The 140510-nt window shown below is 27.1% G+C and overlaps 2 protein-coding genes across 6 annotated transcripts; both read left to right on the top strand.

Moving 5' to 3' along the window:
* The first annotated feature begins 9444 nt into the window (after positions 1-9444).
* LOC129988989 (keratin, type II cytoskeletal 2 epidermal-like) lies at positions 9445-58037 on the top strand. 5 transcript variants are annotated; one of them, XM_056097285.1, is made up of 23 exons: positions 9445-9516; positions 13458-13478; positions 15809-15829; positions 18078-18098; positions 20659-20679; positions 23917-23937; positions 26621-26641; positions 28397-28417; positions 32739-32759; positions 34726-34746; positions 35419-35439; positions 35602-35622; positions 39361-39375; positions 56243-56266; positions 56380-56403; positions 56630-56653; positions 56866-56889; positions 57142-57165; positions 57295-57318; positions 57442-57465; positions 57725-57748; positions 57846-57869; positions 57991-58037. In XM_056097285.1, exons 1-23 carry the CDS (start codon positions 9450-9452, stop codon positions 58020-58022), a joined length of 561 nt encoding a protein of 186 aa, XP_055953260.1. In that variant the 5' UTR covers positions 9445-9449; the 3' UTR covers positions 58023-58037. The 5 variants fall into 5 exon arrangements, with proteins under 5 accessions (XP_055953260.1, XP_055953261.1, XP_055953263.1 ...); XM_056097286.1 differs by lacking the exon at positions 56243-56266; XM_056097288.1 differs by lacking the exon at positions 56630-56653.
* A 16308-nt stretch (positions 58038-74345) lies between these two features.
* On the top strand, positions 74346-135744 carry LOC129987697 (loricrin-like). The gene is made up of 70 exons (XM_056095647.1): positions 74346-74925; positions 75321-75344; positions 75493-75546; positions 79834-79842; positions 81331-81339; positions 84743-84757; positions 84897-84911; positions 85096-85110; positions 85240-85254; positions 86607-86621; positions 86892-86906; positions 87025-87039; positions 88486-88500; positions 88621-88635; positions 88908-88922; positions 89234-89248; positions 92616-92630; positions 93586-93600; positions 94425-94439; positions 94646-94660; positions 94787-94801; positions 98966-98980; positions 99100-99114; positions 99816-99830; positions 100191-100205; positions 100338-100352; positions 102462-102476; positions 103037-103051; positions 103157-103171; positions 103358-103372; positions 103487-103501; positions 103774-103788; positions 103916-103930; positions 105048-105062; positions 105334-105348; positions 105676-105690; positions 107354-107368; positions 107647-107661; positions 107784-107798; positions 114970-114984; positions 115099-115113; positions 115239-115253; positions 115381-115395; positions 115519-115533; positions 115653-115667; positions 115802-115816; positions 116130-116144; positions 116682-116696; positions 117771-117785; positions 117936-117950; positions 118198-118212; positions 118765-118779; positions 119319-119333; positions 119465-119479; positions 119760-119774; positions 119892-119906; positions 120037-120051; positions 120184-120198; positions 120329-120343; positions 120470-120484; positions 121222-121236; positions 123130-123144; positions 124074-124088; positions 126008-126022; positions 127063-127089; positions 128375-128395; positions 130941-130958; positions 131090-131107; positions 134127-134190; positions 135555-135744. The coding sequence occupies exons 1-69, from the start codon at positions 74346-74348 to the stop codon at positions 134141-134143; spliced, it is 1662 nt and encodes a 553-aa protein (XP_055951622.1). The 3' UTR covers positions 134144-134190; positions 135555-135744.
* Positions 135745-140510: the final 4766 nt, after the last annotated feature.

The raw sequence follows: 140510 nt of genomic DNA, 5'->3' as shown, positions 1-140510 counted from the left end.
GTTTAGGAACGTTCTGCCAATTTCTTTTCTAGTAAATTGTGTTCAACCTTTATTTTGACTGCGGCCGTTTTAAGAACATTCTTAAGCTGGACAGCCGACGCTCGATGGGTTAATGTTAGAAAATATGTTGGAATACGTGGCAAACCGTTAGACCTAAAATGATCAAATTTTGTAAAAGTAAACTTTGGAAGGTGCGAATGTGCATATATATGAAAATTTAATTGCAATTTTATTTTACAAAAAATAAAGCACGATTTTAATTTCTCTTCAATATTGTTACGGACCTGTAATTTTGCTTCCCAGCACGAATAGTGATATCGTAAGAAAGACCGTTTTAACGATCAGCCCTGTGGGTACTTATCGGGTGACGCGTCAGTGATCTCAGAACTTGGAGAACATTTGACAACTTGGCGATGAATTTGGCTGCAAAATGGATAATGCTGGAAACTTCGAGAATTTTCACTATCCATCTAATAAAAATCTATCTGAGATACGCCCTGATTGGTCCAGAAGGTTCTTGGGCCGCTTCCCGGAACTACAAAAATGCTACAATCAAAAACTGCAGGTGGTCGTGAATTGAATTATAGTCGGAGTCGCCGACAAGTAACGAGTCTTCGAGAGGATAGCGAAGCAACGGCGGAGTGTCAGCGTTGTGTGGAGCTATTGCTGAACTGAGCTGTGAGCATCGAGTCCTGTTGTCTACCATGGAAGCAGTGTCGTATCTCTTGTGTAGTAGTCAGTTGTTAGAAGTAGTGAGTCGACAGCTAAACACTTGTCTGGAAAGACCATAAAGAGAAGCTCCGAGGATCCCCTCTCCTGCTGGATTCTGTGTGCTTTGTGTGCTGTGGTCGATTACTACTTGTGGGCTACTGTTTACTGCTGTGTGCTGTCCTGTCTTTGTCTCGGCTGTAGATATTTGTCGTCTGTGTACTCGTGTTCTTCGTGTAAATAAACGTCATTGTTTTCTACTGAGGTCTGCTGATTGTGTTCTCTTAACCATACACCCACTATCAATTGAATCCGGCGGTGAAATCAGTCACAATATCATCTGAAAATTGAATTGCACATAAATGCTTTTTACATCTCAAACAATACAATAACTCAAAAGCGCAATGGTTTAAATCAATAAAATTTAGTATGCGATTTTTTTATTACAATTGTATTTCTATATCAAATTTTAATCATACTAAAATAGAACTAATTTAGTTCTATGTCAAATTTTTACTTAGTAGGAAAGAAAAAAAAACTCCTCCCAAAATATTAATTTGATATGTCTTAACTTTCAACACAGATAGGAAATCATGTTATTTAGTATATATTTAAACAATAAAACCTGTATGAATTTCATTGCAGTAATGAAAGATAATAATAAGATTATATAAAATAATCTTATTATTATTAAGTGTCTGAATAAGATATTCAGACACTTTTCTATTAATCGGATGCTACGGATTAAACAGGGAAAAAAATAGATCGCCAAAGATTTCTCGATAAATCCAATAAAATACTAGATTCTTCTATATATCGTAATTTCATAACTTTTGTTCGTCAACATCGTGATAGGCATTCACGGCCGAGCAAAGCTGCATAATTTTATGGGGGGAGGGAATTGAATAACACATTATTAGAGAAAAATTTCTTAATTCTTAAAAATGTGTGTTCGAGGCCTAAAACGCAAAGATTCGTAAAATTCCCGTGCTTCAATTTTTTTGTCGATTACTATACTGGGTATACGAGAAAGTACAAAAAAAGTAATAAACTATACTAACCCTTTATCTAATTGATAATAGAATTTTTTTAATTCTAACTGTTAAATAAAGTTTTATATTGATTGGTATTAGAAGTGCTGATTTCTAATTGAAGCCTTCTTAACCTCCCATAATGAGATCAACGTTCAGTAATGAAGAGAATGGGCTCAATCAAACTTCCATCGAAGCATCGTGTGGAGCAAATTATCTTGATAATGCCTCATGTCAATATTCATGTTTTCGTGACTATATTCTTATCTCGAAACCCAAGCAATGTGAAGGACCCCGAAGGTCAGATAATACCTTATACTAATGTCCGTGACATTGAGGAAGAAGGAACTGAATAACTGATTTCGAGCCAAGGGTTTTATCATTAACATTAGTCACTGAAATGCAAAAACGAAAAAATTTTGTATTTTTACCGTAAAGTAATTACTCATCGAATATACTTGTTGGAACAAAATAAAACGATTTTTTTGTTGGTTTCTGGTATTTTGTAACTGAAATTTTATTATGTCTTCATACAAAAGATAAGAAAATTTGAACATAGCTAGTTGCCATCATTCTATGTGAGCACTACATTCCGGGATTCAGTGTAGCTAATTATGAAATATTTAAAACTCTAAATAGCAAGTTATTCCTCGAATAGATTAATCACTTGGGAAGAAAAAAAATAGTATCTGTTCTTATCATACATTTGGTAATACAAGTGCAAATAGGTTACCAATTGGTATTTGATAATCTACGTCTACTTAAAATTGGTTAATTTCCACTTCCGTGAGTAAGAAGATAAGAGATACACGGCATCTTCTTGTGTTTGTAAATAGACAGAGCCAAAGAATTTCAATTAATAAGAAGGGAATGATTCATCAAAAGATAATTTTTGATGATGAGGAAGATTCCATTTGTGAATTCTTAATGAGGCGAGATATTCATCTACATATAAAATAAGGTCTGGCACCGTTGTAATCATCACTGTATAAAAGGATTTCCTGGAATCATTTCATTATAATAAGCTTTACAGCTACCTTGTAGCATACATATGCCATCAAATTCTGGATTAAATGCAGAAAAATTTAAAGCTAGAATTTTTATAGTTCTCCAAACAGATAACACATAAAGGATTCCCATTTCATTGATTTTTGTTGATGAAATTCGGTAAAAGAAATGAATCTTCTTCACCTTCTTCAGAAAATTTTTGAACAAACATAAGATTGAAAATTATACAGAATTTGTTAACAATTTAAGATTTAACTATAATATAAATATAATGTTTCATTACTTGCGCAGCAATAGTTCGTAACGATAGTTTTTCTGAAATCTTGTTAACAATAGTGAAGAAATTATGAACGATTTCACCAGGATATTAAGATAATGGATCAGGATTTAAGAGCAAAACCAGAACAGCTAGGATACTGATGACAGAATATTGCTGGTCTCTCCAAAAAGATTGTTTTAATGTTTTTTTTAAGAATTCCAGATAAAAACTGTTTCCGGTACGAAACAAAATAACTTTTTTTTTTTAATTTTTTCCATTTTTGAGTAAGATATTGTAGATTAACGGGAATTTTGTTGTCTTTTTCCTATTAATTAAAATATTGTACAATTTTTCCTAGGAAATTGTTCTTTAATCTAACGTTTATACACTAAGTCGAACCTAATGTTGCAATTTTAAATAATGTTGTTGTTATTCAAACAAGAGTTTATGTAATGACAAACATCATGCGTTAGTTTTTAATGCATAAAATGTGTGTAAAATTAGTTAAAAAATTGCTGGAATTTAGGAATGTGCTGAGAAGAATATTTCTGGCCACGAAAGTTAGTTAAAGCCAAGTTTTTTTATGTATGTATTTATGGTTTAAGATTCAAATATGACTATGTTGTCCAAGCATCCAAATAACATTCAATATAAATAAAATTGTAAGTGGAATTCGAAACCATTTCCAGCTTGATTGAAGAGATGTTTTAGTAACATGAACCAATAACAAAGTACAATCAGTAAGAAGGTTAAAAGTGAATTTAGTACAAATGAAGTGCAAGAAGAAGTTTCAGAGGTCCAAACATGTATCTATATATTTAAATTAACGAGTAAAGTAATTAAACCAATTGTTCAGCTTCAAATACTGGTCCAATTTTACAAACTTTTCCTGTTTATGAAAGATTACGACTCTAAATAGGCCGTAAAAGGTCAACTTCTCGCTTTCATCCTCCAGTTTTGAAAGAAATCAAGAAAACACTGTTTCATTTTTGATTATCTTTGCGGAAGACTGTCAGATTCATTAACCAAAACTACTAGTGCTTATGAAATTGAATGTCTGCACGTTTGTTTGTTTTAACAAACAAATAAATATGCAAATAAACAGACATTCAATATGTAGCTTATAGAAATTCACATTCTTTGACAGTTTCAAAAAAAATTTAGAACATATGTTTCACAATATCTGGAAGGATTAACTCTGTTATTAAATTTCTATGCCCGTTTTAAAGAATTAAAAAAAATGTTGAAGATGTTCCCACACTATAACTTCATATCATATATAGAAAAATATTTTTTACATTATTTTAAAATTCTAAAATTTAAATTTTACTGATGTCAATTTCATTTCGATACATTTCCTGTTTGATTCTTAATTACTTTTTAAACCTTAATTCGAATAAAATTTGATCAATTTCAATTTCTTTTTCGAAATGTCAAATTTATTTAATTGTTTGATTTAATTTTCGCCTCCTATTTTAATTCTTTTAAAAAGTGGTAACAAGAGATGATATGCCATATGGCATATCATCTCTTTTTCAAATACTTTTTTAGCGTGAGTTTACTTAAATCGCAATCTGAGACTAACCACAATTCAGAAAGACAGAAATTGTTTGTTTTCAGAGTAGTGCTGAAGTAATTGGGTAAAAAATTTTGCAGACGTTGCCTTATTTTTTACAATTTAAATTTACATCACGAAATGTAGTAAACGTTTCTATGAATTAATAACCACGCGCTACAAGGCTCATTAAGCAATGTATTTTTTCCAAAATAATTTATTAATTAGCCAATTTTTTCTACAGAAATGTCATGTCCATTATTCCTGAGGATGCAAAAGATAATTGAAAGTAGTTATTCAGGCATTTGATCAAAGTTATAAATCGATTTCAACAGAATATATATGAACTAATGACAAATAACTGTGCAACATTTCCTTCAAATAATGATTCATGTCAATTTTCATTGCTGAAAAGTATTTTTCGAAAACTTTGTAAGATTTATCGAAAAGGCTTGTGTGATGTGTATTTTTTTGTAAGATGTTTTTTATGGTAGAATGTTTTTTTTATTTTTAATATTACTGTATCAAGAATTTTTCGAATATAATTAATAGGGAAAGAAATTATTTAAAAGTTTAGACATTTTTTTTTCGCAGTGACTAAATTGCATAACATCAAATATGCATCAAATTTAGTAAAACGATATAAAATATAAAAACAATTTTCCAGTTGGAAATAAATGCCCAATATGACCATTTTTAATGATTCAGAAACTAGTTATTAGTCTATAATGATAGTGTACACCATATATATGTTTGGCAAATTTGGTTGAGCATAAATTGATTTTTTTTTATGTGGGGAGAGTTAGACAAATATGAAAAAGGGTGAAGAAGTAACAAAGAATAAGATGATTCAAATACTTGCATTGGCTCTATCCAAGAATAATATGTTCAGAGATCCTTTTCGGAACGTTCATCAATCTTAGTTCTCAATTTTTTTTTTAAAAAAAGTGATCTAATCTTTCTATTCCTAATGGTGGTCAGTTTCTTAATAAATTTCCACAGAACTGATAGGCTGTTTCTATAAGGCCATGTTGCATCCCTGTCTTTCAGACCACATTTAAGACTGCACCACCTGCTCAACTGAAATATAAATCAAAAGTATAATCCAAGGCATCCATTTCTCGGCTCACATGGGTGTAGATTTGATGCAGCCGTCTATGAAGTGCCATAAATTTATGCGACAACTTCTGAAGTATAGACACTAGCTTTCATTGAAAGAATTCAAAGGCAACGCTGCATCATTGTCTTTTAGAGAGTACATTAACACCATATTTAACAATACACCATTTGCCAATTTGAAACAGAGATCAAAAGCATAATCCGAGGCATCCATTTCTCGGCTCACATGGGTGTAGATTTGATGCAGCCGTCTATGAAGTGCCATAAATTTATGCGACAACTTCTGAAGTATAGACACTAGCTTTCATTGAAAGAATTCAAAGGCAACGCTGCATCATTGTCTTTTAGAGAGTACATTAACACCATATTTAACAATACACCATTTGCCAATTTGAAACAGAGATCAAAAGCATAATCCGAGACATCTATTTCTCGACTCATATGGGTATAGGTTTGATGCAGCCATCTATGAAGCGCCAAATTTTATGCGACAACTTCTGAAGTATAGACACTAGCTTTCATTGAAAGAATTCAAAGGCAACGCTGCATCATTGTCTTTTAGAGAGTACATTAACACCATATTTAACAATACACCATTTGCCAATTTGAAACAGAGATCAAAAGCATAATCCGAGGCATCCATTTCTCGGCTCACATGGGTGTAGATTTGATGCAGCCGTCTATGAAGTGCCATAAATTTATGCGACAACTTCTGAAGTATAGACACTAGCTTTCATTGAAAGAATTCAAAGGCAACGCTGCATCATTGTCTTTTAGAGAGTACATTAACACCATATTTAACAATACACCATTTGCCAATTTGAAACAGAGATCAAAAGCATAATCCGAGACATCTATTTCTCGACTCATATGGGTATAGGTTTGATGCAGCCATCTATGAAGCGCCAAATTTTATGCGACAACTTCTGAAGTATAGACACTAGCTTTCATTGAAAGAATTCAAAGGCAACGCTGCATCATTGTCTTTTAGAGAGTACATTAACACCATATTTAACAATACACCATTTGCCAATTTGAAACAGAGATCAAAAGCATAATCCGAGGCATCCATTTCTCGGCTCACATGGCTGTAGATTTGATGCAGCCGTCTATGAAGTGCCATAAATTTATGCGACAACTTCTGAAGTATAGACACTAGCTTTCATTGAAAGAATTCAAAGGCAACGCTGCATCATTGTCTTTTAGAGAGTACATTAACACCATATTTAACAATACACCATTTGCCAATTTGAAACAGAGATCAAAAGCATAATCCGAGACATCTATTTCTCGACTCATATGGGTATAGGTTTGATGCAGCCATCTATGAAGCGCCAAATTTTATGCGACAACTTCTGAAGTATAGACACTAGCTTTCGTTGAAAGAATTCAAAGGCAACGCTGCATCCTTGTCATTTAGAGAACATCCATTTCTCGACTCATATGGATATAGGCTTAATGCAGTCATCTATAAAGAGCCAAAAATTTATGCGACCACTTCTGAAGTATAAAAACTAGCTTTCATTGAAAGAATTCAAAGGTAATGCTGCATCATTGTCTTTTAAAGAGTATATTGATACCATATTTAACAATACGCCATTTGCCAATTTGAAACAGAGAATCAAAAATATAATCCAAAACATACATTTCTCGACTCACATGGCTGTACGTTTGATACAGCTGTCTATGAAACGCCAAAAATTTATGCGGCAGCTTCCGAAGCACAGACATTGTACAGACATTAATTTTCATACGAAGAAGGAAAAAAAGAAGCCAAATATAGATCAGAAACAGGAAAATTAATGTAAAAGAATATTATATATTGGAATAATATATTAACAGAATAAGCACCAAGTATTTTAGCGGAGTTTATTACTTATTATGTGGTGTAATTTGGATTGGATTTTGTCGTATAGTAAACAGAAAGGAGTGTGCATTTATTTTTTGAAAAATATCTCTTTACTTTGACAGGTCTTCCCAAATTTGATATTTGTTCACATTTTTGTCCTAAACTTCTAACCCTTTCTAATCAATATAATTTTATACGCAACACACAAACGGACTAAGATACACACGGATTCAAGCATATTTTCCGTTAGTGGATATTGTAAAAACTTTTCTTAGATTTTGGTATAAAGACAATATATCGATTACGAATTATCGCTTTTGCAGATAATTAGGCTGATATAATTAAGTTTTTTTCGAACTCGCTGTAGTGTGAAACTTTGACAAAAACCAAAGTTTTAATTTTTTGACATTTCTAATACTTTCTTTAAATAAATTTCGTAAGTGAGAAAATGTTTAAATTATAATGACTAGTGTTAAATATACATAATTTATCTTCTTAATTAATAATTTTTATTATTTTTTTTTGCCAATAAACTGCCTTTATATTCATCTCATTATAGTACTTTCAATTTTTCTTCTACGTTTCCAGGATAAAGTTAGGAAAAAAAAAGTATCATACTGAGTCTAACTTTACCTTTTAATAATCTGAAGAATATTTAAAAATATAAGTATTAAAGCAATAATTAGTTTTTTTATATGTGTGTTTGTGTGCGAGTAGTTGGCTGTGGTTTCCTTAACCTAATATGAATCAAAAGTAATCCACATGAATTTCGATGCCATAATAGTGAGTAAGTTTTGTAAGCACATTTGTATGAGAGTAAATTGATTGTGGAGTTTTTAACCTAATAGGAATTAAAGTAATTAACATGATTTTCGATGTTATAATAGTGAGTAAATTTTGTATGCACGTTTCTATGCGAGTGAGTTGATTAAGATTTTCTTGATCTAATATAAATATCAACTTCAATAATATACCAGCGTTTCAAACCTAGACATTTCTAGACATTACTTTTTTAAAATGGAGTGTTAGATATCGCATTTGAAAAAAATATTATTCTTGAAAAATGTATTTTGAAAAAAAAAAAAAAAAAAGACGATTAATCTTATTTAAATCAATTTCGTATTCACCAACAAGATTTCAACGTCATCTTTGCGATGCAATTACAAGAGAAATATAATGGGTTCAAGTTACAGTGTTGTAAATTTTTCATAAAAAATGAGTTTAAAATTAGGATTATTACATAAAATCAATTCATTTCAATTCAATCTCTGATAAATGATTCTGATTCAATGATTCCATCTCTGATCTTGATTTAAGTGATACCACAGAAATGACATTAGGATAAAAAAATCATTTCCTTGAGATTATTATATTACACTTTACTTACGTTTGCTTAAGAAAGTATATTTCATCGCTTTAACCCAATTAATGAAGAAAAAAAAAAGGATATTATACAATCACTGAATATTTTCTAAGCTGAATTTCATGTGATTAATTATATGGGTTATCTACGACATTATTATTTTTATGTAAAGCAAATATGCTGCCACGTAACCGGTATTAAACGTGCTTCTTTTTTTCAAAAACCGTCCATAAAATATATCATACCATCGAATACCCATAAATGTTATTGAAACCATCTAAATTGTATTATTTATTCAGTGATTGTTCTTCGGTTTCTTTCTGAAGCAGATGATTGTTAGGAACTCAAAATTATTCCCGCTTTTTAGATAAGACCGATCCACCTGCGTTATAAATGCAAATTAAGGTGGTATTTGAAAGGAGAGAGCTGGGGCAATAAATGCAATCGACGATTTTGTGCAGGTGTTAAAATAGAATTAATCATTAGAATGGGGTATAAAAACTCCTCCAAAGGAGTTTTTTTAGATCTCTTTGCATGAACAATTTTGCAAAATGTTCATGCTGAATCGTGTCTCCTTTCTTGCGCTGCTACTTACGGTGAGCTACTCAGTAGCTCAGAATGGAGGTAATGAGAATTTTTCATTAAATTCCATAAAAATTTAATTTTTTAATTAAAATAGACGAGACACTATTAAAAGTAAGAAACTCATAATTAAAAAACACTTTCTATGGAGATTATATTAATTTCTAAATAGCCGGACCGTTTTCTAAGAATATCTATTTTATAATATTGAAAAATAAAATTATTTTTCAAATGATTATGATAATTTTAATTATTTTAAAGAAGGATCATTTAAATTTTTAAAATGAATTAGAAGGAAATTGAACATTATGATATATATTAAAAAAAGGGTATTAAACATGCTAACGAGTTCGATGTCTATTTTATATTTGAACAATGAAAAGAATATTTTTTATTTAAATACTTGTAGAAAGTTTGATAACATTCATATGAAAGTAAAATTTTAAAACGTATCTGAAAGAAAGTAATTATTTCTAAATAATAAGATATCCCCATAAAATATAAAATAAGATATATATAATATAAGTATAATATTTGAGATATACTTTATATAGATATACTTTAGATATATATAATATTTGAGATATACTTTATTAAAAACTGTTACTTATCTTATATTAAAATTTTACTTACAAATTTCTTACTTATTATTACTTATAAAACATCAAAACTTAATATTTTATTCTAAAATTATTATATAAAACTTAATATATAATAATTTATTTCAAATACTTATTGTTTATTTTATTTCAATTTCCAGGTGGCTGCAGTAAGTTATATTTGAATATATTAAAATTGCTTTTACCTTTTTATTTATTAATTTTTCAAAATATTTCAAGAAGCTGATAAACTTAATTCAATAATAATGCCGTTCCTAATCAAATTTTTTGATTTTATACACGATTGTCAGATTTATTTTTTATGATATCAAAAGACAGATATATAATAAATTATTTAAGATCAGCTAATCATACACTACAAAAAAGATACTAGGAAATACTATAACATTTTTCATTGAATGCTTTAATTTAAGAAATAATTATTATCCATTTATTTATTAAAAATATATAAATACCCTATAAATACTCCTCCATTTACTGATAACCTTAAAAAATTAACAGTGAACATACACACATATGTAAAACTATAAATAAAGAATTAGCAAACTTATATGTAATGGCAAAAAAACTTCATGAAATATATTAGTTAATAAATATATGCGATTAATCTAAAGCTATAAAAACGCATTAAAAATTAAAAAATTGTGAAGTCGGAACTGAAAAAGCGTTAAAAAAGCAGAAGGCTTTAAAAATCCAGCAACTTTAATGTAAAAAACAAACACTATAGGCACATAATGAATTTAATGTTTTAATGTAATCAATCATTGAAACATTAAAATTTCGATAAATAAATGATAAAAAATTTAAAAAACATCAGAAATTCAAGAGCAGAATGCATTTCAAAATTCTTTTGAAGTTTAAAAGTTGTAGCCATTTGATTTCAAAAACACCAAACGAGAAATTAAAAATATCGAGTTTTACACCAATCTCATTGAATATTTAACAATGAAAATTATTTTTAATTTAAGTGCTTGTGGAAAGTTTGATTACTTTCATATGAAAATAAAATTTTGAAATATATATGGAAGAAAATAATTGTTTCTAAATAATAAGATAACATCGTGAAATGTAAAATAAGTCATATATATGTATGTTGAGATGTATTTTTTTTAAAAAAAATAATTAAATAATAAAAATTTGTTCAAATAAAATAATTTTATCAATACGTTCTCAAATAAATTCTTGACTTTAAGCGTTCTTTGCTAAGGAAGAATTAATAGAACTTTATATGTCACCACGATCCATTATATTGTCGATAAATTTTGACATTAATGTTGTACATAAAAAAATAAGATGCTTTATTATAAGGTTTGTAATAATTGATAGAATTATAAAAATTAAGTCATGAATTAGAAAAGATTTAGTAGAATTATAATACTTGAAAGAAACACAATACTCTAATTTTGTGCATTTCAAGTTATTCATTATTATTTAATAATTAAATCATTACTAAGTAGCATTGATTATAAAGTTAATGATTAATTTATGTAATTATAAAATTTATAATGCTTACTGATTATAAGGTTAATAATTAGTTAAAATAGCTTGTAAAGTTAATCATAAGATCAATTTGGACTTGAAAACTCATCAATATTTTCAAACTTTGGTGTTTGGGAGCTATGCATTTTCTCTAAGAATTATACTAAATTAAAATACTAATTAACAACTAAATTTCTGAAAGATGCATTATTTATTAAAAATTGGAAAAATGAAACTTTTCCGAGTTTCTTTTTGTTACATCTATATCACAATAAATTGAATCATTGCCTTTTTAAAATTTAATATACTGTAAAACCTAATAAAAAATGAAAATAAAAGTCTTATGGTTGTCAAAACAAAATGCGGAGATAAGATCTCACTAGGTCTTTCTCTTTCCACAATTTCAACTTAAAATATGATTTCTCAAATATCACTTGGAAAAAATTATCTGTTATAATGAATTGCAAACATAAGAAATACGGTTTGTAATGTAACTAATAAATGAATTTAAAACTACATATACATGTAAACTAAAATAAAACTAAATAATAAACAAAATGGTATATTTGAGAACAGTTTTTTAAAATGTTGATAAAGTTTCCCAATTTTTTTCTCAAATTATTTTCTTTAATATTAAAAAAAATTATGCAAAATATTAATTTGAAAAAAAAATTACGGGCCGTAATTTTTCAGAAAAAAAAATATAAATGCTACATGACAAAAAAAGTATTTACGAAAATTTTTCAAAGTATCTAAATGCGTTATATATGCGAGAAAGCTAAAATATAACTGTTCAATCCTCTTTATAAAAACCCTTCAAAAAAATTCTAATAGTGTCTAATTCGCATGTTATTCTAAATAATTCAAACGTTTATAAAATTGTCAGATCTTATACCTTCCCAAAGAAATTATCTTTTGGGAAATTACACTAATTTTTATGTTAGTAGTTACATACATTTTAATGCTATTTTACATCTTTAAATGCTATTTTCACACATTCTAATCTTTGATAGAATTTTATTACAAAAACCCTCATAAATTAAAATCTACTACATATTCTTTTAAATTCAAATTTAATGTAATGATTTCTCAAAATTTTTTTAGTTACAGAATAGAGAATATGTAATATAGAATTACATTATCTAGAAGAATCATTTAAAAAAAATTTATAGCAGTTTTAGTGTTTCACAATGTAAAAAAAAAATGAGAAATTTCGTGTTATTTATCAATCGAATCCGAATATTTAAAGAATGGATTGAAATATATCTTAAGTTTTAGTTCAGGAGTTAGATAATATATTTCTTGATATCAGTAAAACTTTTAAACAAATCAAACTCTAAACTAGAAGAGTTTTGAGCTTGATTTTAACACTTCACTTCACTTCATTTTTGAGCTTGATTTTAACACTTCACTTCACTTCATTTTTGAGCTTGATTTTAACACTTCACTTCACTTCATTTTTGAGCTTGATTTTAACACTTTGCACTTCATTTTAACATCAAAAAGCCTTTTTCTTCAATAAAAAACTTTTCCACTTAACTGGCTTATTTTGATTTCATAGATTTTTTTTTTTTCAAAACTGTTTTGAAAATGTTCAAAAATAAAACTATTTTCGAACGTTTTTCAAAAAAATTCAGTCCGAACAAAGTCAAATAATTTAAACTGAATCACTGAGAATAGACTTTTTAAATAAATATATTGACCAATTTATGGCGGCATACAAAGTGATGCAGAACTTTTTTTAGATTTCTTTGTCAAAACTAATTTCACTGATACTTTTATAATAATGGAGAATCAGAGAACAAAATTTGCATTAATTATTATGATAAATACATTGATTTGCTTGAATTGGATTAATTTTGTTATTTTATTATTTTCCTATAGATATGTATGGAAATATTAATGGTGAGTAATTTAATGATTTTTTTGGTCACTACTTTAAACAGTGAATTACATTATTCTGTTATAAATATACATTATAATTTATGTTGAGTTACAAAATTTATTTTCACATTTATTCTTAAATTACACTAAAAATTATTCAGATTATTAATGCTGGGATTTTTTTTTTTTTTTTTGAAAATATATGACTATTCATTGTGAAATTTCTTAATTGCAACGAAATGATATTTTATTTAGAATTTTAATCACGTGATGCAATTTTGCTTATTTTATAATTTCGTATTTGGCATCGACTCAAATGATTTGAATCATACTTTCTTTAACGCAATTTTATCTCCAACTAACTCAAATATGGGCGTATTTTTTTTTTCTTTTGAGACAGGTTTCTGCACTAAATAAGCCATCTCTGAAACAGGATTTTGTAGCTTAGTCGAAAGGATATGACAATTTTTGTTTGAAGTTCTGTTAACGGAAAAAAAAAACGATTTGATATTCAAAAATATGTTTTGGAATTTTACAGAAATGTATAATATTTAGTAGAATCTAATTTTAATTTGAATTTATAATATGTTGTCGAAGTGTCATGATTTTTGGATTTCAAAGCTGAAATTATCATGGTGTCTTATCATCATTTTGGACACAACAATATGCCATTAAATGTTGGATCATATCTGTTCTCAGTATAAGGGCTAAAAAAATTGTCTAATTTTGTATAAATAGCTTTCTATCAAAATAGAAATTTTTTCGTAGTAGCAAACAAATACTTGAACAACACAGAAAATCAGAAATAAGAAACCGTTTTAATAACTTCCATAAAAACTATTGAGTATATAAAATTAGAATTTGAAATATTAGAGATTGATTTCTTATCAGTATCCCAAAGAAGATGAGTTTTGAGTAACCAATAACTGAAGCTAAGTTTCTTTATAGTTAGTAGCACTTTCAAAGTGAAAACTTAAAGGTTACCTAATTTATAGTATTAAAAAAGAGAAAAATAAACTTTTCAAAATCATCTTGAACATAGCATTTTCCTATTTTCTTATGAAATTTCTTATTATTTCTCTAAAAGTTGGTATTTTTAATGTTTAAAAAGACGACAATTTTTGGAGAAAAAGCTTTATAATTCAACTATAGAAAAATCAATAAAAAAGAGGGGAAAACCTGATTCGTTTAATATGTAGGACTATGTTAAATAGTTCATTTTTAAAAATATAAGCGGGGTTTGAATCCTTTTCCAAAACAACTTAGCATAATAAGGACTTATCCAATTCATCTACATTGATAATATTTTAAATATAATTAAAAGTACGATAAAGATATATCAGAAAGTTTGTAATATTACTGCAAATGGCATGTTTGTGTATGGATAGCAACAACAGTGAGAAATATTTTTACGAGTGTTTTAAATTATACAAAAAATGTTTGAAAAGAAAATTAGTACAAGTTAAGAGCTTTTTCTAAATCTAAAGTGATATAAGCATAAAATTTGTTTTAATAATAAGTTCCAAATTTATCGAGGAAAATGTTGAGAATCTATTTTTGAGTAAACATCTATCTAAGAAGTAACTACGTGTGGAAGTTGGTTAATTTAGGCCCAGTCTTAATCTTTCCTTATTATTGTACAGCATGTGTAATAGTTTTTGCTTCACGAATGTAGGTTTGCATAGTTATAAATAATGCCTAACTTTTTAAAAAAAATTATAAAATCTCATAAGAAAATTAAATTAGTACAAGAAATTTCCCGGAGCCCACATAAGTGAGGATATGGTACGCGAAAAACATATTTGACATTGTGAAGTAAAGCATATGCACTCTCGAAGAAGGTGGATGATAGCGATAGAATAATTGTACATGTTATCCAGGGATGTAGAATTTCAGATCTTACCATGGACATTCTGTGAGAATGTAGAAAACGGAACAATTACACTTTATAAGAAAAGGTCTAGAGATTCCATTCTCAGAATGAATACTCCATAGAATGTAGAAAACAAAAATTGGAACATTTTGCATAATATGCTAAAGTGCACAGTCCCATATCATAGCAAGAAAATTCCGCAAAAAAAGCAGAATGCAAACATGGAATAACTCCGCATAATATATAAAGGTACAAACTCTTCGGTTACAGTATGGGTGTTGCAAGAATGTAGCAAGAAGATATATAATAATTGAGTGGGTACACAAAAGGGCAAATCTCCAATCAGATATGACTATTTTTGCTTTTAAATGATTGAAGCTTATTGCTAATCTCGTGTATTAAAGAAACGAGATTTTGTTTAATCTTTGAAAAAGAAGAATTTTCTTAACTTCATGTAAATTTTGTTTTTTGTTCACAGGCATTATGAATAACCTACTGGGTAAGCATTTAAAGTCTTTCATATATTCTTTTTCTATATCGTATTTAAAAAAAAATGCATTCGCAGTCAAATGTTAACATGAAATTTCATATATGTATGTGGGTAAGAAATGTTTCTATTGTGTTTCTATTCTAATGTTTCTAAATGTTTCTTTTATTTTAAATATTTCTATTTAATATAAAATTGTAATCAAAAATTATTTCTAAAGATGTTGTAAAATATTGATTTCTAAAATATTTAAAATAACAAATAATATTCATTTCGTCAGAATATTAAAATGAATCCGATTTATAATTATATTATTATTAAGAAAATTAAATTACCCGATCAGTAAGATAAAATTCACAAATTTCAGTTTTGATAGTGAAATTAAAAATATTGAAATTATAATATTACTTTCAGAAATTTTAAATATATGCAAATTTTTTTTTTCAAAACAACTTTTGATTTCATAAATTGAAAACTATGACTAATTGCAAAAATGTTATAAAAGTCTCTCAAACAAAACATTATCTGCTGTCAGTTGTAGGTTAAAATTATTTTAAAAGTGAAACACGCAAACATCTTACCCTAAATCTAATTGATTTAGGGAAATTAATATGTTAAATAAGAAATGAAAATTAAGAGTAAGAGTAAGCATTTAGAAAAAAAAAACAATCCTTCTTTCTTTTAAAAATCTAAGTACATTTTCTCAAAATTATGAAACTACTTTAAAATATTAAATTCGCATCCATTATTTCTTAAATATATATATATATATATATACAAATTTTTTTTGTTCCTTAGCTAGAAAAATACTAAATTTTTGGAGCATGGTTTTATTTTCTTGATTTTTATTTTCCGTTAAAAAAATGTTAATAACTTTATTTTTATAATAATACTTGTAAAAGAATATGACAGTGCCACATAGAACACTCATGCACTCTTTTCATTTTCTTTCAAATATTTCCGCTCAAGATTAAAAAAAATATATCGTTTTAATTTTTTAAATCGACATTGCGTTTCATTCGCGCTTCAAAAAATAAACTAATATATTTTTGAATCAAAAATACTTTTAATAATAGCAAAATATTGCAATCACAAATTTTAAATTATTTGAAATATCAAATTACAATTGGATTCAAAGAAAAGCTTATATATATATAGAAAGTGCTGATTTATATGTAGTAGTTTGACCTGAACTATAGTAATTTAATATTCTGGGTAATATTCTTCCAAATAATATTTTTCAAATGCTACATAAAGATAATTTTAAGTGAGGGTTTTGTTATAATTAATTAAATGATTGATTTATTAATTATTAAAAACCATATTTCTATGTAGATTATTTTATTTTTAGTATTACCTTTCTTATTGAATAAAAATATTATATATAAAACATTGTATTCTATATACATTGTTAAGAAGCTATTTGAAATGCTTAGTTAAATTATGCATCAACCTTCAAAACTATTAATAATTAACAGATTTTTGGTGAACTTTTGTTGATTAAACTGTTGACTAATTACTTAAAAACTGATTGTCGAAAGTTATATATTTTCGAAAAGTTACACAGTTTAGTTATTGATGCGACTTGTAAATGAAAAAAAAAAATTAATTTTAAAAAAAATAAGCATGGGAGTATTTTTATTCCGTGGAAAACCAAGTTTATCAGAAACTATAAAATATATTTATGTGTTAAATATTTTATTAATTTTATTGTTACAATTAAAATAAATGATAGATGCACAGAAGAGTTGTAATGAATGCGACAGAAAATTGTTGTTCCAGGAAATTTAATAACTGAAGCTATAATGCTTACGGTAATTTAAAAAATTTCAAAATGACAATTTAATTAGTTAAACTGAAATAACATATTTCTAGCATATTACCAAATTCAAAATTTTAAATCAAGTATGTTAGACAATTTATTGTAATTAACTAAATAAATTAGGAATTCCTCAATTAATTAACTATTAAATCCATTAATTCATTAAAAATTAAAATAAATTTTAATATTATGAACTATCAATATTAGTTTTCAAAATTGCTTTGAATGTACTATGAGGCTGAGGTTGGCTCATGCGACAAAAGATCTTAAATACATAGTCCTTATACATCCAGTCGAAGGCTAATATATTAATCCTTAATTTTCTCCTTGCTTTTTCTATAATAAAGGCATTTGATTTAATAAATTTGATTAGCAAGATTTTTTAGGAAGATAATTTTTATACTAAAAACTCTTTATTTAAATTATTTTCTTTTCTAGCTAACCTGGCTAGGAGAATCGGTAAGTTATAAAAATTTTAAATAAGAGATTTTGATCAAAAATTTATTTTGATCTTATTTGTATTTAATTTTGCAGAATAAAAAAAGAAACATAACTCAGCATTTAAAAATATATTTACAAAACATTTTAGATTTATATTCAAGTTTGTAAGCAGCGTCAGAACTAACATTGAAACTAAAGGAGCATTAGAGCTTACGATTTATTTTCAGGCGCAATTCTTTTTGTTTACGGTTATGTTTTTTTAAAGAATGTGCATTCTTTATATATAAGGAACAATCCATACAGCTATATGAATTCATCCATCCTAGTGATATTTTGAATTCTTCTGACTATATGCTTATTTTCAATGTGATTTTTTAATATTTATCAGTAATAAAGAAGCAATTTTCTCTTCCGTCGATAATTCATTCACATATGATTTTTTTCTAATTTTTTTTTTTAAGTAAACGAATTGAGCTTGATTATTGGGGTAATTAGTTAAAGTACTACTATCACACATTATATAACTTCTTCGCGTTCGAAAATTTGTGGGTAATTATCAAATCAAAAACAAAACTAATTGAAAAATATTGAAAAAATGTCAATTTTGTGCATCAATCGATTTCGAATGTAAATAAATTATTAGATATTCATTCAAAATTTTAGTTTTCACGTATTTTTGAAATTTGAATTCCGAAAATTTCCTATGTTTATTGAAATATAAAATTGCATTAAAGGAATAATAAGGATTCTACAATCCTATATAATTCAATTTCGAATTTAAAAAAGGCCTATGATTATCAGTTTGCAAAAATTGGATTAATAACACTGTTAGGATGTTAAATGATAATATAATTTGAAATTGAATTTGGAAAGAGTTACTTCAGTTGCTGCGATAATGAGAATTTATTTATAAATAGCATGTTTGTCACAAAGATTCTGTTTTGTAATTGTAAAAAATTTATGTGACTTTAAAGTTGATAAACACGACATTTAAAGTTTTCAAGAATGGAAGAATGTTATATAAAAATATTAAATTATATTTTAGTGAACAATTTGCATATGATTTTAAGTTAACTGTATATGATTGTAAATGCTGAAACTATATTATAACTGTAAATATTGCAATAATTGATATTTCAGAATAAAATCGGTGAAATAATATTTATTATACAATTTACAGATGATTCTGGTAAACTAATTACAAAATTTTTTGTTATATATTTTTTTTTTAAAATTTTTATTTATTTTTATTACTTTCTATATTATTATTATTTTATTTTATATTTTTTATGACATTTTTTATTTATAATAAAGCATTAAAACAAGTTTTAAAACTTAACATTTATCCATAAATATTTCTAATAAATTATCTATCTATTTTTAAAAATTCAATATTTATGCTTCATAATCTTTCAATAGATAATTGCAATGTTTGTAAGACTTGATTCATAATAAAATTCGTCCATTTATTTAAAGTATGAACAGTTGAATTCTATTAATATATTTCAAATCTATGACAGTCTAATCTATGGCAAAAGATGCTTTTTTTTCTTTTCTTAGAATTTAAAAGAAATATCTTCTGCATTAGTTGAAATCTTTTCTGAAATAAATTATCAATTAATTATAAATGAGACAAATTATAAAGGAATTAATAAATACTGAAAGAATGACTGAATAAATAAATTTGCTGTTGAATCAGAAAAGTTTCACGATATTCGATGAATCATTAACCTATGCTTCGTTTCAAAAATGCTTTTTAAAATTTTTTTAATAATTAGAAATTAATGCTTATTTTCTGTATATATTAAAAATTAAAAAAAGTGTACATATGTATAAAAGAATTAGAACGAATTATATGAATTTAAAGTAAATGCTTTGAATTTGGAATGTTAAACGTTAGAAAAGGTGTTTGCAGAATTTTTTTGGAATGAATTATGTTAATTTAAAATAAATGCTTTGAATTTGAAATGTTAAACGCTAGAAAAGGTGTTTGCAGAATTTTTTGGTTTAAAAACCATTTTTTTTTAAGATGTCATATACATATTTTCGAAATATAAAATAAAATTACTTACCAAAATATTTATTTATTTTCTTTTTTTTTTTTAATTATTAGAATTTTTTTTCTATTTCTTAAGTATTTATTTAGTATAAAAAAGAAATGAAAACATGAACTTTAAACTGTCTAGTCTTTACATTTTATCATGCTCAGTTTATTTATATAGTCTATTACGTTTTGGTTTTATAAAAATTGTCCACAATATGTTTGTAATTTTAAAAATATTCACAATGAAAAATATTGTAATTTGTATTTTAATAAATGAAATAGTATACTTAATTATTCATTTCTTAAATAGTTATTATAGAGATAAAATGAAATGTTTTATGAATCATTTAATGTTTTTTTATTTTAATGCAAAACTGCATGTTATATTATTTTATAAAACATTTACACTCTTGTATATTATATTAATTCAAAAATTATGTATATTGTATTAATTAAAAAATTCAGTATATTGTATTAATCCAAAAATTATGTTATTATATTAAAACATGTATATTGTATTTCTTTTTTGTGCAGATGTGTCGGATACAGTGAACAGTAAGTAACTATGTACAAATACTAATATTAACGTAAATCATTGATCAAATTATTTTTTATAACAAGTATAATTGTTTTTATAACACTAATTTCTCGTAAAAGAGCTAATAAAATAAAATTTTTTTATTTATTCTTAAATGGTATTTAAACCTTATTTTAAAATGCAATGATTTGATGTTATTTGTTGCATTTAAAACACTTTTTGGACTTTCAAACTGCTGAATTTTCAACCACTGTTTAGATGCAAGGTTTGAAAAAAAAATGAATTGCTATTATATGCTATTTGACAACAACATGATTTAAATGATATTTTAAAAGAAAAAAAAATTAGTTCGAAAAAATCGCGGGGTACATAATAAAAAAAATCTCCAAACCGTAGAAACTGCTTGGAAAGCAGTAGAAAAAAGGTATACGAAGGTATAGAATATAATATAATCTGAAATCTTCTCTTAGTATTTCACATCTTATGGAAAAGTCATGCTTAGAAGTTCAAAAGAAATGGAAAAAAGGATAGTCATATCACTGACACTCCGACATGCCCGAAGGCACACAGATAAATAATACTGAATGACCGGACCGCCGCAATAGCAACACTGGCAGGAACAGTGGTCCAGTCCTACGGGTCATCACCGAACACGGTACAACCCTTCTCTAAGGAAGTACGTTCGTCATCGATGGGGGGAGCCAGACACCCCACCTTTTCATGTGCACTCCAGGATGGCGAGACCAACCACTATGCCGAGCATCTCATCCTCATTTTCCTTTTCCAGCGAGGAAAAGGAAAAAGAATGGATTGCCGAAATCGTCATTTTAAAAAAAAAGAGAGAGACTGCTCTCTTTTAGACATGTTGGCGCATTTTCTTAAAATACAGGAATGCAAAATTAAAAATTGCTGTGAGGTAAACGACAATTTAATAAATTCCCATATAAGATAGATTTCGAGGTAAAAATTTTGAATAATGATATACTACAATATTTTTTTAAATGTTTAAGTGGATTCCCTAATAAAAATACTACATATTATAAAAATTTTCATGGTGCAGCTTAAGGAATGATTTTGTGCTGTTTTTGTAGTTCATTGACCTGAAGATAATAAGAATTATATCGACAGATTGTGATTGGTTCAAATCTAATCACGACTGATGGAAAATTTTTGATTGGATTAGAACTAGCGAATATGTAATATGAAGAATGAGAATCACACCATGGAATTTAGAGGATTCATTGCTATTCAGAAAAAGAGTAGAAATGCTAAAATTTTAAATTTTCTGTAATTTCCTTACGTTGGAAAATGATATATATATATATATGAAATTTATAATATATTGACTCCTCAGAATGAACAACTTTTATACTGAAAATTTTTAATAACTGGAATTTAAAAAAAAATTAGAATCTTAAAATTTATTTACAGTTTCCTCATTTCGAATACATTTCAACATAAGCTGCTGACTCCCTATATTAATATTCTCCATAGCATTCTTATATTCACATTGTTCCACACTTTATGAAAATAGAGTAAATAGTAGCATGAAAATGAACTTCTCATTTCTTTTTATACCCTTACGAAGGCAATATATTTCAGACTCGCCGAAAATACTTTTTTCTTTTCTTACAGTGCTACAATCATTTCTTGATGTTTTAAAATCTACATTACTAATAACTGCCAATTTATGACATTTTTTTTTCTTGTGTGTGTGTGTGTGTGTGTAGAGGAGTTTTTATTTCTGTATTTTAAACAAGATAAATTTTAAGAGTTTTGCTAACAAAGATACTTTGAATCTGGCCATTGCTGAATGTAGTACTGCAGCTTTTGAAATAAATGCAATATATATGATATATATCATGAAAAGTGGCCATTTGGAAATGAGTACATTAATTCGTAATTTGTACTTGTATATTCTAGAAAAAAGTTTTACAAATATATTCTAGTACTGGTATTCCAATATTATGAAAATTTGCGAAACTTTAAATGCTGATTCATTGAGATATCAAAAAAAAATGATTCGTTAACAAATGAAATTGAAGAGTTGCTGTTGCACAGAAAATATGAATGTACATTAGGATTTTTTTCGTATATCGAATCGAGGAGAAATTTCAGCTTAGGCTTCCAGATGGTAATTATTGTAGTGGCACATTTTCTAAAGACAAGAACTAATTGCCATAATTGCTTAAAAATATTCAAATTGATGTCTTTCTATGTTTGAGTCCATTAACAAACAAGGTATCCTGTTTTCAGTAGCGTAAAACATCATTTTCTCACACCAACAGCTCAAATCATCCATAGCATTAAGCAGAAATTATACTTACTGCTGTGAGAAAGTATTTTCAATTCACAGCTGCGTTTATTAATGAAATGCAACTTATGGAAAGTTTTCAAACTAATATTCTGCTCATTATCTCATTTTCTGTGCACATTTCACCAAAACTTACAGAACATTTTAAGAGTTAAAATTATTACCATAAATTAAAATTATTACCCTACTTTACTTAACTTAAATTCTGGTATCATGTCAAAAAATGAATAGAATTATTTTCAATCCTTTCTGTCTAACGACATTATTTAATGTTCGCAAATAAATGAATTCCGTAACTTTTAAAATTCCTTTGTTTTTGTAAAACTCTTTTTATCACCAAATATATTAATGAGTTTCTGAAATTGAATTTTTTTTAGTATATCAATGTATATCACTGTACATGGATAAATTTTGAAATTCGAATATGTTACCTTCGAAACAAAGTATACCAGTAATATGGATATGTAAATTTAGCATTGTTTGATTTGTCGTCAGTTTTTCCAAAATAATGAGATTTAAATTCCTCTGGACTTATAAATAAACATTTATATCAGTGAATTCTTGGATTCGACCATGATTTCTGAATATCCATGGGCAATACTTATATTATACAATACAAGAAAGCATTATTTTATGATCAGAATCATAAGAACCTGATCACAAAAAATCATCACACAATTTCCCTTTTTTCTACACAGCAATGCCACTTAGAATACAGATTTCTGAAGACGTCATATTTGAATTATGGAATATTCAGTTATGTGCTTTATTTTTCATATATTGGAGCTCAGAAATACCAAAAGCTCCTGAAATATTTTAATAAATCTGCTCATTTTTATCTAATGTTAATTTTATTTCACTAAAATAAAAGAAACAATGCAATTGATAAAATGTAAATAAAATGACAAAAATTACACATACGATTTTTTTTCTTTTTCAGGTATGCTGATGACAATAGAAAGTAAGTAAATATTCTTCAAAAAATGTATCTAAATAATAAAAGTTTTAAAATAAATTAAACGATATTAACAACATTATTTATCAATCGGATAAAGTAAAAAAAATCAATTATATAAAGCAGATTAATTGAACATTAATTATATGAAATATTGACTTAAACACAAGTGATGTATTGAAATTATATTATTTGCTTCATTACAAATCAGAATCTTTACTTTAATACTTCACAAATTATAATGTTAAAACATTTTAAAAATCTTTAATAATTGCTTGGAGTGAAATGTAAATATATTTTTATTAATGGTTAAATTTATTTCAATAATGCAAGCATTATTATGTTTAATAAAGTTTCTAGAATTTATTCATCATTATTTTACTTTCATAGAAAATTTCTAGAAATTTCTGAAAAACTGCTCAAAGAACTGTTACAGTCATCCAAAGAATCTAGATATTTTACATTACATTGAATTTTAGGAAGAGCAGAACATATGGTAATTTGAAGGTCTCAAATCAGAACTATATAGATAGGTCATTTCAGTCAGATATAGATATCGCAATCGAGCTTCAACAATTTTCATTGGATAGCCAAGCACAACTGATTTAGGGTTATCAGTGCTTCACGATTTCTAAATCTTGGCATTTCTGATCAATGAATAGAATCAAATTATCTAGTTGCCTACTCGATTTAATCGATTCATCGTTTTGTAAGGGGCTGCAGCTCTCAATGGGCAACGTTCTTCTAATTGCATCAGGAAACAGAATTCCTTTCTGAGAGTGGATATTGGATTTTGAGTTGATTTATGATGGCACATTCAAATAATTGCATGATAGTTTTCCCTCAGCATTTTTGTAGATAATCCCTTTGTCATCTTCCGTTAATAACCATTTCAAAAATCAAGATTTGTTCTTAAAAAATTTACCATTTAGAATTTTCTGTTAACTTGCAAGTTTGATGGAGTTAATTGGCAAAAGAACCATTTATGATTAAACTGTCCTAAACTTATTGTGGAAATTAATCTTATTTTAAAAGTGTGTTCCTCAATTGCGTCATTTTTCAAGACTTGTCATCCAGTAAAGTCTGCTAAAAGCAGTCATACTTTAAATTCAATCTAAAACTTTTTTAAGAATCAGATGAAAAAGTTAAAGCCAATCACTTCAAAAAAAGGTAAACTTAAGGTGAATATAGCACGGTGACTACCGCAGTCAAATTGCTTGCTTCAAATGCTTATAAATAGTTCACTTTAACACCACATGTCTGTATGCTGTTTGATTTGTGGAAATGAGCTGGAAAATTGAGATTAGCCTTTTTATCAAATTATCATTAACTGCAAATCATCGGAATTCAATTCGCCAGTTTAAATTTTATATAATAATTATACTATGTTTACTCACAATATTGCTTTTTTAAACTATGCATATATTCTTACTTTAGGAAGAAGCTTTAAATGAGAAAAATTCAATTTTATGCATGAAAAACTAACTGTGGCATTAAAAAAGCTTAATTAAACTTTTATTGACGGTCTCAAATATTGATGAAAACCTCACTTTTCAGAAAGTATCTAATTTCAGAAGTTTCTAATACCAATTCAGTGAGTCATTTGACTATGCTATCGTGAAATAGCAAAAACTTTCTGAACAGTAGAATATAACCTTTACGAAAAAAAAACATCATCTACATTGATAAGTGTATAAAGATAATAAATGGCCAAAATTTAAAAAAATAAATCTTATTCTCAATTTCGTTATGTGTGCCAAATTGTTAGAAGGTGAATATAAGCATTGATATAATGCTGTAATTTTTGAAAATAAAATTAACAAATAAAGGCAAAACTATTGACTCAATGAAAGTAATGTTTTGACTAATAAACTTAACAATTCAAAGATTGCAGATTATTCACGGCAAGCATTCAAGGGATGAGGGACCTTAAAAGAACATCTTAAGTGAAGTACTGTGAAACTTTCTACATCCAAAAGCATGCTTTGAAAAAAGTGATAAGAAATATTAAGGTTTATTATTAAAAATATTAATTTCTCTATTCATTTTTTTTCATGGATAATGGAACGTTTGTCCTTTGAAAGGCACTCTCCGAAGACATTCTGTTGATTCTCTAGTGTTTTGGAGGAAAATTGACAGTTTAATACTTCCTTAATCATTTTCTATTTTAGATACAGCAAATTTGCTGATCAAATGATAAGATAAATACTTTTATCGAGAGAAAAAAAAGTCTATGTGGATAGACAGAGAGTGTTTTTTTAAAAAAACGATAAACGATTATTTCTGAAAACCCTCTTCAGTCTGTAAAAATGTGATTGATTTCTCAGTTTTTATCTTTTTCTCTCACTGAAGAAAAAATTGCTAGTGTTTTTCAGATCATTTTGCAAATGAGTGACAATTCTTTTATAAATAAACTTTCTAATCCTCCCTCTAAAATGAAATTAGGCTTAGGGAATTCACCAAACCATATTCAAGGTGACAAAGATTAAATATGTGTATTGAAATAACTGTATTATTTTTTGGCTCAATATCACTTATATTTTGGTTAATTATAAAGCTATTTATGCAATTTCATATGTCCAAAAACATTTATATTGTATATAATAAATGTTTGTAATTCTTTAAAAATTTCGTATTGGTTTATTCTGTTAAGAAAGAAAGTTTAATTTTCATTTTCTTCTTTTTTCAGATTTGAATGAAGACTTAAGAAGTAAGCTGGCGATTTTTAAGCTTATAATTTACAAATCTAAACTGCAGAAATTTTAAAAATATCAATACAGTCTCCAGTTATACTTACGAATAAAATTGTATTAAATTTTTATAGAATAAAATTATTTTACTTTTTATATTTTATATTAAGTCACATTTAAAAGATAATAAATTCGATGAAATTACCTTTTTTTCTGAAATCTTCCAACAATTTTATCGTTTATCAAACTGTAAAATTGTCACAATTTTCTTACAACTCAAAGAACAATCAAGTTTATCAGAAATTGAATTCGTCATAAAGTATCAATTTATATTGTTTTTCTAAACTACTGAATTGAATTTCCTGCTTTTATTTTTAATGGTAAATGATTTTACTTAACGAATATTAGATGCAAAAATTTTTCTTTAAAATTAGGAATTTTATTCCTTTAAAAATTATTCATTGAGATGGTACAATGAAAATTACTTATTCGACAGTCGATTTATTTCATAATTTTTTTTCTTTTTATTCTTTGTAACTTTAATTCCCTTTGATTCTTTATGCTCCATTTTGCCCATTTTTTTGCTTCCGTTATTCATTCTTATAAAGACTCAATGGGAAGTCTAGAGCATTTAAAGGATTTTTCTTTTAAGAATAAAAAGATAAATTAGTAATTTAGTTTGTTCTTACGTACAAGTTACAGATTTCGCTCTTTCAATGACCTCCAGCATTATCGATATCCAAAATGTGATAATATGAAATATAACGTTCATTCAGAAAATATGCACAAAAAGTTTTTATTCCTAGTTATTAAAGTTTTTAAGTTAGTCATCAATATTCGTTTTCTTAAAATCAATTTATAAATTAATAAACAACAATAAAGAAAACTAATAGAAATATTTGAATGAAATAAATCACCATTTAATACAACAAAATCCTAAATCATTTTGTATATTATAAATTGAATAAAGGACAAGCATTCACCCAAAATAAGTAGCAAAACAACTATATATCTATATTTAGTAATAAATAGTAATAATAACTTGGGCACAAAGCAAATATTAGAAAAAAGGAGAACATAAAAATGTGGCCATCAATTCTAAAACATTAATGTTATATGCTTTTTTAGTATATCATACAAAATTAATTAATTTAAAGACAAGTACAAGACTAATTGAGATAATTTTGGATGAAGGCTATTACGAGAGTTCAGATTCTCAAGCATGAAATTTAATCATAGTAAAAGGAGAAATTCCGCGACATCCACTACACTCTTTGCTTTAAATCTACATATAAGTGAATAAAATATCAATATGACGGATTTAGCAATAAATAGAGGATATTAGAAATATAACCTACGCTGGTTATCTTTTGTCTTAAAATAATCGAATTAATGAAATATGTTTTCTAAAAAACTGAAAAATATTTTTAAAAAAAGTTCTGAAAATAATTATAATAATGTATATTTTGGATTGTAATAATAATCTGACATTGAAGGCATTCAACTAAATTTTCGTCCGACTTTTATCTAATCTTATTTCTTTGAAACAATAACTTTCCACATATTAAAATTCATCAAATTAAAAGAAATGTATGAAACGAATAAAATATATAAAAAATGTGAAATGGACTTTGTTTATGTAAAGTAAAAATTATTGAATGATATAAATATATTTTTTAAATGTTTGTATATTTTTGAAAATAAATATCTTTTCCGAAAAAAAATTCTTGTATTTATATAATTCTCATTTTTTTCATTTTGTATTTTTTATACAGTTTTGACGGCAAGCATAACAAGTAATTGTTTTATTTTTTCTTATATTTCTGCTACACATATTTGATTGTGACATGACTCTTTTGTTATTTTTTATTGAAATATGAATAATTTAATTTCTCTTCAATTATAAAATTTTATACACTAATTTTAATCATAAACAATTGTGATTAATGATTTGATAAATATAATTATTAAATCTATTTGATATATATATTTAGGCCAATTGGGTACATTGGTAGTTGTTTATTTTACTCAATGAACGCAGTTCAGAATATATTTTTTCGTTAAAGGAATTCCAATCGTTGTTAAGCTAAATTGCTGGCTTAATTTTACTTTGATGCCTACTTTTCATCACTAAGTAAGACTTAAAGAAGATCTGGCCATCATAGTTTGGAATTTGGTTAATGGAAAAGTTCCATCTAGAAAAGTTATCCTCGCATAATGTATCTGATGTAAATAACGCCATTAACAATAATTTTAATTATAACATTTTATCACTGATTTTTCTAAGCGACACTGATATGTATGTTGTATATATGTTAGTATGAAAGACTGATAATCGGACAAATGTCGATATTCTCCGATGAACTCAAGCATTCTTACAGTTCGCTGAATATCCTAAGCAATAATGTTATGTATATGTTATTGCGAAAAATAATCTAGGAAATGTGGAATTTTCCCTCAATGAATGTCAACTTTTTGACAGTTCACTAAATATTCCAAGTAATATTGATGTGTAGTGTGTGAATATATTATTGCAAAATATTGATATCTGAGAAATTTCAATATTCATCGGAGAATATTAGCATTCTCCTAGTCTCTTAGTGCGTGCCCGAAATTATTTGCAAAATATAATTACTTATTATTGACATCGGTAAGTTATAAGTAATGATAATCAGTAAATGACGACATTAATTTTTAATATTTAATAAAAACATATGTGTATATTTTGAAGACACAATTTCAAATTCCAATCATATTTTATTACTAAAACATATTATGATATAAATCAAAATAGAAGAACATTTAGATAACAACGCATATAAAATAAACAGTCTATAATATACAATCTAAAATATACAGTCTATTCTAAAGGAGATTAATAATAATATCATTAATAAAATTATAAGAAAATCATATGCGGTTAACCTTATAAAAACAAGTGTTACAGTAACTTAAATTATTATGCTGTCTCTACAGCTGTGCATTCTCGACTTTTCGTTTCCCCTCTCACCAGAACTTAAACGTGCTTGTTGATATACACAGGTGATGGTTTTACTCTATAACTAAACATTTCTCAATAGAACTTGTTTGTGCTAGCCGAAATACACATTCAGATATTAGAATATATCACTATCGACCATTCCGATCCGCCATGAGTAGGGATTGCAATACCGGACCAAAATTTCAATACTGGTATTCGGTATTTTATAGATCTTGATACCGGTTTTAATACCGGTATTAGAAATTTTAGAAAAAGAAAGAAAACAAGGTGTTTCTTTGTTTTATTTGACAGTTTTATAAAAGAGTGTAATATCACAAAAAATAATATGGAACTTATAAATTATAACAGTATATAAAGAATCACAAAAAAGTAAAGAAACAACTTATTTATTTAAGTCACAAAAAAAAATTGTAAATATCACTATTCAGTCTGTGGTACTAATACAAATTTTTGAAATATGATCTTAAAAAACATAATGCATCAGTTGTACTGTCATTAAAGCTGAAAAGTAATTTTGTGTAAAAATTACCAGCTGTCGTAAACGCTCTTTCGGCATCTACGTCTACGTTCTTCAGATAGTGATTTGTGCTGTTCTTTCATGATTGCAACATGAAATTTATTGTTGCATTAGCTGTTAATAAATTAAAATCTCTCCGACATAATGCCTCTATAGTCAGTTTTATTGGAAGTAGAACTGGTATAGTTCTGGATATTAAGACGAATTCACTGTCTGAAAAAATTAATTGGCAGGTTTAAGTTGATTATTGTATTTTGGATTGGATTTCTAAATTTCAAAAACCGTTCCATCATTAGGAGTAAACTGTTCCAAAGTGTCTTAGAATATATTATTGACATATATTCTGTTTTATTTTCAGTTAGTATATATATTTTTAATATGAAATTTTTTGTAGGGGAAAGTTTAAATATCTTAACAATTTTTCGAACTTTATAAATTATAGGAAGCAATTCTTGATGGGTTAATATTTCATCCTCATTAGCAATATCTTCTTCCACAATTACATTGTCATTATCTTCATTGTCAATATCACTCTCACTCTTACTCTCTTCAATGTCGGAATCCGAAGTTTCTATATCCACAATATTTGGATTCTTCTATTCTTTATTTTTTTGGTATATTTGGTATTTACTCCTAACTGAAATCCATGACCAAAGCACAATTGCTGATTTGCACCAATCAAATTTCCAAATTTTTTCATAACTGTTGCTCCATGAGTCGTTATAGATACAATCTCTTCTTTCAGGGATAATCCATGTTTCGCTCATTTAGATTTAAGCAATTAATTAAGCCATTAATTAGCTAATTAATTTCGCCAGTTAAGGAGACATAAAAACAAAAACGTATACTATTTTGCTATGTTGGCGATCCCTGTGGAGACAATTTAAAATATTTCTAGTAAATACCGAAAAACCGGTATTTAAACTTGCGAATACCTGCATTACGAAATTGTAAAAAGGCTCAAAATACCGGTATTCGGTATCCCGGTATACCGGTATTGCAATCCCTAGCCATGAGGCATACGTTTAATTCTGAATGATTGAGCGCTGCTACAGATAAGCTATAATTATGTTTGCCTTTTAATGGCACCTGCCACAGTGCAACCCCTCCCGAAGGAGGCATAACCCCACAGTCTGTAGCAGGTAGTCCACCTTACACCATTTTTATACCGTACAGGGCTTCTCATCTCTCTACCTGAATGTCTACAAGGGGCGGGGAACATTATAATATAAAATAGCATAATTAAATATCGTTCACTATAAATGATTTGTGCTTGCCTACATTTAAAGGCAATTATCCGAAGGCATAGGAACATAACGAAATATTATTTCAACGATGTAATTGGTATGTATTGACATTCATCGGTGGATATTGATATTGTCTAATCTTAATCTTTGACAATAACATATCAATATGTCCTTATAAACAAACATTATATGTGGATTGTTAACATCACGAAATGCATAATTTCGCTTGAATATCGTGTCTGAAAACGCAATCGTACTTAGAAATTAAAAATGAGATACATAAGCGTGTTAAACATGAAAATTAAATAATCAGCATGTTTTACTAAAAAATAGAATTATTTACAATGAAGAATCATCCTGGTGACATAGTAATGTATAATATGTAATTACATTATATATTGTAATGTATGTAATTCTGTTACATATAATGTAATGCATAATTAACTTGTAATGCCGAAATTCTTACCCTGCATTAATGAGGGCTGTAAAATGTTGAACATGAATGTTTTCAACATATACCACAACTTCAAAAATCATGAGAATTAGACAAATGATATGATTGTCTTATTAACATAATTTTCAAGACACCTCCCAAAATCTTCAAGAATTCCCAGGAAGAAATCCCAAGACATAGAAGATGTCAGAAATTTTTCTTTGGAGCATGCATATCACAATTAATTTATTGACTTCCAGTAAGTCAGTCAATCAGATGCAATTCAGGTTTCCAACAAACCAGAGAACAATGCATTCTAGTATTTGGGAATCAAACTTTTAATATAATTTTTTGGCTAAAATCCTTCAGTATAATTTGGGTTTAAATAGAATAAAATTTATGCACGGCTTTTGGGACTCCCTGTTATGCTATTTCTTATACAGATTTTACTTCTTTTTATTTTAAATATTGTCATTAAATATCGTATCATACAAAATTAATATCTACAAGTAAAGCATTATGCTAGTTATTTTCCTTAGCTAATACTTTATAAAAGAAGTAGAAATTCAATATCTTTTGGAATAGAAAAGGATCTAATCTTGAATATTTTTTGTATGTGATTCTTTTATTGTTTTGCAACGTTCTTTAATTAATTTTAACAATAATCACAATACAATAATGTTAAAATAGCTTGATTTTTTAATAATTCGTTAAAACATTTTACTGGAAAAGATTGTGAAAATTTTAAAAATATCTATTTATTACTTTTGCAAACAAATTAATATAATGTCATGAATTTAATTAATAAAATTATGACAATACTTGTTTTTTAACCTATCGTAATGGCAAAAAAATACGTCCATGTATTTCAAAATTTGCTTTATGAGCAAAACAACTCATTATTGATGTTTTCTTGCAGAATTGTCACAATCAGTACCAGGTATGTTTCAGTTTTTTTAATGTTAGCATTCTTGTAACTTTTTAAGAAATATTTTTTGTTATGAATACACTTATGCATTTATTAAAATTGTTTAAAAATGCAAAATAGTTCTATTTTATAAAGTATTCAGTTCAGGTTTAATGAAAAATGAATCCACAATAACACAGTTACAATAGCAAAAGTACTACATTTCGAGCACAGTATGACAGGTACAATATTAAGTAAGAGGCAATATCAATAAAAAGCTGTTAAGGTGTTAGTATTCAAAGATCTTGCTGCTCGAAATACCTTTCTGCATGCTGTTACTCATGCATTTCAGGTACCAGCTTTGTAATTCAATACAGTTTCACAGATACAAAGATAAGTAAGAAGCAACATAATTAATAAACTATTAGAATACTTAAAGAAAATGTTCACATGAATTGCCACCTGAAGTACCTTCCTTCATACTTTTATATATATTATTACTTTTCTTCATACTGTTATTCATGCATCTCAGCATCAGCACTGTAATCCAATACAATTTTACAAATATAAAGATTATTAAAAAGCAGGATCATTAATAAACTATTAGAAAACTTAAAGAAAATGTTCACATGACTTGCCACCCGAAATAACTTTCTGTATATTGTTATTTATTTAGCTGTGTTTTTGAAATTTTCTAAATGTTAAACTTTTTGGTTAACAGCTCTCAGTTAAGAGAAGAACTATTTTGTATATCAACTCAAAAAGAACCTAAACTGTAACTGCAGCTTTCGGGGAGAATGGGACATTTTTCTAGCCTTTAAAAATAATATCCGGCGCTTTCCTGAATTTAGCATTCTGAGATACCTGAATTAAAATTAGCTTAGGAATTAGAATGTTAAAATTCATAATCGGTTTCCCTTTCAATTTCTTCCTTAAGAACTGCGCTTCATCTTTAGAATGGGAATTACTCATCCCCCAAAACGTTATTTTTTCCACCAGGAAAGCTAGAAACGACTTACTCATTCGACAATCTCTCATAAACACACTCATGTGCCCTCTGGTTCATATGTTCATCAAGTGTTCACATTGAGCTTCATGGACCTACAAATTAGCTTTAGATATTGTCTTTTTAAACATGATCGATATATTATAATTAATATCATGTTCAGAGAGGAATTTATAAAATCACATATAAAATTTATGTGATATTCTTTTTGATGTCACTAAAACATCTGCCTCTACTTGTGTTATTCTCTTAGTATAATTCCTATTTACTGGAGAGAGAGATTTAGCACTCTAATTTGCAAGTATTTCAGTTGTAAAAATTTAGTAGTAAAAATATACGACTCTGAAAGTTCAAATATGTCGCATAATTACCAGATAGATCGCTTGATAGTGAAAAAATAGGTTGTGTTTTTTTATTCTCGGAATTTTTTAAGAATGATTCTATGTTTTTAAGAGACGGCATGACAATTGTGATAATTTGGCTCCTATGGATGTTGGGAAAGAGCTATTTGAAATTAACGTCTACTCTGCCATCATTAAATGTTGTTTTCTTGGCTTAACATTTCTATAAGAAAAGTTTAATGAGAAACCTTTCAGATGTTCTTGGAGGATGTTACCATAATTATGTTCTGGCAGAATTCACCACGTCAGTTTGTTGAAACAATTAATAAAGTGGTTGTATTTTGATTATTTGACCATTTGCTCCTATATAAAAGTAATTTGTCTGAGCAAACCTGATTTCTTTGGAAATTATTGGAGTAATTCTGAATTCTCCTGCACGCTTTTTTTAATAATATATTGTGATTATTCCCTTATCTTTAAAATAAGTACATTTTCTGTCACGGTATGTTAAAATATATTTTCAGAAACTAACCGGTCTTAAACAAGAAAAAAACAACCTTTTATACTTGTATTGTTAAGGGAATAAATTGAAATTTGACCTACAAATATGATCAATTATTAAATCTATTATATATATATATATATTTTTTAGGTTTTGGCCAAGACATTCTCTGTAAGTAACATTTTGAATTGTCTTACTTCTATTGCAAAACAAATGTTTAAATAAGAAAAATAAATGCCGATTTTAATTAAATTTACATTTTGTTGGAGGTAATTAAATTTTATGCAAAAAGAAAGAAATTTATTTATCTTTGAAAACGCATCGATGGCCGAACATAGTTTCATGCAGTAATAAAATGATTTTAGAAGTAATTTTCGCTTTTACTTTTTCTTCATTAAAAAATTAAATTTTATCTTTATTTATTTTATTTTAGGATCAAAGATAAAATAGTAATTATTGAAAAAAAATTCTGCAGTAAGCATTCTCTTTCAACCTAAATTTGGAGCTAAAACTGTATGCGAAATATCTATAACGTTTAATATGCTATCATTTATCTTTTACAGTAAGAGAATCTATTACAGTACTTCTTATCCTTAATGAATTTTTCAGAAAAATATCAAATTGGCATTATTTCTTACTGATATTTCTTTAGAGTCGTTAGACAATGAAGTTGACAATATTTTAATTTTTAAATATCTTTAAATAAAAAAAAAAAATCATAAAACATAATTTAGTGAATAAAGATGCTTCAATATTCATGATGTGATGACCTTTGTTTATAAAGAATTTGCTGATGAAACTTTTTAATTAGATTAATTTATACTTGCTATTAAAATGTTTCAGGGTTAGTCCGAAATTCTGCAGGTAAGTGCGCATATATTCAGATAAATTTTTTCCTTATTTTTAAATATAATTCTTTATAAATTGTAGTTTCTATAATTTAAAATAACTTACTTAAAACAATAATTTTTCTATACAAATATGCAGAAAATTAAAAGCATTAATTATAATTTTTGTCTTTATTAGATCAAATGAATGACGTCTACAGTAAGTAATTTACATTTAAAATGTTTACTGCATACTTCGTATTATTTACCTTCGTAATTACTAAATTAATTATGGGAATTGAATAGCGGATTAAAATTGATAAATCATATAATTTGGAAATACAGAGAGTAATTGGTGCATTACTTTTTGGGATTGGTAAGAAATCTGGTAAAGAACACTTTCGACAAAATAAAAAGATGTTTGTAAAACTATCATTTATTTACGCAATCCCCCAAAAATGTAAATTACGAAATTATTGAATGGAGAGCAATGATTTCGTAAGATGAATGAAGGAGAACGAAAATTAATAAATCGTAAATGCATTTTGAACTAATAATATTTTTTGTGAACTAATAATATCTTTAGACTAATGATATGCGTTTATATCCACAGTGATCTTGATGTAGCTTCTCCAAAATTTAGAGGTCGTTTTCCTAAAATTTTATTAAAAAAATTTATATGATTCTGAGATGTTAAGAGTTTTAACCAGGGCAGAAGCCAAGCAAGAGGTATGCAAATTGATTCAGTTGACTAGAGCACCTTGAAAAACAAATAATTCAATAATTTTCGAAGATAAAAGGAATGCCGTTTTCATTGAATCGATGAAAATAAAATCGGGCAATTTTTATGACGGAAACAAAATTTATTGTTAGCAAATTTAACAAATGCGTAAGAATTAATTTTGTTGTAGTTAAAATGATGCGTTTTATAAAATAGACACTGAATATCATAATAAAATTAGTGACTTTTGAATGACATTTGTATAGCTCTCAATTCTAGAATTCAGAAGTCAAAGACCTACACTAATCATACTACTAAAAATATTTTTGAATTGTATAAGGCAATGCCAACAACAATAATGTAACCATATGCAATGGAAAAAAATTTAATGCTAGATTGACAGTTATTATTTTTGAACGGTTAATTGCACAATGAAAATCCATAGGCTGTTACTCTTCCGTATTCGACGTATGGTCCAGCAATTTTAGAAATATGCTATAACTTGCAAATTCCTAAGACATTTAATTGCATGGTTAATGTCGTAATAGCAATTCAGAAAGGCTCAGTGTCTCATTCTTAATTCAAGAGCACAGTTGTGAGGTAAAGAACTACATTGATCGTTGCATCGAACATCCTGTTTGGTGATTTAAAAGAATATGGGCCACAGAAATGTTACCAGATGCAATGAAAATCTTCACTGCATTAGGAATATATATATTGTGAAAGATATATTCTCATAAGGAGTAAAAATACATTCTAGACTTGTAGGTTATACTTTTAAAGTGATTTCTTCATAAATCTCGTAAAAGTTAATTCATCTGATGGCTTAATGATATTCGTTAATGTAAATTGTTTTAGAACCATAGAAAAGGACACACATCAATCGCATTCTAATGGTATAAAAAAAGCGATAAGAAAAAGTTACCAAGAACTATGAAAAATGTATTGTTTATCTGACTACTATATTTCTGAAAAGACAACTACACACTGAAAAAAATATTTAATTCGCTGCTTTGATTATTTTCTTGCCCTAAGTAATGCTTAAGCCAAAAAATGCAGAAAAATTCAGTGGTTTAAATTGAAATAACCATCCTTTCTAATGGTATAAAAAACACAAAAAGAAATAGTTAACAAGAACAATGAAAAATGCATCGCTTATCTGACATCTATATTTCTCAATACACAGCTACACAGTGAAAATATTTAATTTGCTGCTTTTATTATTTCCTTGCCCCAAGTAACGCTAAAGCCAAGAAATGCAGAAAAAACTGGGGATTTAAATTGAACGCTCCAGCTAATAAATTTTAATTTCCTGGTAAAAATAATCAGCCTTCAAAGCATTATTTTTGAGCAAATAGCATATTTCAAACATCTTCCGTTTGCAAATCATTATTTATTGAAATTTCAGTCAAACTCTAGACATTGCATTTTTAAATTCTGTATTTTTTTTCTGTGTGTATAAATAGTCCTCGAAAGAAATTTATAATTGCTTATGTTTTCTAAACAATTTTTTGAATTTAAAAAGTATCTAGGTAAAAGTCTATATACAGTACTAAGCATCATCTTTAAAAATGATTATAGTAGTAAACAGATGAAAACCTTCCCAAAATATGGAAAGAATTTCTTTTTAATGAATTTGTGCTTCTTAATAAAGAATTAAACTTCATAAATCTAAATTCATGAGGGATATAGATAATAAATTTATATTTCATTATTTGGAGTCAAAAATTTACATAAATAGGTAGATAAACCATATATTCTAAAAAAAACTTTTGAACGTTATTTTTTTAACAAAAAAGTTAAAAGCTTATTGCTAAGAAATGAGAGTTTAAAACGACAAACTTCATCATGATGTTCAATGTGATTCGTAAAATAATAATTTGTTAAAAATAAAATTTTGAATCTCCCTATTTTTTGATGGCAGCTTAGTCAAGGCGGAATTAATTATGCCTAATTTTTTGCCTCAATTTTTTTTCTTTTTAATTTGCTTATTTATATTTATTATAATAATAATATAATGAATATTTAATCAATATATCGTCATTTTTAACTTTCCTAAAGGCTTTACATCCATAATTTTCTCAGGTTTTTCTTAATTATTTCATATTTATCATTTGCTTTAATCTTAAAGCTTTATAATGCAAAAACTACTCCACAGTTCAATAAATATATCTTCATTTTTAGTTTTTATTTATTGCTAATTTTTAGTATTTTCAGTTTCTTTAGTTTAAACTGTAACTTCTTAAAATAAACGTGAGATTTTGTTGCATTTCCAAGAACACTTTATGGTTATAAAATTCTCCCATATGTGGGAGAATTTTATCTCAATGGTTAGTAGTTTAATGAACTCAAGAGTAATTTATGAAACACCAGATATAAAGAAGAAACGGTAGAAATTCTGTATAAATTTTATTGTATAGATTTATTTACTAGAAAGTTTGCAACAATTACTGTTACTGTTGCCTGTATTATCTTAAAGCTTAACACTGTTCTTTCACTTTTTTTGAGAAAAGCTTTTGAAGTTATGAATGTGTTGCAACCTGAATATTAACATCCGTTTCAAAATTTCCACTTCATGAGCATTTCTATAATTTCAGGAAGAATAGAAATCGCATGATATGTGGTCTTACCTGTGTGATAATTCTAGATATTCATACTTAAAACTCAATTTCCTACAACAAAGGAAAAAATACTCCACGACTGCACATCTAATGGAGTTCAAAGAGGTTTTCATGCTTAATATTCTTTTCAAAAGTCTCGAATATATATGATGTGTGCATGAATTTTTTTTTACAATGTTATCTCTACAAACGGAATTAAATAAGATGATTGTATAACTGCTGTGTTCTATCAAATAGAATGGCTAAAAAAATTGAAATCCTTTGTCTGAAATTTAGAGACAAAATAAGAATCCATGATTTTGTCTTCGTATTACATTTTTCACAAGCATTTTTCTGTTCATTTCATGCCAGTTGCTGCTTTTGATATTGCATGAATTTAATGAATAAATTTTCTTTTAATTCTAAATTAACGGGGTTATTAAATCTTTTTAAATTATCAGAGCAAGGGAGTCGTGGAATTACGGAGTGATTCTTATGTTGCTATGTTAATTTAATTACAGACACATCAATTTTAAATTGATTCATATATAGAACATTTTAATTAAAGATTTATGCATAACAATGCATTAAACCTTTATATATATATTCATCTTTAAAATATTATCTATCTTTTTAGGTACCTGTTCTGGAGGTAAGTAATGATTTGAATTTTATGTATCACATTTAAAAAAAATTTGCTCAGTTGCAAAATTTTTATTTTCGAACTCATATAACGTAATTCCATTGAATCATATACAAGGTGATCTGCGGAGTCCTTTAAATTCAAAGCGGTGTCTTGTATAGCCAGGGAATTAAAGTATCCCTATAGTAAAAATGACTATGCTGAATTTCAGAGACGCCTTAAACGCTCCTAGGATGAAATACGGAAGTTACAAAAAATAATTCAAAAGTAAGGAATATCGACTTAAGTATTCCATATACAAATATACGCTACATCATAATAAAAGCATATGGAATTGAAAGAAAATTGGGAAAGATATTTGCGATTAAAATTAAGAATTTCCTTAAATTGAAAAAGAGATTGTCATAAGATTGAAAAATGTGTTCCACGGTATTATCATTTTTTACAAATTAAGTAACAGTGAAGTGAAATTTTAGCAATAAAGAAAATAAATAAAAACAATAGTTTAAAAAATCTGGAAAACACTCTTGAAGGAGGAAATACGGGAAACATATTTTATTTTAGAACGAACTCTCTTTCAAGTCACGAGAAATTTATTCAATCTCCCCAATTCTACAAATAACAATTCCACGAAAAATTTTCTTGTGTTTTTTTGTGATATAGCGTACATTTTTCTAACTCGACTTCATCCTCCTTTATATTTTGAATTATTTTTTGTAACTTCTTTATTTCCCCGCTAAGGTCGATGAAACCAGTATCGATAAATTCAGCGTAGTACTTACTATAGGTACACGTTACTTCCCTGGCAATACGTGGCTCCGTTTTGAATTTAAAGGACTTAAAAGGACTTTGCAATCACTCAGATTATGCAACAATGCTACGATATTTGTACGACAATGTAGGCTTTCAGAATATGAAAAGACGTTGATGATATATCGCGCAGTTTCTTGAACTAATAGGATAAATTCAAATGCCAGTTCTTCTGGAATGTGATTGATATTTTACAGGGTTTTGAAATCACAGGCATCCTGTATTTCATAAATAGAAATACGGGTTTTTTTATGTACGAATATAACAACTTAAGATAATTTTTTGGATGGGATGTGATTATGAGCTTATATAAACCAAAAAGTTGAATTGAAGGCATTCGTATTCAGAGCACTGAAATCAGTGGTAATAAGAATCTCAAATATTTTTTGTATGAAACCCCCAAACATTGAAAAATGAATGATGTAAAAATTATTCAAATATGAACAATAAAAGAATATGGGAAAATAATTTACAATATTGATATAATGCAATTATTATCACATAATAATTCAATCATATGCATTTTATGTAATTAATTATATATAATTAAATATGCATATATATATATATATATATATATATATATATATATATATATATATATATATATATATATATATATATATATATATATATATATATATATATATTTATATAACCAATCTAAAGTAAGAAAAAGTTTGAAAACGAAACTAAAATGAAAACGAAACAAAACAGTTTCGAAATCGCAACTAAAATTTATTACCTATTTAAACTAAAACCAAAAAGGAACTTCATAGTATTTAGAGAGCGCAATTGCAGCTACTTCTAAAACACAGATGAATTGATACAAAAGTATTAGAATCAAGTTAATAGGAAAAACAAAAATCAAAGAAAAATTAAACCAAAAAAATTATTAAAAAATATTAAAAAAGAATCCGGCCTGAAGACTTTTTCAAGGGTCACCCTCAGGCAGGGATTCAAATAAAGGGATTTTTTCTGTGAGGACATACAGACATTAAGTCCAATAATGATTCCTCGTGACCCGAAAATCCCCCGAAATTATGCTCAAGAGATATACCACTTTAACAGAAAGGAAATACCAAATAACAAATTAGAAAAAAAAAAAACACCACAAAGTAAAAATACAATAAAAACAATAACAATAAAAACAAAAACAGCATTAAAATTAAAATTAAAATTAAAAACGAAAAGCCAGAACATACCATCCAACAGTGAAGTAAACTTTAAACAATCGATTGTGATTTCCTGTTTTTGAAAGTTAACGGTAAATTATGTAAACAGAGGTAGGCACCCAGCGCCATTTATTGAGTGATCCAATATGCAAGTAAATTTCTATTTTTATTTAAGCCAAAAGATTAATCCCAAACCATACCTTGTTTAATTAAAAAATTGACATTACAGTAATTTCTAGGAAAATCATTTTTAATTAAATTTTTAAGGAGGTTATTTGATGCTTCAATATAAGAATTTTTATTATTGCAAACCCTTTTGATCCTGTTAACTTGTGAGAAAATTAGATTTTTGAAAATTTTAGAGTTTAGATTGGAATGGTAGTTACATATTTTTGTTATTTTAAAGTTGAAATCATCCCTTTTATCATATATACCAACTATTGTTTTATCATTAGCAATTTCAATTTTTAAATCCAGAAAGGTAGCCTCAAGTTGATTTATATTTGTATCTTTTAGAATTAAATCTTTTGGATAGCAATTAGTAATAATATTAGTATTGTCGAAGTTAATCAAAAGTAGGTCATCAATATATCTCCACCCATTTATTAAATTATATTTAATTATTTTTTTCTCATAGTAATGCAGGAAAATATTAGCTAAAGCACTTGAGAAAGCTGTCCCCATTGGAATGCCCTTGACTTGTTTATAAAAATTAATACCATTAAACACGTAATTTTCAGTAATATTAAAATTACATAACTCAAGCCAGTTATTTTTAGGAATGATATTTTCATTTAAATATTCGTCATATATAAAAGTGCAGACCTTTATTAATTTTTCATGAGGTAGATTAGTGTATAAATTTTCGAAATCAAAAGTATTAAGTTTATTAATGTTGTTATCTTTAAGAAAATCCAATACTTCTTTGTTACTAGAAATAATAAAGTTGTCTTCATTTTTTATTTTGTCCAGGATAATTTTTAAGTATTTAAAGAAATGTTTACCCGTATAGTAATTATAACTACCAGTGCTACAGGTTACGAATCTGAATTTTAATGGATTTTTATGAAATTTAACTGTTGGGAATAAATAAGGATAGTTAAGAGAGCAAGTCTTAGTTTTGGTTTTTTTTGCGAAAGCTAGCATTCTTTTATCTAATTCCTTTTTCCCGGTGTTCTTTAACATATAAGTTGCATTAGAGTTATATTCATTAATTAAAAGTTCTTTATAATAATATTTACAAATTAAACAGAAATTATTTGCTGATTTATCTATTACTGTAATAACAAATTTTTCTTTTAAATTTTTTATTTCATTTTTTAATGTTTTACTAAAATAAATCCCACGTTCTTTAGATCTGTCAAAATCAGTATTCAATTTTATTTTAATTTCCTTTAAAATTCTCACTTTCCATTCCCCGAAACCTTCCGCAGGCCAGTGGTATTTTCTAGATAATTTGGCAATAAAAACATCCAAATCATTACCAATAGAAATCAAAATTTTGTTATGGTTTATTTTTTCTCTTAATCTAAATTTTGTTCCTCTTCCCATCAAATCTCTTAAAGAGTTGGATTCAATAATTTTTAAATTACCTGTAATAATATGACCTTTATCAATATCTATAAAATCTTTATATTTTTCCTTGTTACAGTAACAATCTGTTTTATTTATTTTATTTAAATTTTTGCTATAGTAATTATAATTACAAATTTTTTTCTTTAAAGTTGAAGTGTAACTAAACGCTATTGATACATTAGTTTTATCTGCAAGAGGAAAATATATATTATTATTATGTATAATTTTGGGTAATTTTAGATATTCGAAGTAAATATACAAGAATTTAATCACACAGTATTCTTTGTAAACATTATTTTTGTTATTAAAAAGTAAATCGTTTTTTCCAATGTTAAGTTTACATTTAATAAGATCTAGAATAATACATTTAGTGTACGAATTTTTAAACTCTAATTCCCCGAATTTATTATTTAAAAACCATTTCATTTTATTATTTCTAAGACCAAAAATGTATTTCCTAATTCTGTGAATGTTTTCACTATTGTGTTCCAGATTACAGTAATTTTGAAATTCCTCAAATATAATTTGAAAATGGCCTCCTTTCCCTTTACCTCTTTTAAATCTTTTAGAAAAGTTATCTTTATTTAGAAAATTTTTAAAAATGTTAAATTTGTTATAAATGCAATTATTGTTTAAATCTGCATAACCTTCCCCATTTAATTTACTATTGAGACCATAAGGAAATAAAGTTTTCAGGTTGCAAATATAAATGTTTTCCAGATCTAATCTTTTGTTTAATACGTTAATATTGTCTTCTAGAATGTAGATATTAATATTGTTAAAGTTATGTTTTTGAAAATGCTCCAGTTCGAAGTCAGTGGTCCTATTTTTTATGAAGTTTTTTATATCGGATCTGTGATTGTTAATTCTTAAATTAAGCTCGGTGCTAGTTTGGCCAATATATTTTAAATTACATTCTGAACAATTAAGGAGATAAATCAAATTTTTGTTTTTACAGAATGTTTGTAATTTTGAGTTTTCATTTTTGATCTGTTCTTTATCTGCCAAAGGACATGTCCTACACTTTCCGTTTCCACAAATTTTATATTTTTTTGTATTTTTAAGATTTTTTAAACAAAACAATTGTGTCAGTAATTTTTTCTCCGTGAATGCTCCTGACACAAAGCTATCCACAGTGCCCCTTGGTAGAGCGCGCGACGGGCCATGCGCTATGATAAATTCGTTATTAACTTTTTGCATAGTTTAATTTATTTATTAAAATGAAAATATATCTCCTAAACGCCAAAAACAAGGAATTCTCGAAAAAGTAAAATCAGGAAAAATGATCTGAAAATTCTTAAATTTTTTAGGCAATACACCAAAAAACCTATTGAACCCCCCCCCCCCACCACCACCAAAAAAAACTATTAAAAATATTTTATTTAAAAATTTTGCAGTTCGTGGAACAGCGCACCTGCAGCTAAATTCCAACCAAATGCAAGAACGAGTAACCAATCTAAAGTAAGAAAAAGTTTGAAAACGAAACTAAAATGAAAACGAAACAAAACAGTTTCGAAATCGCAACTAAAATTTATTACCTATTTAAACTAAAACCAAAAAGGAACTTCATAGTATTTAGAGAGCGCAATTGCAGCTACTTCTAAAACACAGATGAATTGATACAAAAGTATTAGAATCAAGTTAATAGGAAAAACAAAAATCAAAGAAAAATTAAACCAAAAAAATTATTAAAAAAGAATCCGGCCTGAAGACTTTTTCAAGGGTCACCCTCAGGCAGGGATTCAAATAAAGGGATTTTTTCTGTGAGGACATACAGACATTAAGTCTAATAATGATTCCTCGTGACCCGAAAATCCCCCGAAATTATGCTCAAGAGATATACCATTTTAACAGAAAGGAAATACCAAATAACAAATTAGAAAAAAAAAAAAAACACCACAAAGTAAAAATACAATAAAAACAATAACAATAAAAACAAAAACAGCATTAAAATTAAAATTAAAATTAAAAACGAAAAGCCAGAACATACCATCCAACAGTGAAGTAAACTTTAAACAATCGATTGTGATTTCCTGTTTTTGAAAGTTAACGGTAAATTATGTAAACAGAGGTAGGCACCCAACGCCATCTATTGAGTGATCCAATATGCAAGTAAATTTCTATTTTTATTTAAGCCAAAAGATTAATCCCAAACCATACCTTGTTTAATTAAAAAATTGACATTACAGTAATTTCTAGGAAAATCATTTTTAATTAAATTTTTAAGGAGGTTATTTGATGCTTCAATATAAGAATTTTTATTATTGCAAACCCTTTTGATCCTGTTAACTTGTGAGAAAATTAGATTTTTGAAAATTTTAGAGTTTAGATTGGAATGGTAGTTACATAGTTTTGTTATTTTAAAGTTGAAATCATCCCTTTTATCGTATATACCAACTATTGTTTTATCATTAGCAATTTCGATTTTTAAATCCAGAAAGGTAGCCTCAAGTTGATTTATATTTGTATCTTTTAGAATTAAATCTTTTGGATAGCAGTTAGTAATAATATTAGTATTGTCGAAGTTAATCAAAAGTAGGTCATCAATATATCTCCACCCGTTTATTAAATTATATTTAATTATTTTTTTCTCATAGTAATGCAGGAAAATATTAGCTAAAGCACTTGAGAAAGCTGTCCCCATTGGAATGCCCTTGACTTGTTTATAAAAATTAATACCATTAAACACGTAATTTTCAGTAATATTAAAATTACATAACTCAAGCCAGTTATTTTTAGGAATGATATTTTCATTTAAATATTCGTCATATATAAAAGTGCAGACCTTTATTAATTTTTCATGAGGTAGATTAGTGTATAAATTTTCGAAATCAAAAGTATTAAGTTTATTAATGTTGTTATCTTTAAGAAAATCCAATACTTCTTTGTTACTAGAAATAATAAAGTTGTCTTCATTTTTTATTTTGTCCAGGATAATTTTTAAGTATTTAAAGAAATGTTTACCCGTATAGTAATTATAACTACCAGTGCTACAGGTTACGAATCTGAATTTTAATGGATTTTTATGAAATTTAACTGTTGGGAATAAATAAGGATAGTTAAGAGAGCAAGTCTTAGTTTTGGTTTTTTTTGCGAAAGCTAGCATTCTTTTATCTAATTCCTTTTTCCCGGTGTTCTTTAACATATAAGTTGCATTAGAGTTATATTCATTAATTAAAAGTTCTTTATAATAATATTTACAAATTAAACAGAAATTATTTGCTGATTTATCTATTACTGTAATAACAAATTTTTCTTTTAAATTTTTTATTTCATTTTTTAATGTTTTACTAAAATAAATCCCACGTTCTTTAGATCTGTCAAAATCAGTATTCAATTTTATTTTAATTTCCTTTAAAATTCTCACTTTCCATTCCCCGAAACCTTCCGCAGGCCAGTGGTATTTTCTAGATAATTTGGCAATAAAAACATCCAAATCATTACCAATAGAAATCAAAATTTTGTTATGGTTTATTTTTTCTCTTAATCTAAATTTTGTTCCTCTTCCCATCAAATCTCTTAAAGAGTTGGATTCAATAATTTTTAAATTACCTGTAATAATATGACCTTTATCAATATCTATAAAATCTTTATATTTTTCCTTGTTACAGTAACAATCTGTTTTATTTATTTTATTTAAATTTTTGCTATAGTAATTATAATTACAAATTTTTTTCTTTAAAGTTGAAGTGTAACTAAACGCTATTGATACATTAGTTTTATCTGCAAGAGGAAAATATATATTATTATTATGTATAATTTTGGGTAATTTTAGATATTCGAAGTAAATATACAAGAATTTAATCACACAGTATTCTTTGTAAACATTATTTTTGTTATTAAAAAGTAAATCGTTTTTTCCAATGTTAAGTTTACATTTAATAAGATCTAGAATAATACATTTAGTGTACGAATTTTTAAACTCTAATTCCCCGAATTTATTATTTAAAAACCATTTCATTTTATTATTTCTAAGACCAAAAATGTATTTCCTAATTCTGTGAATGTTTTCACTATTGTGTTCCAGATTACAGTAATTTTGAAATTCCTCAAATATAATTTGAAAATGGCCTCCTTTCCCTTTACCTCTTTTAAATCTTTTAGAAAAGTTATCTTTATTTAGAAAATTTTTAAAAATGTTAAATTTGTTATAAATGCAATTATTGTTTAAATCTGCATAACCTTCCCCATTTAATTTACTATTGAGACCATAAGGAAATAAAGTTTTCAGGTTGCAAATATAAATGTTTTCCAGATCTAATCTTTTGTTTAATACGTTAATATTGTCTTCTAGAATGTAGATATTAATATTGTTAAAGTTATGTTTTTGAAAATGCTCCAGTTCGAAGTCAGTGGTCCTATTTTTTATGAAGTTTTTTATATCGGATCTGTGATTGTTAATTCTTAAATTAAGCTCGGTGCTAGTTTGGCCAATATATTTTAAATTACATTCTGAACAATTAAGGAGATAAATCAAATTTTTGTTTTTACAGAATGTTTGTAATTTTGAGTTTTCATTTTTGATCTGTTCTTTATCTGCCAAAGGACATGTCCTACACTTTCCGTTTCCACAAATTTTATATTTTTTTGTATTTTTAAGATTTTTTAAACAAAACAATTGTGTCAGTAATTTTTTCTCCGTGAATGCTCCTGACACAAAGCTATCCACAGTGCCCCTTGGTAGAGCGCGCGACGGGCCATGCGCTATGATAAATTCGTTATTAACTTTTTGCATAGTTTAATTTATTTATTAAAATGAAAATATATCTCCTAAACGCCAAAAACAAGGAATTCTCGAAAAAGTAAAATCAGGAAAAATGATCTGAAAATTCTTAAATTTTTTAGGCAATACACCAAAAAACCTATTGAACCCCCCCCACCACCACCAAAAAAAACTATTAAAAATATTTTATTTAAAAATTTTGCAGTTCGTGGAACAGCGCACCTGCAGCTAAATTCCAACCAAATGCAAGAACGAGTAACCAATCTAAAGTAAGAAAAAGTTTGAAAACGAAACTAAAATGAAAACGAAACAAAACAGTTTCGAAATCGCAACTAAAATTTATTACCTATTTAAACTAAAACCAAAAAGGAACTTCATAGTATTTAGAGAGCGCAATTGCAGCTACTTCTAAAACACAGATGAATTGATACAAAAGTATTAGAATCAAGTTAATAGGAAAAACAAAAATCAAAGAAAAATTAAACCAAAAAAATTATTAAAAAAGAATCCGGCCTGAAGACTTTTTCAAGGGTCACCCTCAGGCAGGGATTCAAATAAAGGGTTTTTTTCTGTGAGGACATACAGACATTAAGTCTAATAATGATTCCTCGTGACCCGAAAATCCCCCGAAATTATGCTCAAGAGATATACCATTTTAACAGAAAGGAAATACCAAATAACAAATTAGAAAAAAAAAAAAACACCACAAAGTAAAAATACAATAAAAACAATAACAATAAAAACAAAAACAGCATTAAAATTAAAATTAAAATTAAAAACGAAAAGCCAGAACATACCATCCAACAGTGAAGTAAACTTTAAACAATCGATTGTGATTTCCTGTTTTTGAAAGTTAACGGTAAATTATGTAAACAGAGGTAGGCACCCAACGCCATCTATTGAGTGATCCAATATGCAAGTAAATTTCTATTTTTATTTAAGCCAAAAGATTAATCCCAAACCATACCTTGTTTAATTAAAAAATTGACATTACAGTAATTTCTAGGAAAATCATTTTTAATTAAATTTTTAAGGAGGTTATTTGATGCTTCAATATAAGAATTTTTATTATTGCAAACCCTTTTGATCCTGTTAACTTGTGAGAAAATTAGATTTTTGAAAATTTTAGAGTTTAGATTGGAATGGTAGTTACATAGTTTTGTTATTTTAAAGTTGAAATCATCCCTTTTATCGTATATACCAACTATTGTTTTATCATTAGCAATTTCGATTTTTAAATCCAGAAAGGTAGCCTCAAGTTGATTTATATTTGTATCTTTTAGAATTAAATCTTTTGGATAGCAGTTAGTAATAATATTAGTATTGTCGAAGTTAATCAAAAGTAGGTCATCAATATATCTCCACCCGTTTATTAAATTATATTTAATTATTTTTTTCTCATAGTAATGCAGGAAAATATTAGCTAAAGCACTTGAGAAAGCTGTCCCCATTGGAATGCCCTTGACTTGTTTATAAAAATTAATACCATTAAACACGTAATTTTCAGTAATATTAAAATTACATAACTCAAGCCAGTTATTTTTAGGAATGATATTTTCATTTAAATATTCGTCATATATAAAAGTGCAGACCTTTATTAATTTTTCATGAGGTAGATTAGTGTATAAATTTTCGAAATCAAAAGTATTAAGTTTATTAATGTTGTTATCTTTAAGAAAATCCAATACTTCTTTGTTACTAGAAATAATAAAGTTGTCTTCATTTTTTATTTTGTCCAGGATAATTTTTAAGTATTTAAAGAAATGTTTACCCGTATAGTAATTATAACTACCAGTGCTACAGGTTACGAATCTGAATTTTAATGGATTTTTATGAAATTTAACTGTTGGGAATAAATAAGGATAGTTAAGAGAGCAAGTCTTAGTTTTGGTTTTTTTTGCGAAAGCTAGCATTCTTTTATCTAATTCCTTTTTCCCGGTGTTCTTTAACATATAAGTTGCATTAGAGTTATATTCATTAATTAAAAGTTCTTTATAATAATATTTACAAATTAAACAGAAATTATTTGCTGATTTATCTATTACTGTAATAACAAATTTTTCTTTTAAATTTTTTATTTCATTTTTTAATGTTTTACTAAAATAAATCCCACGTTCTTTAGATCTGTCAAAATCAGTATTCAATTTTATTTTAATTTCCTTTAAAATTCTCACTTTCCATTCCCCGAAACCTTCCGCAGGCCAGTGGTATTTTCTAGATAATTTGGCAATAAAAACATCCAAATCATTACCAATAGAAATCAAAATTTTGTTATGGTTTATTTTTTCTCTTAATCTAAATTTTGTTCCTCTTCCCATCAAATCTCTTAAAGAGTTGGATTCAATAATTTTTAAATTACCTGTAATAATATGACCTTTATCAATATCTATAAAATCTTTATATTTTTCCTTGTTACAGTAACAATCTGTTTTATTTATTTTATTTAAATTTTTGCTATAGTAATTATAATTACAAATTTTTTTCTTTAAAGTTGAAGTGTAACTAAACGCTATTGATACATTAGTTTTATCTGCAAGAGGAAAATATATATTATTATTATGTATAATTTTGGGTAATTTTAGATATTCGAAGTAAATATACAAGAATTTAATCACACAGTATTCTTTGTAAACATTATTTTTGTTATTAAAAAGTAAATCGTTTTTTCCAATGTTAAGTTTACATTTAATAAGATCTAGAATAATACATTTAGTGTACGAATTTTTAAACTCTAATTCCCCGAATTTATTATTTAAAAACCATTTCATTTTATTATTTCTAAGACCAAAAATGTATTTCCTAATTCTGTGAATGTTTTCACTATTGTGTTCCAGATTACAGTAATTTTGAAATTCCTCAAATATAATTTGAAAATGGCCTCCTTTCCCTTTACCTCTTTTAAATCTTTTAGAAAAGTTATCTTTATTTAGAAAATTTTTAAAAATGTTAAATTTGTTATAAATGCAATTATTGTTTAAATCTGCATAACCTTCCCCATTTAATTTACTATTGAGACCATAAGGAAATAAAGTTTTCAGGTTGCAAATATAAATGTTTTCCAGATCTAATCTTTTGTTTAATACGTTAATATTGTCTTCTAGAATGTAGATATTAATATTGTTAAAGTTATGTTTTTGAAAATGCTCCAGTTCGAAGTCAGTGGTCCTATTTTTTATGAAGTTTTTTATATCGGATCTGTGATTGTTAATTCTTAAATTAAGCTCGGTGCTAGTTTGGCCAATATATTTTAAATTACATTCTGAACAATTAAGGAGATAAATCAAATTTTTGTTTTTACAGAATGTTTGTAATTTTGAGTTTTCATTTTTGATCTGTTCTTTATCTGCCAAAGGACATGTCCTACACTTTCCGTTTCCACAAATTTTATATTTTTTTGTATTTTTAAGATTTTTTAAACAAAACAATTGTGTCAGTAATTTTTTCTCCGTGAATGCTCCTGACACAAAGCTATCCACAGTGCCCCTTGGTAGAGCGCGCGACGGGCCATGCGCTATGATAAATTCGTTATTAACTTTTTGCATAGTTTAATTTATTTATTAAAATGAAAATATATCTCCTAAACGCCAAAAACAAGGAATTCTCGAAAAAGTAAAATCAGGAAAAATGATCTGAAAATTCTTAAATTTTTTAGGCAATACACCAAAAAACCTATTGAACCCCCCCCACCACCACCAAAAAAAACTATTAAAAATATTTTATTTAAAAATTTTGCAGTTCGTGGAACAGCGCACCTGCAGCTAAATTCCAACCAAATGCAAGAACGAGTAACCAATCTAAAGTAAGAAAAAGTTTGAAAACGAAACTAAAATGAAAACGAAACAAAACAGTTTCGAAATCGCAACTAAAATTTATTACCTATTTAAACTAAAACCAAAAAGGAACTTCATAGTATTTAGAGAGCGCAATTGCAGCTACTTCTAAAACACAGATGAATTGATACAAAAGTATTAGAATCAAGTTAATAGGAAAAACAAAAATCAAAGAAAAATTAAACCAAAAAAATTATTAAAAAAGAATCCGGCCTGAAGACTTTTTCAAGGGTCACCCTCAGGCAGGGATTCAAATAAAGGGTTTTTTTCTGTGAGGACATACAGACATTAAGTCTAATAATGATTCCTCGTGACCCGAAAATCCCCCGAAATTATGCTCAAGAGATATACCATTTTAACAGAAAGGAAATACCAAATAACAAATTAGAAAAAAAAAAAAAACACCACAAAGTAAAAATACAATAAAAACAATAACAATAAAAACAAAAACAGCATTAAAATTAAAATTAAAATTAAAAACGAAAAGCCAGAACATACCATCCAACAGTGAAGTAAACTTTAAACAATCGATTGTGATTTCCTGTTTTTGAAAGTTAACGGTAAATTATGTAAACAGAGGTAGGCACCCAACGCCATCTATTGAGTGATCCAATATGCAAGTAAATTTCTATTTTTATTTAAGCCAAAAGATTAATCCCAAACCATACCTTGTTTAATTAAAAAATTGACATTACAGTAATTTCTAGGAAAATCATTTTTAATTAAATTTTTAAGGAGGTTATTTGATGCTTCAATATAAGAATTTTTATTATTGCAAACCCTTTTGATCCTGTTAACTTGTGAGAAAATTAGATTTTTGAAAATTTTAGAGTTTAGATTGGAATGGTAGTTACATAGTTTTGTTATTTTAAAGTTGAAATCATCCCTTTTATCGTATATACCAACTATTGTTTTATCATTAGCAATTTCGATTTTTAAATCCAGAAAGGTAGCCTCAAGTTGATTTATATTTGTATCTTTTAGAATTAAATCTTTTGGATAGCAGTTAGTAATAATATTAGTATTGTCGAAGTTAATCAAAAGTAGGTCATCAATATATCTCCACCCGTTTATTAAATTATATTTAATTATTTTTTTCTCATAGTAATGCAGGAAAATATTAGCTAAAGCACTTGAGAAAGCTGTCCCCATTGGAATGCCCTTGACTTGTTTATAAAAATTAATACCATTAAACACGTAATTTTCAGTAATATTAAAATTACATAACTCAAGCCAGTTATTTTTAGGAATGATATTTTCATTTAAATATTCGTCATATATAAAAGTGCAGACCTTTATTAATTTTTCATGAGGTAGATTAGTGTATAAATTTTCGAAATCAAAAGTATTAAGTTTATTAATGTTGTTATCTTTAAGAAAATCCAATACTTCTTTGTTACTAGAAATAATAAAGTTGTCTTCATTTTTTATTTTGTCCAGGATAATTTTTAAGTATTTAAAGAAATGTTTACCCGTATAGTAATTATAACTACCAGTGCTACAGGTTACGAATCTGAATTTTAATGGATTTTTATGAAATTTAACTGTTGGGAATAAATAAGGATAGTTAAGAGAGCAAGTCTTAGTTTTGGTTTTTTTTGCGAAAGCTAGCATTCTTTTATCTAATTCCTTTTTCCCGGTGTTCTTTAACATATAAGTTGCATTAGAGTTATATTCATTAATTAAAAGTTCTTTATAATAATATTTACAAATTAAACAGAAATTATTTGCTGATTTATCTATTACTGTAATAACAAATTTTTCTTTTAAATTTTTTATTTCATTTTTTAATGTTTTACTAAAATAAATCCCACGTTCTTTAGATCTGTCAAAATCAGTATTCAATTTTATTTTAATTTCCTTTAAAATTCTCACTTTCCATTCCCCGAAACCTTCCGCAGGCCAGTGGTATTTTCTAGATAATTTGGCAATAAAAACATCCAAATCATTACCAATAGAAATCAAAATTTTGTTATGGTTTATTTTTTCTCTTAATCTAAATTTAACAGGATCAAAAGGGTTTGCAATAATAAAAATTCTTATATTGAAGCATCAAATAACCTCCTTAAAAATTTAATTAAAAATGATTTTCCTAGAAATTACTGTAATGTCAATTTTTTAATTAAACAAGGTATGGTTTGGGATTAATCTTTTGGCTTAAATAAAAATAGAAATTTACTTGCATATTGGATCACTCAATAGATGGCGTTGGGTGCCTACCTCTGTTTACATAATTTACCGTTAACTTTCAAAAACAGGAAATCACAATCGATTGTTTAAAGTTTACTTCACTGTTGGATGGTATGTTCTGGCTTTTCGTTTTTAATTTTAATTTTAATTTTAATGCTGTTTTTGTTTTTATTGTTATTGTTTTTATTGTATTTTTACTTTGTGGTGTTTTTTTTTTTTTTCTAATTTGTTATTTGGTATTTCCTTTCTGTTAAAATGGTATATCTCTTGAGCATAATTTCGGGGGATTTTCGGGTCACGAGGAATCATTATTAGACTTAATGTCTGTATGTCCTCACAGAAAAAATCCCTTTATTTGAATCCCTGCCTGAGGGTGACCCTTGAAAAAGTCTTCAGGCCGGATTCTTTTTTAATATTTTTTAATAATTTTTTTGGTTTAATTTTTCTTTGATTTTTGTTTTTCCTATTAACTTGATTCTAATACTTTTGTATATATATATATATATATATATATATATATATATATATATATACATAGAATTTTATATAGAGTAAGAATCTAAATGAATTTTACATCCATGCAAGTTTTATTTTTATTATTGTCTATAATGAAGAATAGGATGAAGTGCTTTAATATAAATAAATTGAATGAAAGTAGTTTTTAAAAGCATAATTTTATTGTTTTTTAATTAACTGAAACTGAAATTTTTATCAATTTTAAGCATTTTTTTATTTAAAGTTATTAATTTATGATTTATTATTCTATATATTGCGAAATTTTAAATATTCTTCTTTTTTTTTCAAAACCGCTATCAAATAATGTTAATTGCATGAAATCAAATTTAATTAAATTAATCGAATCATTTCTAATTAAGTTCTGAAGCCATCACAATAGGATAATTTCAATAAATATGCAAATGCACAAAATTTCAAAACGTTGTTTCAATTCAGTTTTGTTAAGAAAATGCATGTTGTCAAACTATCTTTATGATGTATTAAACCAAAAGTAGTAGAATAACAGATATTCGTGCTGCCATCTAGTGGTTTTATTAAGAATGAAAAACGACCGCTAAATTCTACCTTCATAAACATGAAACATGTCGTGTAAAATAAAAATGCCTAAAATGCCATTTGCATAAAATGCTTCTTTGTTTATTAATTGTTTCCTACTTTTGCTATTTACTTTTCCTACAATTCACTCATCAGATATAGTTTATTTTTTCCAATCATGTGTTTAAAATATTTGTTAATAATTCCTTGCTTTTATATTTCTTTCGGAGTTAACAAAGCTGGTGTAGTTAAATGAATTCTAAATACTTATGAAACTGGAATTACATGACAAATTTCAATAGCGGTTGGTTATTATATTACACGTTTATCCTTTATTTTTAAGTGCTTACCATTAAAAATTAAAAATACTTTTGCATATAATATTTTAATAAAATTATTTGTATATTATAAATCGAACTTGAAAAAATCTTGTGTTTTTATCTGGTGAAAGTGTTGGTAGGGAAATGAAATACTTTTACATTTTCACTAAAAAGTTTTAAATGTAAAATTGCACGAGAAAATAGTTAATAATTATAATTATTCACTACTTTACACTTTATTTAAAGGAACTTTATAAAATAAAGGTTTTTTTCAAATCTTCTGTATATAATATAAAATAAAAATATGATATGAATATGAATAGTTTGACTCATCAATTGAAAACAAATCATTCAGTTTTGTTAAGAAAATGCCTGTTGTCAAACTATCTTTAATGATGCATTAATTCAAAAGTAGTAGAATAAGAGATTCGTGCTGCTATCTAGTGTCTTTATCAGGAATCAGTAAATACTTTTAGCCCATTGATTATTTAAAGATCACCTATCTAAGAAAAATTATCGTCAAAAAATGCTCCCAAAAGAATGCAATCGTCTTTGAAAGAAGTTCAAATAACAAATATATTATCTCAAATGACAACAGTGAAGATTCAGTGATATAGGCTTTCATTTTAATTTAATGTATCAAACATAAGAATATTGAAATAAATATTCATTTTAATGATTTTTTTAATATTTCAGATATTATATAATAATCAGCCCGTTAAAGTTTAAATCGCAGCTTAATTTCAATCCATCAACATAAATATTTCTTTAAAGATAGTTGTGAAATTTTGAATCTGAAGCTGTATCCTAAGAGGTACATATTTATGTAAATTGTGGCTCTGCATCAATTTAAAAAAAATTCTTGTTTTTATTAAAAGTATGTGTATTATGAATGGACGATTGAATAAATAATTTGATACGTAATCACATAATATGAGCTTTAGAAAATAATAATTATTATTCCAAATTAAATACACAGTTTATTTAATCATTTACAGACAATATTTATCAAAATGCAATTATTAATTTGTATGCAAAAATTGAATTTGATGGATAATTTTTATGAAAGAGGTAGTGTCGATGGAATGAAAATTTTCGTTCTTTACTTGTTTCTTTTAATTTACTTACCATTTTATTGAAAATCTTTAAGCAAAATGAATTGTTAATTTGTTTAAAAACAAACTGAAAGCAATTATTTTTTAGGTGGAGGCGGTAGTAGTGGATTTGGTAAATAAAACTAACTTATTTCTTAGAATTTGCTCATGTTTTCGACAAAAATTTTAAATAAACATGATTATTAATTTGCACACAAAAAACTAAACTTATTGGATATTTTTCAGGTGGAAACAGTGGCGGAGGATTTGGTAAGTAAACCTCACTGCTTTTATTTATTCTTTTTTTTATATAATCTTCTTCTAATTATAACTCAAAAATTTCGTAACAAATGCAATTATTAATTCAGATAAAAATTGATATTCCTGAATTTACTGAATCATTTAAATCTTAAACATTTAAATTGACTGAATTATTGAATCATCTAATCATTTACTTATCATTTAAACTGACTGAATTTAAATGATATTTTTACAGGCGGAGGCAATGGCGGTGGATTTGGTAAGTAAACCTCACTGCTTTTATTTATTCTTTTTTTTATAATCTTCTTCTTATAACTCAAAATTTCGTAGCAAATGCAATTATTAATTTAGATAAAAATTGATATTCCTGAATTTACTGAATCATTTAAATCTTAATAATTTAAATTGACTGAATCATTGAATCATTTACTTATCATTTAAATTGACTGAATTTAAATGATATTTTTACAGGCGGAGGCAATGGCGGTGGATTTGGTAAGTAAACCTCACTGCTTTTATTTATTATTTTTTTTATAATCTTCTTCTTCTTATAACTCTAAATTTCATAACAAATGCAATTATTAATTTAGATAAAAATTGATATTCCTGAATTTACTGAATCATTTAAATCTTAATCATTTAAATTGACTGAATCATCTAATCATTTACTTATCATTTAAATTAACTGAATCATCTAATCATTTACTTATCATTTAAATTGACTGAATATAAATGGTATTTTTACAGGCGGAGGCAATGGCGGTGGATTTGGTAAGTAAACCTCACTTCTTTTATTTATTCTTTTTTTTATAATCTACCCATCCTTATAACTCAAAATTTCGTAACAAATACAATTATTAATTTGGATACATAAACTGAATTTAAATGATGTTTTTATAGACGGTGGCAATAGCGGTGGATTTGGTGAGAAATGTTCCTGCACTTTACTTATTGTATTATTTGCTCATCTTTTCCCACATAGTTTTTGAACAAATTTTAATTATTAATTTACATTGAAACATTTAAATTAACTGATATTTTTTGCAGGAGGAGGTAATACAGGTGGATTCGGTATGTAAATCTCGCATCCTTTAATTTTTTAAAAAAAATATTTTACTCATTCTTTTTATCAAAAGTTTTAAGCAAACATCATCTTTGATTTGTATATAAAAATGGAATGTAACATATTTACATTATTACATTTCACATTATTTACTAATTTTTTCAGTGCAGTTATCCCTACTCAGGTTATGAAATCTGACAACAAACATAAAACAAATATAATTATTAAATTGTGTACAGAAACTAATTTTAAGATACATTTTTTCAGGTGGAGGTAATGGCGGTGGATTAGGTAAGGAAAACTACTTCCTTATATATATTTTATAATTTCCTTTTGCACATATTTTTTAATTACATATAAAAATTGAACTTGATTGATATTTTTTCAGGAGGAGGCAGTAGCGGCGGATTCGGTAAGTAAATCTCACATCTTTTAATTATTTTTTGTAGTATGTCCATGCTTTTACTCAAAATTTTTGATGAAACATAATCATTGATTTGTACAAAATTGAACGTAACGTATATTTTTTTCAGGTGGAGGAAGTAGCGGTGGATCTGGTAAGTGAAATTTATGTCGTTCATGCATTTTTTTTCACAGTATACTCATTCTTTTACTCAAATTTTTTCGATAAATAACTAATTTGCATATAAAAGGTGAATTTAATGTATCCTTTTTTTTTTCAGCTGGAGGTAATGGCGGTGGATTTGATAAGAAAACTCACTACTTTTACTTATTTTTTTATATATTATAGTTATTATTTAAGTTTTTATTTAAAAGTTTTAAGTAAACGTAATCATTGATTTATATACCAAAACTGAATGTTTTTTCAGGAGGAGGCAGTAGCGGAGGATCTGGTAAGTAAAACTCACGTTATATACTTATTTTTACAGTACACTCCTCCTTGTACTCAATTTTTTAAAACCAAAATATAATTACTAATTTGTATACAGAAACTAAATTCAATGTTCATTTTTTCAGCTGGTGGTAATGGCGGTGGATTTGGTAAGAAAAATGCTTCCTTTACACATTTTTTTATAGTTTACTCCCCCTTTGCAAATAGTTTTCAGTTAGCGAACGAAAATTGAACTTATCTGATATTTTTGCAGGAGAAGGCAATAGCGGTGGATTCGGTAAGTAAATCTCATATCCTTTACTTTTTTATACTATGCTAATTTTTGTTCAAAAGTGTTGACCAAACATAATCATTGATTTGTACACAAAACTGTATATTTTTTGCAGGAGGAGGCAATAGCGGTGGGTCTGGTAAATAAAACTCATGTCATTTATGCCAATTTTACAGTATAATAATCATTTTTCTGAAACTGTTTTAACAAATGTAATTAATATGCATATGAAAATTAAATTTAATGATCATTTTTTCAGCTGGTGGTAGTGGCGGAGGATTAGGTAAAAAAACTCATTTCCGTTACTTATTATTCTATTTTAAATTACAAATGCTTTTATTTAAAATTTTGAAGTTAACTTAATCATTGATTTGTTTATAAAAACTGAATGTTTTCTTTTTCAGGCGGAGGCAGTAGCGGCGGATCTAGTAAGTAAAACCCGCTTTCTTTAATATTTTTTTTAACGCTACAATCATTCCTGTGCTTAAGCTTTTTCAACAAATATAATTATTAATTTATATACATAAACTAAATTTTACGCATGTTTTATTTCAGGTGGTGGTAGTGGCGGCGGATTTGGTAAGGAAAACGATCTTCCTATACATATTTTTTTTGTAATTTACACATCTTTTTCACATAGTTTTTGATTAGCATACAAAAATTGAACTTGATTGAATGTTTTTTCAGGTGGAGGCAGTAGCGGTGGATCTGGTAAGAAAAATTCATGCATTTTCTGTCTTTTTTAAAGTATACTTATCCTTTTGCTCAAACAGTTTCAGCAAATATAATAATTACTTTGCATATAAAAAATGAATTTAATGTACATTTTTCAGCTGGAGGCAGTGGCGGCGGTTTTGGTAAGAAAAGCTTAATTCTTTTACTTATTTTTTATAGATTATCCCGTCTTTTTTTAAGTATTATACATACCCAATTATTGATTTTTTTATATAAAAAAATTGAATGTTTTTTCAGGCGGAGGTAATAGCGGCGGATCTGGTATGTAAAACTCATATCCTTTCTGTATTTTTACAGTAAACCTATCTTTTTACTTAAATAGTTTCAACAAAGATAGTATTTAATTTGCATGCAAATACTAAATTTAAGGTGCATTTTTTTTTCAGCTGGAGGTAATGGCGGTGGATTTGGTAAGAAAAACTCACTACCTTTATTTTTTTAAAGAAAATGTTACTCATGCTTTTATTTAAAAAAAATTAAGTAAACTCAATCATTGATTTGTATACAAAAAATAAATGTTTTTTTTTTAGGTGGAGGTAGTAGCGGTGGATCAAGTAAGTGAAACTTTATTATTTTCTTACAGTTCAATCATTCATGTGCTCAAACTTTTTAAATAAATATTATTACTAATTTGTTACTGAAACTAAATTTAACGTATGCTTTTTTTCAGGTGGTGGTAATGGTGGAGGATTTGGTAAGAAACAGTCGAATCCTTTACTCATATTTTATAGATTAATTCATGCTTTCATTTAAAAGTTTTAAGTAAGCGTAATTATATATTTGCTCTAAAAAATGAACATAACGTACATTTTTTTCAGGCGGAGGCAGTAGCGGCGGATCTAGTAAGTGAAACTCTTGTTCTTTATTATTTTTTTTACATTATAATCAATTATGTGCTCACACTTTTATAACAATTATTACTATTATTTTGTGTACTGAAACTAAATTTATCGTATTCTTTTTTCAGGTGGTGGTAATGGCGGCGGATTTGGTAAGAAACACTCAATCTTTGCTTATATTTTATAGATTAACTCTTGCTTTTTTTGAAAATTTTTTAAAAACAAGTCAATTATTGTTTTTCATATAAAAATTGCATGTTTTTTTCCAGGCGGTGGCAGTAGCGGCGGATCCGGTAAGTAACACTTGCGTTCTTTGTTTATTTTTTACAGTATAGACATCCCTTTGTTGAAATTTTTTCAACAAATATAATTATTAATTTGTATATAGAAACTAAATATACCATTTTTTTCTGGTGGTGGTAAAATAAAAACTAATTAATGCAATGAATTTTAATACATTACTTATTATGAAGCCAATATTAAATTTATGATGCGCAAAATAAAGTCATATCTAAACTATAAATGTTATTATTATTTTTTCCTTTTGAATGCAGATTATTGAGTAAAACTCGTATTGGTTGCGTATGATGGAACTGAAGCATAGCGAATAAAATAAGCTGTAATTTAGTTAGTTAAACAGAAGAAAAACAATAATTAGACTTCTGAAAAACAATTATTTTTAAGAAGAATAATTGTTCTTACAAACATTATTTTTAATAGAAACAGTCAGAAAGCAATTATGTTAAAGAAAACTTTTTAGAAATGAATATCGTTTTTACTCATACCGTCGCAAAATAGTATTGTTACGAACCTGCAATTCTGCTTCCCAGCATAGTTGGTTCCATCATCATAAAGACTGTTTTACAGTCCTCTGTATTGGACGGAGCCCGTGTGTCGCGTCGGAGGTCCCGGAGCTTGGCGACAAACTTGGCGACCATTTGGCGACAAATTTGGCGACTTTGGTGCAAAAATAGATTATACCCGAAACCCCGAGAATTTTCCCGATCCGTTCAGTAGAAACCGAGATACGCCTCGAACGTTCCTGATTTGTTGAGAGGCTTCTAGCCCCGCACCCTGAGATCTATAAAAGGAGGCGGCCGCAGCTGCCAGAGTAGTCGTAGTCGGAAGCGACAGAGAAGAGTAGTAGTCGAGGGTAGTCGGGATCGACGATGATGAACTGGTCTTCCAGGGATTAGCAGAGCAGCGACGGAGTCAGGCTAGTGCTGAACTAAGCTGTGCGCTACTCTCTGCAGTAGAGTCTTGTTGTATGCTGCACGTCTCGGCTGAAGATAATCGTCTTCTGTGCTGTATATAGTTGTCGTCTCTGTGCTGTCCTGTGTGTCCTCGTGTAAATAAATGTCATTGTTTCTATTTCTACTGCCACCTGCTGATTGAGCGTTCTCCACACCATATAACTCCCACTATCCAAACGAACCCTGGAAATTTCTTAACACTATATATGTAATTAAAAGTTTACCCATAGGTGAGGAATTTGAATATCTTGGCTTCATAAAATCTAATAACTAACAATTTTATGACATTTTCGTCCGGCATTAAATTATCTCAAAAGAAATTGATATATTTTTATTGTATATCTTGTAGACATAATACATTACACATTACATCATTTATATGCTACACAATTTATAACACTTTTTCACTTGAGCTAATGTGTGTTGTATAAAACTTGTAATTATCATCTCTTATTCTGGAAGATATTGTATGAACTGTCGTTATTTGCTCACACATCTTTATAAATTTATTGAAAGCCTATTGAGATACTTTAGCAAGCCAATTGAGACTGCGGAATCTTGGCGATAAGACCTCTGAGAGTTCTAGGTTGCAAATCGACTTCCAACTAAGATCATTGTGCAAGAATATGTGGTGAATGTTTTATCTGTTGGAGAAAGGTGATGATTCTTTGGAGTGCTACAAATGGAGAGTAATATGCAAGTCCAGATGCTGTCATCGTTATTTAACTTCTGCTAAAAATTAAGAGGTTTCTTCTCATATATATTAGTCTTTCTTCAAAAGGAACTTAATTAATATTAATTAAAATTATAAAACGTATTAAAAGAAACTAATTAAGAAACTTGATATGTTTCTCCAGTGCATTTTTGAAAAATAGTGGCATATTTTCGATTTTGTTCGTCAATCTTTGACTTATAGTATATGAGCAATTTAAAATTGGAAATATTCGAACCTGCAGGGACAAAAAAAGAAACTTTAGATATCTGGATATTACTTTATTGAAAAAATTTAGATATGTATCCTTCTTAGAAAATACTTACAAAAGAGATATCAGAAAATTAAATTCTACAAACGTCTATATTTAAAAGCATTAGATTTAATATCAAGATGCTCTTACATTAGTACGTATTTTTAATCCTCTGAAATTCCGGAGTTGCCAGTATTGGGAACGAACATACTAATTGTAGAAAGGAATACATTTTTTAAAAATTGACAATTCAGAAAAAAAAAATATATAATTGCTCATAAAAACGTATTTGCATTTTTTTTATAATTACAAATAAGTCTTTATATTTATGAAGTGCATCTATTATCAGATATCTGCATCTATATCTTTCTATCTATCTATGCAGAAATTAATGATTAATCGATTAATATTTATATATATATACATATTTCCGGGCACGTGGCGATTGAATACACATGATGACCTTTCACAAGGGTAACGGAGGGATCATTTTCACTTGATAGGTAGAACTGATTGCGCAGTAATTTTTACACAGCTTCATACGTGGAATGGGATCAGGAAACAAGAGAACACTTTAGAATGACCCCGACATGGGCAAAATTCGTTAAAAAAATTTAGGAACTTAATTTGGATTAAATTAGATATTACACACACACACACACACACACACACACACACACACACACACACACACACACACACACACACACACATATATATATATATAATAAGCTAATAAAATTAATGAACGATAATTCGATAATTATTGGAGACTCGTTAAAGATATTATATAATAAAGATTTACATCATAGTATACATATTGAACTAAAAAACAATTTATGTACTAATTTTTTTTAATTAAAAAATTTCTTATTTGTATTAATGTGAACATCTTTTCAGGCCTCGGCAATGGCGGCGGATCAGGTAAATACATTTATTGATTTTTGTTCTAAAAATATTATATTAATAGATATTAAGTTTAGATATTGATAATTGAAGATTTGTAATTGATAGCTCACATCACAACATGGACATTTTTGAGGAAAGTAAAAAGAAAAAAAAAGTTTCAAGCTAATTTTGATATTTAAGAATTTACCGATTCAACAGTGCTAAAATATCCGTTATGCTGATAAAATGTCTGTCGGTCGGGAAAACATTCGTGATATTATGAAGAGACCACAAAATAATTTTCCCTATTTCGATGCATATGCAGTGAAGCCATTGAACATAATGAAACCAAACTTCTTATACAGACTGTGGAAAACATGTTAATAAGTATTCTGAAAAACCAAAATTTACTAATGAGAGAGCTTTTGGGATTGTTGGAGCGGAAACCTGTAACATTGTAGACATTGAAAATAAATTATGGAAAATTTCATTAATGTTCTAGTAATTAAAAGATTAACATAGCTAGTTTAGTTTATTTATATTAATGTCCCGTTTTAAATCAACACTAGGACTATTTTGGGACGGCCCTCGTAATTATGAATCGAGGCCAGATGACGAGAACGACACCTGAACTGCCATACCCCTCTAGAAAATTATGCACCACACCGGGGGGAGGACGTTTAGCCCGACGGATTTAGCTTGCACCAGACCTGCTCATACGAAGGTTAGTTGGTGGAATCGGGTCTCGAACCATAAACCCTCCAGTTCTGAAACCCAGACCTTACCATCAGGCCACCGCGGACTCAAATAGCTAACCAATGAAATATTTTGTTAATAATTTTTGGAATTCTATGATCCTCGTGCAATTTCCAATGAACTGCATTTTCCTATGATCAGGATATAGAGTTGATAATTTATGATACTTCTTTTGAAATTATTCAGTATGATTATTTCTTTTAATATTTTGCTTTTAAATCTCCTCTCTGCCAAAATCTCTTTCATGAATGACGTGTTAATCTTCAAAATCTCTCCACAGGTGACATGTATTACTGTTTTCCGATTTAATTAATTAATTAATTAATGGGGATGATATCTTTATCAAGTTTATTTTTCCACATCTTACCCAATCTACATGTAAAATTTGATTCATTCCACTTGCTAGTAATCATCTGCAGATCTTCCCAAAATAATTTATAACCAGCTTGTACATGTTTCAAATTATTCATATCTTAAGTGGGCTGAGACGTTTACAATGAGATTTGGAATTACTTAGATTGTTTTAAGGTATCCGAACACGTCCGGGGCACTTTTTTAGAAAAACATTGTGTAGACATACTTTAACCATAATTCTGGGTTTAAGACTATTCAAAATTAGTAATAGTATGTCAATATTTGAAATAAACATTAAAACTTGGCATTTAATAGTAGGAATAGTAGTATTAATAGTAAAATTGGCATTTAATAGTAGAAATCTAAGCAAATTGTTTAAAAACTTTAAATTGGCTACACCAAGAACTATTATTCTCATCCGAACAAAACTTATACCAAAATAAACTACATAGTTTTCTGTAGGGAATGAATTACAATCGTACGGTTATAATAATAAATAAAAATTTTAGAACCAATCGAAGAATTTATCATGAAATTTTTTATTAAATTTATGTTTTGTTCAAACAACAGACTGTAAATTAAAAAATATTCCCTCAATCTAAATTCTTTTAGTACATTCGCTAGAAAATATTATAAAGACAAAGTCCACCAAATTTCATAGTAATATGATAATTATATTTTGAGTTATTTGATTTGAAGTGAGAAAATAATAATAAAAAATCAATTTGGAGAAAAATGCATTTAAAGTAAACACTAACATGTTTTAATAATAAGTTATGTGTGTACATACTTAAAATTCGTCATATTTATAGGTTATACCTTCTTCTTCTTCTGAATTTAATAATTTTCCTTTTTTAATCATTTTTTTTCTGGAAATTTTTGAGTTTGACAGTGAATGCCACCTAGATTCGTATATTCTGTTTTTGTCGAGCTCACGAAATGCTCTAACTGCATTTACTCTATTATACACTCCAATAACCTTAAGAACATTCAGTAATCCTATAAAACCTTCATTAAAATGTATTACAGACATAAATGCCCCTAATCTGAGGGTTCAGAGGTCATCAAAGACCTCTTTAGGTACAAATTTCTACAAAACACCGTTGAAACTCGCATTGGCATTTTTCATTTTGCAGTGCAAAAACTATTCCGCATTTAAAACTAAATTTTTGTTTATACAAATTTTTTACGTGTTTTTGACCCTTTAAATCGGTGTTTCCGGTTATTTAAATGTCCACTTCCGGTTTACCTATCATTACTACGAAAATATTAATATCTTGACTTCGAATTAACTAAGAGATTAAAATAAATCTGTTTTGGATAGCTCAAAGACTGGCCTATCCAATAAAAGAATCTTTAAAAAATGTTACTTTTGGCGAAAATCGACCTTTTCAACGTGTTCTGATACCTCAAACGCTTAACATCCTTTCTCCAGTATTAAAAATAATCTAAATTATTCATACTTTAAGTCACTTGAGACGTTCACAATGAGTTTTAGAATTAGATTGTTTTGAACGCTTAACATCCTTTCTCCGGCATGAAAAATACTCCTTTCAAACTATTCATACCTTAAGTCACTTGAGATGTTCACAATGAGTTTTGGAATTAGATTGTTTTGAACGCTTAACATCCTTTCTCCAGCACGAAAAGAACTCCTCTCAAACTATTCATATCTTAAGTCACTTGAGAGGTTCACAATGAGTTTTAGAATTAGATTGTTTTAACGCTTAACATCCTTTCTCCAGTATGAAAAATACTCCTCTCAAACTATTCATACCTTAAGTCACTTGAGATGTTCACAATGTGTTTTGGAATAGATTGTTTTGAACGCTCAACATCATTTCCCGGGATAAAAACTTTGTTATTAAAAATAATTTGATAGAATAAACTTTTTGCATTTATTGAGCTTTTTATTTCTAGTCTTCAAATATAATTATTATTTGTTCAAAAATAATTATTTTTCAATTTTAATTCAATTTGTATTTTTTTCTAAATATTCATGATTTGTTAGTAAAAAAATTATCATTTGGTATATATTTTCAATAGAAATTATTTTAAGCTTTATAATTTAAAATGTTTTATACTTTAAATTTTACAGGTGGCGATAACAGCTGGAGTAAGTTCACTTTTATAATTTGAAATGTTACTTAAAGGTGAATGGATAATAATTTACATAATTTAATAATTTAATTAATAATTTACGTAATTTAAATATGAATAAATAATAATTTTTGTAATTTAATTATTTAATTGATATTTTGCATAATTTAAATAAGAATACATAATAACTGACATAATTTAAATGGAAATACATAATAATTGGCCTAATTTAATAAGTAATTTACATAATTTAAATGAGAATATATAATAATTTACTTAATTAAATAATTTAATAAATAATTTACATAATTGAAATTTGAATACTTAATAATTTTTCATAAATGTGAAATGTTACATATATGGGAATTAAAAATTTATTTCTATATTGTGTTTATTATTTAATTATTATTATATAATAAATTTTTAGCATCAAAAATTCAATTCATTTGTTCCTTTTCATGCATAAGTTTTGAATCAAAATTTGATAGAATAGATTTAAACATGACGAATATTTTTTTTACAGCCTATTATTATGACGGAGGATTTAGTAAGTAATTCTATTATTCTTAAACTATATTATACATGTAGAATACATGCTTCAATGAATCTTTCCAGGACATTTTTAGAAAATCAAGATACTTCTAAAAAAATAGAATTATAAAAACACGAAGGATATGAAACGACATTTCAAAATGGTAGATATCATTGAAGGAATTGCTGTATGTATTAAACAATATCGTTTGGTTACATTTTTTTAAAATTTTATTTCGACAGTGTCGGAAAACTTTTAAAAGACCGATAATTAATATTAAATATTTAGACCAAAGTAAATAAAGAATCCTTCTGGAAATATATTTTTTTAAAAAGCTTTCCACCCTTTATTTTCAATTTTTACGCTTGTCATATAAAAACGTAAAATTTCGACATAAGTAACTGAGATCTTATGTCCCCTTACATTTATAGGTTCGATTATTAGGCTTATTTCGGTCTGGGCTACCTCATGAAAAAATGATGCGAATCATCATTTACACAGGACTGTTAATCATGTTACACTAGTCTAAGATATTGAATTACTCATCATTAATATTTGTGATTTCATGTATTTATGATGGCAATCAAATGCTTTGTTCAAAATTTATGATGGTAATAAATTTCTAAGATTCAGAAATGATTTATCCATGCAAAAATATATCATTATAGGTTTATAAAGCATAAGAGATAAGTTTCTGAGTTGTAATTAAAAATATGATGTGTATGGAGCATTTTAAAATTTGGATAGTGCCATAAAATTTCATTTTGAGGAAAAGCTAAAAATATATTTAAATGGTTCATACAGAACAGAAACATAATTAAAGCATTTTACGTTTGTTAAATGTACATTTTTTTAAAAAAGATTTATACTTTTTGTAAAATATATACAAAACATATACAGTATTCATATGTATGAAAACAAAACTAGGTCAGACAGTAGTTGTCTAAACTTAAAAAATTGGGATGAGCTTTTTAATATCAATACAAAAAAAGCTCTAATATTAAACAAACAAATAAAGATATTAATTACGATTAATCGTAAGTAACTATTGATAAACGATAAAAAAAAATTTTAAATTAGGTTTAGTCTATTTTTTATATTTTTATTATTCATTGTGCTTTTAAGTACCCAAAGCACATGAATTAAGTTCAGCCGTAACTGTTTTCCTGTTTTTTAAACAACTGTGCTTATAAGTGTAAAATGCTTAAAAGTACAAAAGTACAACGAAGTGAAGAACATAATTTTCATGACAAATCTGGGATTATTGAATATAAAGTATTCTGGGAATTACTGAACTATGGGTATTTTCCTAGTTTTAGGATAAATATTGCAAAGAAGTTGCGAAGGAAACACTGATCAATGATGCGTTTGTAAAATTTTCAACTCCATTTCATATTTGTTTCTTGGATTTACATTTCCACAAATTATTTGTATTAATACATTCCTATTATTAATCGATTATATTAACCCTTTATATATTACGAATTTATGCTGTGTATATAAAGATGTAATTATTCATGTAATCATTCTAATATTTATACTTGATTATAATCTTTTAATCACTCATTTAATAACAAGAAAACAGTTTAAATATTATCAATACAAATTAATTGTTTTCTAAATACCTTATCTGTATAATAGAGTTTCAATGTTATCTAGTTTAAAATAGATTTTCCGTATAATTTCTCGGCTAGTATTAAGTATATTTACATATCTCTCAACAGTTTTTTAAAATCGTGATGCAATAAAAAAAATAGTTAAAACATTATTTTCAATGTGACATTCAGTATTAAATAATTTTTAAGCTTAAGAACATGTTTTATTATTTCTGTGTGTCCAATTCATAGCTGACTTTGTATGTTTCAAATTAAGCTTAACTGGTATTTTTTTTTTCCAGACTATGACGATGGTTTTGCACCTGGTAAGTCAATCTTTATATTAATGGGAAAAATTTGATAAGAGTATGTGCCAATTATCAGTCAATTTTTAAAATTAAATAAATGAAGTGTTTAATGTTTAGTAATAAAAATGCAAAATTTAATCATAGAGTAAGCTTTTTTTTACAGAAGTCGCATTAAAAGATTATTAAATTTGTTCAAAGTATTGATAGGGACACAAAAATCCTGTTGTTTGTTTTCTTCGTAAGGTGAGTGTAAAATGAAAGTCCAGCTAGCTCTGTAATGGATAAAGATGCTATATTCCACAAGAAGCATAATTCCTTCATTCCACAAGAAGCATAATTCCTTTATTCCACAAGAAGCATAATTCCTTTATTCCACTTAGCGTAACACAATCGAAACGTAAATAAAACAATCTTGATGAAACAAATAATGCTTAATCAGATAATGAATCTCAAAAACACAACTCCATGTTAAGTATAACTTGAGACTTCATTTTGCGATCGCTTTTAAGAGAGAATTTAACCCTTTATTTACTGAATCACTTTACCATCAACTTTTCAAATTTATTTTTGAACAATTAGTTAAGTTTTGGTACAGAATAAACACGGGAAGAATAAAAAAAACTTTTAAATTAATTAAAATAATTTAATTAATTGAATTAATTATAAAAGATTTTTAATTTTATTTTTTATATGATATCTACTGCTTTCTATTGGAAAAGGTTTTTCGTTTTCGTTCAAATACTGTTAGAAAAAATAATCACATCATGTAAATGATGATGCCGTGTCCGCGTTACCACGGACAGGGGGTGCAGTAGCTCCTGAGGATAAAGACCCCTGAGCACCCGAGGGCAGAAGTCTGACTTCTAGCTCATATGAAGATGAGACTCACACATTCGCTTGCACAACCCCTTTTTTACAGGGGGGCACATTCACACACCTCACAGATAGAACACAGATGAAGAACAGCCATGCCCGCACCGGGATTCAAACCCAGGACGCCCAGATCACGGGGAAGATGACATCATGTAAATATCAGTCGGATTTAAACGGTACTTTAAAGTACCGTCAGTAAATAAAGGGTTAATCAATTGACTCACTTTAGACCTCCAATGCTTATATAAGATTCATGTCATGGTATAATAGTTTCTAGAAGGATCAACAGATTTCGTCTCCTGACAGAGATATCGCCAAAGTGCTTGTAATTTCGAGTGTCTTCATTTGTTTCACCAAAACCGCCAATTTTGTCATCGAAGTGCCAAGACTGAGGCTTATTCACCCGCCATTTATACAGTATCCATTAAAATATTTGCGAATCTTATTTAGTAAGGGACTAACAGCTCAGGGAAGAACCATAAAAGATTCGTAACATAAACCCGCTTAATCAAACAAAAGCTTAAAATATTTGGCAATTTATTATGACACTAACACCTTAAACGAGCGATTATTGATAATCTGATGATCATGAGTTCAGGTGAAATAAATATTGCCAAATAGGTGCAGTGATTTGGGCTAGGAAATTCTGTCATATCCTAATGAAATACATTATCACATCACATTGAAATATATTTAGAAATATATTTTCACAATAAATGTAGAGAATTTTGATTGGTTTGTTATGCATGGATAATAACAAAATTTATTTCCAAATTTCGTTGATTGTTGATGTTGGGAGTTACTTTAAAGTTTTGTTTTGCGATATTTCTCTAAATAGTGGTGGGTAGGTGATCTTATCGATTGGGGCCATGGGTTTTTAGTTGAATTAGGAAGTGACGGAATTGGACCAGTGTTTAGGGCTGGAAAGGGCTATTTAGGCTATTTTTTAGGAATTAGGGCTATTTTTTGGGGGGAATTTTTAAAAATTTATAGATAAAGTTTAAGTTCAGATTATGTTAATATGAAATGAAAACAATAAATTGCATGGAAGATTTGCATTTCTTTTATCCCTAACAAAGATAAAAGTGGGATTATGAAATCAAAATTATAGGCAATAAGAAATTCCTTAATAATTTACACATGAAAACGTTAAGTTACACATTTTATATCAAATTTTAATAACTCTACAAGATTTATCTTTACTCTTTAATTTGCGTTTGAATTCTGTTTCTTGTTCTAGCGTAATTAAAACTAATATTCGATAGGAAATTTTATTTAAGGTTTATAATTCATGCAAATTGCACAAAAATATCAAATATATGATGCAGTTGTGTTTTTATGACGCAAAAGATAATTTGTTGGCTATCATATATTTTAAAGTAGTTTGATTTTAAATTATTCATATGTGAAATTTACAGATCGTAGTACATTTCAATTTGTTTGTATGCATATTTTGTACAGAAAATGACTAACTCACTGAATTTTAAATATAATTTAGATTTTATGATTTCAAATTGAACTAATGGTTCTGAAAATATTCATTTCTAATTAAATTAATGTAGATTTTCTTAAATTTTCAATTTTTTAAATAAAATATTCATCTTAATATTTTCTTAATAATTAAATAATCAATTAAAAGAAAATAATAAAATCAGATAAATCACGGATTTTTTAATGTTTTAATTTTAAAATAATAAAAGTTAATTATGATATTGTAATTTTTTTTATTATTATTATTAAACTGAAATTTTCCTTTCAGGATACTACAACGGTGGTGGATTGAGTAAGTAGTTTTCGAGTTTCTGAAAATTCCTTCTTTTCAATGCTTTGTAGAGAGACAAAAATATAATTCTTGAATCTTTAATCATATGCAATCGAATCATCTTACCACTACTGCATATAAAGTTATGATTAATGAAGCAGGTTCTTGAAACTACTTGATTAGGAAAGCCCTTGCTTTTCATGTAAAGAATGAAAAAAATCTGAACTAAGTAGGAAAAATTTTAAACCAAGTTTTTTTATGATCTTCTAATCAAACAGCGTAAATGATTTTCAATTTATAGATTCCTTGATTCAAGAAAAGCAAAGCAAACAAACAACAATAAAAGAAAATCCCACCACGTAAATTTTGCTTGTTTTTACTGTCAAAGACATACTGAGCAACTGAAAATTGAAAATTATTTTGATTTAGTCAACACAAAATTTAATAGCTTCAAAGCTTCGGTTATAAGATAAGCAAATTTTTTTCGCTTATAATAATTTAAATATTTTTTTTCTGAAAATATTGGCATTATTAGTGAAAGATTATGAATGAATGACATTAAAACAACCGAGAAATAGAAACAATATATGGTTAAAATCAAGAAAAATGAGATATTTATATGTTAGCAAATTACTATTGTAACTTCCTAAAGACATTTTCGACAAGAATGTGAATATAGGAGCATTTAAAGTGGAACAAAATAACTAACTTTTTTTTTGTAATTTCCCTATTTTTATCACATAACTGGAGGCGGGATGCAAAATGATTCTGCTTTGTTCATTAATTCTGATTATCGTGTGATATTTTGTCCAATCATCTCCTCAATATCTTTAAGTTGTTCTTTCAGCAGTATATTGGCAAAAGACTAATTATGAACACGTGCGTACAGCCTTATAGTCTTTGCTATTTATGGAGTCATTGAATCTGTATCTCTGAAACTGCTTTTAATTTGAATAATGCAAAAAGAATATAGAGATATTCTTAAAATAATATTTAAAAATATTTTATTCTTCATTTTTGTTTGTTAAATTCTAACAATTATTAACATTAATGTAATTCCGTAATATCTAAATAAAGCAAATACTCAATAAAAGATTGTTTAAGTTTTTCTTATATCTTTTCAACATTTAATATTATAATATTTAACATTTTTAATATTATTTTTTTAATACTTTCGGTAACTACATGATTTGCAGAATTTGTTGTGTTTTCAAAATAAATTCTAATGCTATTTACAAAAGATAAAAAACGCAAATGACAATTGAGTCATTTTGACTCCATGTCTCTGGCCGCATGAGGAAATTCATGTCTCCGGTTACGGGTTAATTAAATTTTTATAAGTATCAGAAAGTTGTATTTTTACTCAATTTAAAATAGTTTAAAAAATTTATTAATAAAATAATTTTAATGTAATACATATACTAAATGTAACGTAATTTAATGAATTAAACCTAATTTAATGAATTTAACGTAATTTAATGAATTAAACGTAAGTTAATGATTTAACGTAATTTAATGAATTAACTTAAATAAGACTACGCCATATCTTACAGATAAAATCAGTAATCGAAAACTAATATCCGATTTATTTTCACATGCCGAAATCCACGAAATAAAATCATTCCAAATCCAAAACATATGCTAATTTGTGAATCAAAAATCGAAATTATGTTTTTTTTTCTGATATTTCACTATTTATTGAAATAACAAATTTTAAATTTATCTTTTCGAAATTTCTTTTCAGATTATGGAGATGGCCTTGGAACAGGTAAGCAGGTTTACGTGAATCATTCATTACATTACAGCAAGTGTAATTTTACTAATAAAATTATTACTATACAAATCTATCTATTCATTAGATTATTTGCATTTTGTGTAATTTTTTAACAATTAAAAATATTCTCACTAATATTTCCAATTAACATGATGATTTTTACTTAAATTGATCATCAATGGCAATGTGCTAGTACGCTGGGGTTAATTGTCATACGAAATGCTTGTTAAATCGTTCAGATATACCTGTTGATTATAAAAAGACTATCCCGATATAGATCGTTGTGAATAAATTATCGTTGCATTTCTTGATTACACAATAATTTATTCGAAAGTGGGGATTGTGCCCTGGGTGAAATGACTTGAAGACACATGTTGTCTTTAATGGGGTTTATTGGTAACATCAACAACAAAGGCACATGATTACGCCATAGTATAGTAGGCCTAGAGAACTACACATAAAATTTCTCGGAAGAGAGAGAACCGAGATCACACTTCCTCTAGTACAGGAGTCAAGTTCGCTTCTACCGGGGAAAAAAATACTAACACCAACAGGGAAACCACTTGATATTTACATGATTGGCAGCTAGCTCCGCCCAGGAAGATCACGTGGTTAACTAAATTCTTAACAATCGTAACTATCATGCTGTTCACAGGAAAGGAATAAAATTTTGGCTCAAGGTATTTTGAGATATGCACTCAAGAATCATTTAAAAAACAATTTAATAAAAACATTTAATAGGGTTACAGTGACAGAATTTCAAAATTTTAAAATGGCAACCCCAACTTATTTTTATTGGAATCGTACTCTTTAGCAAAAAACAATAAATATCCTTGTATAAAAACCTTGAGTCAAATCTTTCTTTTGATTAAACTAAATAAAATTCATTCTGCAAGGAAATGTTTTATTGTTATATTTTTGTAGTACTTCATAGAGACTATTCGTAAAAGAGGGATGTCATAGCCTCCGGAAAGGCTGGACTTCTGCCTGTTGGCCAGCGGGAGCTATTTTATTTCACTCCTACCACCCAATGGTAAACCAAAGGAGGCATTCCCTTATTCGCCGCCTGGGGTGCCACAATAAGGACCACATTGCTCACAGAGCTTTTGATACTTGGACAGGCAAGTCAAGGCTTCAGAGATCATCAACGCTACAATTTGACAGATACATCAGAAAGGCCATCCATCTTGATCACTCCTCTCTGGACATTACTCAAGAACCACTTTTTCCTTCCAAGCCCCCTTTGAATACTAAAATCAATACTAACCTACTGCAACTATGTTCTAAGAAAGAACCAACCCAAGTTTTATTACAAAAAGGTGAAGACACTGTTCGTTCACTTTCCAGTGAAAACAGCGCTATAGTCTACACAGATGGTTCCTCTGATATTGACTGTATCAGAGGTGGTGCTGGTATCAACATCATTTACCCCTCAGGATATAACGTCAAACTCAAAATACCCAGTGGACAAATTACTTCAAACTTCACAAGCGAATTCATCGCTATTAAAGAGGCTCTAACCCATTTTCGCTATCATTCTCTAAACGACTCAATAAAAGAAATTGTGATTTTCTCAGACTCAAAATCAGCACTCGAAGCCATACATAACGGTAAAACAGCAATAACGCAAGAAATTAATACCCTTATCCATTTACTAAATATACCTTCCACTCTCCAGTGGATCCCAGATCTTGTCACCAAGGCTTTTGGAGGACTCTAATCTTTTGCACTAGCACTGTATGCATAGACACGACAGCAACAAACAACAACAACAACACTTCATAGAGACAATTCAATTCAAATTTTTTACTAAAACAATTATTGGCATATATGCATTTCTTCAAAAACACGAATGATTTTATGTATTTTTAGCGACATATATTGGGAAGACACGAAGTCATTCAAACTAAAGTTAATGAATTATATTTTTATAAACTTCAATAATAAAAATTCGAATTTATGATATATACTTATTCGTTTCATTTATATTAATTATCCATTCTAGGTGGTGGTGGAGGTTCATCAGGAGGTAATTAATTCTGATATCTAGAAAAATATTCCTCAACGCAGTAAAAACCACTGCGTTTGAATTTTCTGAAAATAATTATTTTTAAAACAACTATATAAGACTCTTATAGAATGCTTAAACTTAAAGGCAACTTTGTATATATTGGCAGGTTCAGGATCAGGAACTGGTGGAAATGCAGGCTCCGGTGGAAATTCAGGATATTGTGAGTAAATATATATTTGTTGTATGAAAACCGATTTAATAAACTATGTAAAAACTGATATCGAAATAATCGTTGAAATTTGTATCATATTACACTAATATATAACATAAATATAACATCCAATATATAACTCCCAAACATAACAATAACATAAATAAATAATATGCGTAGCTTTCTTTATTTTCGAATCTATTTGATGATAAAAATCAAATCAAAACAAATCCAACAATACTTTCCTGATTATTATATCAATTAAGCAATAAGAAGAAATAATTCAGTTTAAAATTTGGGAACCAACATTCGTATTTCCAGTATTTGCATTAAATAAATAATAATAAAGTTTTGATCAATATTTTTGATTTCTAACATTACTTATTCAAAAATTGCATTAATATTCCAAGATTTCTTATTTTTAGTCATTCTAATGTCAGTTTTGTCAGCCGATTTTTCCCATGGAATATTCGAAATTATTCGTCTTTTGATAATTTATTTTTAATTGCTTGTGTTATTGCAATTACATTTAATGAATTGACTATTTAAATTATTTTTTCTTGGCGAAATCTATTCAATCAATTTTTTTTGTGATTTTTTTTTCTGATTTTGTTTATTATCTAGAGATTGTATTTTACATTTCAGGCGAGAAGAGGGGGTTAAACCCCTTTCTTTTCCATTTCGGAAATTTCGAGATAAATATTTATCAAAATTAAAGATAATCTTAAAAACTAAGATATATTTAATATACTAATCACTGAATATAACTCCCATATAGGTTTATAACTATATTATTTTAATTTATTCCAGACCCAAATACTTTTAGCATTTTTTATTAATATTATTCTTTTAAGGGTTCCCTTTTGATCTATGTGATTCGAAACATTTTTCTAATATTTTTAGATATTTCTGCATCTGACAATGCAACTATAAGCATTTTGTGTCATTGTTTTAAATACAAATATATATAGATTTTCATCTCGGAGTAAGCAATTTTTATTTGGTTTTCTTAATTTATTATCTTTAGAAAGATTCACTTATCAAAAAAGAAAATAATACAGATTGTTTAGAAGTTCCCCAAAATTGCAAATTTCATAGTATTACTGTTCGTCTTCCCAAAGTGTGAAACTTTAACCTTTTATATCCACTAATTTATAATATAAATTAGTGGATTTTTAATGTGATTTTCGTCATTAATTCTCAAATCATTTCTATGTTGATGGAAAAATTTTTTTAGGAAAGATCTTGTGTCAATAATATGGCAATAATTCAGTTTAAAATATGGACACCTGCAGAAATAGTTGAATTATTTTTTACCTTTGCAAACAAATTTTTTTAATGTCAAATTTTGATTGTTATTAGGAAATATGATGAAGAAAGGTTTGGCAAAATATCGTATCCGGCCAACCCTGGATATGATGTTTAAAAATTAAAATGATTTGAATCCTCGAATAAATTAAATCTGAATATATTTCACGATACATGCCAATGTGTAATAATGTATTCTAATTGCCAGAAGTTTATGAAAAAAATAATGGAGATCAATGTACATGCTTTTATATAAAAAATTATTAAATCAATATCACTAATAATATTTTCATTTTCTTACAGCAAACGATTATTTCTATTACTATGGTAAGTATTGAACTAATTTACAATAGAATTTTCGAAAAGAGAATTTATCCCTATTAAGAAAATTATGAAAATTTCGGTGTTCATCTTTGCATTGCGTCAAATTATGATTAACTATTTGGTATATTATTAATTAATTTTGTATCAAGTTGTTCAAAATTTTTTTTGGTTGATTAATCTGAGTATATGAAAGATTTTTAACATTCAATATAAAATTTTATAAATTTAAATAAACGTAGATGATAATACAAAATAATGGAAATTAAACTGTATAAAGTATAAACTGTATAAGCTATATAAAGAAAGTTAGTTTGATTTAAAATTTTTGTGGAACATTAAAGGAAATTTTGCAAAAAAAAAAAAAAAAAAAAAAAAAATTATGAATTAAACTGGTAAAAAAATGTATTCACTTTTCCAATGAATGCAATATACTTCCTTAAAAGATTTTTAAAAAAATGAGATATAATAGAAAAAAAGCTAATTTTTGATTTCAGGAAAGAGAAATATTTTATTTGGATTAAATATATAAGAATTTTTATATTCTTTGTAAACAGATTCACCCTTAAAAAAATAAATTAAAGATATTGAGAAAAATAAATTAATAATTATATAAAAACCAGCAAGAGAGCAGTGAGAATTTATACAAATAATACTTAGATGTATCACTATGGGCTTTGATAATTTGGGTAATGAGGAGCATAATATTGCCGCATTGAAAAGAGGCAGTCGACTCTCCATGGCCGAATGGCCATAGCACTGGTCTCTTAAGCAAGAGATCGAATCCCGCTAGCGATCCACAGTTTGTGTAAATTTTTAGTTCCCTGATTTTATGTTTTCCTTCATTTCATGTTCCAGAAGATTCTGGTCATTTCTTTAGTTTACCAGACAAGTGTTCTGGACTTTTCTTACTGTCTCCAGAAAAATATTCTTGTACTTTCCCTGCTAGTATAAAAGCAGAAGATCTGTCAGTCACTGTGTTCTCAGGTCAGTGTTGAGTTAAAAATTGGTTTAGCTCTACTTCTTGTCTGTGTCATTGAGTTCCACACTAAAGAACCTACGTGGCAATATTTACACATATTACACAGGAATTAGCACCTCTTTATCCAACAAATTGGGTCTCCAATTTTCTATTTGCTTGTAGACTATTTCTTTTGAGCATAAATTTCCTAACCATTCAAAATGTTTCGGAGTCATGAAGAGAACGAGATGGTGTAGGTAGGAGGTAAAATTGATTTTTGCAGAATGTAAAATTTATTTTCTGTCCAGCCATCTCCGCAAATCCGGCTTTGTGAACAATAAAATGTTCACTACTTCAAACAAGTTTGGTGAGTTTTAGCAAAATTTCAAAAAATAAATAAATAAAATGAAAAATAAAATAAAAAAATAAAAAAAAAACCCGACTCTGACCGAAATTTTTAGCTTAATCCTCACTTTTATCAACAGTCCACCAGTGCAACTTCTATGTACGTAAATTAGTTTCGCGGTTATCTTCTCTTCAGAAATGGTTCCCCTGATGAAATATTTGGTTCGCAATCATTTTTTTTTTGTGACTTTTACCAATGATCCATTGCCAGTCGCTAATTAGTCTCCAAGATATGACATCGCCATATCTAAACTGTATTTATTTCTAGCCAACATCCAACTGATTCGACGAACATCCAACGAACTTCCAGGGAAACAAACTTATGTCATTTCAAAATTAGGAGACTCCTCTGACCATATCAGATCGAGTGACTGGTTCGCGCTGGTACTCTCTGGACACATCGGTAGATACATATATCTGATAACGTCGCTGAGGTTAAAAGCAGACTTTGCTACCAATACATACCTACTTGGAAACAATAGGGTCTAATCGAACTTCAATAGTTTATTGCTTAGGAAAAAAATTATTAACACGTTTTTACAATACTGACAGTTTGGCTGGAAAATAAATCGTATTTAGAACATCATTGTAATTCCGAAAATTGCTTGTTGTTAAGAAGCATCGTTACTTAATTCAAGAAGCTGCCAGAAATTTTGTGGCTGTATTCTTTGTCAAGCATTACAGCCTCTTTTTGTCATTCTTTGAAGTCTCGTTACGTTATTTGATGTATTTTAAAATTTGTAAACAAACAATATATCATACATATAACGCAATGTTTCAAAATTCAATTCTTTTTAAATTTCAGTACATGCTCGCACATGTGAGAGACTGAACAATCCTGTTGTTTTATTGGAAATTATGATTTCATAATCTTCTGTGCTATTAATGAACTTGTAACTATAAACTTACAACTAACTGCTGACTTCAAATTTGATCTGTGTTACTAATGTGCTTCTAACTATAAACTTACTGCTAATTACTGCCTATAAACATAATCTTCTGTACTGCTATTAACAATGTACTCTGTTATTACGCAAAATGTCCAAAATTAAAGCTATCAATATGACATCTACAATTACAATGTCCACAGCGGACATTGAAAGGTTTTTTTTTCTTTTACAATTTAAGCTGTATGGATTAAAATGACAGAAAATTTCAAAACTAAGCATACATTTAGTTATAAAAGAAAATTTTGCTTTTAATAGAAATTATAAAATAAATTATTAAATCTTTTGTCATTTAAGAATTCTTTTGTAAGATAACTTTATAATAAATACATTATTTTTTTATTTCCTTTTCAGACACTGATGGTAATTATGTTCATGTTCTTTATATATATGATAAAATGTAAACAAAACCATATTTTCAGTTGGATGCAATACGTCAGGAAGCACAGGCGTTTCGCACCAATAATAATAGATGCAATATAATAATAAATACAACCGTAACAAAATGCAGTCGTTACCGTATCATATATGCAATGTTCTCTAATATGAAACAAATATATGCAATATTTTTCATTCGTAATGAAAATATTATACAAACATGCTAACATTCAAAATGATAGAACTAGTTTGGAGAATATGAAAATGAAATTAATTAAATCTTTTGGAGATTTGAGATTTCTTTTCCAGTTTATACATGTATTTATTTAATTTCTTTATAAATATTAAAACCTAGCTATCGTACTTTCATTTGTTTGAATTTTTTTTGATTGAGTATTAAATGAATAATCTTGTATAATCCTCCTCTTAATCTACATAAATTATCCATTCGGACTTTTTTTTTATTTTTATGCCAATATAAAACTGCAAAACAAAAAAAAAAGCATTTTGATGGATTCTTATGAGAAATATGCATGGCGTCTGCCTGTTGGATGTACTTAATAGAAGTTTAATATGCAGGTTGACTATTCGCATATGATTGCTATATATGTTGCATTAGATAATGCTGCACAAATTGGATATTAAAAAAAATATATTTATCCAAATATCTGAGAAACTCAGTAGATGCATTCATATTCTGACTAGTAGTTAATAAGTGAGTGATGTAAAATTTGATTAAAAAAAAGGCTTTCTCATTATTATTCTTTATATATATATATATATATATATATATATATATATATATATATATATATATATATATATATATATATATATATATATATATATATATATATATATATATATATATATATATAATATTATTAGTAATAAGGCAATATTTGTGCACCACAAAGTACAGCACAAGGCTTACAGAAGTAAGTAGAAACAACTGCATACATAGCTAAAAACAGATAAAAATAAGGATAAAAACAACAGAAAAAAAGCAAACAACAAGACTAACTAAAAATTGAAGCTGAAAAGGCAATAAATTTACAGAATGAGAAAAAAGCCATTTTGTGGTCGACCAAAACGTGAAGCGCAGGTGGAAACTTAATATTACAGGCATCGAGATCCACAATAAAATCCCTTCTCCCTTCAGTAAGTTTGGAGCAGTCAAAAAGCAAGTGTTTGACATTTTGAACTCCACCCACGCTGCAAGAGCACAGATCAGTGTCCGATAATCCAAATTTCTTGGGATAGTAGTTGAAATTACCGTGGCCAGTAAGAAATTTTGTTAAGTGAAAATCACTGAAGAAATCATTCCTTATATGTATTTTAAATATTTCAGGTTTTTATCTGAGAAATAAATACAAGCATTTAATATTATATTAAATTTATGCATTTTTGTGTTACAATTTGCAATTAATTTCCACTTTTGCATTTTTTGAAATGTCTTTTCTTTAATTTTAGGTTATGGAGGTATGTATTTTATGAAATTTATGAAGAATATTTTATTAAGAAAACTGAACTGTTATGTTAGTTACCAAATTAGCAGCAATTTTTATTGCAAAAAATAAACATTATTTACAAATTTCAAGATTCGTAGGTGTTAAGTTATAATCATACGATTATTGTAATTAAATTATTTAAGAAATTAAAATATTCTGCGATCAATAAAAAATATTTCAGTGAGTTAGTTATCTTACGAAAACAGATTAATTAGTAATAAAGACTGGATAATAGATGAAATTTACAGATTATTTCTTATAAAGGGTGTCCCAAAACTGAATAAAGATTTGAATTTGCCACTAGCATTGCAGTAAAGTATTTGCAGCCCTATTAAAAAAGCCATTTGACTGATAGTTTAGGGTTATTAAAAATCTAGCAGAATTGCGTAAACATAGAACATTGTTGAACAATAACATTGTTCTGCGTAAACATAGAACATTGTGTTTTCATTGTTGAACAATATTTAAAAAATAATGAAAGTTTGGCTGCCAGAGTTCGAAAATATGATAATTTGCCCCCCCCCCCACACTAGATCGTATGATTTATAGCCATTCCATTTTTTTATGGGGTTATTTGAAGTCAAAGGCAAACAAGCCTACAAGCTCGCGTGTTTTGAAATAAGACTACAAGCTCGGTACAAGCTTTGACTACAAGCTCGCGTGCTGCATCAACGAAATTCAACCACATTTATTCAAAGTGATCATGGAAAATTTTGATAATAGAGTGCGTATGTGCCATCAAAGCCATGGGGGCCATTTGCCCTATGTCTTATTCCATACATAACTCTATCTTATGTACTTTACGATTAAATAAAAATATAACGATTTAAAGGAAAAAAATTATAAAATATAAAAAAATTTGTTTTGTAGTAAATTCAAATTTTGTCATTAATACGCTGTTTCATCGTGCAATGCTCCATTTTTACTAACCAAAAATTATCATTTGATAAATGTTTTTTAATAGGGTTGCCAACATTTAACTGCACAAATGGTGGCAAATTCAGATGTATCGTTAATTTTGGGATACTCGTTATATTGACTTTTAGGAATTAAATTTTCATGAAAAGTATAATATCTTTCGTATTTGACTAAAATGTTCATAATAAGTCATCTGAAATTATTACTATGGTTTAGAAGATGAGAACGCTATTAACATTTACGGCCGGTATGAAATTAATTTCTGGAGATTGAGGTTGCTATTCTGACTAAAAGTACTGGCTAATAACACGTATATCAGTGAAATATTAGCATAGAAAGGTACTTACGGTGAATATGTGAACTTGTCCCCTTCAGCATAAAATTGCTGAATGCAAGCATAATTTTTGCTGCATTTAGGAATAGTAAACTTTGCCTTACGTTTCTTTTATATTTCTTACTAATAAAGGAAAAAAAATCCCAGGCTTCTAAGAAAGAACCTTCTGAAAAGTCTGTAGTTTGATGTTAGCTCACATCATATGATAACTTCAGGGATGTGAAGTTACACTTTTTGAACCGTCTGGCGACGTATCGATGTTAAATTCTGAACTTATAAACTAATACTGAATTATTCACTTAAGAATTAGAGAAATAATAAATCTTGTTGTCAAGCATTAGTAAAAGAACTGTCAGAGTGGTGGCCAAGCTCTTATTACATTATGTTATAATTAGATTCGCAGTCGACTGATTTTTTTGCAGGAAGGAAGAAAGAAATATTTCCTGATTGTGCATGTGAAATCTTGCGTATATCTGATTTGCATATGTACAGCTAATTATTGCGTACATAGGCAAATCCTTTTGAAGTTGAATATTGCATTATAAGCAACTTTTCAGCATATTTCTTTCATTGATTTCCTTCCTCTAACTAATTATAATTAGTATTGGTAGAATATCGCTTATAAACATCATTGAAGTATATTTCTTTCCTTCGTTTTCTTTCTCTGACTGCACATTATAAACAACATTCGCAGCATATTTCTTTCATCTGTTTCCTTCCTCTGACTGATTATAATTAGTATTGGTAGAATATCGCTTTATAAACATCATTTGAAGTATATTTCTTTCCTTGGTTTTCTTTCTCTGACTGCACATTATAAACAACATTCGCAGCATATTTCTTTCATTTGTTTCCTTCCTCTGACTGATTATAATTAGTATTGGTAGAATATCGCTTTATAAACATCATTTGAAGTATATTTCTTTCCTTGGTTTTCTTTCTCTGACTGCACATTATAAACAACATTCGCAGCATATTTCTTTCACTTGTTTCCTTCCTCTGACTGATTATAATTAGTATTGATACAATATCGCTTTATAAACACCATTTGAAGCATACTTCTTTCCGTGGTTTTCTTCCTCTGACTGCACATTATAAACAACATTCGCAGCATATTTCTTTCATTTGTTTTCTTCATTTGACTGATTATATAGTATTGGTCGAATATCGCTTTATAAACAACATTTGAAGCATACTTCTTTCCTTGGTTTTCTTCCTCTGACTGCACATTATAAACAACATTCGCAGCATATTTCTTTCATTTGTTTTCTTCATTTGACTGATTATATAGTATTGGTCGAATATCGCTTTATAAACAACATTTGAAGCATACTTCTTTCCTTGGTTTTCTTCCTTTGACTGCACATTATAAACAACATTCGCAGCATATTTCTTTCATCTTCCTTCCTCTGAATGAATATAATTAGTATTGTTTGAATTTTCTTTATCGAATTATTCACTAGCACTACTGATATTTCTGGCATGAGTGATTGCATTTCTTTGATAACATGAATGTACTTGTGTTATTTCCAGGAATAAATAACTAGTATTTACACGTGTACAACTTATATTCAAATTTAAATCTCATATCTCGGACTTTTCATTTGAAACACCTAACAAAATACGCTCATCATTTCACACTCTCCAAACTGTTTGTCTCCTTTCCCATCATTTCTTGTGACAGTGGGACCGAAACAATAACATGCAGTATGCGGACATGACAATTAGATTGTTTCCTAAACATATGAAGAGGGCATTTTTATACTCATTGAGATAAATAAACTTTATTAATAAAACCCTCTGAAGCAAGACTGAAAATATAAAGTCTAAAGATTTATCTGTATAGTCACTTTCAAACATTTTTTTTAATATAAACTAAGTGCTATAATTTGACATTTATAAAAAGTGCAATATAAATTTGACGGGCGTCAGAAGCAAATGTTTCATATTTGCTGTTCATAAACATAAATATTAATGCTTATTTTCATACGACTCAATTGGATGTAAAGCAAAATTATTACAATTACGAGAGAATAATAAATCTGAGAAAAGTTTTTATGCAATAATATACTACTTTCTGAAAGAAATGTGTATTAAAATGCCCATTATATTATTTTTTCAGGAGGATATCCCGGAGGTAATCAGTTGAATTTATTGCATAAAATGAGAAACAAAACTACATATTTAAATATTTAAGATTAGACTCTTCTTTATTTTCAAGTTTTAAATTCTTCAGAATGAACTTTGATAAAATTTATACTTTATAACTGTTTTAGGTGGCTTGCCTGGAGGTAAGAATTTAATGTTTTATGTTAAAATTATGTTAAATGTTAAATGTAATAAATTAATGTAATTAAATGTTATGTTAAAATTATGATAAAAGTTTGAATAAAAATGATTTTATTAATTACACCATAATATTTTTTTGAAAATTCAATGACAAATTTAAAAGCGTTTTTAATTTTACTTCTTCAGGTGGTTCATCTGGAGGTAAGAATCCATATTACTTGCTAGATTCCCAATAAAACAATGAATTTGTGAAAAATCTGTTTTAATGCTATTTGTTTATTGACAATTTAACTAAAATGGATAACATATTTTTTTGTACTATTTTTTCAGGAGGATCATCTGGAGGTAAATAATTATGTTTTCTGGGGAAAAAAAAAGAAAAAACTTTTTTTAATTTTCTTATTTTTTTTATTTTTTGAAAAATTTTAAATCAGGTTTTCATCATAATTCATTTTGCCTTCTAAAATGTATGTTATAATTATTATAATACACGATTTAAAATATTTAAGGTGACAGGTCTGGAGATAATAAATAATGTTCTATGGAAAAAAAAAGCATCATTATAAAACCAAATAAGCGAAGTATTTTCAATGAATATTTGTTTTCTGATACAAAAATGAAAATTTTAAAACATTGTTTTCGCATTGTTATTAAAGGTGGTATGAATACAGTTAAATGATTATTTATGCTAAATGTTTAAAATATTTTCTTAAATTATGATAAACATCTGAAAAAAATTAATTTATTTCTTAACAAAATATTTTTTTACAAAAGAAATCATAATATATGACATGCATGATTTACATATCCTATTTAATGTAATAAACGAGAAGTAAAACTGTTTTTAAAATGAGTTTTTCTTTACATTCGTAATTCCTCAATCTTCAAATTGAATTAAATTTTTAACAATGCATTCCTCACATTGCTTTTTTAGGAACCCTGTTTAAATGGTCTAAATATATATATTTAAAGACAAATAATTGAAAAAAGTTTTAATTATTTAATTTTTTTGAAAATAAGAATTGAACGAAATCTTTTTTCTACATATTATTTTTCAGGTCGCATGGATGAAGTTAAATGCTTATTTAATCTGAATTTTTGGTATTTTTTCAAAATTTGCAGTAAATTTTTTCTAAAAAATTTAGTAAACTCTTAATAAAGCATTTTTCTTCAATTGAGATCATAATACCTAATATGTATGCTTTGATTGTTATAGTTGAAACCATTAGTGAAAAATGAAAATGAAAAAAAAAAAAAAATTGTTTTGAAATACTTTTTTTTTACAATTTTAATTTTTTAATTTAATTCATTCAAATTGAATTATATTTATATTGTGAGTATATTACATTGCTTTATAAAGGATTTATAAAGCAATGTAAAGGATTTATAACGCAATGTATATTTGTAGATAAGAATAATGCTCCAAAAATGTTGTCATATTCATAACTACAAATTAAAAAAAAAGAGATAATTTTAAAATAAGTTTTTCTTTACATTTATAATTTTTAATTTACCAAATTGAATTATATTTGCCACCATAAATATTACACATTGATTTTCAAAGATGTATATATAAATTTAAAGTGATGTTACAAAAAAAAAATGAAGACTGCATAAAAACTAATTGCAAAAAAAATATTAGTTTACTGGTAACTGAATATTGAGAGTAATATTTTGTTCTACACATTGCTTTCCAGGTGGCATAAATGGAGGTAAATATTTGATATTTTCAAAAACTTTTAATTTTTCCCTAAATCTTTAAATTAATATACGGATAAAAACTAAGTTTCTCTAAATATAGTATTTCCCTTTTCAAAACAAAATCATAATATCTAACATACATACTTTACATATCTTACAATTATTGAAATAAATAAGAAACATAATAATGTTTTTAAATTTGCTTTTTTCTTACTTAATAATGTTACCTCCCTCAAAATGATTTTATATTGCTCTAACATACTTTCCAAATTGCCTTTCAGGAGGTCTGCAAGGAGGTAAGAATTATAGTGTATAGAAAACCTATATTAAAACAATGTATAGAAGAAATTGTTCTTTTATTGAAAATATATTTTTTGATATATAAAAATTGATACTGAAAATTTACTCTTTCAGGCGGATCGAATGGAGGTGTGTATTTAACGCTTTTTTTTAAATTATTAATACTTTTTTTTATACAACTTGATGAAAAATCTGGAAAATTAAGTTATTTCTTGGGATTATATTTTTTCTTTTTAAAGTTAAAACATAATGATAATCATGTATAATTTATACACTTTTCATCATTACATTTATTGCAACCAAAGATAAATAAAATTACAGATTTCTGTTTCTTCATTTCTGTACTCCAAAAGGAATTGCAATAGCACTTTTATAGACTTTGCACTATTTTTTTAAGAAGCATATCTGGGAGGGTGGGAGATGCATTATCGAAATAAACAGGAAAAGGAAAAAAATATTAAAGTATTTTATAAAACAATAATTTTTTTTTTCTTATAACTGAACAATTTTGTAGAAAAATGTTTTTCATATTGTTCTTTCAGGCGTCATATTTAAAGACTTCTAATTTTTTATTTTTAATTTTAAATATAAAATTTGCGATGAAATTCTGATTCAAATCAATGAATTTTTAAAACAATATTTTTATACTTAAATATTAAAAGATAATGATTATAGGTATTCTTTGAATGCGGCATTTATTATAACAAATGAGGAAATATTCTTAATTTTGTTTTTTAAACTGCTAAAGCTTAGAATTAATAAACTAACTACTTTGTATTCTTGAAATTGTTTTATTCTGTGGCATGTATGGAGGTAATCTCTATCGGAATCAAAACTTCGGAAGAAAGAATTTTTTAATTTTTTTTTTCGAATAACTAAAAATTGATCGTAGTTTTTTCGTATTGTATTTTCGACCGGCATTTTAGATTTTAGATCTTAAATTCACTTTTTAATTATTTTGAAAAAAACCTTACAGTGAAATCAGGGAAAAAATGTTTTTTTTTCCTGAAGTTAAATAAAAATTTCTGAATGTGTACTTTATTTATTATAACAAAGGGAAATAAAATGATAGGAAGATAATTTTTTTTGTTCGTCCAAATTTTTACATCACCAAATTGTGTCAGAATTACTACTAAGTATGCTCAAGTTCATTCACCACAAAATATGTCGGGAGATAAAAGAGCCATCTTCTGCAAAGTCTACATTAAAGAAAAACTCAAGGAATTTTTTTACTAAAAAATATATATTTTTTTCCAATAACTAAAAATTATCTTAAATACTTGTTCTATCATGCGGGATAAATGAAGATGTATAGTTGATATTTTAAATGATTAATCTTTCACAAAAATTGTTATAAAACATTTCGAAAATTGTTTCTTAACTACTCTTTTTATTTTTAAAAATTAAATCTTAATTCCAAATATGTATACTTCACCTGACTCATATATCCCATTTATTGGAAGAAATAAAACACTGAATTATAAAAGTTTTTTTTCCGCTTTACATTCATAATTTAAATTTTTTTAAAAATTGAGATATGTTTGCTACATTTTATATTTCATATTGGTTTTTCAGGAGGAATGTCTGGAGGTAAGAATTATGCTTTATAGAAAATCAATAATATAACTAAAATTTTTAAATTAAAAAAAAATTTGAATTCTTGAAAACTTAAGAACGATTGTAAAAGTTTTTACTTTTAATTCTCTTTAGGTGGAATGAATGGAGGTAAGTATTTATTTTATTGAAAAAAGGTTAATATTTTTTCAAAAAAATATGATAAAGTATGAAACAAATTATATTATTTTTAAGGTATTTTTTTTCTTTTCAAAATGAAATCATAATACTAAAAAGCGTTCATTTTATACATGCACATTACAACTACATTTATTTCAATAAAGTATAATTATATTATATTTATTAAATTTACTTTTCTTTACTTTCTTAATTTTACATTCTTCTAATTGAGATAAAATTTTTATAACGCAAACTTTTAACAGGAAGCATGGGAGGAGGTAAGAATCATTTTATTTTTAATATTTATATTCAAACAAAACCTTTAGAGAATATAATATTTAAATAATAATTTTTTTCTGATAACATATAATTCGTAATATAGGGTTTACGAGCAATGTTCAAAATTCTTTTCACATTGCGCTTCCATGCAGTAAAAATGGAGGTTAATATTTATTTTTTAATTTTAATTTCCAAAATTTTTTTAACAACAAAAGTAAATTTTTATATTAATTTTTCCTTCATTTTTTAATTTTTCATTCACCAAATTGTACTGAAATTTGTACAGCATGTATTTCACACTTTTTTTCAGGAGGCTTGTCCGGAGGTAAGAATCTTGCTCTATAGAAAATATATCTTCTAGTTATAAATTTAATATAATTTGTAAATCATAATTTCTTTTCCAAGAATTCTTTAAAAAAATCATTCATTCAGGAGTCATGAATGAGGTGAATATTTTTTTTTTTATAAAACTTCCAAAATGTGAAAAAACAAATTATTTTTTAATTAATAATAGGATATTATGTGAAAAAAATTATTATCTTAGAAATAAAGTCATGGTGTTTAGAATGTGTCTTTAGTTATATGACTCTGCTGAATCATGAATTATGGAAAAATAAATAGATATTTCGTAAAAATCGTTATTTTTGTACCAATTTTTGAAAGTATTAATTTACCTATATTATTGACAATGAAACTTGGCGCACGATGAACCTCGATATGAGTTGGAGAATACAGTTAATATTTACATTCTTTACTTTATCGTCTCGTTTTCGGAATTTTAATCGTTATAGTATTCGCTATCATTCGGAAAGAAAAAAAATATATATCTCAGGACAGCAATTGTTGGAAAATTTGATTGCTCATTATTGTTGTCCTTCAGATTCATGGGCTCTCCAACTGATGGCTTTGAAAAAAAGAGAACAAAGATGATGAACTCGAAAACTGAATATTTATATTAGTAAAACTTATTTGCTCTTGTTAGTGGATATTTTTTGTTGTTTTTCTCCTTTATGCACAAAATTTGTCATATTTTAATATATTAAAACACTTGCTTTAAAGTACTTTTCGTTTGACACCTGTTTATTGCTCCCTAAATAAAACGCTTCTAGAAAAGTATTGTAATTTAAATAAAATCCTCCTCGGTGATGCTTTGATGATCATAACAATGAACAATGCAAAAAAAAAAAAAAAAATGGAATAATTACACTCTTTAAAAATTTGATCTTTAGCTGAGCTTAAAATCGATACCTCCTTTTAAAGCTAGTTGAGACCACGTACAATCGCATTATTTGATGAAATCCTAAGTATTATTGCTGTTCGAAATTTCATGAGCATCGCGAAGAATTTTTGGCAATATCAGTTCATTGTTTCCGAGATTTCCGCATATATTTTTTTGATTGGATAATATTTACTGATGACGTAGTAGTTCTTTATGATTTGAATTTATTTTAGAATGTATGTAAATGGTGTTTTCCATCCTCTTTTCAATTAAATTGCCAGCCTGGCATATGATTAAAAAGTATCAAGCATAGGGTTTTTCCCCTTACATTTAAAAAGATTCCTCATTAGAGTTTATTTGTGTATTGATTTTGTATCTAGATGATTGTGGAATATAAAAAAGAGTAGAAAATTCAAAATTTTTATATGAAAATATAATTTTATTAAATTAGGATCTTCCGTTTTTGTTGATGACCTTCAACCATTTTTCAGGCAATCTCATAACTCAATGTTCTATATTTTATCATTAAAAATATTTAATTAAATGAAATTTTATATCCTCAGAGTCGTTGAAAATATTATCTCTTAAGAAATTACGCATGAACGAAATAAATGAAAATCTGAAGGAGCAAGATCAGGGTTATATGGTGGATGTGGTAAAACATCTTCACCTATATTTAATAATTTTTGATGATAATGAGTTATCAAATTCGTGTGAACCTTTGCATTATCAAGTTGGAAAACAACATATAGCAATTTACCAATTCTAGCCATTTTTCTAGAACTATGTCGCTCTGCTTGGTAAGTTGTTGAACGTAGACATTCGAATTAATCGGGTTTTTTTTTAACAATGCAAAATGTAGAATTTCTTTATATTGAAACGAAACTCACAGCTTCATCTTTTTCTTTTGGTGAATCTCAGGTTTTGATATCGTCTGTTCTGGTTCATCTTGCTTCATTTCGAACTTTTTTAATGAATTATCCACTTTTCGTCACCAACAGTCCATCTTTTTCGAAACGGAAAAATTTTGTTACTCTTCAAGAGCAAGAAAAGATTTCCCTTAAGCTGATTTGGGAACCACAAATCGAGATCTTTGATATAGCCAAACTGTTTAATTTTTTTCCCCTTGATTGCATGTATGGGCTACATTGATCTTCTCTGCAATCTCATGCATTGCGGTATATAAATTTCAATCAACAATAGTCCTAATATCACTCTCATCAACTTTAACTAAATTGCCAGTTTGTTGAGCAGTTTTGAGTGAAAAAAATCATTCAAACGAAATTTGCAAACCAATTTTGACACTGTCTTTCTCACAAGGCTTCGATGCATGGCTTTTATACGATGCACGTCATATACGATGCATGACTTTTTATATGCTTATGAGTTCCTATCTCTTCAACAATAATGCAATAAAATATGTCCCAAATATGCGTTTTATTCTTCCATTTTAAAATTGGGATGAAAAAATAATTGGGATAAACGAAACTAAATAACTAATCGTTACAATTTTCTTACAAATCGAAGATGAAGTCCAAACAACATGGAATCAATATAGATCTAGTGCTATGCACACTTTGACGTAACAATAGAAAGTGTTAAAACTATTAAAAAATTATCAACCATTTAGCTGCCAGAGCATTATTATTATATTTGGACGATCAGTTAACTCCAAATTCTGATGCTAATCCGGACTTTTATGGAAATAGAGATTTTCTATTGCCATAAAAGTTCGTTTCAGATCGAAGGTATTGCTTTTTAAGCTCTATGAGGAAGGAAATAATTGTTAAAGAAATTATAAATCTGTATTATTAAGATTTATTTTATATAAGTATAATATACGTTGATATGTTTTATATTTTTTATTAATTTAATATATGTTTCAAAAATATAAGATTTAATATTTTTAAAAGTGAATAATTTTTGCAGCATTTAAGTTAAAAAATATTGTTTCAATTTAATTTCAGCATGCCTTGTTTATTAAATTATTTCAATTTTCTTTTTTTAATAAAAGTTAGTTTTTAATCAACAGCATTTGATAATTAACTAAATATTGTTGCTGATAGAATTTCATTAAATTCGTAAATTAGTCTTTCATTGTTCTCGATTTAATTCGGAAACCTCGAAATCCGTAATATGCTGTTGAAAATTTTTCTTTTTCCAAATTAGATCATAATGCCACATGTTTACACTTTAAATGATTTACATGTCAATTTTTTGTGACACATCAGATACAAAGTGCTATTTTAATGGATAATTCGTCTTCGTAATTTCACTTTCTTCTGAAATGAGTTCAAATTGCTACAATATATATTTTACAATGTATTTCAGGGAGGAATGTATAAATCTAAGAATCATATTCAATAAAAATTTTATCTTGAAACAACAAATTGGTGAAATTTAATTTAAGTAAAAATTTATGTCTCCATAAATATGCAACGATTAAAATTTGTCCTTCATATTGTTCTTTCAGGTGGCTTGAATGGAGGTAAATATTTATTTATTCCGAATTTTTTTCAGAGCTTCCAATATAAATCTTAAAAATTGAATTATGCCTTCGCATGTCATTTTAAATATAATTAATTCCTTATCATAATATTTTTCTTATTCACAATTAAAACATAAATCCCAAATTTTATGCTTTAAGTGACATGAGTGCAACAAATGAGAAACAAAAACTTATTTCTAAATTTAATTATAATTGCTATAATGTATTCATATTGCTTTTTAGCTGAAATCTCCGAGAAGGACATTCTGTATAGTAAAATAATTTGAAGATAATTTTTTATTTAATAAATAGTTTCTATATAGTAAAATAATTTGAAAAAAAATCTAATGATAATTTGTTTTTTTATTACTAAACAAAAATCATAAAAATTTGTTCTTCACATTTTCTTTACATTTCGTAAATGGGGATTAATATTTCTATATTTTTATTTTATTTCTTAAAGATAAAATTGCGATAAATGTTTGAAAAAATTATTTTTCTACAAGATAGCGTAACATTTTCAAAATTAATTCATAAAATTTTAAAATTTAATAGTCATAATTTGTTTTTATATTATTATATATTCATTAGATATAAATTTTATATAATATATAATTTATTTCTTCGAGATCTCATTCGTCAGAGTTTTTTATAATCTATAATTCCAATAATTAAATAATAAAATCATCATTTTTCGTGAAATATCGAATGATCACTCGAAATACTGAGTGGTTTTATCTTAGATGAAAATATCATGTCGCTGAAATTCGACCACCGCTGTGTATGTATACTTAATATTCTTTAATTAAGCGGCATATTAGAAAATAAGACCTATATTCATCAGAAAAATTATTGTATAGCAATAACACATGAGGAACATATTAGCACAATAGTTTTTTTCCTTTGATGTATAAGCAATGATTGTAAAAATATGACCTTCAACTTGTTCCTTTAGGTGGCTCGATTGGAGGTGAAAAAAAATTTTTTTTTTCTAAAAGTACAATAAAAAGCTGTGTTAATTCTTAATGTAATATTTTCCTATACAAAATTAAATCGTTACGTCTAACATGTATTGTTAATATGTTCCATTTTCACAACAATTTAGATATAAAATTATATTTTCAACGTATTCTCTCTTACTTTCGTAATTTTACATTTTCAAAGTTGATTTGTATTTCTATAATGCATATTGCATGTTCTTTATCTATGTGGGAAGTATAGAGATGGGAATCATGTTCTATAGAAGAATTATTTTAAGTGTCTAATTGGTGAAAAATATTTACCATAGCATTTCTTTTTTTGTATAGAAACCATTATAGTAAAAAAAAAAAAAAAAAAAAAAAAAACATCTTACCAGTTTTGAAAATTCAAATTTAGTGAAATGTATATATGTATTTACTTTATTTTATATCTTTGCTAATCTTCGAAGAAATCTGAAAGAAATAATTAAGATAATTCTTAACATTGTTTGTTTCTTATTCAAATTATAATCCAAATATCTATCATGTATAATTTTCATCTTACAAATGATACAAGAAATGGGAAACAAAGTTTTAGTTTCAAGATTAGTTGGGTTTTTTTTTCACTTTAAAAATTTTATGCTTTGTAAATTTAACTGTAATTCCTTCAATGTATATTTGACATAAATTTTTCAAGTGGCATGTCCGGAGGTAAATATCACTTTTTCAAAAATATATACATTAAAATAATAATAGGCGGAAAGGTTTTTTAAATGATTTATATTTTGATAATTAAATAATGATTATATTTTTTTCTTCTAAATTCTTCATTCAGGTGGTTCCAATGGAGGTGAATATTTTTTTTCGGATTATATTTTTTAGGAAAAAAAATAAAATAATAATTAAGTTAATTCTTAGCATGCATTTTTATTTAGAAACTAATCGTAATGTCTAGTAAAGTTATACTTTAAGAAGAATCTTTCTTTAACTTCATAATTTTACATTCTTGAAATTGAGTTTAAATGTTGCATTTCATATTTCACACTTCATTTTCAGGAGGCATGTCTGGAGGTAAGCCTATTGTACTATATAAATCGATATTCAAATAAGAAAAATAATTGGGATTGGTTTTAAATATCTATTTATTTTCTGATAACCAAACAATTTTTCAAATTATTCATTACATTGTGCTTTCAGGTGGCCTAAATGGAGGTAATTATTATTATTTTTTAATTTTATTTTTCCTTACATAAAGTGCAATAAGTATATGAAAGTGTTCATAACAAAGCATCTTTATTTTTCAAAATGAAATCTTTACATAAATTTATTCTTTGCATGTCAAATTTCTTTCAAGCAAGTAGAAACATAATTATATTTTGAGAGTTTCTTTCTTTATAGTTTTCCAATTTCCAAAATTTACTGCAATTGTAGAATGTATGTTTCACGTTACTTTTTCAGGCGCCATGTCTGGAGGTGAAACAATATTTATAGAAAATCGATACTTAAAATCTGACTATTTTTAAAATATTAATTGTTTGATGATAATTAAACAATGATCTTAAAGATTTTCATTCATTTATTTAATTCTATATTCTGCCACATGTTTTAAAAGGAACTGACAGTTTATTTTTCTAATTTTCAAAGAATATTTGCGATAAATATATTGAAAGGGATTTCATGACATAGTATTGGAGTTGTTGCTTGTGTTTAAAAAAGCATGTAACTATCAACCGATTGAACTGATCCAAATAGAGTAAAATGGATCTTCCTTAACTTAATATTTACAAAATACATCGGTTCTATTGATCAAAAACTCTCTTGTAGTGATCATTTTTAAGATCATATGGGGAAAAAAATCTTATGCTAGTGGTATCGTCAAAGAAAAAGGAAAATAAAGTTTTAGATTATTACCTTCAATGAGTCAAACTTTCATTCTACCACTCTGCAATGTTTTACCTTCTTCTGTTTAATGAACTAATGTCCACGACCAAATAATATTATTAGTTTCAAGATGAGCAAACTCAGCGCGTTGAGCAAGAAAGAAAACAGAAAAAAAAGAGTATGATCAACTTTCTAGACTTACTTAACATATGACTGGGGTTTTGTTAAAAATGTCCCTAATGTTTCTCATTTAAATACTGAATTGTAGGAGTTGTACTAAATTTGTAGTTCGGACGAATGTCTGATACGTAAATGCAAGCGATGTGGAAAGGGTGGGATTATAGAATACTTATTGAAGGGATAGTTTACCAAAGTGTCAGGAAAGGACAAATGCGTGAATGCATCTCTGCTTCATTAGAAAAGGAGAAGTTTTTTGGATCAATTATATAACATATAAAATTATTTGAATAACAAAACTTATAATAACTGTTTTGACAAAGAAAGCAGGACATGCAAGTCATTAAAAAAGTATGTAATTGTCAAAAATCAAATTTAAAAGATTAAAATATTAAATATGCATCTATTCTTTCAATTCTGTACTTATCAATTTTTCAAATAAAAATGAATAAATAATACGGATTGTGACAAATCGGTTTTTTTTTCTGGCACCCATGTATTCGTAAATATTGAAGTATTTTTAAAACATTTCAGCTGTACTCATATTTTAAATGAAATAAAATGTTTATCTTGAACCTAAAGTGATCATTATAAACAATGTCTACTATAATATAATTTTGTGAAACACTAAATAATAAAATTTAAAATTTATGTTTTAGGAAGAAAATGTTTACAGACAGAACGATAAATATTTCACTACATATAAGAGTGGAACTTACCTTTTGATACTTTTCCTTCTTTTTTAATGCATGCATTTTTCAAGAGCATGCGTTTTCATATTTTGAAAGACATTTGATTTCTCGATTAGTTCTGTCATTAAAAAATTTAGTTGAATGTTCAATTGATTATTATCTAAATTTTGATATTGCTCCAATTTGATCGAAAGTTCGGTATTTATCGAACTTTTATAAAAATGGAAAATCATTACACCATTTTCTGTATTAGATTTGAATTAATTGGAATAAAAATGGTTCAGCATTGTTGACAGAGTCAATAATTAGGGAAATTGGTAGAATTCTATATTTTTATTGCTCGGATTTTATTCAGAAACATGTACTTACACATGCCCCAAAATAGTCTTCTTTTTCTAAAACACAAATTCCATTATTCAAAAAAAAAATCAATTTTTAGAACAGTTTAAAAAATAGCATCAATTAAATTGTTTAATATATTTATAGTAATTTATTTTTCAAATATAAATGTTTTTAGCAATGATTTGTCGAACAATATTTGATAATTACATATTATTTTTTTAAATATTCAATTTTACAATACGAAGCTTAAGTGTTTCATTCAGATATTGCTTATTTTTTTAAAGAATTTATATTAATTATAATGCATGTGAGTGTAATTTCCTTTTATTTCTCCTTGTTTCTACTAATTAATATAACAACTATATCTGTTTGGACATCTTAAATTTTTACTAAAATATTTGATGTACTGTAATTTTTTTCATAAGTGTGCCTAGATTACTTAATTTAATCAAATTTTATAAATATCGGAATTACCATTTTGATTTCTGAAATCATAATTATAATTATGTCCTCTTTTTGGTTATGGTAATTCAAACGGCATAATTAAATCAGTTCTATGAATAAAACAATAAAATAATTTTTAAAAACTTATATACACACCAAATTAAATTTTATGATATTAGTTTTTAGACTCGAATTTGGGATTTATTCGAAGAATTTTAATAAAGAAAATAAAAATATCTTTTATTATGTCTTGTAGGTAGCAAAAGACATTTAGACAGTAAAGAAACTGAATGCTGAAACTGAAACTGAATTTTACAATTATTAAATAAATGAAATACAGGGTGTTTATAAAGTCCCGGACCCATTTTGATGTTTAATAACTCATAAAATAACAAAGATATAAACACACTTATGACATTTATTGATGGAATAACTCATATATTTTTCTTTTCAGGTTTGAATATTTTTACTTTTGTAAATATCGTCTGCGCGTGTGGTTAATTTCAGATAATTTCATTTTCCAGTCTAAATATCTGTACTTTTCTAAATATTGTCTGCTTGTTAATTGCATTTTTCTCTCTTTTGTTTTTGTCAACTATTCCAATGTTATGTTTACTTTTGATGTGTTTGTTCTATGTAGTACTTTTGTATGTGATGTTTTATTCGAGCGGATATTAAGGAGAATGCATACACCACAAGAGAAAACACAGATTTTATGGTGGTTCATAGAAATGAAATCGATAGTGCAAGCACAGAGAAATTTCAGAAGAAATTACCAAAAAGATCCTCCATCCAAAAACAGCATCTTGAGGTGGAAAAAGAATTTTCTAGAAATTGGAAGTATCGAAGATAAGAAACGTTCCAGACGTCCTTTCACAAGTGATTTTGATGTTGAGCGTGTCAGAGAGACATTTTTACACAATCCTAGAATATCTGTGAGATCAGCGGCAACAGAATTGGATATGCCAATTTCGACGGTGTACAAGGTTATTAAGAAAAAATTAAGACTGCATGCATACAAAGTTCAAATTGTTCAAGTTTTGGAACCGAACGATAGACCTAGAAGGATGGCCTTTGCAACAGATATGCTAAGGAGGATAGAAGATGTTGCTGATTTTCTGAAGAGCATAATGTTCTCCGATGAAGCATCCTTTCATGTTTCTGGCATTGTTAATCGCCATAAAGTGCGCAAATGGCTCTGTGGATGCCGACATGCTTGTCGCTACCTGGCGTGAAATTGACTATCGACTTGATATTCTCCGTGCGACGAAGGGGGCACACGTGGAAGTTCATTGACAAGGGTCATGAAACTTTTTGAGTCTATTTAACCATTTATTTTATTAATTTAAATCTATCTTTATTATTTTATGAGTTATTAAACATCAAAATGGGTCCGGGACTTTATAAACACCCTGTATTTCAGTTCATTGTTAAATGCTAACAGTGAATAGGGGAAATACTATTGCAATATTCAATTTGAAACATTTTAGCGGAAGTATTTCTTAATTATTTCATTTAAAAAAGCGCGAATATATTTATATTATTATATATTCATTCATAAAAACTGAAGAGGTCTTTATTATGAAGTATGTTAATTTTTTTTTATAATTTATAATTTTTTAAATAAAAAAAATTCCTACTTATCGAACATTTTAATGTGATCATGGGCAGTATTTCTCTTTGATGAATAGGAATATAATTTATTTCTATTTCTTTTCACATTAATCTAAAAATAAGGAAGAAAACTATATTTTAAAAATCATTTAGTTTTCATTTCCATAATTTTACTTCTTAAATTTAATTATAAATGCAATAATATATTCTTATTTTCTTTTACTAGGTGGCCTATCAGGAGGTATGAGTCATGTTTTATAAAATTATTTTTAAACAAAAAATTTGAGAAAAATATTTAAATAATAGTTTACTCTAATTAATGAATAATTTAAAAAAAATATGTTCTTCTTGTTCTTTCAGGTGGCTCAAACGGAGGTGAATATGAATTTACCTTATGTCATTTTATTTTTCAAAAACATCGATAAATGTTTTTAAAGAATGGTTGCGTTAATTTTTGACTCAGTATTTTTGTACAAAATCTAATTTTGGGATTGACATAAATAATTAATATATTTTATTTCTTGAGAAAATTAGAAACGAAATTACACTTTGAATTTTAGTTTCTGTTTGATTTCCTTTCTATTTTTGAAATTGAATTATAATAGAAGGAATGTACACTTCACATTCCTTATTCAGTTGCTATATCTGGTGGTAAGAATCATGCTTTGCAGAAGAATTTATTATTTTATTATAAAACCAAATGGGGAAAACGATTTCTAATAAAACTTTTGTTCAACTAGATGAGCAATTACAGTACAAAAGTTTTAAAACTGGTTTTGAATAATCGTTTGCTTTCACAAACATTCATTCAAAACATAAACTAGTTCACAGAAATAAATTAATATTCAGTTTAATTTTCTTTCAGAAATGAAGAAAATGAAATAAGTTGTTTACATGATCTTTCCCTATTAAATTTTGTATCAAAATATCATATATATTTTTAAAGACATATACTATGCAGGTAAAGGAATTAAATTTAAACTTTCAAAATTAGTTTTTCTTTATCTTTATAATTTGACAGAATCTAAAATTAATTATGATATTTATTGAATATTTAATTGACCTTAATTTTTCAGGTGGCTCGTCCGGAGGTAAGAGTCATTTTCTTCAACAAAATTATATTGAAAATAACAAATCAGTAAAAAAGTTCTTTTATAATTTGTTTTCTAAAAAATTAATAATAATAAACATCGATTATGAAAATTTATACGTTAAATTCTTCTTTCGTTCTGTATGAATTGAGGAGAATTTTTAAAAGTTTTTTTTTCTAAAAAAAATGTTAAAAAAATACGAAATTATTATTTCTATTATTTTTAACATTAATTTTTAATTTAAAATTAAATCGTAATATCCAGCAAAATTGTTTCTTAAGACAAGTTTTTCTTCGTAATTTTACATTCTCGTATTACACTGATAAATTCTGCATTTCATATATCATATTTCTATTCCAGGAGGCATGTCTGGAGGTAAGATGACTTCCCTATAAAAATTTATACTTTAATATAAAAAAATAATTAGGAAGAATTTTTGGAAAAAATATATATTTTCTGAGAAGCAAGCAATAGTCTTACGAATTGTCTTTCATATTGTTCTTTCAGGTGGCATGAATGGAGGTAGTTATTTGTTTATTATTATTTTCCTATTTCTCTATAAATACAGTAATAATTTATCAAAATTGTAGATGATTAACATATTTATTAAGAAGATATCTTTCTTATCAAAATTAAAAACTAACTAGGGATTGCAATACCGGTATACCGGGATACCGAATACCGGTATTTTGAGCAATTTGTACAATTTTGTAATACCGGTATTCACGAGTTTAAATACCGGTTTTTCGGTATTTACTAGAAATTTTTAAAATGGTCTCCACTATATGTTCAAGGATCGCGAACAGAGCAAAATAGTATACATTTTTGTTTTTATGTCTCCCTAACGGGCGAAATTAGTTAGCCAATTAATGGCTTAATTAATTGCTTAAATCTAAATTAGAGAAACATGGATTATCCCTGAAAGAAAATATTGTATCCATAACGACTGATGGAGCAACAATTATGAAAAAAGTTGGAAAGTTGATTGGTGCAAATCAGCAGTTGTGCTATGCACATGGAATTCATTTAGGAGTAATAGATGTATTATACCAAAAAAATAAAGAATAGAAGAATCAAAATACTGTGGATATAGAAACTTCTTATTCCAACTTTGAAGAGAGTAAAAGTGAGAGTGATATTGGCAATGAAGATAATGACAATGTAATTGTTGAAGAAGATATTGCTAATGACGATGAAATATTAATCTATCAAGAATTGCTTCTTATAATTTATAAAGTTCGAAAAATTGATAAGATATTTAAACTTTCCCCTATAAAAAAGGATATATTACTAAAATATATACTAACTAAAAATAAATCAGAATGTATGTTAATATTAGATTTTAAAATACGTTGGAACAGTTTACTCCTAATGATGGAACCATTTTTGGAACTGCGAAATCCAATCCAAAAAGCAATAATCGATTTAAACCTGTAAATTATTTTTTCAGATAGTGAATTGGACTTAATATCCAGAACTATATCAGCTCTACTTCCAATAAAACTGACTATTGAGGCATTATGTCGGAGAGATTTTAATAACAGCTAATGCAACAATAAATTTCATGTTGCAGTCACTGAAAGAACAGCGCACATCACTATCTGAAGAATTATATATTACATTGAAAAATCGCACAGAAGACAGGCACACCGAAATAGAAAATGCCTTATTGTATTTACTTAATTATAATGATTTTAAAAATGAAAATGAAAAAGAAGAAAAGAAAATAACCAGTTCAAACCTGATTAAGTCTGTAAACCTGATTAAGCCTGATTAAGTAAATTTTTTTAAAATTTTTTACCCACAAACCTATCTGCATTCAGAAGAATTCGGTACAATTATCGAAGATTATGATGACACTAATGTCGATAGTGAAAAGGAATTGTCTCTTGAACAAAAATTAGAATTAGCGATAAATAAAAAAAATCTTCAACGAACCAAAATACAATACAGAAATCAGCTATATCCAAAACCATCCGGCGAGAAATCGATTTATTTGAAGATGAGGGATTTAGAGGTAAATACTTGAAAAAAATATATCGCGCATTGCTAACAGTACCACCAGCTAGCGTAGATACCGAAAAGGCGTTTTCGACAGCTGGTCATTTTTACACAAAATTACTTTTCACGCTTAATGACAGTACAATTGATACATTATGTTTTTTTTAAGATCACATTTCAAAAATTTGTAATAGCACCACAGACTGAATATTGACATTTACACTTTTTTGTGATTTAAATAAATAAGGTGTTTCTTTACTTTTTGGTGATTATATACTGTTAGAATTTATAAGTTACAAATTATTTTTTGTGATATTTACACTCTCTAACAAAACTGACAAATAAAACAAAGAAACACCTGTGTTTTCTTTCTTTTTCTAAAATTTCTAATACCGGTATTAAAACCGGTATCCCGGTATTAAGATTTAAAAAATACCGAATACCGGTATTGAAATTTTGGTCCGGTATTGCAATCCCTAACACTAACCTATTAACAGTATGCTTTACATGTCGGATTTATTCCAAGAAGTGAGAAGTAAAATTACATCTTGAAGGATTCTTTATAAAAAAGATTCCATTTTCCAAAATTAAATATACTTCTTAAATGTATATATCAATCTGCTTTTTCAGGTGGCCTGTCTGGAGGTAAGAATTAAGTTTTATAAAAAAAAAATTATTAAAAAAATGTATGTGAGAATTTTTTTCAATAATACATTTTTCTGATAAATAACTAGTTTTCGTAAAAATTTATTCTATGCATTATTCTTTCGGTGGCTATATATATATATATATATTAAGTACAGAAAATGTGATTTTATATATATATATATATATATATATATATATATATATATATAATTTTTAATTATTTTTACAAAAAAATGCGATAAAAATCTAAAACTAAATACTTATCTTATACTTTCACAAAATATTTTTCTCAGTCGTAATTAAATCTTAATACCTAATACAAAAACTTTACTTCCTTAGCATTTTAAATTTGTTTCAACAAAAGAGATTTAAAATCAAATTATTCAAATTTGTTCCTGTTGACCAAAACGAATGTTCAATCACCAGAAAGCGAGACAAATCGATATATAGAAAACTCTTAACGCTTCCTTTAAACATAATTGTTCTATTGTGAAAATTAATTTATATTCTATTTTCTTCTTTTCATCAATTTTTACTATATTTCACATTTTTTTCAGGCGGCTTGTCTGGAGGTAAGAATCGTGTCCATTAAAATAATATTTTGAACAAACGAATCGAAATGTTTCTTTTTCTAAATAAATAATGCTTGTAATTTTTTTTTTGCATTCTTTTTTCAGGCGGCATGAATGGAGGTAGATTCATACATTTTTAAAATTTTTAGTATTTTTTTAAAAAAAATAAATGAAGTAATAAAGTAAAAATGACTAAATAATTTTTTGCCATATTATTCTTCTTATAAAAAATTAAATCTTAACACTTAGCATAAACATTTTATTTGTTCATAAATGCTACAATTTGTACTTCACGTTGTCTTTCAGGAGGCTCATCTGGAGGTAAATACACTTTTTTATAGAAAATCCATATTAAAATGAGATCCCAGAAAAGTATTCAAATAATAATTTTTTTTTCTAAAATAATTAAACGCTGATGTTTCAAATTATTTTTAGGTGGTCTGAATGGAGGTGAATATTTACATTTTTATCTTACTTTTTTATGAAATTTTAATTAACTATATGATAAATTATTTGATAGCTTTCCATTTTGAAACTAAATTACAATTTTCAATTTTATACATTGTAATACTTCAAATCTAATCATTCTTATATTTCATATTTTTTAATAAATGGAAGACAAAACTGTCTTTCGAATTTTAGTATTTCTTTATTCCCATGATTTTCTTTTTTCAAACAGAGTTATAAATATTAAAATATATATTTAAAATTCCTTTTTTTAGGTGGCTCATCTGGAGGTAAGAATTATGTTTTTCAGAAAAGTTTTGTTGAAACAAAATACTGTAGGAAAAAAAAAGTTCAATAATTTTTTTCTGATATATAAACAATTATTTTAAAAAATTTGTTTTACTATTGTTCTTTTAGGTGGCATGAATGGAGGTAAATATTTGTTTTTATACAGGAAAGTTTTAATTAGAGTAATAATTTTGCTTTTAATTTTACCATGGGGAAATAGTGTCCTAAATGGTGCTATATGACACTGCCAGAGTGAGAGAGAGAAAAGTCTCTAATAGTTAGTTATAATGATTTTTTTGACTTAAGATCTCGTTTTTTAAGGAAAAACGAATATACAGATAAACTTCAAAAGCAAAAATATTAAATATAAATACATACATACAAGTAAAAAATACATACATACAAGTACAAAATATATACAAGTAAAACAATAAAGCAAAAAGCGTGACTCGAACCGAGAGCTCTGAACGCACGTGTCATTCATGTTGTTTTCATCATTATATTGCACTATCCACACTTCGAAGCGGAAGTTGAATACATTTATTTTAATAATTAGTTATAATTATTTTTGTATGTAAAATCACTTTTTTTCTGGCACCTATGACACCTATATAAATAAACTTAAAAAGCAAAACCTTCCCTGATATTCGAAATAAATTTACAATTTTAAATTTTCACTAGCAATTTATATAAGAATTTCTCGTTTAAAGTTATAATATAATTCACCTATACATAAAAATCAGTGTAAGATTTTCCTTTCTTACTGAACGAAATCAAAACGAAACAGCAAACAAGGCAACAATTTAATAAACATTGAAGCCTTTCATTTTTTTGATAGAACTTTCAAAAGTGTAAATATCTTTTTTTGTACACTGGACATTTCTTTTCGGAAATTTTAACGTTATAATTGCAATCTAACATTCGTTATCTTTATTTAGGTGAGTATTTTGGAGAAAAATAACTTAGATCATGCAAAAAATATCATTGAACCTGAAATCAAGATTAGTTTTTCTTAAATGTTTTTATTTCTTGAAAATAATATCATAATTACTACAATGTTAGTTTTAAATTTTTCTTAAAATATCATTTGTTTGAGATGAATGAATATGAATTTCACAAAACTAAAATAAATTTTATTAATTACTGTGGTAAAACCTAAAAAAAAAATGTTTAAAATTGAAGTTATTTTCACATTAACACTATTTTTTCGAGAATATTTGAACATAATACCTAACCGGTTATCATAACTTTTTTATCACAGGTGGTATGTCGGGAGGTAAGTATTTTTCTTATTATAATTGTGATTAAAATTTCAATAATTCCTAAGTTATTTTTCACCATAACATTTTTCTTTGTGAGAATGAAACCATATTGCTTAAGAAGCACGCTACAAATTATTTTTTGATATACTTATTCGAAGGCTAATATTCTTGAATCTTACGAGAGCTAAGAAAAATTGTATTATTTTATTCTTTAATAATTGTAAAATAGTATTCTTTAAAATTAAATGCACTAAATCTAAAATGCACTTTTTACATTGTTTTTAGGTGGCCAGTCTGGAGGTAAATATTCATACTTCTCCTGATAAATATCTCCAATTCTTTCGTATCTGGATAATAATTTTCTCCTTGGATCTAAATAATAATTTTATTTATTAATCCTTTTCCTCATAACATTTTATTTCTGAAAATTAAAATATATTATTTTAAAATAAACGTTTCGCATTGTTCCTTGGGCGGAATGTCAGAAGAAAAATATTTATATATTTATTTTTTCCAACAGCTGAATAAAATTTGAATTATAATTAAATTATTCTCCATAGTATTACTTTTTTAAAAGTACATATTCATCCTCGTATTTTTAAATACAATCTTTGCTTTATATTTCAGGTGACATGTCAGGAGGTAAATATTTTTTTCTTTATTAGAAAAATATTAATAATATTTTCCTTATGTAATAATGTTTTCCTTTTTTAAAATGTTCTTGTTTTCTAAACTGTATACTTCGCACTATTTTTCAAGTGATATTCTTGATTTAAATATTTATACTTCTTATACCAAATTAATAAACCTGTGTGTAATAATTCATTTAAGTTTCAATGAAATGTCTTTTTTAAATTAAATCTGATGGTCTAAAACGCATAATTTTGCTTATTTCATGTCGCTCCTATATTCAAATATCGTTTCATATAGTAGTCTACTCAAACGCGAAATAAAGTATCATTCATAAAGTAATATCCAATGTACCCTTGCCGATTTCATCTCCCCATCTTGTAGAACCACACTCAAAACTAAAGAAGAAAAAGCCATCACAGAAGCTTATAACTTTATTGAGCTCTTAAATGTGAAAGGATACTTTTTGTACTCTCGACACTTTTTTTTCTGAAAAGTAATAATCATTGAAAATAATTTTTAACTTTAATGCTTAAACAGAAATAAAAAAAATATAATTCTTGCAACAAAAGTGAAATTAGTTTGACACACAAAATAATGTACCTTACCCTTTTGTTTTTAAAAATTTGGTTTTGATTCTAGTATTTAGACAGAAATGCATCTTTTTCAGTGAATATTTAATTTCCTTTCAAAAAAATTACTCATAAAAAATTACTCATGAAAATAATTTTTAACTTTAATGCTTAGATAGAAATAAAAAAATATATTTCTTGTAACAAAAGTGAAATTAATCTGAACACAAAATAATGTACCTTACCCTTTTGTTTTCGAAAATTATCACAATCATTATAATGTAAATATCAAATTGTTTTAAAGTGACATGTTTGGAGTTTAATGTATATATATATATTACTCCCATAACAAAAATAAAATACATTAACTACTGCTATATATTTTAAGAAAACTAAAAAAAAAAAAAAAAAAAAAAAAAAAAAAAAAGAAAGAAAGAATGTTTTTTTTTCATTTTAACATAATTTTTTCGACGAATATTGAACAAAATACTTAAAATGTACATTTAACTTAGTTTTTAAATCTGCATGTCTGAAGGTAAATACAAATCTTATTACCATCGTTAATTGGAATTTGAAAAAATTTCTAAGATATTATCTACCATTTCGTATCTCTATTTAAAATTTAAACCAAAATTTTACAAATTTACAGTTAAAGTTATTTTTTATTTTAATATCTAGAAAGAAATTTTTAACAATCGTTTGAAAATTGTAATGAAAAAATCTGAATAATACTTAAATGATTTTTTCCCCACTACTTCCTATTTTAAAAATTAAATCATATGGTCTGAAATGCATGATTCGCATTGTTTTTCCGACGGCATGTCTGCAGAAAAAAAATTATGCTTTTTACGACAGCCACAGTAAAAATTTGGCTAGTAATTCATAATTACCTACCATAATATTATTCAATTTAAAAATTCTATCCTATTTCAAAAATGCCTTTTTTGCCTTACATGTGACATGTCTGGAGGTGAATATCTATACTTTTCTTCAAAATTTAAATAAAAATATGAACTATAAATAAAGTTAGTTTCTTCCTCTATATTTAAAATTTAATATAAAATAATATTGGTTAAAATGTACGCTTTCTATTCTTTTATCAGGCGGCTTGTCTGGGGGTAAATATTTATGATTTTTCTTGACAATTGTGAAAAGAGTATGAATAGTAATAAAGTTCTATATTTTCTCCTTTATATTTTATTCCTTAATATATTAAATAATATTGATTAAAATATGCTTTATGCATTTAATTATTTATGTTTATTAGTAAAATATTAATCATTTTCTGAAAATGTGTTAAGATTATGAACAATAATTAGAGATATGTCACAATTTATATTTTAATTTTAACACTACATATCATAGATTAAAATGAAAAACTTATATTATTTTTCAGGTGGCAAGTCTGGAGGTAAATATTTATTCATTTCTAATTTTGAAAAATCTGAAAATTTATTATTTTTTGTAATGTAACTTTTTCTTTTTAAAAATGTATTGTTATTCACTAAAATGCACACTTTGCATTATTTTTAGGCGGCATGTCTGGAGGTAATTATTTATTTTCTCGTTACAATTTTCATGGAGCTCTTAATGGTAATCAGATTTTTTTCTATCATGTGAGAACATGATGTTGTTTTCGTTACGGGATTTTGAATAATTGAAGCCCGAAATCGCGTTGGCAGGGAATAAAGCAGAACAGAACGCCGTCTCATACCCCCGTATCCGTGACCATTCTGGTCACTGAACGGTTTGGTAGGCATGTTACGGGAATTTTATTTAATTAACAAAATATTTACAGTAGGAAAACGAAACAAAAATAACTATTTACAAAATTTACAATTATATAAAAAATTATATTATGATGAGACCGTTTACATCATTTTTCAACTTAGAATTATAATTTGTAGTAATTAACTTAGAAATATAATGCATATTGAGAGATAAAATTTGTAAAAATATACATATAATCTGTGTTCACATTTTTTATGTTATAGTAGATCAAGATGCAGTTTAAAAAAAATCAGATGGAAAATGATTTGAGAAATGGAAATGTAGTGTCTCTGTTTGATTGAAATGTGTGACAGGAGGCTGCAGTGCTTGTTTTTCCCCTTAGTCTTTTTTGGTATGAGACTTGATGTTGAGTGCTATGGAGGCGAGAATAGGTCTCTATTTCCACTTATAAATTTAATTATACTGTGTATTTTTTGCCTGGAAAGGAAGTTGCCGGCGACTCTTTTCAGCCATTCCTGTTCATGGCTTGGTGATGGTTTTTTCATATGCCAGGAGATTGTAAGGATGCATTCCGTAGCATAATGAAGTGCGGTGCCTATCCCACCACAACTGCACTGGTCACTCTCAGACAGGTTGAACCTTTTGAGGTAGGCAGGAAAAGGGCCGTGTTCTGAGAAGAAAATAATTTCCTCTCTGTTCCAGTTAGTGGGATTAAGGTTAATTGAAGGTAGGATATTAAAAATTTTTCTGCCTGTGACACCATTGCTCCAATATCCTTGCCATTCCTCAAGCATGTCTTTCCGGAGGAGGGCTTTTATATGTGGTTTTGGTATCTTTGTTTGCATATAAAATTGCCCATTTTGCGTTGCGTCCTTTGCCAGTTGATCTGCTTTTTCGTTGCCTATATTGCCCGCATGTGCTTTAACCCATGAAATTTTTATTGTTGGTTTTGAAAGCAGGACACCAAAAATTTCTCTTGCTTTTTGGTTTGTGCTCTTTGGATTTGAAGATGCCATGATACTAGCTCTATTGTCAACATGTATTTTAAAAGTATTATTGTTTGAAAACTGGGATGTATATTTTACTGCTTCATGAAGTGCAGTGAGTTCAGCTTGGAAAACGGTATTGTTCTCATTCAATTTTGCAGACCAGTGGTAGGACCAGGTATCATTGAACAGAACACAAAACGCAGCTCCAACTCCATGTTCTGTTTTTGAGCCATCTGTGAAGATATTGATATAATTTATTTGAGATAAATTTATTCCTTCATCTTCCAATGAAATTTGGTTGGGATTGAGATGCTGTGAAGGGTGAGTAGACCAACCAGATGTTTTCTTCTCTAGATCTTCTGGTTGTATCTCTGTTATATTATGAGGAAGAGGGATTCTTAGGCGATATATTGTCGTTAGTCTGGCTTCAAACTGTAATTGCAGGTGCAGGGGTGGAATGCCGAGAATGGTTTGTAGCGCTGCTGTTGGAGTTGTACGGTAAACACCTGAAATATAGAGAAGAAATGGTCTCTGAATGGTGGAGAGCTTCCTCTTCATTCTATATGTTGGGTTTAGACACCACGCTGATGAACCATGGGCGAGCATTCTCTCAACTACTGTCTTGTAAAGAACTCTTTTGTGTTTCTGAGAGATTCCCCATGTGCTTCCAGCGATTCTTTTGAGGTTTTGGTGCATTTTAATGGCCTTTTCTCCTTGTTTTCCTATGTGTTCTAGCCAGTTTAATTGGTCATCAATGTGGACTCCTAGATATTTAATAGATTTATTTCTCTTAATGATGTCTCCATTCCACATGATTCTGGGGCCTCTCGCCATTTTGCTGAATAAAATATGGGTTGTTTTTTCCGTGGAGATGGAAAGCTTATTATTTGAGCACCAGGAGTTAAATTTGGCTATTGCAAGTTCAGTTTCTCTTTCCAGGCTATTTTTTGTGTCCGCTTCGATAACCAGTACAAACTCATCTGCAAAGGCTTGGATGTGTACATTTTCTGGCCAGACCTGCTTGAGAATTTCGTTGGCTACGAGATTCCAGAGAGCGGGACCACTGCATGATCCTTGAGGGCAGCCTTGTTTCTGATCTTTCATGGCCCTACCTTCTGGAGTCATTAGGGTCACTTTCCTGTTTCGGGGAAGACTGTGAAAGAGGCGATTGATGTTTAAAGGACAGGGACTTTCATCCAGACTTTTGAGAATTTCTTTGTGTTGCAAGTTGTCAAAGGCTCCTTTTATATCTATAGAGAGCACTAAGACATGCTTGCCCTCTCTTCTTGCAGCTTGGATTTTGTTTATCAGCTCATGGATGGCTGTGTCTACTGATTTACCTTCCCTAAACCCATGTTGACGCTCGCTGAGGCTATTAGTGGTCTCAAGATGATAAGTTAACCTTTGGGTCATTAATTTCTCTAGCACCTTCCCGATTGTTGGCAGGAGAGAAATGGGTCGATATGAAGATGCCAGTCTCTGATCTTTTCCTTGTTTTTGGAATAAAATAATATTTCCTATTTTCAGGGAATCTGGGAAGCAACTCAATTCTAGGCACTTATTAAAGAGAGTTGGGAAGATATTATGAAAGCGCTTGTGTATAATTTTAAGAAGGAGGTTGTCAATTCCATCAATACCGGGAGCTTTACCTGACGGAAGGTTGTCTAAAATCATTGAAATTTCTTGGAGGGAAAATGGAGGGTCAAGTGGCTGCGTTGAAGTGTTTAAATTATAGTTAGTTGAAATAGCAGGAGATGGAAAAATCTGGTCCAAGATGGTTTGCGCTGCTTCCTTCAGACTTCCTTTTGGGTTACTGTTCATCAGGTATGGAATTTGAGATGGGAAAACAGATTTCCGGAAGGCGGCTTTGTAATGCTTTCCATATGGGTTGGAGGCTGAACTGCAGAAATTTCTCCAGCCCGTGTTTTTTGCTTTTTTAATATGTTTTTTGTACTCTGTTTTTTCTTTCTTGAAGATCTGGTATCTCCACTGCTTTTCAATTTCTGGTGCCCTCTGTGCTCTCTTTCTTAGTACTCTTACTTTCTTTTTATGAATTTCCAATTTTTCTGTCCACCAGTTTGGTTTCGTTAACAAAAGCTGTTTTTTGATCTTAAAGGTTTTGTTGCAGGCATTAATAATAGAGTTTTGAAGAACTATTGTAGCGTCATTTAGCTCTCTGGAATTTCTTGCTGTTGCTATTTTATTTTCTAGATAATAAATATCTTTACCAAGTATATTGAGAAATCTGGGATGATTCCCATGGCGTGTCTTGTATCTTTTGTAGAACTGGTTAGCTATAGTGGATGCTATTGTTGTTTGTATATATCTATGGTCACTTAAGGAGATATCATCCAGAACCTCCCAGTTAATGGAAGAATCTATAATTGATTGGGAACATAATGTCAGATCTGGCCAGCCAATGCTGTTATTTCTTTGGAAAGTTGGTGGAGCATCTGGTTTATTTAAGATGTATAAATTATTTGCTAAGATAAAATCCAAGACTTCATTGCCTCTGTTGTCATTGGATCTGTACCCCCAAAGGGTGTTGTGCCCATTGAGATCAGCACCGATGATAATCTTTTCCTCCGGGAGGCTGGTAATGATCTCTTGGATTTCTTGGAGAGTTGTGCTGACATCTTGTGCTGGTGAAGAGTAGGCAGAAATTATTGTGATGGGATAGGAGGATGTTTGAATTTTTACAGCTACCACGTTGACTTTTGTTGCCAATAGAGCACTTTTTATTTGGGCTGACGGGATGAGAATTGCAGCTTTCTGGTTAGTGGAACTAAACGTTTTCCATGAATTTGGAATTCCAGGGATTTCGTAGTTATAATGGTATTGTTCTTGCACTAGGATGATATCCGGTTTAATCGTGCTTGCTGTCAAATGAAGCTGGTTGGTGGATGCTTTGGCTCTAGCTAAATTTATTTGGAGTATTTTTAGTGGGTCTTGAGTAGAGGCTGTCGCGATGTTAAAGGGAAAGGAAGAATTTTCAAAATTAATACTGTCCATACTAATAATAGTCCCTTGATTTTTTATAAGCTGCTACCTCTTTTTGGTAGCAGGGGCATTGATTGTCGATGGCGTTGTGCCGCACGTTGAAGTTAGTACCTCTCAATCTGTTGCTCTCGTAGCAGTTAATGCAGTTGGAATCTTCACTTCTGCAGCTTCTGCTGTGGTGTCTATAACCACAACAACCACAAAAAGGCGTAGTGAACTTGCATTCTTTTGAAAAGGCTGTGTGGCCATAGGCTTGACAAGTCGAGTACCTCTTGACATGAAAGAATTCTTTCATCTGGTACATGGACCAGTTTATAGGAATCTTTTTAAGTTGTTTAAGCGTATGGAGAACCTCACCGGGAGTTTCCAGAATCCAATTGCTTGTTCCTTCTCTGCGGCCTTTCATTTTGAATCGGAGTCGCAGATCCTCCTGCATATTAGTGTAAGCTTTCATCGCCATTTGGACATCTTTATTTGTAGTGTCATTGGGTAGATCGTATATTATTAGGCTTGGTAATCTTTTTCCTGGCAATCTTACAGTTATATTCTTTTTAAGAGAATCATTAGATTCGATTGTTTTCTTCAATTGGTCAAATTCAGGCTCCTTGTCACATACAATAGCCAGCCCTTTATTTTGAAGTTTTCTCACCGTCCTGATTTTGAAATTGGGCCCGTCTTCCTTCAATTCTTCTCTTAGAATTGATTCAATAGTTTTGTCGTTTTCTTCTGTTGGATAGAGAAGCATTGTTGGTTTCTTTTTTCTATTTTTTAATTTAGCCACCTCTGCATAGGAAGGCTTCTTTATGGCATTTGTTGATAACTGCTTATCCAGAGGTAATTTTTCCTTAGCTTTTCTATATTCCTCCTTTTCCTTTATATGCGTTAGGGAAATTGTTGCCTGGGTTGCCACTTCTATACCTTTTTCCTTTTTATTGTTTATTGAGATTCTATCCTGCAGAAGGTCTAGGATTTGGTTAGCTTCCATTTTAATTGATACTGGCAAATGGGAGCGCATGCCATCTGATGGGCGACTGTTGATTAAGCTGTGGAGTCTCTGGCAAAGTTCTTTCATTGGAATACTTTTATCACCAGTTGGAATATTTTTTATAATATTTGATGTTGTTGGAGATATAGAAGTAGAGGATTTGGTTCTTCTAAGTGGTAATAAACCGATATCAGCATCAGATGGAGGGTCTAACATCATAGAAGGTAACTCATCTGTTATTGCTTCCATTGTTATTGCTTGGAAATATACGGATTTTTGAAGTAAAAAGAAGAAAACAAAAAAAAAATAAGAGCTGTTAAATTATTTGATGCAAAATCTATTCAGAAAAGGCTACTGGGGCAGTTATTCCCCTTTTATCCGACCAAGTGTGTGTCATGCAATACAGGTCTATGAACAGTCTTAGTGCAACTATTATGTAATTAAAACTGCACTAATGTCCGGAAAAGAAATTTCATCTTACTCATTGGTTACAAGCAAATATATATTTTCTATAGGGAATAAAGCATAAATGGCAATATTCATGCTCATCTGCTTCACCTGCTTTTATCAGTATTGCATTATTATTATGTATGCTTCTTTGAAAGCAGATGCGTTTCTAAAAGGTTGACCTTCTGGTAGAGAAATGGGGTTTTCACCATACTAATCCTAAGGGACTATAGAAGACCCCCCCCCATGGAGTCATCTACTACGCATGCGCAGATGGTTTTCGTTATATCTCGTAAATTATATATGTTAGAGACAATGGGTTTTCACCATAGTTATCCTACGGGGCTTTAAAAGATCCCCTGGAGTCCTCTACTGCGCATGCGCAGATGTTTTTTCGTTATATCTCGTAAACTACATATGAGAGACATGGGTTTTCACTTACAAGGTCCCCTGGGGATCCTTTAAGCCCCCGAAAATTTTGGATCCAATGCGCATGCGCAGTAAGAATTTTGCTTAATATTGGTCAAATCAATGTCGGATCGATACCATAGAGTTCCTATGGGTCTCGGGATGTCGATGAAGTCAACTTCCGGTCAGACCGGAAGTTGTTATTTCAGCTTCTATGCAACGCAGAGACGAGTGCACCCGTCTAAACATTCGTCTCGAGAGTAGAGTCGAATGACACTTTTACCGAAACTCTGGTCTCCATAGGGTCCGAGATCGGGTCCCGAAATTTACAAATTCGAGTTATATTGAATTTCGTTGGATAGTATTCGCCGAAATGCACGTAACGGTACGAGTTTCACGTTGCTACTCCGAGTGAATCGCGATTTACTGTCTCACAAAGTTGTAAAAATTTGAATTTTCGAACGATGTCTTCGACCACATTTTTGCAAAAACTCTCTTTACGACTGGGATCGATACATTACATGTCCTCTATCGAACAATACCATATTTTCGTCACTTACGTAACGTAATTACGTACGTCGCTTACGGAAGCGAGAACGGAAAAAGAACATGATGTTGTTTTGGTTAGGGAGGGTCTGAAGCTCGAAATCGCGTAGGTAATGAATAAATTATAAATGGGACGTCCTAAGCTTTCTCCCGATGAAGAAAAAAACGAAAGAGTAAACAGAGGTCGGAACAAAACCTTCAATCAAACTTTCAAAGACAAAACCTTCAATCAACAAAAGCGAATGACGAAAATTTAAAATTAGAAACTGGTCGAATTAAACATGTATGTAAAATACTTTATAACGGGAACGAAGAAAGCGTAAACGTATGCAGTCTGTTGCAGATTCTCAATCGCAACACTCAACTTCAAAAGCAGAACGTGTCCATTTGGATTCTGAATTTCTGAATCACAACCATCAACGTTCAAAGCAAAACGTCTCCGTTTCGATTCTGAGTTTCAAGTATCGCTTTCTAGCTCTAAGCAATTCATCGAAAAAAATGTTTCTCACATGATAACTTGAAATTTGCGATAGCAGATTTCAATTTTTTATTTTGTAATTTTTTTTCAAAAACTGCATTATATTTCAAATACATTCATTGCATATTTTTTCAGGTGGCTTATCTGGAGGTAAATACTTTTTTTTCTTGTGGAAAATTTCATAATAAATGGAATAACAATAATTTTTTATATTTAAAATTTAATCATATTATCTAAAATGCATACTTTGGATTTTTTTTCCAGGTGGTATGTCTGGAGGTAAATATTTGTTCTTGTCAAAAAAAATTCTGAATAATACTTAAATTATCATTTTCTTTGTAACATTCATTTTTAAAAAAAGTAAATAATATTGCCTAAAATGCACAATTTACATTATCTTTTAGGTGGCAAATCTGGAGGTAAATATTAATTCTCGTAGAACTTTTCATAAAAATCTAAATAATAATTTAATTCATTTTTCTTCGTAACTTTTGTTTCAAATTTAAATCATATTTACTGAAATTCATACTTTTAATTATTTTTCAGGTGGAATGTCTGGAGGTAAATATTTGTATTTTTGTGACTACAAAGATCTTGAATATCTTAATATTATTATTTTTCTATCGTATTTTTTTTAAAAAATTGAATCATATATCTATAATACAATCTTTTCATTTCTTTCAGGTGATCTGTCTGGAGGTAAATATTCAATTTCTTCGGGACAATTGCTTGAAAAATAATTAAATTCTCTTTTCCTTTCTACATTTTTTCTTTTAAAAAATTATACTGTCTAAAATGTATGTTTTATTATTTTTCAGGTGGAAAATCTGGAGGTGAATATTTATTATTCTCACCGAAATTTTCATAGCAACATGAATATTAATTATTATTTCTTTTTAAAAATAAAATTGTTTAAAAATTGGTAAAAATTATTTTCTTTAAAACGAACCTTTTCATTATATTTTAGGTGGCATGTCAGGAGGTAAGTATTTAATCTTCTCGTGCCAATTTTCTGAATATTAATTAAAATTTATTTTCCTTCGCAACTTTTTTTAGAAAAAATTAAATTATAAGATTGAAATTAAATTTTACAGACAATCCACTTTGCATTATTCTTTATGTCACATGTTTGCAATTTAAAACAAATATATAACATGTTTAGAGCATGTTATTTATTTATTCTTTTCTTGGTAATTTTAATGTAAATCTGAGTATTAGTTTTTTTTTCTTCGCAACTTTTTCTTTCTATAGTTCAATCATATTGTCTAAAATTTACATCTTGAATTGCTTTTCAGGTGGCCTGTCTGGAGGTAAATATTTATTTCTCTCGTATTGATTGTCATCATAATAGAAATAATAATCAAATTATTTGCCTTCATAACTTTTTTGTTTGAAAAATTATATCTTATCGTTGTAAATGCATGCTTCGCATTGTTTTTCAAGCGACATATGTTTGGAGACAAATATTTACACTCCTGTTTTATGAATATTTATATATTCATAAAACAGAGTTTTATGAATATATAATTTCCTGTGTGAAATGCTATGAATGATAATTAAAATAATTTACTTTGTTATAAGTTTTTCAAATTAAATCATATTAGCTAAAATGTACGCTTTGCTTCTCTTCAGAAATAACTATTCTTTTTTCAACGAATATAATAAATCATCAACTTTATAAATATTTTTTATAAAACTATTTTTATATTTTTTATATTTTATATTAATATTATTTTATATTATATATAATATTATATTATTTTATATTAATATTTTTGTATTTTATATTTTTTATAAAAAATATTTATTCTCAAAAAATTATTTATATTTTTGTTTTCTTTTTTTAGATGACTTATCTGGAGGTATGTAACTGAATGTCTTGATAAAAAGTGAAACTGAATATAATTAGGGAGGAATTATTATTTTCTTTCCAGGAATTTAATATTATTGCAGAAATTTTTTCTATAGTTATATTAATTATATTTTCCGTCTAAATTAATTTAAATAAAGCTAATATACTTTGTACAATATCAGTATAAATCTTAAGCTATATTTGCAAAAATACGCAGAATGAACCATTATTTATCGGAATATGAGTCATTTCTTCATCTTTGAAATATCGTCTTTAATATCCAGCTCACATAATACTGACTCATTTTCTGTAATAGCATTACGATTTTCTGGCTCCACATTTTTAATAATCAATTCAAATGTAATTCATTAGTTTTACATAAAAAGAACTGGCGCAATGTCATTAAGTTGTCTATATTATTTTACTATCAATTTACAATTTTCTAATTCTCAAATAATTGTTTGCTTAAATTTTCTAAATAATCTAAGTTAGTAAAATTTCTATCTAATCTCAATCAACAGTTTTTTTCCTTCTTAAAATTATAATTCCTTAATTTTTAGGGAATAATGTTACATATCGATGCTTGAGATTTTTGTTATTTATATTTGAATGCAACAAGAACATTCATTTCATTAATTGGCAGCTATATATTTGTTAGCTCATATAAAAATTCAAAATTTAAATAAAATTACTATTATTAATCTTTGAAGAATTCCAACCATTTTCATATCATTGACACTCTTATTTAATGAAAATTAGGCATTAGAAGTATATGTCTAAGAGTAAAAAAATTAAAGAAATAAACAATTATTTCATTTAATTGGACAGCATTCATAAAAAATTGAAAAACAAAGAGATAATTCATCGTACCAAAAAAAAAAAATATATTTTTATACAAAATCTATTAAACACTTTAAAATGTATGCTTTATGTTTTGTTCAAGTGATATGTCTGGAAATGAATATTATTTTTAGAGCAGCTATTATAAAAATCTGAATATGAAATTTCTTTTTAGTATTGAAATTTCTTATTCTCTGAAAATTAAGTCAATATCTCACATTTTCTTTCCTCGTTGCTTTTCTAGGAGGCAAATCTGGAGGTGAATATTTTTTCTTTCATATATTTGATTCTTTCTTATTCTTTGATTATCATAAAATTCTGAACACAAAATAAGCTGGATTCAATAAAATTTTTCGTACTGAAAAATTAAACCATATTATCTAAAATCAATTTTTTTTTTCTTTTTCAGGCAAAATGACTGGAGGTAAATATTTTAATTCCTTCTAACATTAACAAGAACTTGCCTCTAAAATTTCTATTTTGTTCTGAAATATTTTTCTTTCTTAAAATTAAACCATAATATTTGAGATGTAATCGTATCATTCTTCTTGTATTTCTTTCTAATATTGATTATAAAAATATTTTTAGAACAAGAGATGTTTTTATTCAATAATATTTTGATATCAGAAAATTATAATATCTAAACTCTATCATTCTTATTCTATTTATAGGCGGTATGTCAGGAGGTAAATATATATTTTATATAAATCTGTCCTAAAATTCAATTTAGATTGACTTCTTTATTAAAGCTGCAATTTAATTTTTGAAAATTAAATTATAGTATCTAAAATATATAATTTTCATTATGTTTTCTGGTATACATTTATGACTCTTGCAGCAACTTTCTTAAATATCTAAAATTAAAAATTGTATTTTGTTCTAAAATGCTCTGTTTTCTGAAAATTAAACCACAATTACAGAAATATTTTCTTATTTTTGTTTTTCGTGGTGCCAAGTTAGGAAGTAAATATTTTCTTTACTCACAATGATTATAATAAAAATGCGAACACAGGAAATGATTTTTTTTTACAATACTGTGCTTTCTAAAAAATAAAACATAATATCTAAAATGTATCACTTTTGTTGTTTTTACAGGTGGTATGTCTGGATTTAAATATTTATTTTATATAAAGCTGCCATAAAAATATGAATACATAATGACTTCATATTGAATTTATATCTTACTTCTTAAGAATTAAAAGATGATATCTAATATATATCCATTTCTTCTTTTTCAGGCGGATCGTCTGGAGGTAAATACTGTTTTTTCTTCCAACAATAATCAAAGATATATATCTCAATATAAATTTTTTGAAGCTGAAATCTTTTGCTCTTTGGAAATTGAAACATAATTCCAGAAATTTACTCTCCTCATTACTTTTCCAAGAAGCAAATTGGGTGGAGGAATTTTTTTCGTACAATGATTTTAATAAATATATATGAATTTGTTTCATAGTTTTTTTTTAAACATGATAATGAGTCATTCTTATTATTTTTAATGGCTGTATGTCTAGAGATAAATATATTTTACAAATAAAGAAGGCGTGAAAATTTGAATATTCGATGAATTAATTCTTAAATTTAAATTTTATTACCTGAAACCTGAACAATAATATCTAAAATGTATTCTTTTCATTAATTTTTCAGGTGGCAAGTCTGGATGTAATTATCTTTATTTCTTGCAACAGCCATTGAAAATATCTGAAAATATAATTTATGTTTTGTATTATAATATTTATTCTTTGAGAATCCAATGATAACTGAAATTTTCTTTCTTTTTTTGCCTTTCTAGGAGACAAGTCGGGAGGTAAATTTTTCTTTTTAAAAATGATTATAATAAAAATGTGTATTCAACATATGATTTATGTTCCATAATAATTATCTTTCTGAATATTAGAATATGATTTCTAAAGTTCGTCATTCTTATTGTTTTTACAGGTGATTTATCCGGAGGTAAATAATTATTTTTTCATAAAATAGTCATAAAAATTAAATCATCGCATATAATTATAAATATATATACAATAAATTCAGGGCTGAATTTAAACTTCACATAGAAAAAATTAAACATAGCATCTATACTATATTTTTTTCAATGCGATAGTTTTTATAAATATTTCTTTTAACTTATTTTATAAAAATCTGAATAATAATTTAATTAATTTCTTTTTCGTAACATTTTTAAAGAATTGTATCATATTGACTAAAATGCACATTTTTTATTATTTTTCAGGTGGTATGTCTGGAGGTAAATATTTTTGATTCTCTCAATTGCTGTCATTTTTTTTTCTTTTCAATAAAGCATTTTTCTCTCTGAAAATTGAATCATAGTATTTAAATTTTACTATTTCGTTTGATTTTTCAGGAGGCAAGTCAGGAGGTGATTATTTTTCTTTTTTACTATGACTATAATAAAAATGTGAATACAAATATAATTTTTTCAATAATACTTTGTGTTTTGAATTTTAAAACGTAATATCACAAACGCATCTTTCTTTTTGTTTTTATAGGTGGTATGTCTGGAGGTAAATATTTATTTTACATAATTGTTCTATAAAAATTACGATTCCTCGTTATTTTATTATTGATTTTAAATTTTAATACGTGAATGTTGGGCCATAATATCTAAACTCTATCCTTTTCTTTGTTCCTTTCAGGTGGCATGTCTGGAGGTAAACATTTTTGCTTTTCGCATAGGTTGTCAAAATTGTCTGAATAAAAATTCCTTTTTAACTGAAGTAATTTCGTCCTTGAAAATTGAGTTTTAATACCTGAATTTTTCTTTATTTATTACTTTTCCAGGAGGCAAAATAGAAGGTGAATATTTTTCATTCTTACAATCATTATAATAGAAGTTTTAATACAATAAATATTTTTGTTACATTTTGTTTTTGAAAATCGAAATATAATGCCTAAAATAAATCATTCTTATTCTTTCTACAGGTGGTATGTCAGGAGGTAAATATATATTTTGCCCTTAGAATTGGTATATGTAATAAATTCATTGTGTGTGTAGCACTTTACTTCTTGAAAATTTAACCATAATATAAAAATATATCACTTTCATTGTGTTTTGTGGTGGTCTGTCTAGAGGTAAATATTGATGATTTTTGCAAAAGCTGTCATAAAAATCATTACATGAAATTTTTTTCATTGAAATCGTATACTCTCTAAATGATATATCATAATTATTTGCCATTTATATGGTTTTGTAGCGGAACATTTGTAAACAATCATTTTTTTTAATATAAAGTTGTCATGATGACTTTATTTCGGTCATGACATTATGCTTTCTTGAATTGAAATTGCTGTGATTAATCTGTATACTAAAGGTTATATTTTAGCTTCATGCTTAAAATTATATATTTATACTTTCAAAATAAACGTTAATGCAAAATTGAATTTAAAATAGTTTTATGAATTATTATATGTAATTAAAATGAATATAATTTATGTATCTTATGAAAACGTCTTTACTTCTCAATAATAAAATTACGATTATGAAATGCAATGTTCGTCATATGTGTCTCCTTAAAATTTAATGAAAATAAATAAGCGAGATTTTAAAGTAACTGTACGACAAAACTTAATTTAGGTTCAGACTCTTTATATATATATTATTTCATATATATGTCATAATTTGCATCTTGAAAATTAACGTATTAGCCCTTGAAATACTTTCTTTTATTTTTCAGGAGACTCATTTGAGAGTAAGTTGCTTTTTTAAGATTAAATTGTATACTTCTCCATAGATAAATATTTCGTTTGCATAAAATTTGTTCTATGATATTTTTTAAAAAAAATTATCTCATTACGTGTTTCTCATTAATTTTACAGGCGGTGGTAAGCAATTTATACTACATATTTTTGGAGATTAGCTAATTTTCTGTCGTATTAGTAGTATTGGTTTAAATGCATTAACTAAACAAAAATTTGTTTAAACTATTTAATTTTATGAGCTCAAAGTATATATTTTAGTTGTAATACAAGATCTAAAAATAAATTATAAAACTGAAAATTTTATTTTTAAATGTAATTGGATTTGAACTAAACTTTTATGCAATAATAGAAATTTGGGAATATAATGAAAGGAATGATTTAGCTCTTCGTACATAAATATTAAGCTGTTTTAACGTTTAGTTAGTTACTCAGGATTACTGGCTGCTTAAACATTTTAATAAAACTGCGTGTAAGACCTTTAATGGCATCTCCAACAAAACAATTTCAATTTTTAAATTTTGATATACATGTGACTCATACTGTTTTAAAAGCTTTAAATTGCTCTGTTTAATGTTATATATTCTCCAGTTTTCCGTCTCTATCTTTATACATCTGATTATAGTCCAAGAAAAAGCAGCAATGTTTAAAAATTGGAAGCATTCTCAAAATTTCATAATATTACTTACTTACTCTTAAAGTCAAACTGTAATTGGAAGTACAACAAAATTAAATATATTATATATATATATATATATATATATATATATATATATATATATATATATATATATATATATATATATATATATATATATATATATATATATATATATATATATATATATATATATATATATATATATATATATATATATATATATATATATATATATATATATATATATATATATATATATATATATATATATATATATATATATCAAAAGCCGCCCTATGCTGACTTATACTCAACTTGGAAAAATAAACAGAATATCCAATGGTCAATCATTAACTATTGAAAAAAAGCCCAGAATGAAAATATTAGATATAATATTCTACGTAGCAACAATGTAGATGATTTGAGAATCGCTTCAAAAATAAAATATTGTGACATAAAATATACTTTAAATGTTTGTAAAATTAATTAAAAATAACAAAATGATGGCATTAAAAATGCACTTTTCTTTTAACTTGACTAAGATAACGTAACATTTTTTTGTGCTGTAATATATTTATGAAATTACTGTGAAAAGACGCCAAAGTTTCAAATAATTTTTTAATTAATTAAAATTTCAAAAAATACATACTCCGAAGTTCAAAATTTCACCCTCCTATGTGTTAATGCACTAAAACGGCATACACTATATTAAAGTAATACACTATATTAAATTACATTATATCACGTATATATAGTTGGCAGACCACAAACAGACACACAGACGTACGCATATTCATTTGTATTATAAATAGAGATAAAAAAAAGTATCAGGCATGTTATTTAATAAATATTATTTTCGATTTCTCTAAGAAAAATTCTAATTACCATAATAAGAATTTTTTAAAATGACAGGTTTAAGTTTCTTATAAGAAATAATTGAATAGCATTCATTTGGAAATAAATAAATATACTCTTAGATCAACTGTAACACAAAATTCCATACAAGTTATATTTTTAATCATATTTTATTTTGGTCAAATAAAATAATATATCTTTTGAATCAATCTTAATTTCTTATATTTTCTCATAAATCATTTATTGGAAACCCTATAAAAGCTGAATTATATGTTTATTTATGAATAAACATCTTATACAAATAATATTTTTATTTTGTTACAATAATAAATCTTTATTATAATGTATGTCTCTCCTTATTATTTTTCAGAAGACTCCTTTGAAAGTAAGTAACTTAAAATCATTTTGGTATTTTTAGATATTTAAATGATATTTATAGAATTTATAATTAAAAATAACTTTAAAATTATCTGCAGATATTAAAAAGACATAATTCCGAAAAATTGTCAAAATATCCTTTTTATTTTATTTTTTCTCTTACCCATTTTTCATTGCAAGAAAGTTTCAAAATCGAACCTTTAAATTTTAGAAGTTATCTATATTTTTATTTACAAATAAAGATATATTCTGAAAAAAACAATTTTCTACATTAATCTTCATTTATATAATTTGTAAATGTTAAGACTATTTTCTTATCTAAGATTATAATTTAAGATTTTTTTTGTGAATGTTTTTCATTATGTATATGATAAATGGAGCAAATAATAAACACTCATTTGTATATTTTTCTATTTTCAGTATAAAAAAATAAAATGCTATTGAATTTTTTTCGCTTTCTCCTAATACATAACAATATTAAATTTAGGTTAAAAATCATTTTATATATATATTTATAAAAATGTAGATCTGTTAACGTTTGGCATTTTTCGTTGGAAAAATACTAACAATTTATCATTAAATTCAATTTTGGATGCATCTTCAAATACACGTTAAACTTAATGCAAAATATTTCAGGAAATCTACAAATTAGCTTGAAGTAATATTAACTTGAATATTCAACAATGTGATGCGTTGTTGCGAATATTGTTTAATGCCATACAATATTGTACAATATATGTGTATTACTAGGGTAATAGTGACTTTTCATTTTCAGGTGACTCATTTGATAAATCATATCTTTATTCAAAAATATTAAATTGCATGCTATAATTTATATAGATAATTATATAAATGTTTCCTCTATATAAGATCTCGATTGTCGTAAATGATTGATAACAATAATTTCTATAACATATTCTTATCCTTATTTTCCAGGTGGCTCCTTTGAAGGTAAGTAACTATAAGTCTTACTAACTGTATATATGTGATCTGTTGGTCCGCTTATTATAGAGGGTGGAACTAGAAGTAATTTTTCTTTTTGGAATCTTCTGCAATTAAAACTACTGCATGAATTGGAACCAAATTTTTGTATGTCGAACAAGAAAGGTATGGGAAGATGGATTTCGTAAATTAAATAAATAAAGTAAAATACAATTTAAAGAGTTCTAAGTGTGCTTATATTTTATCCTGTACATAGGAAAAGTAAGATCATTGAACATGCTGCTCGTAGTTTTGAACTCTAATGCTGATCAATATATATTTCTGATGAAATTTTAGTAGATATTTTATACTGTATATGTATATCCTTTATTTTTCTATATGTATTTCCGCAACTCGAACTTTAATGAAATTTTGCAAAATTCGTTTGATGGGCTTTCATTGAAATTATTGACCCGTATTCATTTTGATTCTATCAAAATTTGAGTTGTGATTAAATTTTGTTAGTTTTTTGAGGAGGAAAAGTCATCTTCCCATGCCTTCCAAAGCCTGTATATGAAATTTGGTTTCATTCACTTCACTAATTTTAGTTGAAGATGTCTTCAAATACGAAAAATTATTTTATAATCAGTCTGTAATTTTTTACATCATTTACAAAATTTTCCTTATTAGGAATATATGTCTATTTGAAAGATTTATAAATTCAGTATTCGGCCCCAATTCGAGTGGATGCATATACATATACTCCGTATAATAGTTTTCTATAGGATAAAAACAATGATTATTAAAAGAAATGTATCGCATTATATTCCCAATGAAATTTTTTCATATTAAATACTCTTTCTGTTAAATACCACCTGTATCCTTCTTTCCCAGCTTAATTAGTATTACACTAAAGGAGAAAGAATATAGAAACTTTCGGCCTTAGCGGTAAAAAAGAGGGCTCTAGCAAATAGAAGAATGATGGCGATATATCTTTTAGGAACCGAGGTGCATAGATCAATCATGAAAATTCGATGACCTGTATATGAAATTAGAAGACTAAATGGCGTGAGAGACCAAAAGAGAGACTCAATCCAAAGTTTAATTCTTTGGAGAATTGATCCTGAAGCGAGCTCTTTAGCTACAATTCTGTTGCTAACGATTTCCTGTTTGTATCGCTGTATTGAATATTGCAATAGCTGCCTTTGTTAATATTTTCTATGTTTTACTAATTTTGTGTGTTTGTGTTTTAATGTGGAATAAAGCGTCGTTATTAATTATGGAGAGTGCTAGTTCTAATCGTTCTGTCATTGAACGATTTCCGCAAAAATCATAAACAGCTTTTATTTAATGATATAGCTAAATTGAAATGTGTCAGTTAGCTATTCTGGTAAGTTCAAAGTATTAACTGCTATAAAAATTGTCTAAATAAATGAAAAAATGCAAACAAAAATTATCAACGTACATGTGTTTTGGTTTTGGAAATAAAGCATAAGCACACTAAAAATATTTTAAATCATTTGTAGTCATGCATTTTAATGCATGATAATAATATGAAATGTTAAAGAAATGTTAGAGCTCCTTAAAATGCATAAGATTTACTGACTATTATACATTAATTAACTGTCTTTAAAGTAACATACTTAATCTATAATAAATAAATGAATAACATAAATTGATTGCTGCATATGTTTCTAACTATTTATAGAAAACATATAACATTTATACATCGTATTTTTCTAAATATGAACTTTATTGATTCAATTAGCATAAATATTATTTTTTACACCATCTAAAGTCTTTTTCCCTTTGGAAATATATGCCTATACCAAAAGGATTCAAAAATAGCTTTCAAATAACAGAGTAGGTATATTGTATATGATCCATATAATGTTTTTCTTATGATAATGAAGCGATGATTATATGTTCACCTCATTATTTTTCTGCAGACGATTCATCTGGAGGTAAATAAATGTTTTCATTACTATTATTTTTGGAAACACACGATATTATTTTTATTTATATTATTTATTTAAAGTAACACATTAATTAATATACGTGAACGATTAAATGTTTATCGGCTGCTACAAACGATGGAAATTGAATGAGAATATAAAAATAAACAATGTGCATATATTTTAGATCTCGATATAAATTTTAAAGCATTGATGAACTTTCTTTGCAGAATTTTAATGATTGCAGATCTTGACTTAAAATGCTAAGAAAGTTTTGATAGAAATATTCTAAAAATTAGGAAACTAAGCAAAAACTGTGAGTTATTATCTGTTTGCAAAATGAGTATTTAAACTAAATTAATTAATGAAGAACATTAACTAATTCTTGCATATGATTCTAACCAAAAAATAAGCTAAATTACTATTAAAATAAATGTAGACAATCATCTGTGGAAATATAAAAGTCATGGCAAACAAGTGAATTATTCATCAGCATGCAAAAGACATACCACATTTTAAATATTATTCTAAGATGTAAAATATGAAACAGGTTTAATAATAAGCAGTGAAGAAATAAATATAATAGCTATTGTGTGTAAGAATCTAAAAAGTGAAAATCTTGCTTAAAAATTTATCTGTAAAGTGGAATGGATTAAGAGTACAGTGGATAAGAGTGGAAGTGGAAATGTTGGATTATTAATTTCTTTTTGATAGATTCAAATTTAACTCATAATTTGTATTGGGCTGTATTTTTTACAATAATTAAAATTATTCATTCTAAACTAAAGGTTTTTTTTTTTTAAATGTGACTTATTATGGACTGTGAAAATATGACTTTACGGTAATTTCAATTTATCGATGTAATAAAAATTTTCAATCATTAAAATCCGAAATAGTTTTACTGATTATTACAGTAATTTATAGTTAGAAAGTATGTAATAAGTGCAGTTATAATAAATAAATGAGTAAAAGAATTCAATGGTATATTACTATTTATTTCTAAAAGTTAGATCATAATAAGTAGAATTTATAAACAAAGATATTTTTAGGAAAAGCACCAGGAAAACCACCTAGAAGTAAGTTCTACCTTTTTGTGTATAGCGTGGACAAATTATTGATAATATTTACTAAAAATTTAAAAAATATATATAATTATTTGTGAATAATATATCTGCAGATAAAGGCTTACATACTTACATACATGGTCCATGTTTACGTGCATGTACCATCTAACTTATCTTACTCCCTTTTAACAGTAGCTTCAAATTTTCCTTCTTAAAAATTTTGAAGTATTGTTCCTATAAATTATTGTGGCGCCATCTATTATTATAATCTAGTAATAAATTTGAGAAATTATTTCAGACATGGTTGAGAAAAATAACGTTGTAGATTTCTTTAATTGTAACAGGCTGAAGAAAGGTAAGAAAGGTGTGACGAAAATCAAATTTAACAATTTTAATTGAACTTCCCAGACAAAATTATAATTTAGGATTAGCTGAAAATCATAATTCAAATTCAAATTATTGAACAGATTTGACAGTATCAAATTATGAGTATCCGTTTTATGATAGGCGAATTTGCCTGCGGTTTTTATGATAACTATATGGATTAGGTACAAGGAATCGAAAATTTCCTTTTTTAACCATGTGCTATGTTAGAATCAGTTAATTTCGCATTTCTTCAATAAAAATTTATATTTTTGATATTGTGGTGTTCACAAAATAGTCAAACTTTTAAACTGTAGCAAAAATTTGATTATCTGAATATAGTCTTCTTTTACTTTCTGCTTTTTTTACGATGATAAATTAGAACAAAAATAGGAAAATATAAGCAGCAGACGGAGTATGAGTTTCTAAATTAGGCTTACAGTATTTATAACATAAATGCTGTTTTGATGACAGTTAATCAATAAGTTACAATCCTGGATAAATATTTCACAAATCGTAGATAATGTTTTAATATATTTTGTGGAAGAAATTTCTGCTAATAACTTGGTTAGTTTAACAAAATCTGTTACTGGAGAAAGTAATGCCAATGAAGGTATCCTCGTTGAGGATATTAATTGTTTTGATCATCTTATTGCTTAAAAAAATATTAGGTTACATTAGATAAAGTTTACAGATAAAATACCATCAAGATGGCATTATTAAAGAAGATGTTGTTTGATTAAATTATAACAGTAAAAAATAATAATAAAGGAAGTGGTGAAGAAAATGTTTTATAAAATTGATTTTGGATTTTAATTGTTATGTCAGACTATCTTACTATGAAAACATAAGTGCTAAAATATTTTATATGATATTTACTCAAATGAAATTAAAATTATATTTAATTAAATAATTCTCATATCCTTTTTTCCAGGCTTCAAATCCCCTTTAAGTGGTAAGTACACATATAGTTATCAATAAGCAACGAAATTAGTATTATCACATTTTGCTATAGTAGAAAATTAAAAATGACTTTACTGTAACAGTATTTATGGAGTCTAATGCACTGCGGTAAACAACGATTTTTTATGGCATTTTTTTTTGTATATCATAAAAATAGATATTAGTTTTGATAATCCTGATATATATTGAACACATGCACATTGTAGTAATCTTACCACTCACTTAGATGAGACTTTGCACGAAAGGTGTCAGAATACATTGTTTAGCAATATAGGAAAGAATTGATTTGATGATTGACTGAATTGATTAATTGATTGATTAATTGACTAATTGATTGGATTAAATTGATGGGAATTTAAAAAAAGGCGCATTTTAATTTTAATTAAAAAACAATGTTTCTGTTCGAAAATTTAATCAGTATTTATATTTTTCCAGGGAAATTTGTTGTATTGTATTTGTATTTAGTAATTATGGCAGCTTCTTTTTATGTGTATATGAATAAAATTAAGCATGAATAGTAATTAGTTACGGGATTATAAACTCATGCTTTATTTATATTTTTATACTATTTTGTAGCAAAGATCAATAAGCTGAGGTCTGCAATTCTTGTTATGTAGACTTACATTTATCCCAAACAGAACCCTATAGTGTTTATGATAGTTCAATTATATATGTTAATGGGCATGGTAAAAGATAGATGAGGAATTTTCCAAACAGTAATAGTACTACTAGACCACGATTTTATTTCTCTGTTCATCTCTATTCATTCTGTGGGAATTCTATTCATTTTATTATCTATTCGTTCCTCACGGGACGTTTGGGAGTTATTTCTGTTAATATCCCTCAGCATTTTTCAAATTTTGTATTTGAAAGTAAATTTTTTCACTGTTAATAGGTCATTAGTTGCTTCATTTTGATTTTAATTTTAATTGGCGAAAATTTCAAAGAAAATAATTCCATTTGTAAGAACAGAAAAATTGCGAAGAGAGAGAAGTACACGATGTATGATACAACAAAGTCAAAATAATAAAAATTAGCTATAGAATCTCGAGCTTCACATTTTATTTTACATTTTTTAATGCTAGATTGTAGCAAATATTAATGAAATGAGGTCTGCAGATTCATAATGCTCGCACTTCATTCGGAAGTTATAGCTTTATTTCCTTTAGTTATTAATTTTATTTTGTATCTGGTATTTCTTTTTTCTGTTAGTGGAACAATATATGTTTCAAATAAATTTCAGTGATTAATTTTAATTTGAGTGTCCGTGACCATTCACTGCAAGAAAAAAATAATTTTATGCAATTTTTTATTATCATCTAATATATATTATAAAATATTTTTCTTTGCTTCTTAAGCACTCTATTAATGTCAATGAAATCTTTTATTACAAAATTCCGTAGTAAATTTGTAACAATCAGGTTTGATATATTATTATATCACCGATACATAATGCGAAGTTGTGTGGTTCGTATAATATCAGTGGTAGCTTATGTAATGTAGTCGTGGGTTGTTTTAAATTTTCATGCATCAGTCTACAGTAATCCAAACAGGCACAAAAGCGATAACTTAAAATCTAAAAATAGTGCATTTAAATCCATTAGAATTTTCTAATATTTAAATTACTGAAACAAGAAGATTTTCTGAGAGGGTTTTATGAAAGGATGAAAAAAATATTTTATTTAATAAAAAAATTCTAAATTGAATATTCTTTCGTTTTTATATTATTCTATTTTTAATATACAACTTAAAGATATGAGTAAAACTCCTAAATCGCTACAAGTGGTATTTCAAGTTAAAAATATTTGGGGTTATTTATTTTTTTTATTTAGCGGTCAAAAATTTCATGAATCATAATTTTCTTTTTTAAATTTTTATCAAATGAACTTTACATCTGTAGAGACAAATTTCCCCCCAAAATCTATGTCCATTCGTTATATTTCTAGTATAATGTTATGTCAATGCAATGCAGGCGCTCTGTTCTGATTTTATGTTACAGATAATTTTTTAAATTTTAATATAGCTTATATTATTTTACTGTATTTTGATGTACCAGTTCAACAAGGACTTCTTGATTTATATATTGATAACAATTTAAAGACATAAAATAATTACCTATGATTTCAAATTTCCCTTTGTACCTGAAGTACATAGGGAAATGAGTAATGTAATACGGCAACAGCTTTATACGGATAAATAAATGTAATTTCATATAATGAGGCAACAACTTTATATGAATAAAGTATAATGACTTTTTTTATTTATGACGTCGAAAAACGTGTTGCTGTTTAAAGTTTTAAAATTAACACAAACAAACTTTTAGAACTGAATTTTTAAAGTACATTATTTTCTTTAAAATGCCACTTTTCGTTTCAATAAACAATATATATATATATATATATATATATATATATATATATATATATATATATATATATATATATATATATATATATATATATATATATATATAAACTTTTGACTTTTTTTATTTCATTTTATTTATTTATTATTTATTTATTTATTTTTTTTTGCAGGAGGCAAAAATTCTAAAAGTAAGTTAATTTCTTTATTACATAAATTTAAATAAAAACATTATCGAAATTTAGAGCTAAATTTGATATGTGTTACATTGTATCCTTGATTTTTTTTATTATAATTTATTCCCAATTCGATTTCTTTTTAGGAGATACTAAGTTTGGAAGTAAGCAAATTCATTTTTTATTATTATTCAAGTATTATTCAATTTCACAACATTTTCTCACACTGGAAATTAAATAAAAATATCAAAGTCCATTCGTACAGCTTTAATTGTAGAAAAGAAATGGTGTACTCTTTATTATTTTACTATTATGTGATTAAAAACTAATAATTTGCATTTTTTTAGTTATGGGTATCCTGTTTTATATAGCATCTAGATTTTCAATTTCGATAAAGAGTAAGATAAAGAAAAGTTAATTATAAACAATTTATATTTACGTGCAAATTGGTGCAAGGTACAAGAAATTTTTTTGTACAATGAATCGAACTTTCATGCCTTCATAATTTACTCTTTACAATTTTTCCGTTTGTAATTTTCTAATAAGTATTTTTCGAACATACTTTGCCATAAACATTTTAAATTATTCTTCTACGGCTCTTATTGATTCAAGACTTCTTTTTTCAAAGTATAAAAAATTTCGTACTATTAAACATTTTTACAGAAATCAAGATTAGTATATGGTGAATTTCGTGTACACTTGTTTTAGAAAGTGTGTCAGAAAATTTTAATGCATATTTGTAGAACTGTGAAAATCTTGCAGTTTTAAAGGTCTAATTGGAACGCTCCATTCATACTGGAATAGTATATGGCGAATTTCGAATAAACATCGTTTAGAAAGTTAGTCTGCAATTTTTGATGCACATTTGTGGAACTAACAAATCTTGAAATTGAAACGCTACATTCAATTTTGTTATCTCGTTTCTGGAACTAATTTATTTTTAAACCTGAAAGTTTTTAAAAATCACTTTTAAATATTTAATTAAAAATTTATTTGTTATTAAATAAGATAATTAGTTTTAAAATGGTTTTTAGTTTTTTAAATATTAGGGATGGATTTGTAATGAAGGTGCCTCTTGAGAAGTAACTGGTTGGTCATAAATAAAAGATGAAACATGTCCGAAAGCAACCGACTCTCAAAAAATTCCCCTTTGAATTATTTCTTTTATTTAATAGATAAGAAGTCCCTGTAATACCTCAGGGGCACTAATTTTTTTTTTTTTTTTTTTTTTTTTTGTATTTGGTTGGAAAGTGTCTTGAAATTATATTTAAAAGCAACATTCAGCTTTCTCAGAGATTGGCAACTTTTTCGCATTTTAACTGCCTTCTTCATCGTTTGGCTGAAAATATTCATCTTTTAGCTTTCTTTTACTAATTGTGAACGATTTTGAAACTGAAAAAATAGGCACAATGATTAAAAATAGCTTATAATTATAAAATAAGAGGATTTTGAGGAAACAGCATATTATTATGAAATGAATATGAAATTTTGCACAGTGAAGAAATCTGTCCCATGTATTCTAGGTAAATTTACCCTTAGAATTAAGTATATAAACATTATTCATAAGGAACATAATCAATTAAATAGCTGAAAATAACCACAACATAACAATCTAAGAATACATTTCATAATGCGCTATAATATCTGAATAGTATAAGTTCTGAATAGTATAAGTGCAGCCGTTAAGTGAACAAAAAAATCTTTTTTCTAACCTGTTGAAAAAAAAAATGAGCACAAGTTGTTAACTTCACGAACCGTTCTGAAGACTGATTTAAAATTGAGGAGGATTAAAATTTACTGAGGAAAAATTGACTGATTTAAATTTACTGAGGATTGAAACTCGTCCCAAAACGATTGTGACATTCTTGGACGCGCGGTATGCGAAATATGTCTTATGTAATCTTATATCTGTACCAAAATGCTGCATTTGAAATCCAATATGTATATTATACATCGTCTTAACCCTTAACTAGGGAGGTGAAATTTTAAGACTTAACTGGGGAGGTGCGGTCTACGAGACCGCATTTCATTAAACTCACATTAAATTTTTTAATGAATGTATTAGTATTAAAAACTGCCAATATATTTTTCAGATATTTTTCTTGATATATAGACATGTTTTAGAAATTTTCCGAAATATATAATGATTGAAAAAAGCAAAAGCGTTGGAACATACATTTTCTTCTCAAATTACATGTTACAATAAATAATATGCTTGAAAAAGCCTATTACTTTTTACTTTTTAAATCATATTTATTTTTACAGTATATGAAGGTATATAGAAGACAATATAATGTGAAATTCACCAATTATATGAAAAATAAAAAAAATGACAATGGGTAAAATTGGCCCTTTTTTTATCGGCTTGTGTGACTTTCATAGCATGGTTTTCTAGTGCATTTTAAATATACAGGTTAAGAACTAGTATAAGAATCAAACTATAAATTCTGTATATATATATATATATCTTGGTATATTAATACATTTTATAAATTTTTCAAAATACATTATCACTAGGAAAATTAATTATGTTTGAACATACATATCAAAATCAATTGAATGTGAACTTTCCTCGAAAAACTCTTCTGTACGATTATCCTTATCACTAAAATCACTTTATTCTTCATTTAAAAGTGTCTGGAGCACTGCTTCATAATAGGATCAGTAAACTGGATGTTATTTCGGGGCCCAAGTTTTAGCGCCATCTGCTAAGCCTTGTTTATCACTGGGACACTAACAGGGAGATGCGGTCTTAGAGACCGCACTCGAAGAAATAACTGAATTATTTTAAAAAGCATCTGCTGAAATCGGTTGGAAAAGTGCACGTGTATTCAAGGGCATAAAACAGGAAGCTACGGGGTCAATCCCTTCAATTGAGCTAAAAATAGAATAAGGGTGACAGAAAATCCATCGCTAGCGGTTTCACAGACAGCACGTCCCCAGTTAAGGGTTAAGTTGTTATTTATTATTTTTTCGTATTATTTTAGGAAATATTTGAGAAATTTATTACATATTTGATTATCTTTATATATAAAGAAAAATTTGAAATAAGAGCAACAAAAAATTATTATTAATTTTCCAATTGGTGAAATTTTTCCAATAACTTGGAATTCATAGCTTTTCTTCAGCATTTAGTACACAGATTTTTATGTTTTTCTGATTGAATTCATGATTTATTTGTAGGTGGTGCCAAGAAATAAGTTATGATCCTCAACTGATTTCTTACCTGGAAATGATACTAATAAATGTAAGTAAATGTTTTTTCATGCTTATTGTTCTTATAGAATAATAACTTCTCTATTCGAATATATTCATGAAAAATATAAAACTGATTGTCGTATATTATAAATATTTTAAAACTTTCTTTTATAAATAAGATTATATTTCATATTTAATATATTTTATTTAATTAATAGAAAGAGCTTTCGTGAAAATATGACAAACATAATCACATTGTTAAAGAAAACTATAATTAATATTAAAAGTTGTAATTACAAAGGGGTTTTAACAAAAATGCAACTATTCAGTTTTATATGAGCAAATATTTAAATGTTTCATTGCAGAAAAATTGGAAATTCGGCTGAATTTCTATAATTAGAAATATAATTGTGCATGCTAAAGGAAAACTAATAATTCTGTTAAATTTCAATGCTATTCTGAATTTTAAATCGAAGTATGGAAACTATGTCTTAGTTTTACTAAAAATATAACGATATGGATTTTCAAAGAAAACCTGCATTTTCCAATTAAATAATTAATAGCAAAATGCAGTGCTGAATAGTAACTTATTTTAAGAAATATGTTTCGAAGCATTGATTAGAATTTTTTTACCTAAATTATTAATACAGAAATTATAAAAACAATAAACTCTACTTCATTTTATATGAAATAGAGCCATTATTGCTATTCTTTAGAAATTTGTTTGAAAGGAAAATATTTAAAATGACTTCCTGAAAGCATTTGATACAGAACATATTTTACTAGAGTCAAAGAACTGAACTTTTATATATAAGTCATTTCGTATCTAAATAATAAAAATTAAGACGATGTAAATTCGAAGAAATATTGCATCAATAAACATTTTTTTCCCTTGATTCCAAGAAAATATCATTCCTAAGAGATTACACTGAATACTCGTAAAACACATATACAGATAGTTAGATAAAATACAATAAACAGAAAAAATTAGACGAAGAAGCTGGATTTAATGTTCTTCCACGATTTGGTATATTTAAACACCTGAATGCGATAGAGCCGTTTGTAGATCTAACATGATATCTTTGGATGATTCATCTCTGTGTTTCCATGTCTGAATTCGAATACTTAAAAAAAAATCATTGATATCATTCGCAAATGTTAAGCTGTCTAAATCATAAAAGCAACATTTTTTGTTATGTCTTATAAATAATATGAAACTCAGACATACAGAAACGAAACAATGTGTTATGTATACATTATAAGTAATATGGAAAATTCGAAGGAACAGCAAAGAAATTACAATATTCATCTTTATTAGATTGAATTATAGTTTTCCACAGATTTTTATTAGCAGTTTTATTAATTTCTATGCATAATTATAGCTGATTAATTAATTTCTTTTTATCTTTGCAGGTTAGGACTTGGACTTGATTAAAATAAAAAAGGTGTTGGGATTGAATAATATCATTCACCATATCATTCCTTCTGTTTGTCATTTCGTAATGAATGGACTTCATTGTACTGAAAAAAAAAATTCTTAATTTTTTTCATCTTTGATAGGGATGACGAAAACATAGCTTAAATAAATATTTTATTATCTGCATTCGTTATGATTCTTCTTTTACTTAATTCTACACATTATTTATGCTATCAATTTCTTTCTTCCTCAACTAAAACAAATTCTTAGACATGTATTAAGTAGTATATATGTTATTATTATAGTATATGTTATATTAATAACCCAAATAACATATATAAATATTTAAAATATATTATTAGATTATTAACATATTTAAAACCCCAAAATCACTATATACAATATTATTTTTCACTATTAAAACAGTGCAAATTATATAACCTTAATTATATAGTTTAATAATGAATTCCAGTATTGCACAATGCAGTTTATAGGGAAACCATTTTATTTAATATAGTTTCCTATATCATGCAGCTTAGTTTCTTTACATTGTATGATGTAGCTTTCCTATATTATACTATTAATGCCTTCCATAAGTATAATTGAAATTAAATTCTAATTGTATTTTTTGCCACCAGTGTTTGTTGTCTTTTCTTTAGAAAGTATAAAAAAGATAATAATCTGATTTTGAAAAATAATTAAGGTACTATTTCCCCCTCCCCTCCAAAAAAATTAATTGTATCTATTTCTTTTCATTTATTTTATCATAATTATTAAAACTTCTCAAAACTAAGCAATATGAATTAAACTGTATTTTAAGTGCAATTATAAAGACAATAACAAAGAAATGTAAAATCAGAATTTATAGATTAAAACTTACTTATTTATTTTAAACAAGCTTCAATTAATCATTGCATCGCACAGTTTCATTATTGGAATGAAATATTTCGTTTGCCAACATTCTTGATGGAATATAATCAATTTACGTTAAGACACCCACTGAGTGTTTTATTTCAATAAGTAAAATAATAAATAAATAATAAAAATCATTTTTTAGAAGTCGATTATCCAAAATTCTCTTTTCTATGAAAGGAAATTAGTCAAGAAATGATTTATTATTTTATTGTGACAGCATCTCTCATCAATAATTTTTCGTCTTAAATTGAATATATATATAGCATTTGAAAAAAATTTAATAGACACAGTGTGCAATCAAATAAACACATAAAATATGAAACCATTTTTACTGAACCTTTTAGTGTTTATTGATTCACTCTTGAAAGATGAGAGTGCAGATACGTGTCACAGATTGCAAGAACGTGCATTCTTGACATTCCTGCTTTGATTATCTATTTGTGAATTCTTGTTGTGAAATCTGATTTCACCATATATCTGACACACACACGCACACTTATATCTGACGCAATTTCAAATTAATAGTAAGTGGGAGGAGGCCATCTCATAATATGGTATAAAATTAAAGAAAAGCGAATGTCATTCTTGGTGTTGTCCTTTTGAATTGATTATTCTCAAATAATACTCTACGTCAGATAATTGTTCTTAAAGCTTAAATCACTCCTGATCAATTTGGAATGGGTGGGAATGGAAAAGAAAGATTCCAGATGATTTTTAAAAAGCAATTATGAGTAGAATAAGAATACGAATGATTTTTTAATTGTATGGAATACAATTTAGGAGTTTAGAATTGATTTACGGCAAATGAATTTTGAAATTTTCAGCAGAAAAATCCTATTGAACCTGCATTTCATGTCTTCTCTTTTCTTTTAAGGGATTTTTATTTAGTATTTGGAAGAGAACATTCATCACGTTTTTAATTGGGATCCTACACATAAGGTATTAAATACAGGATGGAGGAAAGGAGGAGATAAAAAATATATAAATATAATACATACACACACTAGCACAAAACAATATATAGAATAACAAGACATTTAAATAAAAATCAAATTTAAAAAAAAATGAGAAAACAAGATAAATACAAGAAAAGATGATACAAACAGATAATATGAACTACTTTAAAGTAAAACGCTTAACAATGTACAAAAGACATCGATTTAAAGTAATGAAAACCTATTCTTGAAGGAGAGAGATAATAAATAATGCTTAAAATGGCATGCATCATAAAAGGTGGTCTGCAAAGATAAAAATGGAATAACCACACACATATAAATATTATTTTAGGAATTTTAAAAATAGCATAAAGAAATATTATAATCAAAAATAAAGTTAAAAATGAATTCGCATTTTGTGGGAAAAATTTGTGAAGAAATAAGATTTAAAAATTAAGAAAATTTGAAAAGTTAAATGTTTGGCCCAAGTTGTATTTATGTAATGATAAATTTTTAAGTTTCAGCATCTGAGCAGTTGCTCATTGAGTTGTATAATATACATGATAACTCAAAAACGCTTTGAGTTAAATGGAAGAAATATATTTTGAGTGATATCCATTCAAATGAATTCCATTTGACTTGTTGTCCTAATATTGGCTAAGCTCTAGCTTAATAGTACTGGAAAATTAACAGAATAATTACGAAACGAAGGAAGGACGAACGATGGATGAAATTTGGTCCACAGATTTAAAATATAAAGTGTAAATATTTAACAATTTTTCAATGACGTCTATCAAATGATTGATCATTTTTCAATCTGCTCTTTCAAAAATATGCTAACATTATAACTGAAAAATGCAGTAACTTATAAAATGTGATATGTGATTTTAATTGTAGTTTTGTGTTAAATTTTGTTTTCAGTCGGTGGCAAAAAGTGGCCAAAAACACATTTGGTATTCTCGTTGTTGTGTACTAACCATAACCTAACAGTTAATCTACAAAGATCATATCCTAAAAGTTAATCTCCAAAGATCATATCCTAAGAGTTAACTCCAAAGATCATATCCTAAAAGTTAATCTCTAAAGAACATACTCCAAAGATCATAACCTAAAAGTTAATCTCCAAAGATCATACTCCAAAGATCATATCCTAAAGGTTAATCTCCAAAGATCATGTCCTAAAAGTTAATCTCCAAAGATCATATCCTAAAAGTTAATCTCCAAAGATCATATCCTAAAAGTTAATCTCTAAAGATCATACTCCAAGGATCATAACCTAAACGTTAATCTCCAAAGATCATATCCTAAAGGTTAATCTCCAAAGATCATATCCTAAAGGTTAATCTCCAAAGATCATATCCTAAAGGTTAATCTCCAAAGATCCATAACCTAAAAGTTAATCTCCAAAGATCATATCCTAAAGGTTAATCTCCAAAGATCTTATTCCAAAGATCATGTCCTAAAAGTTAATCTCCAAAGATCATATCCTAAAAGTTAATCTCTAAAGATCATACTCCAAAGATCATAACCTAAACGTTAATCTCCAAAGATCATATCCTAAAAGTTAATCTCCAAAGATCATATCCTAAAGGTTAATCTCCAAAGATCATATACTAAAGGTTAATCTCCAAAGATCCATAACCTAAAAGTTAATCTCCAAAGATCATACTCCAAAGATCATATCCTAAAGGTTAATCTCCAAAGATCCATAACCTAAAAGTTAATCTCCAAAGATCATATCCTAAAGGTTAATCTCCAAAGATCATATCCTAAAAGTTAATCTCTAAAGATCATACTCCAAAGATCATAACCTAAACGTTAATCTCCAAAGATCATATCCTAAAAGTTAATCTCCAAAGATCATATCCTAAAGGTTAATCTCCAAAGATCATATACTAAAGGTTAATCTCCAAAGACTTTACTCCAAAGATCATATCCTAAAAGTTAATCTCCAAAGATCATATCCTAAAAGTTAATCTCCAAAGATCATATCCTAAAAGTTAATCTCCAAAGATCATATCCTAAAAGTTAATCACCAAAGATCATATCCTAAAAGTTAATCTCCAAAGATCATATCCTGAAAGTTAATCTCCAAAGATCATATCCTAAAAGTTAATCACCAAAGATCATATCCTAAAAGTTAATCTCCAAAGATCATATCCTGAAAGTTAATCTCCAAAGAGTAGCATCTTTCGTATCAATTGTTCGCCAATAACATGAAGTTAATAATACAGAAGTACATTTATTAGAGAGCCTAAGAGAAATTTCGAGGAACCACTCCTACTGGCATTTTCAATTGATCATATCAAAGAATCGACAAAAATATCTTCACCTTAAAATCACGATAGAAAATTGTAATATATTGTCTCAGGAATCGAAGAATTCTGCACCCGACATATAATGTTTTAATAATTATCATGTATGTGAGTCTTGTAATTTGAAAAAGTGTTGCTCGTCTGTATCGTTGACGAATTCTTGTAAATTGTCAATGGCCCCGTTATTTCGAGATCTTTTTCGGGTCCCAAAGATTTGGTTTCTCAACACCGTGAAGTTGTCATGCTCATGGAAAGGCGTAAAGCTTTGCCCAATCAAGCTGTTACACGGATAAAACAGTTTGCATCTTGAAGATTGTTGATGCCTCAACATTGAAATCTACAATAATTTGAAAAAGTGTTGCTCGTCTCTCTTGTCGAAGAATTCTTGTAAATTGTCAATGGTCCCGCTACTTCAAGATCTTTCTCGGGTCACAAAGATTTAGTGCTCAACGCCGTGAAGTTGTCGTGCTCATGGAAAGGTGTAAGCTTTGCACAGTCAAGCTGTTGAAGGGATAAAATAGTTTGCATATTGAAGATTGTTGATGCCTCAACATTGAAATCTACAATAATTTTAAGAAGTGTTGCTCGTCTCTCTCGTCAAAGATTCTTGTAAATTATCAATGGTCGCGTTATTTCAAAATCTTTATCGGGCCGCAGCGATTTCAAAGTTTGGTGCTCAACAACGTTAAGTTGTCGTGCTAATGGAAAGGCGTAAAGCTTTGCACAACAAAGCTGTTACATGATTAAAATAGTTTGCATCTTGAAGATTGTTGATGCCTCAACATTG

This window comes from Argiope bruennichi, chromosome 10 (assembly GCF_947563725.1).
Source record: "Argiope bruennichi chromosome 10, qqArgBrue1.1, whole genome shotgun sequence".
Classification (NCBI taxonomy): domain Eukaryota; kingdom Metazoa; phylum Arthropoda; class Arachnida; order Araneae; family Araneidae; genus Argiope; species Argiope bruennichi.
The sequence above is the reverse complement of the archived record's forward strand: the minus strand, read 5'-3'. Positions and strand labels throughout refer to the sequence as shown.

Excerpts from the sequence above, each read along its gene's own strand:
- LOC129988989 (XM_056097285.1), top strand. The coding sequence starts at position 9,450 with ATGCTGAATCGTGTCTCCTTTCTTGCGCTGCTACTTACGGTGAGCTAC. Across the intron at positions 28,418-32,738 it reads TTTGACGGCAAGCATAACAA|AATTGTCACAATCAGTACCA; the intron begins GTAATTGTTTTA and ends GTTTTCTTGCAG. Across the intron at positions 56,404-56,629 it reads AAACAGTGGCGGAGGATTTG|GCGGAGGCAATGGCGGTGGA; the intron begins GTAAGTAAACCT and ends ATATTTTTACAG.
- LOC129987697 (XM_056095647.1), top strand. The coding sequence starts at position 74,346 with ATGGTAAACCAAAGGAGGCATTCCCTTATTCGCCGCCTGGGGTGCCAC. Across the intron at positions 74,926-75,320 it reads ACTCGAAGCCATACATAACG|GTGGTGGTGGAGGTTCATCA; the intron begins GTAAAACAGCAA and ends TATCCATTCTAG. Across the intron at positions 75,345-75,492 it reads TGGTGGAGGTTCATCAGGAG|GTTCAGGATCAGGAACTGGT; the intron begins GTAATTAATTCT and ends ATATATTGGCAG.